The sequence below is a fragment of the Pholcus phalangioides genome, unplaced genomic scaffold, assembly GCF_987345545.1.
Source record: "Pholcus phalangioides strain wild (caught in Gottingen) unplaced genomic scaffold, Ppha-v1.0 ptg000017l_1, whole genome shotgun sequence".
In the NCBI taxonomy this organism is placed as follows: Eukaryota; Metazoa; Arthropoda; class Arachnida; order Araneae; family Pholcidae; genus Pholcus; species Pholcus phalangioides.
The window spans coordinates 59,117,934-59,262,112 of record NW_028301610.1 but is presented as its reverse complement, the minus strand read 5'-3'; the positions used below and the strand labels follow the sequence as shown (position 1 = coordinate 59,262,112).

At 38.8% G+C, this 144,179-nt stretch overlaps 2 protein-coding genes across 2 annotated transcripts; both read left to right on the top strand.

The window, feature by feature from the left end:
• Positions 1–46,917: 46,917 nt before the first annotated feature.
• LOC149074187 (uncharacterized) lies at positions 46,918–47,367 on the top strand. Its single transcript, XM_089247346.1, has one exon. The coding sequence runs from the start codon at positions 46,918–46,920 to the stop codon at positions 47,365–47,367; it is 450 nt and encodes a 149-aa protein (XP_089103472.1).
• A 12,618-nt stretch (positions 47,368–59,985) lies between these two features.
• LOC149074186 (LETM1 domain-containing protein 1) lies at positions 59,986–129,346 on the top strand. The gene is made up of 10 exons (XM_089246724.1): positions 59,986–60,098; positions 65,645–65,762; positions 80,856–81,022; positions 85,015–85,127; positions 96,988–97,070; positions 114,753–114,939; positions 115,770–115,871; positions 120,743–120,886; positions 125,523–125,619; positions 129,156–129,346. Exons 2-10 carry the CDS (start codon positions 65,719–65,721, stop codon positions 129,233–129,235), a joined length of 1,017 nt encoding a protein of 338 aa, XP_089102850.1. The 5' UTR covers positions 59,986–60,098; positions 65,645–65,718; the 3' UTR covers positions 129,236–129,346.
• Positions 129,347–144,179: the final 14,833 nt, after the last annotated feature.

Sequence of the window (144,179 nt, the reverse complement as noted above, 5' to 3'; positions counted from 1 at the left end):
TAGAATTTATTTTTACTTCGTTAAAACTTGGGCATCTGGGACTTTTGTAACTATGACCGGTGCTTCAATTCGTTTTGTCTTATGCAGTTAGGGCATTTTGAATTGGATCTTCAATTCATTGGCGCAAGGACCAACCCGACCAAACTGCGCAAAAACATGACATAAAAATAAGAAAAATGTCCTTTTGTCATGTCAAAAAACTAAAACATATAAAAAGGAACATGAAACGTAAAAGAATGACATAAATTGTAAAAACTATAATTTGTCATATAAACCAATGGCTTTGATGAATTTAAAAATTCGAGATGCATCGAAAATGTCATGAAGTGAAAGATGACTCTGACCAAAAGCGGTCGTAAAATGATGACGATGATGTGAACAAGTAAAAGCATGAGCAATGGTCAACGGGCTTTGACAATGAGGGCACTCTGGTTGACTCTCTCGTAATAACAAATATGATTGTGTAAGGCGACTGTGTCCTATGCGTAACCGGGCAAGCAGAACTTCCTCCTTTCGGTTAGTTCTGCAGCTCGAACGCCAGTGGCCAAGTGTGGGCTTGATGGCATGAAGTTTATTATTAATTTGATTGTTCCAATGATCTTGCCAGTGGTGATGCATCACTTCCCGGGGGATTGAGAAGTGGTCACTGGCAGGAACCAAAAGGCTATTGTCGATGTTGGTTGTTGTTCGAGCTGCGTTGTCTGCTTTTTCGTTGCCCGGTATTCCTACATGACTTGGTACCCAGTAAAATTTTACTGTGGTACCGTGATGAATGAGGTGATGCAGTTCATGAAAAATGGCATGAATAAATGGATGAATGTGAAAAGTAAAAGAACACGGTGCTTGCAATGAGCTGAGAGAGTCGCTATAAATGATGCATCGTCGGTGGCGTTTGCGTCGTATGTGACGTAGAGCATGAAGGATTGCTTACACTTCCGCCGAATAAATAGAAAATATGTCGGGAAGTTTGAAAGATGTCTCCTCACAGCAGATGTAGGCACAACCGACATGCCCAGGGCTCTTTGAGCCGTCGGTATATATGGGGAAGTACCTATTGTACCTACCCCTGTGCCTAAAGAATATCTGTCGATATATGACATCTGCTGTGGTGGCTGTAGAGTATGATGATAATGAAAGAGAGACATCTGGCAGAGACTGCTCCCATGGTGCCAAGCAACTGGGGCCACGCGACTAATGTTTATTTGTAGTTCTTCTACGAGTGCCCTCATACGAAGACCATAGGATGGAACACATGAAGGGCGAGCAGCAAAAAGTCTATGAAATGACGGATTAAAAGTGACATTATGAAGTGGATGACCTACTTCACGAAACACCAACTGTGGCCATATCGCTATATTGCAATTTGCTGCCATTAGTGAGATGGGTTGGAAGTGAAGGCTCTGTCTATCGGTGGTCGCCTCGAGTTCGTTAGGGAAAATATGTTATCTATATCCTCCCTTGGGTTCGACCCCGGGACCCTGACAACAACCTTCACGATGGTAGACGAGCATCTTACCACCATGCCACTCGGGCACTAAGTGGATGACCTGGCAAAGACTTCATTTTGACATACCGTTTCAAAGAAAAATGTTGGCGTCTTGTTGTAAGAGATGGCTCGTTGCATTCAACATGCAAATGCGGAGAGCGAGATGATGAACTGGATCGAGCGCACTCAGATAGCTCCGAGGTGCTGACCCATATACATTAGAACCGTAGTCAAGCTTCGATCTTATTAGAGCTTTATATATGTGGATTAGCGACATACGGTCTGCTTGCTCCCCACGATGTAGAAGAGATGAGGTTCATCGTCTTCATGCAACGAGCTCTTAATTGTGCAATATGAGGTTTAAAAGCGAGTTTCTTGTCGAATGTGATGCCGAGGAATTTTGTGTTTTCTACAATAGGTAAGATTATTGTTAAGAGACAGCTGTGGGTCATCATGAAGTGCACAGCGACAGTCTTGTCGGCTGAGAAAGAAAAGCCGTCATGAGCCCACTTGCTGATCTTGTTGAGAGCGGTTTGCAATTGTCTCTCGGCTGACCTCATATTCACTGATTGATACGATATTAACAGATCATCCACGTAGAGTGCGCCAGTGACAGACAACGGGAGTTGATTTAACACCCCGTTGAGTCTTAAAATAAAAAGTGTTACACTTAAAATGCTACCTTGAGGTACACCTTGTTCTTGAATTTGAGGAGCTGATAACGTGCTTCCGATCCGTGCCAGAAAGTTCTTAATGAAAATGGGCAAGTTGCCCCGCAAGCCGCAATTATAGAGGTCGGAAAGAATTCCGTGCCTCCAAGTACGACTTAGCCATATTTTTTGACATAGAAAAGGCCTACGACTATCATATGCTTGTCTGATAGATGTCTCAACGCGTAAAAAATTGCATGTTGTGGACCTGAACCGTCTAAGGCCGCTTTGATGTTTAGATAAAATATTGTTAACCTCAAGTTAGTGCATAAGGCGATAGTTGACCATGCGTTCCATGAGCTTACATAGACAACTGGTCAAAGCAATAGGTCTGTAACTGTTCGGTTGTTGAGGATTTTTGCCAGGCTTCGGGAATGCAAGAACTATGGCTGCTCGCCAGATGTCAGGGAATGTTTGATTGACCCAGATCCGATTAAATAATATGAGTAAATGTGACAGTGATTCTGGTGAGAGATGTCGAATCATGGAATATTGAATGGCATCGGACTCTACAGCTGAGTCAGGACTTCGCTGCAAGGCCGTTGTGAGTTCATGAAGGGTGAACAATGAATTGTACCCCTCCGGTGTAGAAGGCCGGAAGGTATATACGATGTGCGTTCAAACGATGGGGGACAATTCGCATCGCTGGAAACAGCGGCGAAATGGGCGGCGATGGTGTCCGCAATATCCCTGACATCGCTGATGATAGTGCCATTGATATTTAAAATGGTGATAGGATGAGACTGATAATGACCATTGATTTTTCGGATCCGGTCCCAAATGATTTCGGATGAAGTTGATGAATTGATTCCCGTCGTGAACTTTTGCCAGGACTCACGTTGAGCCTGGTGCCTGGTCCTTCTCGCTATCGCCTTTGCTTTTAAAATTGCCAACTTGTTTTCATGGGTAGGATACCGCCAAAACCTACTCCATGCTTTCTTTTGAGCTTTAATAGTGAGATTACGTTCGTGGTTCCACCAAGGTTTAGGAAGTTTCGAGGAGACTTTGGGTATTGTTTCATTGGCTGCTGAGATCATACAACTGGTCACAAGGTCGACACAATGGTCAACGTCGGTTTGCGAAACCATATCGTCCGTGATTTCTGCCCATTTGGTGGCCACAAGCTTCCACCGTGGAGGTTCCTCAGGTATGCTATGGCGTCGATCAAGGCACTTAACCACTAGAGGGAAATGATTGCTCCCGTGGAGGTCTGGATCAACCGACCAGGACCAGTTGGGCAAGAGTAAAGGTGAGCATAACGATAAATCTATTGCAGTGAAACTATTGTTTGGGGCATGGAAATGAGTGATTGATTTTTGGCTTAGTAGCTGTAGTTACTTTGAATGTGTTCGCTTTTGCTGCTTCTTCGGAGGTGGTGGACTCCTTCCGTATTCCAGCAGAGCAACAGCAGCCACAACTATTACATGGCTGGTTAGATGATGTTTGAGTTGATGTATCAGCTATAGGTTCAGTCTGAGTTGTTAGTCTTATTAACTGTTGATGGATTTGTTACCATATTAGAGTATGATCTACTAGCTATTGGAGTTTGGTTAGGGATTATACGACGGCGTGCTTCGATATATGAGATGTTATTAAGGACCTTGATCTTCTGGATCTCGTTTTCTTCATTCCATTTCGGACATTTCCTGTCAAATGCGGGATGGTCGCCACCACAATTGACGCACTTGAATGATGTTGAAGTGCAGTTGTCCAAAATGTGGTCCCTCTCACCGCACTTTGCGCAGGTGGGTTGACTACGGCACGCCATTCGTGAGTGACCGAATTTTTGGCAGTTAAAGCATCTTACATGGTTAGATACGTATGGCCGGATATGGAGGTTATAATAACCGATTTTGACATCTTTCGGCAATGTTGGGGATGAAAATGTCAGGATTATATTTCGTGATGGATTGCCATCTTTGCGGCTCATGATATGTTTGGCAGATGTTACGCCTCGAGACGCTAGCTCTTGGGTTAGTTCATCTTCATCCATGTTAATTAAGTTAGGGTCTGAGATGACGCCACGTGAATAATTCAACGTGGGATGGATTTTGACTGTTATGGGAATGTCTCCGAGAGATATGAGCTTTTGAATGAGTTTGGCTTGTCTGGGAGTGTTGGTTTCGATGAGAAGGGCTCCTGAACGAAGAGCCTTCACTGATTTTAAAGTTCCAACTGCGCCATAGAGAGCTTTATCTATCAAGAATGGTGATACTTTTGACAGCTGTTTATCGGTATCAGAACTGTGCAAGAAGAAGAATGAGACAGTAGATAGATTTGAAGAAGCGGTTTCTGTGACAATTGTTTCACTAAGAGCAGTTCTTTGACGTTTTGGTGCATTTTTTATTTTTCCCATATTTGAATGGGTATTGTTCCACTCTCTTCCCACATGCCCACCATGGAGCCCTACGAGGGGACGCGCCCACGTAACCGGTGAAGGTTAGTAGCAACGTCAGGTTAGGTGGGAGCTATACACTACCGAAACAGGCGAGCAGACGCGTTCAAGATCCAAGATGGTCGTGAAGCAGCACCAACAAACCTCAACGACGTCCGGCAGGCCCGACCCCTCTACCTGTCCAGTAGTGTAACCCCTTCAGCCACCGAGGCAACCACAGCCGATTGACCTGGACGGGGCTAAACCAGGCCTCCCGTTTCGGCTGAATCCGAGGCCAAAGCTAGCGCATCAGGCTAACCAGGATCCCCATCTCCAGCCTTACGGGTCTCCACGCACGGCAAACACGGAGGTAGACAGCGTCCCGGATGGGGCATACGCTAGAAGCATATGCCCCATCCGGGAGGACCCCTCCTTGCCTGAGCGGGACCCACAAGACAAAAACGTGTACAGGACAAAACGAGACGCAAGACATGTAATTTGAGCTATTGAAAGTGAATGATATGAGCACAAAAATGCGATGACAATCACGTGTGATAGATTTAGCATTACCCAGAGTGCACCACGAGGAGGTTTATCACATTACACCCCTCGCGCTTGGACTCGTCTGGTGGTAGTCGCCTACATAGATACTGTATGGAAAATGGACTAAATATTCATGCACCCTCGGAATCAATACATTTTCCTACAAGTTCAGTGTACCTTCCGGACGTGTTGGATTTTGTTGTTTCAAAAAATTTCTATTCATCAATTGCCTTAGATACGACCCGGGCAATAGATTCCGATCACAACCCTCTTTTGATGGTGGTGGACTTTCTTGTACATGTCAGAGTCCCCTTTGTAAAAAGAACTAATTGGGAAAAATTCACCGAATCTCTTACTCAATGTGAAATTATGGAAACTGAGATTCTTACGGTCGATTACATTGAAAGAAGTATTAGTGAATTAACCGAAAAAATAAAAAATGAGTGGGAAAAGGTGCTACTACTCAAATTAAAATGAGTGGCAATCAATATGGATCGTTAGCTGAACTGCTAAAAAAGATGCGAATCTTGTTTTTCATCCTTAAGAAATGGCAGCGTTTTAGGGACCCACGTGACATTGCGTCTCGTTTTGTCCTGTATATGTTTTTGTCTTTTGTGTCCAACCCCTCATTGTGGGCCCCGCTCAGTCGGGGAGGAATCCTCCCAGACAGGGCATTGCTTCTAGCGTATGCCCTATCTGGGACGCTGTCTACCTGCGTGTTTACATTGCGTGGAGACCCGTAAGGCTGGAGATGGGGATCCTGGTTAGCCTGATGCGCTAGCTTTGGCCTTGGATTCGCCCCGTCCATGTCAATCGGCTATGGTTGCCTCGGTGGCTGAAGGGGTTACACTACTGAGCAGGTAGAGGGGCCGGGCCTGCCGGACGTCGTCGAGGTTTGTTGGTGCTGCTTCACGACGATCTTGAACGCGTCTGCACGCCTGTTTCGGTGGTGTATAGCTCTCACCTAACCTGGCGTTGCTACTAACCTTCATTGGTTACGTGTGCGCGTCCCCTCGTAAGGCTCCATTTGACAGGAAATGTCCGAAATGGAATGAAGAAAAAGAGATCCAGAAGATCAAGGTCCTTAATAGCACGCCGTCGTATAATCCCTTTAACCAAACTCCAATAGCTAGTAGATCATACTCTAATATGGTAACAAATCCATCAACAGCTACTAAGACTAACAATGTCACGAAAGCATCTGTAACAACTTGGACTGAACCCATAGCTGATACATCAACTCAAAAATCTAACCAACCATGTAATAGTTGTGGCTGCTGTTGCTCTGCTGGATTACGAAAGGAGTCCACCACCTCCGAAGAAGCAGGAAAAGCAACAGCGAACACATTCAAAGTAACTAGAGGTACTAAGCCAAAAATCAATACTGGAAATAAATATAAAATAAAACTATTCAAGACCGGATATTCAAGAAAAGCCATTCAGAGAGCAAAGAAGAAGCCTACATTACAAAACATGTCATTTCTTGATGACAAATCAATTGGTGACGTGGATCTCGATAATCCATCAGAATCCGGTGGTACTCGCCGGAAATTAGACCGAAACAAGTTCAAAGACCTTGAACCGTCTACATCTATTTGAAATTTATGGCCAACATAATTCAATGGAACATTCGTGGTCTTAGATACAAAATGCCCAACGAGGTGGCTGATAAAAATATGCCCATAAAAATATGGATGTTTAAAAAAAAAAAACAGCAACCCAATTAAAAATGCAATTAACACAAATTATAAACGATATATACACATGATAAAATATTATACAATGCCCATAAAGAATACTTATGGTTGTCTTATTCTAAGAAAGGATAGTTTATCGTATTTCTTTTTAAACGTGTCAATTGTGTTACAATTTACTACCTCCGGAGGTAAGCTATTCCATTTATTAACAACCCTATTAGAGAAAAATTCCCTGCGACACCATAACCTTGCATTGTCCCTCACCAATCGATACTGGTGTCCCCTTATAAAAGAAGTCGATTGGCGGTGTACTAAAAGTTCATGGTCCATCCTATCCATCTCATTGAAAATTTTGAACACTTTGATCATATCTCCTCGACACCTACGTTCATCCAATGTAAACATATTCAAAAAATGAAGTCTCTCTTCATAACTCAAGACCTGTGTTCCAACAAGGACACGCGTAGCTCTTCTCTGAATCCCTTCAACCAATTCTATGTCCCTCTGTAGGTATGGTCTCCAAAACCTTACAACATACTCCAGTCCAGGACGAACTAATCCTCGAAAATGCAGGAAGAATGACTTTAGGAGAACGCGAAGATACCTTTTTGAAAATGAGACCATTCGCTTTTTTGACCACCGCTGTACAATGTTCAGAAAACCTAAGTCGCTCGTCAATGAGAATTCCCAAATCGGTGACCCTAGTTGCATCCGGGATAGTGACACCATTCAACTCGTAAGAGAACCGTGGGTTGTTCGAACGAAAATGAGCGACAATGCACTTATCAACTTTAAAAGTCATGCTGCATTCATTTGCCCATGCTGCAATCCTGTTTAAGTTGGTCTGGAGCAACTTCCTATCGCTTTCATTCCCGATTACCCCCATTAGCTTCACATCATCTACGAATTTACTAGTAATCCCATCGATACCCTGATCGAGTTTATCGATAAAAAGTGAAAAAAGTATTAAGGACACTTCCCTGAGGAACTCCACTTGTGACGTCTGTCCAACCAGAGAATTCCCCGTTCACCATAACTCGTTGCGACCTATCTCTTAACCACGATTCTATCCAATTCAGCAAGTTGCCCCCAATTCCAATCTCGTGTAAACGCTTCAAGAGTTTGCCATGTTGGACCCGCTCGAATGTCTTCTGGAAATCAAGGTAAACAACATCTACATTTTTGCTCTTACCCAAAGCCTTAGTCACGTGATCATAGAAGCAAAGGAGATTAGTTACACATGACTTCCTGAACCCATGCTGATTATCCGAAAATACATTATTATCGTCTATCCATTTCACAAACTGCCTTTTGATGATAATTTCCAAAATTTTCGAGAGAGAGCTCGTCAAACTCACTGGACGATAATTGGACACCGCTTCTCTACTACCCTTCTTAAATATCGGAACAACATTAGCAAGTTTCCAATCTCTTGGGACGATACCCTCATCAACACTACTCCTGTATATCTGTGCGACTGGCCCCAACAATTCATTAGCACATTCCCTGAGGACCCTGGGATAGATATCATCTGGTCCTGGTGCTTTGCTTGCACATACATTTCTTAGAAGATTTAGGACCTCCACGTCTTCTACTTGAATATCGTTGAGGGTTTTATTACCCCATGCAACACCTGTGTATCGAATATCATTATCTTCATTGAAAGCCCTACACATGCCTACATTGCTCTCTACCCTAGAGCCTCCTATCGAGAGAGAGCGAACTGTCCCCTTACATCCATTATTGACGTATCGAAAAAATTTTTTTGGGTCACAGCCAATGTTATCTGCCAACCTAGATTCGACTTCCTTTTTACTATCACTTATCGCTTTCTTCAACAGTCTTATTTTATCAGTAAACAATGATAGGTCACCTGGTCCACTTTTATACTCTCTGAATGTCATTTCCTTTTCAAGATAAATGTTCCGCGCGCTATCCGTGAACCATAGAGGGTGCGATGTACAAACACGCTTTTTTCGAACAAAGGGTATGACGTCATGCAAAATAGAGGGCAGTTTCGAACTAAATTCTTCCCATTAACTTACCACCCCTACTGATTCCAACCGGTCTTTGAAAACTTCCGCTAACCTTCCTCTCAAAACATCAAAGTTAGTTCTCCGAAAACGAGGAACAAATCTTTTGTTATCAACCTTACCCGAGGAAAAGTTAGTGAAATCTGACGATACGATGATCACTGGAACATGTTCAACTAAATCCAAAATAGCAGTACCCCTAGTGGCTTCTGATACATGCTGATACAAAAAATTTCCGAACACCAACTTAAAAAAGTCTCTTTCATACTGATTTCCAGATGAAAGGTTCTCCCAATCAATACCTGGGTAATTGAAATCGCCTAGTATGAGAACCCTCTTACGCTTACACATGTAGGAAATTTCATCATGCAATTTGGCGATGTAGTTTGGATCCTTATTCGGTGGATTGTAACAAATCCCAACAATAAGTTTATGACGTCTTATGTTCTCAAGTTCATCCCATATTGTTTCAATATCACTTCTCTGCACGTTACACTCTCTAGCCTTCAAAGAGGATTTCACGTATATCAACACTCCACCCCCCTTTCTTATCAGATCTATTTCTGAAAAAAGTATCGTATCCTGAGATGTGTAAGAAAGATTCATCCCCATCGTTTGCCCAAGATTCTGTAATGGCTATAAGATCCAAGCCCTCCACAACTATCATAGTTTCTAAAAAATCTTTCTTATTACCCAAGCTCCTGGCATTTATTAACACACATTTTAATTTGCCCGGTGGTTTAGTGTCAATCGAGAAGCCATCCAAGTCAGAGGTGGGTAATTCCCCGTCAGTACTGTTGTGATTACGACTAACTAACGAAGATCAAGGATTTGATCAATCGCTATCATTTGTTTGCGTGGCACTCCAGGAAACTTTCACGAAGCCCTCGGAGACATGGAACATCAGGCGACACTCCCTTTTCTGTATTGATTACGATGACGGGAGTAGGGCTTGCCGTGGTGTTGCTCTGCTGGTTCCACATCACGTGTCGTCGCGCGTTCTAACGTTGCGTACGAACCTGCAAGCCATCGTGGTGGAAATCTCTACAGGCCTAAGAATTGTCATCTGTTCCATTTATTTGCCACCAAATGACACCATGTTACAGAGAGATCTAGAAGATATGATTGATCAATTACCACCACCATTTTTCTTCTTGGAGACTTCAATGCTCATAACATGATATGGGGTTCTAACAGCAACACCCCTCGTGGGGAAATGGTTGAACGTCTGTTAGACAATATGGACCTCGCCATCATGAATGATGGCAGTTTCACTCAATAGATCTCTCGTTATGCTCACCTTCACCTTGCCCAACTGGTCCGTGGATCCGGACCTCCACGGGAGCAATCATTTTCCTCTAGTGGTTAAGTGCCTTGATCGACGCCATTGCATTCCTGAGAGACCTCCTCGGTGGAAGCCTGTGGCCGCCCGATGGGCTAACTTCACGATCAAGGCAGAAATCACGGAGGATATGGTCTCGCAACCCGACGTCAACCATTGTGTCGACCTTGTGACCAGTTGCATAATATCAGCTGCCAATGAAACAATCCCTGAAGTCTCCTCGAAACTTCTTAAACCTTGGTGGATTCACGAATGCAGTCTTAGAATTAAATCACAAAAGAAAGCATGGAGTAGATTCCGGCGGTATCCTACCCACGACAAGTTGGCATTTTTAAAAGCAAAAAGGTGATAGCAAGAAGAACCAGGCGGCATACTCAACGCGAGTCCTGGCAAAGATTTACCACGGGAATCCATTCATCAACTTCACATCCAAAATCATTTGGGACCGGATGCGAAAAATCAATGGTCATTATCAATCTCATCCTATCACTATTTTAAATACCAATGGCACTATCATCAGCGATGTGAGGGATATTGCGGACACCATCGCCGCCCATTTCGCCACTGTCTCCAGTGATGCGAACTATCCCCCCCCCATCATTTCATCCCATCATTGGCCGAACGTACATCGTACACCTTCCGGCCTTTTACACCGGAGGGATACAATTCATTGTTCACCCTTCATGAACTGACGACGGCCTTGCAGCGAAGTCCTGACTCAGCTGTAGGGCCCGATGCCATTCATTATTCCATGATTCGGCATCTCTCATCTGAATCACTCTCACATTTACTCATATTGTTTAATCGGATCTGGGTCAATCATTCATTTCCTGACATCTGGCGAGCAGCCATAGTTCTTGCATTCCCGAAGCCTGGCAAAAATCCTCAACAACCTAATAGTTACAGACCTATTGCATTGACCAGCTGTTTGTGTAAACTTATGGAACTTATGTTCAAGTATCGCCTTACGCACTACCTTGAGGTTAACAATATTTTATCTAAACATCAAAGCGGCTTTAGACGGTTCAGGTCAACAACATGCAATTTGTTACGCCTTGAGACATCAATAAGACAAGCATTTGTGAAGAGGGAGCATATGCTAGCCATATTTTTCGACATAGAAAAGGCCTACGACCGTACTTGGAGGCACGGAATTCTTTCCGACCTCCATAATTGCGGCTTGCAGGGCAACTTGCCCATTTTCATTAAGAACTTTCTCGCTCGCTGCATTTTCCAGGTACGGATTGGAAATACATTATCAGGTCCCCAAGTTCAGGAACAAGGTGTACCTCAAGGTAAAATAAAAAGTGTTACACTTATAATGCTAAGAGTCAACGGGGTGTTGAACCAACTCTCGGTGTCTATCACTGGAACACTCTACGTGGATGATTTGTTGATATCTTACCAATCAGTGAATATGAGGACAGCCGAGCGGGGGATGCGGGGTTCCAATTGTCACTGCAGCACCGCCTTCTGCCAGCGTTTTGATGCATGAAGCCATGATAGTTTTTGTGCAGACTAAATTATATTTATAGTGCTTCTCTTTCTTGAAGCTATTGCCCTTGCGGGCTTGGCAAAGGTTCAGAAGTTTTTCCAGTCACGAGGGAAGCCATTGTAAGTTTCTCGGTTGTCGCTGGGGCCCCCAGATATCTCAAGTAGATAGGTGCTTCCAAAAATAGGATCCTCATAGACAATGTCAGACAGGATTAAGCGTGTTCATCTCTCAACGGATTAAGGCACTCACGGAAAGACGGATGAGACAGCGGTAACAAGTAACAGGTTTATTGCAACAATTAACAGTTAAACATAATTTCGTTCGAAGTTAAGATATGCTACACAGCACTAAGGGCTGTGAGCAGACCGAATATAAATATACATTTTGAGAATTAACGGTTACAACCAGCGAGTAAACGGAGTGAAGCAGCGACGACATAACATAGCTCAGTCCTTTTATACACAGCACACATCTCCGAATAGGCCTCCTCGTGGTGCACCCTGGGTAATGCTAAATCTATCACACGTCATTGTCATCGCTTATTTGTGCTCATATCCTTCACTTTCAATAGCCCAGATTACATGTTTTTTCTACACATCTTGCAGTACTTGTCTTGCGTCTTGTTTTGTCCTGTACATGTTTATGTCTTGTGTCCAACCCCTCATTGTGGACCCCGCTCCGGCGGGGAGGGGTCCTCCCGGATGGGGCATTGCTTATAGCGTATGCCCTATCTGGGACGCTGTCTACCTGCGTGTTTGCCGTGCGTGGAGACCCGTAAGGCTGGAGATGGGGATCCTGGTTAGCCTGATGCGCTAGCTTTGGCCTCGGATTCAGCCGAAACGGGAGGCTTGGATTAGCCCCGTCCAGGTCAATCGGCTGTGGTCGCCTCGGTGGCTGAAGGGGTTACACTACTGGGCAGGTAGAGGGGCCGGGCCTGCCGGACGTCGTTGAGGTTTGTTGGTGCTGCTTCACGACGATCTTGGATCTTGAACGCGTCTGCTCGCCTGCTTTGGTGGTGTATAGCTCCCACCTAACCTGACGTTGCTACTAACCTTCACCGGTTACGTGTGCGCATCCCCTTGTAGGGCTCCATGGTGGGCATGGTGGGTGGGAGTGGAACAATACCCATTCAAATATGGGAAAAACAAAAAATGCACCAAAACGTCAAAGAACTGCACTTAGTGAAACAATTGTCTCAGAAACCACTTCTTCAAATCTGTCATCTGTCTCATTCTTCTTCTTGCATAGCTCTGATACCAATAAACAGCTGTCAAAAGTATCACCATTCTTGATTGATAAAGCTCTCTATGGCGCAGTTGGAACTCTGAAATCAGTGAAGGCTCTCCGTTCAGGAGACCTTCTCGTCGAAACTAACACTCCCAAACAAGCCGAACTCATTCAAAAGCTCACATCTCTCGGGGACATTCCCATAACAATCAAAATCCACCCCACGCTGAATTATTCACGTGGTGTCATCTCAGACCCTAACTTAATTAACATGGATGAAGATGAACTAACTCAGGAGCTAGCGTCTCAAGGCGTAACATCTGCCAAACATATCATGAGCCGCAAAGATGGCAATCTAGCTCCATCACGTAATATAATCCTGACATTTTCATCCCCAACATTGCCGAAAGATGTCAAAATCGGTTACTATAACCTCCATATCCGGCCATACATACCTAACCCTGTAAGATGTTTCAACTGCCAAAAATTCGGTCACTCACGAATGGCGTGCCGTGGTCAACCCACCTGCGCAAAGTGCGGTGAGAGGGACCACATTTCGGACAGCTGCACTAATTCACCATTCAAGTGCGTCAATTGCGGTGGCGACCACCCCGCATTTGACAGGAAATGTCCGAAATGGAATGAAGAAAAAGAGATCCAGAAGATCAAGGTTCTCAATAACATCTCATATATTGAAGCACGCCGTCGTGTAATCCCTAACCAAACTCCAATAGCTAGTACATCATACTCTAATATGGTAACAAATCCATCAACAGCTAATAAGACTAACAATGTCACCAAAGCATCTGTGACAACTCAGACCGAACCCATAGCTGATACATCCACTCAAACATCATCTAACAAACCATGTAATAGTTGTGGCTGCTGTTGCTCTGCTGTAATACGGAAGGAGTCCACCACCTCCGAAGAAGCAGGAAAAGCAACAGCGAACACATTCAAAGTAACTACAGCTACTAAGCCAAAATTCAATAGTGGAAATAAATCTAAAATTAAACTATTCAAGACCGGATATTCAAGAAAAGCCATTCAGAGAGCAAAGAAGAACCCTACAGTACAAAACATGTCACTTCTTGATGACAAATCAATTGGTGACATGGATCTCGATAATCCTACAGAATCCGGTACTACTCGCCGGAAATTGGACCGAAATAAGTTCAAAGACCTTGAACCGTCTACATCTATTTGAAATTTATGGCCAACATTATTCAATGGAACATTCGTGGTCTTAGATCCAATTACGAAGATCTCAAGGATTTGATCAATCGCTATCATCCTGTTTGCGTGGCACTCCAGGAAACTTTCACGAAGCCCTCGGAGACATGGAACATCAGGCGACATTCCCTGTTCCGTATCGATTACGATGACGGGAGTAGAGCCTGCCGCGGTGTTGCTCTGCTGGTTCCACATCACGTGTCGTCGCGCGTTTTAACGCTGCGCACGAACCTGCAAGCCATCGCGGTGGAAATCTCTACAGCCCTAAGAATTACCATCTGTTCCATTTATTTGCCACCAAATGACACCATCTTACAGAGAGATCTAGAAGATCTGATTCATCAATTACCTCCACCATATTTTCTTCTTGGAGACTTCAATGCACATAATATGATTTGGGGTTCTAACAGCAACACCCCTCGTGGGGAAATGGTTGAACGGCTGTTACACGACATGGACCTCGCCATCATGAATGATGGCAGTTTCACTCATTTCCATGCCCCAAACAATAGTTTCACGGCAATAGATCTATCGTTATGTTCACCCACACTCTTGCCCAACTGGTCCTGGTCGGTTGATCCAGACCTCCACGGGAGCAATCATTTTCCTCTAGTGGTTAAGTGCCTCGACCGACGCCATAGCATACCTGAGGGATCTCCTCGGTGGAAGCTTGTGGCCGCCCGATGGGCTGACTTCACGGTCAAGGCAGAAATCACGGAGGATATGGTTTCGCAACCCGACGTCGACCACTGTGTCGACCTTGTGACCAGTTGTATCATCTCTGCAGCCAATGAAACAATACCCAAAGTCTCCTCGAAACTTCCTAAATTTCCTAAACCTTGGTGGAACCACGAATGTAATCTTACTATTAAAGCACAAAAGAAAGCATGGAATAGGTTCCGGCGGTATCCTACCCATGACAACAAGTTGGCATTTTTAAAAGCAAAGGCGATAGCAAGAAGAACCAGGCGCCAGGCTCAACGCGAGTCCTGGTATAATTTTACCACGGGAATCAATTCATCAACTTCATCCAAAATCATTTGGGACCGGATCCGAAAAATCAATGGTCATTATCAGTCTCATCCCATCAACATCTTGAACACCAATGGCACTATCATCAGCGATGTGAGGGATATTGCGGACACCATCGCCGCCCATTTCGCCGCTGTTTCCAGCGATGCGAATTATCCCCCATCGTTTCATCCCATTAAATCATCAGCCGAACGTACATCGTACACCTTCCGGCCTTTTACACCGGAGGGGTACAATTCATTGTTCACCCTTCATGAACTGACGACGGCCTTGCAGCGAAGTCCTGACTCAGCTGTAGGGCCCGATGCCATTCATTACTCCATGATTCGGCATCTCTCACCAGAATCACTCTCACATTTACTCATATTATTTAATCGGATCTGGGTCAGTCATTCATTTCCTGACACCTGGCGAGCAGCCATAGTTCTTGCATTCCCGAAGCCTGGCAAAAATCCTCAACAACCGAACAGTTACAGACCTATTGCTTTGACCAGTTGTCTATGTAAGCTCATGGAACGCATGGTCAACTATCGCCTTATGCACTACCTTGAGGTTAACAATATTTTATCTAAACATCAAAGCGGCTTTAGACGGTTCAGGTCCACAACATGCAATCTGTTACGCCTTGAGACATCAATAAGACAAGCATTCGTAAAGAGGGAGCATATGATAGCCATATTTTTTGATATAGAAAAGGCCTACGACCGTACTTGGAGGCACGGAATTCTTTCCGACCTCTATAATTGCGGCTTGCGGGGCAACTTGCCCATTTTCATTAAGAACTTTCTCGCTCGACGCATCTTCCAGGTACGGATCGGAAGCACATTATCAGCTCCCCAAATCCAAGAACAAGGTGTACCTCAAGGTAGCATTTTAAGCGTTACACTGTTTATTTTAAGACTCAACGGGGTGTTGAACCAACTCCCGTTGTCTGTCACTGGCGCACTCTACGTGGATGATCTGTTGATGTCATATCAGTCAGTAAATATGAGGACAGCCGAGAGACAATTACAAACCGCACTCAACAAGATCAGCAAGTGGGCACATAATAACGGCATCTCATTCTCCGCTGACAAAACTGTCGCTATGCACTTTTGTCGGCGTCGAGACCTACATGATGACCCACAATTGTTTCTAAACAATAGTCTAATACCAATAGTAGAAAATACAAAATTCCTCGGCGTCACATTCGATAAAAAACTGACTTTCAAACCTCATATTGCGCAATTAAGAGCTCGTTGCATGAAGACGATGAACCTCTTGAAGGTCATCTCGTCTACATCATGGGGAGCAGACCGTAAGTCACTCCTCCACTTATATAAAGCTCTAATAAGATCGAAGCTCGACTACGGCTCCATTGTATACGGGTCGGCACCTCGGAGCTATCTGAGTGTGCTCGACCCAGTCCACCATCTCGCCCTGCGGATTTGCTCTGGAGCTTTCCGGACATCTCCAATGGAGAGCCTGTATGTCGAATGCAACGAGCCATCACTGACATCAAGACGCCAAGAACTTTCCTTGAAATATTATATCAAAATGAAGTCTTTACCAGGTCATCCACTTCATCGTGTCATTTTTAATCCGTCATTTCATAGACTTTTTGCTGCTCGACCTTCATGTGTCCCATCTTACGGTCTTCGTATGAGGGCACTTGTAGAAGAAATACAAATAGACATCAGTCGTGTGGCCCCAGTTGCTTGGCAACTGGCACCATGGGAGCAGTCTCTGCCAGATGTCTCTCTTTCATTATCGTTATACCCTAGAGCCACCACAGCAGATGTCATATATCGACAGATATTCTTCAGGCACAGGGGTAGGTACAACAGGTACTTCCCCATATATACCGACGGCTCAAAAAGCCCTGGGCATGTCGGTTGTGCCTACATCTGCTGTGAGGAGACATCTTTCAAACTATCAGACACATTCTCTATTTATTCGGCAGAACTGTACGCAATCCTTCAGGCTCTACGTCACATACGACGCAAACGCCACCGACGATGCATCATTTATAGCGACTCTCTCAGCGCATTGCAAGCACTGTGTTCCTTCACTTTTCACACTCATCCATTTATTCATGCCATTTTTCATGAACTGCATCACCTCATTCATCACGGTACCACAGTAAAATTTTACTGGGTACCAAGTCATGTAGGAATACCGGGCAATGAAAAAGCAGACAACGCAGCTCGAACAACAACTAACATCGATAATAGCCTTTTGGTACCTGCCAGTGACCACTTCTCAATCCTCCGGGAAGTGATGCATCGCCGCTGGCAGGATCATTGGAACAATCAAGTAAATAATAAACTTCATGCCATCAAGCCCACACTTGGCCATTGGCGTTCGAGCTGCAGAACTAACCGAAAGGAGGAAGTTTTGCTTGCCCGGTTACGCATAGGACACAGTCGCCTCACACAATCATATTTATTATTACGAGAGAGTCAACCAGAGTGCCCTCATTGTCAAAGTCCATTGACCATTGCTCATGCTTTTACTTGTTCACATCATCGTCATCATTTCACGACCGCTTTTGGTCAGAGTCATCTTTCACTTCATGACATTTTATCTGACAATAGCGATGCATCTCGCATTTTTAAATTCATCAAGGCCATTGGTTTATATGACAAATTATAGTTTTTACAATTTATGTCATTGTTTTACGTTTCATTTTCCTTTTTATATGTTTTAGTTTTTTGACACGACAAAAGGACATTTTTCTTATTTGTATGTCATGTTTTGGCACAGTTTGGCCAAATTGGTCCTTGCGCCAAAAAAATTCAAAATCCAATCCAATCCAAACACATCTCCGAGAATATGCAAATGACAATCCATGCGACAACCGTGGATCGGTTGTGACGAAGGTTGGCAGCGACTCCTTGTACGTCACCACAAGCAGAACATCCCCGAAGCGATGACGTCGGTTAGCAGTGACGGAATTAGCGTACCGCCACATAAGAATCACTGCGAGTTTCATATCATACTTTTGCTGCCATAGATGTTAATTGCATTTGATTGTTCTTTCTGGGGGAGCGAGACATTATCCAATTTTCTTCCAGGAAAAATTAATAACGGGTCAGGTTATATACATTATTTACACAATTGATTATTGAGGTATCATTTGCAATTTGTGAGAAAAAATGTTATTTACAAGGGGTACATATTTTCTAAACAGTTAATTTAATTTATACCACCACCTGTTATTTACATTCTTGGGCTGGGTGTTGCCCTTTCCCTATCTATTTACAAGGGGAGGGGCGTAGCCCCTTGTTTTGTTTTGTTTATATTCGCTCGGTAGCCGTGAGCAGCTCCCCTAGCTGGAGAGAAGCTCCTGGCTCGAGAGCCTTTTTTCCCTCACTTTCTGCACGCACTGATGAGAGAGGAGGTGGTGAGGGGGGGGGGCGCGCGGCCCCTCTTTTAAGTGTTTTTGTTACTTTCCTTTTCTTTCTCGCATACTGTCTTGTATTTATTTCCCAGTCCTCTGAGTGAGGGGGGGGGGATGCTTTTCATTCGCAATTTTGATCCCCGTGTTTAGAAGGGGGTTTTTTATCGTTCTTTTCTTTTTTATCCTTATTTGACTTGGCTATTGACATGGTAACCAAAAATTGATTACAAACTTTGGGATTTTTTGTGTGGTTTTGATTTCCAAGGATCTATACATTTTGTTTTACTATGTGGATTTTAAAATTTGATTACCTTCCGTTCACAAGGGAGCTCTTTAAAGCCCTGGGATGTCCGGACGTTCAAGGCTAAGTATGTTTTTCGGTCTCCTTCTTGACAGATTTGACCGCTATAATATGGTGAGATTTGACGCAGGTGGTCAAATTCAGAGTTGTCAAGGTTATCGTACAGTCTCTTTGCCAGTTTCTGGACAAATTCAAATACAGTCTCAGTACGAGTGTCCCTTCTTATGTGGCGGTTTCTCACAAACCATGGGGCCCTGAGAACTTTTCTGATATATTTGTTCTGTTCTCTCTCTATCTTTATAATGATGGAATCTCTGTTGAAAAACCAGGCGATGGTGCCTTACGTCATTGTGGGTCTCAACACTAATTTGTATAAAATTATCTTATTTTTTGGAGAGAGAATGAGATTCTACCCTGACACACTCTCTTCATCATTTCGGCAGAAATGGTTGCTCTCCTTATGGCCTCCTTGCATTGTGGTAGAAGGGTTAACGATCTGTCAAGGATAACGCCGAGATACTTGGCTGTTTCAGATGGAAAGATCCTGGTGCCATTTATTTCTAGTGCCGCGTTTTGCGGTAAATTTGCTGGCCTTTTTCCAGTGATCCACATGAAGATCGTTTTCCTGGCGTTGAGTTGTGCTCTGCTCTTAACGCTCCATTCCTCAATTAGTCGGTCATTCTCTTGAAGCGCATTCAATGCCCCCAATGGGGACCAGTGGCTCTCGGCTACGGCGCTATCGTCCGCATAAAGGGCCGTTACGCCTGTGTCGCTCACCGGGAAGTCGTTCATATGATAGTTATACAATGCCGGGCCTAGAACGGGCAATTGATGCCCTAATGGGGCGAGCGGACGACAGTGTCTGGTTAATTTTGATCTTGAAGGTTCTACCTTCGAGGTAATTTTTGGTAAATGTGATCAAGCTGTGGAGCAAATTCATGCGAATCAGCTTGTGCAATAGCCCGTTGTGCCAAACTTTGTCGAAACTTTTTGAAAGGTCGTACATGGGTATTGCTACTGTTTTTTGTTTGAATCTGGCCCATTGTAGGTATTCAATGACCCTCAAGAGTTGCGTCGTTGTTGAGTGGCCCTCTCTGAAGCCGTGCTGTTCCAGGATCAAGATGTTATGCTCCTTGATTCATGAAATCTTATATTCATGAAATCGGCGGATAACCACTCTTCCATATAACCTACCCAGGGAGCTCAGAAGAGAGATTGGGCGCCAGTTAGTGGCCAAGTTGAGGTTTTGATCCGCTTTCGGGATCAACATGATAACTGCAAATTTCCAAATACGGGGGAAATGTTTATGCCTTAGCAGCTCATTGAAGAGGCCCACTATTGTACGGATAATATTGGGCGGTAGTTCTTTGATGGCCCTGTTTGTAATAGCATCAAAGCCCAGCGCCTTATATTTCTTAATGTTTTTAATAATGGCCTTGATTTCATTTTCATCTGTTGGATATAGGGCCGTACCGCATTCAAAGGAGACGGAGGCAAAGTACCTCTCTACCCCTCTGTTTACTCTTGCAACATAGTTGGCCGGCGTATTTGTATTCGGACTAAACTGTTGTTCGAGTGAGTCTGCAAATATCTCGGCTCTATCCTCGTCCGACGCCGCTAACCCATTGGGACCTTGTATGGGACCCATGGTTTGGCTTGTAAATAGCTCCCAACCTGATGACTCTATTGTTGCTATTGTGGATGTCAACCGCTATGGTTTCGAAATCTCTTGAGTCTGGGACGTCGACAATACTATATGTAATGAGCCTTTTAATTATTACTGCGATCCCTCCTCCCGTGTTAAAAAGCCTATCCCTCCGAATTACATCGTAGTTGGCAATTTTGATACTTGCTGTAGCTTTAGCCAAGTTTCATTAATGAGAAGAACATCAATGCTATACTGTTGGATGGTTTCTCGGAGTTCCGCCATATCACCAAGTATGCTTCTGGCATTCCAAGCCATTATCTTCAGGTTTTTAATCCTTGTGATGTTATTAATGGCCATTAAAAAGGATCCTCTGTATATCTTTCATAAAAATATTGAAGAAGATGACCTTCTCCGCTTTGGATATGGCAAGAGCGATTTTAAGAAGGCAGTCGGAAACCGTTGCCATGAGTTCTTGTGGGGGCGTTCCCTATTTTCTCTGGCGCATTTACGCCACTGCCTTCTCCTTGGCGTTGCTTGTCTTGTCTGTTACCCCTGTTCCTACATCCTTTATTGTTCTTGGGGTACTTTGGACAGCCGTGATATGAGGCCGGATGCCGGCCTAAGCAGTTACAGCACTGTACATCCTCGGCTCCCTTTTGCTTACTACACTGCGTCGAATGATGATTTTCAATACATTTGACGCAGCGGGAGGTGTTTCAAAAATTTTTAGCTACGTGCCTGTAATTTTGACAGGTGTGGCATTGCACTACGCCCTGCCTACGCCTGTAAAATTCGATCTTAACTTTTAAGAAGTTTATACTGTCCAGCTTGTATATCTCCTTACTCTTGTTGTTTCTTGGCAACTCAATTAGCCATATCGGCAAAAGTACCATTTCCTTATTGGGGTGGCGCCCTCTGAAGCTCTTGAGCTGTGAAATATTTATGGGGCAAACCCTAGCTCCTTCAAAGCTTCCTCTATTTCCTCTTTTTGAGCACTATGCTCCATGCCCTTGATCACAACTTTGATTGTTCTGTCTGAAGGCAAGGTGTAGGTACTGAAGCGGATTTGTTCCGCTTCAAATGCCTTGGTGACCGCCCTATGATCATCTTCAGAGCGAAGTTGCAGAATCAGGTTTTTACCTGCTGTCTTAGCTGCGAACGGTTGTTCACAAATTTCTTTCAGTTTGCCTGAAATCTGTGCCCAGTTGCCATACTTGGTGATATGGAGGGGGGGGGGGTATTTTGGTCTTGGACCTTTTAACCAAGTTCCAGGGGTTTGGGTTTTCCGGATCGGGGTCGTCTTAGGCAGTACCTCTGGTGCTGTGTTGATGTTTACATTCTCACTGCCTGTGACATAATCATTGTCTACGTTCTCGAAAGTCAGAGCGCTCGCAGCGCCATCTGTTGATGCCAATGGAAGTGACAAATTGTCAACATTAGCGGCTTTTCCAGGAGCTCCCTTTTCAATCGTGATATCGGCGCTTTGGATAATGTCTTTATCTTTTCCAGACTTTTCTTTTATTTCTGCTGCCTTCTTCGCGAATTTGCGGAGGGGGGTCTTACTTTTGGGTTCTTTCCCCTTGTCGTTCTTGCGGAATTTACCACAAGTCGTGAAATCATTTTCTACCATGAGTTTCAGGGCACCGATTAATTCAATCTGGCTGAAGTTCCAGAACTTTGTGAAACAGGACGTCTAGTGCATATGGCACGTCATCCACGCGTATAAGTTTCATCGCTCTGGACATGTTTGGGCAATTAGTCTTTACTATATCTAAGCAATCCATGGTTGCGGCGTCCAGATTATCAATCTGGTCTTCAGCCGACATGGTATAGTGCTCATCCAGAACGTACTTTACTTCGTTCCATCTATCGATAGTATCCTCGTGGATAATGTGCGAGTGCTGAACTGAACTGAATTAAAGATTGCTACGCTGGTCCCGCGGCACAATTTTTTATGGCCGTTCTACCAGTCACGTGGCCTATATTGGATTGCGAGAATGTGTGTATGTGTGGTGTGAAAAAATTAAGTCAAATTAGGGATTTAAAAGTTCAGTTTCGAAATTTTTCGCAGGTAAAATGCCATTGCCGTGAGCTGTAAGAGAGAGCCATAGTATGTTATGCACTATAAAATTTCCAGGTTTTGTTTAGCGAAGCAAGTCCATGATGAAATTTTGATGGAAAAACGAGGAAAAATTTCCTCGATGTTGTTGCGAAATAAAAAACCTCTGGGGGTCCCCTTGAGAGCCGTAAAAATAAATAAAAATAAATTAAGAGTAGATAATTATAAGTAGCTTGTTGTCGCCAACAGTTTCCCAATAAAGGAAATATTTTAGTCCACTTTAGAGGACGAAACTCATATACGTTAGTTTCGTTTTCTTGCTCTGCGGTATCGGAGCTGAGCTATCTCTCATGAAAAGTAGTGTCGCCACCTATCGGTCAGAGTTGCAATCAGAGAATGTAGCGTTGTTAAAGGTCCGGGGAAGCCCCCCCTCCTCGGATTTGAGCATGAAATGCAATAGAATTTACATAGAAGAATAAAAACGAAAAAGGGAAGTAAAAAGGAATTTATACAATCTACCAAGGCCTGAAGAGGACGTTCTGCTGCCGTCCATACCGCCATATAACCCTAGGGTTATACTCTACCATCTCCGAGAGGTGACTCTGTTCCGAGTTACGAATAATTTCGTATTGGGATTCGGCGAGCTCCTTGACATGATCGAAGAATGTGTTGATATGAAGGTCTCTGCGTATGTCGACGTCACGCATGTACCAACCCGCTCTAGTGAACTTCCTGTAATTTTTATTTTCGAAGATCTGCAAGGTTTGCATGTTTTTCTTGGTTGCGAAAGCCCATACTGGGGCAGCATAAGAGATGACGGGTCTGATTACTGACTTGTAAAGGTGCATTTTATTTTTTGAAGAGAGGCCGTAGTTTGGGAAGAATATTTTATTCAACATTCCCAGTTGTTTCGTTGCTTTCATTCTAACATATTCTGTGTGGGCCTTGAAATTTAATTTGCGGTCGAAGAATATGCCCAGATATTTGATTTGTTGCTTCGGGGGCAGCCTAGCACGTCCGAGATCAATATAGTGGTTCGGTCCCATGGGGGGGGGGAGGGTTTCCTCTTGCGGAACCATATGAAACTGCACTTGTTGTGCTTAAGGGCAATATCGGAGTCGAGGCAGTAGTCCTCGATGTCGTCTACAGTCTCCTGTAAGTTACCGAACGCTTTCTGGGGGTCTCTGCAATTAGTGGAGATGAGAACGTCGTCCGCATATTGGCTTATGAGCCCTCGTTGGGGGGGGGGGGCGGGGAAATCGTTTACATATATTGAGAATAATAAAGGGACCGACGCCCTTACTGGTCTGCTAGAACAGAGGGCGTCTCCAATTTTAACTGAAAAGTGTCTGCCATGAAGATAGTTTCGTATGAAATATATGAATTTTGGGGGGTTGATCAGTTTATATACAAGTGTGGCATGATTTGTTCGATGAAAAGCACGAGCGAAATCGAGGGAGAGGGAACATACATAATCTTTGTTATTGATAGCGTCCATGAAATATTCTGTTGTGCGGAGAAGCTGTGTGACACATGAGTGTTCTTTTCGAAACCCATGTTGTTCCGCGCGGATAATAGCATGTCTCTCGCAATAATTATTTATACGTTTGATGTAAATTCGCTCGAAAAGCTTTCCTATGTTCGATAATAAGCTTATCGGACGGAAATTCTGGGGAAAGAGGGGGTCGGAGTTTGGCTTTGGGATGGGCTTAATCATCGCATCTTTCCAGATGGTTGGAAAGTAATTTATTGTCAACAATGCATCATAGATGTTAACTAGGGATGCTCTAATGTTCGGAGGAAACGCCTTAATTGCTTGATTGGAGATGTTGTCTCGCCCGGGGGCTTTTTTTATTACGAGATGCCTGATTATTTTATTTAGTTCTTGTATTGAGGTGGGCGGGACCTCGTTGTTTACTGTTCGGGGGGCGGTGCTGTGTTGGAGGAAATTCGATATTGTTTCCTGGATGTCGTTTCTTATGTCAGTGCTTCGCAGACCGTTTGGGGAAAATTGCTGCTCGAATTGGTCCGCGAAGGTCTTTGCTATTTCAGCCGGGGTGAAGACAACCCTTCCATTGTTCCCATGTATGCTATGAATAGGGTTCTGTTTTGGTTTGCAGATGCGAAGGGCTTTCCAAATAGAGCCATCTGCGACGTTGACTTCATTGGATTAGATTGGATTTTGAATTTGCTGGCGCAAGGACCAGTTTGGTCAAATTGCGCCAAAAAATGACTATATAAAAACAAGAAAAATTGTCCCTTTGTCATATCGAAAAATAAGACTGCTGATGATAAAAAGCGATGGGAAACGTAAAACACTGACATGAATTGTAAAAAGCTATAATTTTTTATAAAATCCAATGGCTTTGATAAACTTAAAAATGCGAGATGCATCGCTATGATCATTTAAAATGTCATGAAGTGAAAGATTACTCTGACCAAAAGCGGTCGTAAAATGATGACGATGATGTGAACAAGTAAAAGCATGAGCAATGGTCAATGGACTTTGACAATGAGGGCACTCTGGTTGACTCTCTCGTAATAACAAATATGATTGTGTGAGGCGACTGTGTCCTATGCGCAACCGGGCAAGCAGAACTTCCTCCTTTCGGTTAGTTCTGCAGCTCGAACGCCAGTGGCCAAGTGTGGGCTTGATGGCATGAAGTTTATTATTAATTTGATTGTTCCAATGATCTTGCCAGTGGTGATGCATCACTTCCCGGAGGATTGAGAAGTGGTCACTGGCAGGTACCAAAAGGCTATTGTCAATGTTAGTTGTTGTTCGAGCTGCGTTGTCTGCTTTTTCGTTGCCCGGTATTCCTACATGACCCGGTACCCAGTAAAATGTTACTGTGGTACCGTGATGGATGGTGATGCAGTTCATGAAAAATGGCATGAATGAAAGGATGAGTGTGAAAACTGAAGGAACGCAGTGCTTGCAATGCGCTGAGAGAGTCGCTATAAATGATGCATCGTCGGTGGCGTTTGCGTCGTATATGACGTAGAGCCTGAAGGATTGCGTACAGCTCTGCCGAATAAATAGAGAATGTGTCGTAAAGTGGTGGGTTGGTAAGATACGGAGTTAGAGATGGGAAGAGTTCAGGGTACATGGGTTCAAACCTCCCCACCTCCAGACAGTTACACTTTTTTTAGCCGCTGTGGTGGTCGAGTAGTTATAGTGACGGACTCGCGATGCGGGAATCCGCGTTCGAACCCCACAGTGATGGTCGGCTGAAGTTGGTTTTCTGTGGTTCCCAACTTCAAGGCGCAAATGCGAGCCGATCTCCCCGTTAGAAAGTCTCGCCACAGAGAGCAACAGTCCTACAACAATAAATCATTCAATCATAACACTTCACTCATAGTTAGAAAAACTAGTGGCAGATGGCAGCACTACACATAACAAGCATTACAGAGAAACAACAAAACTTCACGTCAGGTTTCACTACACTTACACGCACATTCCCGCATGTACCGATTCGTTGGGGCGTCCCGGGGGGGTGTGGGCGGGGCACATGTGTGGTGTAGTAGTAGTAGATAGGGCTTCCAAAAAATGGCTCGGGGATCTATGATGTTCTTAAGTCAGCCACCTCGTTGGGCAATTTGCCTGTTGTATAAGTTTGAAAGATGTCTCCTCACAACAGATGTAGGCACAACCGACATGCCCAGGGCTCTTAGAGCCGTCGGTATATATGGGGAAGTACCTGTTGTACCTACCCCTGTGCCTAAAGAATATCTGTCGATATATGACATCTGCTGTGGTGGCTCTAGGGTATGATGATAATGATAGAGAGACATCTGGCAGAACTGCTCCCATGGTGCCAGTTGTTGAGCAACTGGGGCCACACGACTGATGTCTAATTGTAATTCCTCCACAAAAGCCCTCATACGAAGACCGAATTACGGTACACATGAAGGGCGAGCAGCAAAAAGTCTATGGAATGAGGGATTGAAGATGAGACGATGAAGTGGATGATCTGGAAAAGACTTCATCTTGATATAATATTTGAAGGAAAGAGGTCCGGAAAGCTCCAGAGCAAATCCGCAGGGCGAGATGGTGGACTGGGTCGAGCACACTCAGATAGCTCCAAGGTGCCGACCCGTGCACAATGCAGCCGTAGTCGAGCTTCGATCTTATTAGAGCTTTATATAAAAGAAGGAGCGACTTACGGTCTGCTCCCCACGATGTAGAAGAGATGACATTCAAGAGGTTCATCGTCTTCATGCAACGAGCTCTTAATTGCGCAATATGAGGTTTGAAAGTGAGTTTCTTGTCGAATGTGATGCCGAGGAATTTATTGTTTTCTACAATAGGTATTAGATTGTTATTGAGAAACAACTGTGGGTCATCGTGCAGGTCTCGACGCCGGCAAAAGTGCATAGCAGCAGTCTTGTCAGCGGAGAAAGAAAAGCCGTTATTATGAGCCCACTTGCTGATCTTGTTGAGTGTGGTTTGCAATTGTCTCTCGGCGGACCTCATATTCACTGATTGGTAAGATATAAACAGATCATCCTCGTAGAGTGTGCCAGTGACAGACAACGGGAGTTGATTTAACACCCCGTTGAGTCTTAAAATAAAAAGTGTTACACTTAAAATGCTACCTTGAGGTACACCTTGTTCTTGAATTTGGGGAGCTGATAATGTGCTTCCGATCCGTACCTGGAAGATGCGGCAAGCGAGAAAGTTCTTAATGAAAATGGGCAAGTTGCCCCGCAGACTACAATTATAGAGGTCGGAAAGAATTCCGTGCCTCCAAGTACGATCGTAGGCCTTTTCTATGTCGAAAAATATGGCTATCATATGCTCCCTCTTCACAAATGCTTGTCTTATTGATATCTCAAGGCGTAACAGATTGCATGTTGTGCACCTGAACCGTCTAAAGCCGCTTTGATGTTGGGATAAAATATTGTTAACCTCAAGGTAGTGCATAAGGCGATAGTTGACCATGCGTTCCATGAGCTTACATAGACAACTGGTCAAAGCAATAGGTCGGTAACTGTTAGGTTGCTGAGGATTTTTGCCAGGCTTCGGGAATGCAAGGACAATGGCTGCTCGCCAGGTGTCAGGAAATGAATGACTGACCCAGATCCGATTAAACAATATGAGTAAATGTGACAGTGATTCTGGTGAGAGATGCCGAATCATGGAATAATGAATGGCATCGGGCCCTACAGCTGAGTCAGGACTTCGCTGCAAGGCCGTCGTCAGTTCATGAAGGGTGAACAATGAATTGTATCCCTCCGGTGTAAAAGGCCGGAAGGTGTACGATGTACGTTCGGCCGATGATTTAATGGGATGAAACGATGGGGCATAATTCACATCACTGGAGACAGTGGCGAAATGGGCGGCGATGGTATCCGCAATATCCTTCACATCGCTGATGATAGTGCCATTGGTGTTTAAAATAGTGATCGGATGAGACTGATAATGACCATTGATTTTTCGGATCCGGTCCCGAATGACTTTAGATGAAGTAGATGAATTGATTCCCGTGGTAAACTTGTGCCAGGAATCACGTTGAGCCTGCCGCCTGGATCTTCTCGCTATCGGCTTTGCTTTTAAAAATGCCAACTTTTTGTCATGGGTAGGATACCGCCGGAACGTACTCCATGCTTTCTTTTGTGCTTTAATCGTAAGATTACGTTCGTGGTTCCACCAAGGTTTAGGAAATTTAGGAAGTTTCGAGGAGACTTTGGGTATTGTTTCATTTGCTGCAGATATGATGCAGCTGGTCACAAGGTCGACATAGTGGTCGACGTCGGGTTGCGAAACTATATCCTCCGTGATTTCTGCCTTGACCGTGAAGTCTGCCCATCGGGCGGCCACAAGCTTCCGCCGAGGAGGACCCTCAGGTATGCTATGGCTTCGATCAAGGCACTTAACCACTAGAGGAAAATGATTGTTCCCGTGGAGGTACGGATCGACCGACCAGGACCAGTTCGCCAAGAGTGAGGGAGAACATAAGGATAGATCTATTGCAGTGAAACTATTGTTTGTGGCATGGAAATGAGTGAAACTGCCATCATTCATGATGGCGAGGTTCATGTCATCTAACAGTCGTTCAACCATTTCCCCCACGAGGAGTGTTGCTGTTAGAACCCCATATCATGTTATGAGCATTGAAGTCTCCAAGAAGAAAAAATGGTGGAGGTAATTGATCAATCAGATCTTCTAGATCTCTCTGTAAGATGGTGTCATTTGGTGGCAAATAAATGGAACAGATGGTAACTCTTATGCCTGTAGAGATTTCCACCGCGATGGCTTGCAGGTTCGTGCGCAGCGACACGTGATGTGGAACCAGCAGAGCAACACTGCGGCAAGCCCTACTCCCGTCATCTTAGTCAATACGAAAGAAGGAATGTCGCCTGATGTTCCATGTCTCCGAGGGCTTTGTAAAAGTTTCCTGGAGTGCCACGCAAACAGGATGATAACGATTGATCAAATCCTTGAGATCTTCATAATTGGATCTAAGACCACGAATGTTCCATTGAATTATGTTGGCCATAAATTAAGTAGAAGCAGACGGTTCAACGTCTTTGAATTTATATTCCGGTCTAGTTTCCGGCGAGTACCACCAGTTTGTGACGGATTATCAAGATCCATGTTACCAATTTGCTTGTCATCAATTAGTGATACATTCCGGAGGATAGGACATTTAATTGCTCTCTGTATCGCTTTTCTTGAATATCCGGTCTTTAATTCTGGAAATAAATCTAAAAAGTTAATCTTGGGTTTAGTGCCAGTAGGTTTTTTGAACGTGTGCGCTGTTGCTTTTCCTTACTCTTCGTCGGAGGTAGCGGACTCCCTCCGGAATCCAGCAGAGCAACAGCAGCCACAACTATTACACGGTTGGTTAGATGATGTTTGAGTTGATGTATCAGCTATTGGTTCGGTCTGAGTTGTTACAGATGCTTTGGTGATATTGTTAGTCGTATTAGCTGTTGATGGATTTGTTACCATATTAGAGTATGATCTACTAGCTATTGGAGTTTGGTTAGGGATTATACGACGGCGTGCTTCAATATATGAGATGGTATTGTGGACCTTGATCTTCTGGATCTCTTTTTCTTCATTCCATTTCGGACATTTTCTGTGAAATGCGGGGTGGTCGCCACCGCAATTGACGCACTTGAATGGTGAATTAGTGCAGTTGTCCGAAATGTGGTCCTTCTCACCGCACTTTGCGCAGGTGGGTTGACTACGGCACGCCGTTCGTGAGTGACCGGATTTCTGGCAGTTAAAGCATCGAACGGGGTCAGGAATGTATGGCCGGATTTTGAAGTTATAATAACCTATTTTGATATCTTTCGGCAAAGTTGGTGAAGGGAACGTGAGAATTATATTACGTGTTGGAGCTGGATTGCCATCTTTGCGGCTCATAATATGTTTAGCTGATGTTACGCCTTGAGACGCCAGCTCTTGTGTTAGTTCTTTTTCATTCATGTTAATTAAGTTAGTATCTGAAATAACACCACGTGAATAATTCAACATGGGATGAATTTTGACAGTTATTGGAATGTCTCCGACAGATGTGAGCTTTTGAATGAGTTCGGCTTGTTTGGATGTGTTAGTTTCGATGAGAAGGTCTCCTGAACGAAGGGCCTTCACTGATTTTAAGGTACCAACTGTGCCATAGAGAGCTTTATCTATTACAAATGGTGATACTTTGGCCAGCGGTTTTTCGGCATCTGAAGAGTGCAGAAAGAAAAATGAGACAGTTGATGAATTTGAAGCAGTTACATTGACATGTGTTTGGTTTGAAGCAGTTCTTTGACGTTTTGGTGCATTTTGATTTTTTCCCATATTTGAATGGGTATTGTTCCACTCCCACCCACCATGCCCACCATGGAGCCCTACGGGGGAACGCGCACACGTAACCGGTGAAGGTTAGTAGCAACGTCTGGTTAGGTGGGAGCTATACACCACCAAAGCAGGCGAGCAGACGCGTCCAAGATCGTCGTGAAGCAGCACCAACAAACCTCAACGACGTCCGGCAGGCCCGGCCACTCTACCTGCCCAGTAGTGTAACCCCTTCAGCCACCGAAGCGGGGCTAATCCAAGCCTCCCGTTTCGGCTGAATCCGAGGCCAGAGCTATCGCATCAGGCTAACCAGGATCCCCATCTCCAGCCTTACGGGTCTCCACGCACGGCAAACACGCAGGTAGACAGCGTCCCGGATGGAGCATACGCTAGAAGCAATGCCCCATCCGGGAGGACCCCTCCCCGCCTGAGCGGGGCCCACAATGAGGGGTTGGACACAGAAGACAAACATGTACAGGACAAAACGAGACGCAAGATGTGTAGAAATAAACATGTAATTTGGGGCTATTGAAGGTGAAGTATATGAGCACAAAAGGCGATGACAATGACGTGTGATAGATTTAGCATTACCCAGGGTGCACCACGAGGAGGCCTATCACATTACACCCCGTTGACTTCATTCATGAAAAAGTTGAATCTTTCGTGTTTGTAAGCTCTGATCCCGGCTCGTATTTCCCTTTCCATTTTAGAGAGTCTAATTTTGTCTGACCCTTGCCTGTACCTCTGCTACTTTTTCCTGAGTTTGTTTTTTCCCCTGATTTTCTTGAGAAGCTCTTTTGAGAGCCCATATTGGTGCTCATTAGTTTTTATATTCACCATGGACCGGCAGATGGCGTTGCGAATTTCGTCCGTGATGAAAACGATATTTGTATCGATTATGTTTTCTGAGGGGTCTGTAATCGATAACTCTGGTATCGAGGCTAGTTCTCTTGTAAACATTTCCCAGTCGGTTTTGAGAATGTAAGGGATTTTGCGAGAGATCAAGAAGTCAAGCTTAATAAGAATTGGATTATGATTAGAGTCAACCAGTTCAGTGGAAGAAATAGAGAAGGTATGGTCAAAGTTTTTAGCAAGAGCGAAGTCGATGACAGAGGGGATCTGAAGAGAACATGCAGGAAAGTGGGTGGGTTCCCTGGTTGCCAGAACGTCAATGTTGTTGTTTTGACAAAAATGAAAGCGGGCGGTCACCTTCGATTGATTGTATTTACAATTCCACGCTTTCTGGTGTAAGTTCCTATCTCCGGCAACCAAGGTGGGCGTATTTGAGTTAAAGATATGTGCAAGAAGGTAAAGATCAAGGTTCTTGTTAGGGGGTTTATAGAGGGAAACAACATTAATGTTAGTATTGTTAACGTTTATAGTGGCAGCAGTAGCTTCCACAGAAGAATCGGGGAGGTCAAGCCTTTTAAATGGGATATTTCTGCGAATAAATAAAGCCACGCCCCCTCCACGATTGTGCAATCGGTCAAGGCGGATAGATTGATAATGAGGGATTTTAATCTGAGTGCTGGGGACCAGCCACGTCTCTTGGCAGAGGAAAATGTCAACATTAAATTCGACCAGCGCCTCGGTGAGTTCCTCAAGACTGGGTTTGAGGCTGGTCGCGTTCCAGGAGAAGAAAGTGAGGGGCTAAATTATCTATGTTGGCGTGTAAACTAATTTTTGGAACTATGGGCTAGGAAGTTAAGAACTTCGGTGCGGCTGAAAAGAATTTCTGATAGCTTATTTTCTACTTCTCTGGGGGGTTTGATTAATTTTGTGATCTTCTGCGTGGAGAGCATGATAGATTTAATCTCGTAGTTTACATCGGTTTCTTGAGGAGTGAACACAAGCGAGGGGATTTGCTCACAGCTGTCTTCGGTGCTAGGGGTGGGCGGGGCCTCCTCAGTGTTTATGTTTGTGTCCGGGATGTTGTTTACCTCGGGGGTTCGGCTTATCTTTTCTTCGACCTTGGTGATAGTTTCGTTGAGGAGGGTGTGTATATCTCGTTTTGACTGATCTTCAATAGCTTTTTCAAGCTCAACCGCGAAGTCATGTTGTTTGATTGAATACCCTTTAAAAAGTGGGTGTGGACCTTTCTTAGTGTAGTAGTTCGATACTTTGGTAAAGGCCAGGGAATTGGGCTATCTTGTGAGGGGCGTAAAGGAATTCCTCCTAGCCAGTGTTATGGGAGGAGATACCTCCATGGGGGCGTTCCCTTCCTCTTCCTGTGATTGGACGCAGGGGGGCTTGCCTCTGATGATGTCTGCGAAAGTTCGGGTGTTTACACTTCTGTTTATTGTAGGGTCGTCTCGAATAACAGCTGGGAGCGAGGGGATTATGAGTCTGCTTTTTTTCTGCGATTGCCTTTTAAGCTTTACGGGGCAGCCGCCAAAGGTCGAACAGTGTTTTCCGTTACAGAGGTAAAATTTCTTTAAGTTGACGTTTCCCTTGTGTGGGCAGTCTCTTCCACTATGGGATTGGGCGCAAAATGCGCATCGGGTGCGTTCTTTACATGAAATGGAGGTGTGGCCGAGCTTCATGCAGTTCCTGCATTGGAGGGTATTTCTGTTACCCTTATACCACTCGACTTGTATTGGGATACTCGAAATTTCCCTGGTATTAAATATCCCCTTGTCTTTGAGGGCAAACTCTACTAGGTACAGGGGGTAATCAAACCCAGTCCTATAATTCTTCATCTTTGAAACCTTAATGACTTCATACCCCTGCGAGAGTATATCTTCGGCGATTTTGTCGGGGGCGATACCCACCGGGAGGCCTCTAATTACTATTTTCAAATTCTTGTCATTTTCTAGCTGGTACGTATAGAATCTGAAACCCTTTTCGGTACAGTAACGGGTAGTTTTCCTGTAATCATTTTCTGAGTAAACCTGGATGGATACGGTGGTCGGTGTAGATTTGGAATCAGGCGGAAAATCGCAAAGATTCCTAATTTCAGCATAGTCCCTCAACCATCTGGGACCCCATTCTGATTGTACAATAGGGGGGATATTATATATTTTCTTCTTGTAAACTACTGGGGTGAAACCTTCCTCGTCGAGGTCGTTTTCGTCGGGGGGCGTTTCCTCAATGTTTACGTTCCCATCTGCATTCTCGGAGGAGGGAGAAGAAGCAGCTTCCCTGCGACCTGATTGGTTGATGGGTAAGGTAGATGATGGTGATGCTTGCATCCGAGGAGTCATCCTGAGGCATTATGGGTAAGGAGTCGGAGCTGGGAGAGAGAGCTTCGCAAGGGATTCTGGGTAGGCTAGCATCGGAGTTGTTGTTATCGCTAGGAATTGTGGGCAAACCTGTCTCCGGAGAGATTAAGGGAGTGCTTATCTCGTTCGGAGCGCGCTGGCTATTGTTCTGGGGGGGGGGCTTTGGCCGCCATCTTGCTCATAGTATGAGACAACGGGATCTTGCGAACTTTCGTCCGAAGCGATTGCGAATGCTATAGTTTTCTTCTCGGGGGATAAGCTCATTTCGTGAACCATACGTCTTTTTCTAGACTTGGCGAGCTTCTTGCTGATATTTTCGGGGGAAGTATCAATTTTCGGGGCTTTCCTATAGTCAAGGGACAAGATATGACAGCATGGATCTCTCTTGATCAGGTCAAAGAACTCACAGATCCCGTTCAGGTAGGGGGCAGAATTTTCGTCTCGGAACGAATCTTCACTGTTGATGTGGTCGCTGTATAGCCCGAGTAACTCGGCGAATTTTTCGGAGGTAGAACATGTTTGCTCTTCGAGAGACCCCAGGGTTTCCTGCCTGTCGTAAAAATAACCTAACCATGGGTCAACAGTATCAATTAGGGCAACAACATTGCGGTCAAATAAATCGGTAAAATTATCGCGAGCATAATCAAACATTTTAAGAGAATTACCGCCATCGTCGGGGCGGATTGCGGGGCAAAACCTGTCCATTATTTAAAGCGCATAAGCATAAATGACTCACCGGAAATGATCATCAGCTGGAGAGGTCTACGGGCCGAGCGTCTCAAGGTGCTTCGGTGTACAAAGGAAGGAAGAGCTCGGCTAATTACTGAAAGAAAGAACAATGCAGGCGGTAAAACCTCTCACCAGCCGAGTGTAATGAACATCTCTGGTTAGGACTTGGTAAGCGGTAGTGTGGCGTTACGTCCCCGGTGTGAACTCGCCTTTACTCATACGATGAAAGTGTCGGCTGAGGAAGCTGTCGTTTCGGAGCGTCCGCACGCACGTTACGGCGTCTCGTGCACGAATCAATGTGCGAGTGCACATAGCACGGTTTCGTTTTCGCGGGGGCCATAGCTTCACGCGAACATGAAATGCACTACTGGCTATCAAAACGCTAACAGAAAGCTAATACTAAATAAAAGCGGGTACTTTAAGGGGGACTCACCCGTTCAATCGCTGCCGCAACCTTGTCTTCTGAAGAAAATGGCGCGGAGCGACAAAACGCGTAAAATAGGGTAAAACCTTTTAGACTGCCCACTTTAGTACCTCGATGTCATCAAGAAATAAATATGTAGCAGATACTCAGTTATTAGCTGGCTAGGGGCGAGTAGCTCTGTACTGCGCCCGCTGGATTTGGCATTCACCAGAGCTCGCGCTGTAAATACCAATAGTAGAAAATACTAAATTCCTCGGCATCACATTTGACAAGAAACTCACTTTCAAACCTCATATTTTACAGTTGAGAGCTCATTGCATGAAGACGATGAACCTCTTGAAGGTCATCTCTTCTACATCGTGGGGAGCAGACCGTAAGTCGCTCCTCCACTTATATAAAGCTCTGATAAGATCGAAGCTCGACTACGGCTCCATTGTATACGGGTCAGCACCTCGGAGCTATCTGAGTGTGATCGACCCAGTCCACCCTTCTCGCCCTCCGGATTTGCTCTAGAGCTTTCCGGACGTCTCCAATGGAGAGCCTGTATGTCGAATGCAACAAGCCATCACTGACATCAAGACGCCAGCAACTTTTCTTGAAATATTATATCAAAATGAAGTCTCTTCCAGATCATCGTCTCATCTTCAATCCCTCATTTCATAGACTTTTGTGTGACTTCATGTGTTCCGTCTTACGGTCTTCGTATGAGGGCACTTGTGGAAGAACTAGAATTAGACATCAGTCGTGTGGCTAGACCCACCACAGCAGATGTCATATATTTACAGATATTCTTTAGGCACAGGGGTAGGTACAACAGGTACTTCCCCATATACACCGATGGCCCTAAGAGACCTGGGAATGTCGGTTGTGCCCACATTTGTTGTGAGAGAGGAGACATCTTTCAAACTTCCCGACACATTCTCTATTTATTCGGCAGAACTGTACGCAGTCCTTGAGGCTCTACGTCATATACGACGCAAACGCCACCGACGATGCATTATTTATAGTGACTCTCTCAGCACATTGCAAGCACTGCGTTCCTTCAGTTTTCACACTCATCCATTCATTCATGCCTTTTTTCATGAAATACATCACCTCATTCATCACGGTACCACAGTAAAATTTCACTGGGTACCAGGTCATGTTGGAATACCGGGCAACGAGAAAGCAGACACCGCAGCTCGAACAATAACTAACATTGACAGTAATCTTTTGGTCCCTGCTAGTGACCACTTCTCAACCTACCGAGAAGTGATGCATCGCCGCTGGCAGGAGCACTGGAATAATCAAACAAATAATAAATTACATGCCATCAAGCCCACACTTGGCCATTGGCGTTAGAGCTATGGGACCAACCGAAAGGAAGAAGTTCTGCTTGCCCGGTTACGCATAAACACAATCATATCTATTATTACGAGAGAGTCAACCAGAGTGCCCTCATTGTCAAAGTCCATTGACCATTGCTCATGCTTTTTCTTGTTCACATCATCGTCATCATTTTACGACCGCTTTTGGTCATAGTCATCTTTCACGACCATAGCGATGCATCTCGCATTTTTAAATTCATCAAGACCATTGGTTTTTATAACAAATTATAGTTTTTTACATTTCACGTTGCCTTTTATCATGCATAATTTTTATTTTTTTGACGTGACAAAAGTTTTTCCTTTTTTATATAATCGATTGTTATGGCGCAGTTTGACCAAATTTGTCCCTGCGCCACTAAATTTAAAATCCAATCCAGTAAATTTTTGCAACACTGATTAATTGGTTATGTGGTAACTCTCTTCATGACGGGGCCATATTCCAATTGCGACAATAGTTGGGGACCCCCTGGAATTTCCCAAGCTCACTATCCTTCAATTGAAACACATTATATATTTGTGATTGTATAATTTTGTAATAGAATTTGTTATATTGTCCTCTTACCTTTTTTATAACTGTGCACGGTTAATTAAAATCTGATATTGATGCGGAATTAAGATGCGGGATCGATATTCTTTTAAATACGATGTTATATTCGTTTTTATTTCTACAGGTTAGTTCCTTTCACATTTTTATTTTACACTGTTTTTTAATTTACATCAATTGGTTAATTTTTGTGTCGATCCCGCATCTGGCATTTGAATCTCTTTTGTACAATGTATTTATATTTGTTGCTCCACCAACAACCTCTGCAGTATATTGTTCATTGAATAATCCCTTTCAGTCCTATACATATAACTTCTATTTGAATTTGTTCCATTCAGCTCCACTTTCGTGTTACCCGCATATCCTATATACTCGCTTGCTTTTATTGGCTGGAGATATCGAATCTAACCCTGGTCTCAGAGTCAACCACTCCCCAACCCGCTCTCAAAACAGATCAAATTTTCCGCCTATAACTACCACACCATCAGTTAATTCCTCCGATTCATCCATTCTTCGTAATATTTGAGTCCCCCTCCACCCTGGAATCCAAAATCATTCAATGCTGCTCCGACCACCTCGAATTAAACATTTTACCTAGCGATACAGATCGTTGTCACAGAATAGGCCCCAAAAGGGCCGTCTCTCCATCAAATTTAACAAATTCAAAATTAAAAGTGACATTCTAAAAAATGCCTTTAAGTTAAAAAAATAGTAACACGTCAATCTCGGAAGACTTCTCATCCAAAACATGCAAGCTTCGTGGGAAAATCTGGAACGCTTCTGAAAAATTTCGTGATAGGGGCCTGAAGGTCAAACTTTTGCATAATAATAAACAAAACAATCATAATTTTGCTCTTATCAACAACTGTAAATACGTTTGGGATCCCACTACCAACGATATTGTCCCTATCTTCCACACTCAATCTAGTTGTAACCGGGTTACAGTAACCCTCCTTCCCCTTCCCACTCCTCTCAAACCACAACGGCCTCCCTTTAGGCCACCCCTCTCCCAGAACACTCGCATCATTCACCCAACCCCAAAATTGAAAAATAAAGTCTTCAAGATGGGAACCATTAATAAAGTTGATTTTCTGGAATCAATCTTGCTAAGTCATAATCCCCACTTCCTTGCAGTTACAGAATCATGGTTAGACAATACGATCTTTAATTCTGAAATTTTACCTCCTGGTTTCAATGCTTTTCGAAAAGAAACTCTCGGGGAGGGGGTGTTGCACTAATTTCCAATAATTCTATCCCCCTGACTGAAATTCCTTTAGATTCTGACCCAGAAATCGTTGGTGCCGAATGGCGCCAACCAAACTGTTTCACACTGGCCTTATTTTCTATATATTTACCGCCAGCTTCCGATTTTCACTTGTTTGTCAAACTCAAATCAATCCTTGAAAGTTTCCTTAATACACATTCTCTTATCTCTGGAGACTGGAACCTCTCGGGAATCGACTGGAAAAATCTGAAATCACTGTCTGGCAACCACCGAATCAACAATAGTCTTGGACATCTTCTATAAATTTAATCTTGTCCAAAACATTTTAGTACCAACAAGAACTACTGTGCACTCCAGCTCCACCCTCGTTCTTATCGCCAACTCTAACCGAATTCAAATTCTGGATACTTACACCTTCGAAGGTTGTTCAAATCACAATATCCCATACACTGATTTCTCTTCATTACTCTATCCCTTCTTACAAACTCGCTCCCAAACGTAATTTTAACAAAGCCAATTATTCTTTAATGCAGTCCATTCTTCGCTCCAATTTCAATGATTTTCTATCGATATCCCTCTTCAATGATATTCATATCCTTTGGTTAACTTTCAAACTTATTATAGACAAATGCGTAGCTACAGTCCCGACAAAAATAGTTTCTGCTAAGTTTCTCCACAGTGTTTGGATCAACAGAGACACCATTCACCTTAAGAGGAAAATCCGGAGTGCCGCCTTCAAATATAAATCCAACAACTCAAATCCTCAATTTCTACCTCCACTCAAAGTCTCAAGAACCTCATCTCTACACAGAAGTCCAAGTACCTATCCCACTCTTTACCAAATTATTTAAAAACAAATCCTACCAAATTTTGGAACTTCCTCAGACCTAAATTTGTTGGACCCACTTCTCTCAAAATCTCAAATAATGTCTCGTCTCCTTCAGATATTGCTACTGAATTCAATTTGGCTTTCTGCTCAGTTTTTTTTTTATCCCACTCCACCACAATACTCATTCGTCGATTCTGTCCATAACTCAAATCTGGTCCATTTTCACTAAAGAAGGTATTTTGAAGTTACTGAAAAAACTGAAACCCCATTCCGTAGGCCCCGATGACATTCCAAACTTCATTCTCAAATATTGCGCGGAAGAAATCTGACTATCTTCTATGTAATCTTATTTAACATCTCACTGAATGCCGCCATACTCCCCACCGATTGGAAAATCAATAAAATTATTCCCATTCACAAAACCAGTCCCCTCGCCGACCCCCTTAACTTCAGACCAATATCTATTACTTCATCCTGTTGTAAGATTTTCGAACATGTTATAGCAAAGGAAAAAAATCCACGCTCATTTAGACTCCATTAACTTTCTTTCCCAACCAACACGGCTTCAGACGATCCCTTTCTACTACATCCGCACTGTCCCTTTTCATCCATGACCTTTCCAAAGCCATTGACGGGAAGGTACAAACCGATATCATCTTGGATTTCTCTAAAGCCTATGATTATTTCCGCACAATGGTTAGAGGTTTTCCTAAAAAATCGTAAACAATTCGTTCATTTTAAAGATCATGATTCACCTTTCTCCACTGTAAATTCAGGTACTCCTCAAGGAGCGGTTCTCTCGCCTTTACTGTTTTTAATATACGGGGTGATTATAAAAAAACTATCCCGACATATGGGCCCCTAACTATCATACCATTCACAGAAACTGAATGAAATTTTGGCATAAGGTATTTTGAAGTATGCGCTCAAGAATGATATCGAAAAAAACAGTGTCACTAACAGTTACGGTTACAGTGAGAAAATTTCGAAAATATCAAATAGCAACACCAAGTTTTTTGTATTGGAATGCGATCTCCATACTGGAAAACACTAAATAGCGTTGGAATGGCACCTGTAGCACGAAAATCTCCGGAGCTAGACAAGGAAAAAGTAAAAAGGACTTTACACCAGAGCATTAATGTTCGTTTCATTCGTCACACCGTTTCTTCGGCTGAGATCCCATCCTGATTAGTCCTCCACAAGGTCATGTGGAAAATTTGTGAGACACAATAAAATGCTTTATTTTATGCTGCTTCTTTGTCCTTATTGGTTGTCCTCACTTTTAGCCTATCTACCGCCGGTGATTTTCATGCTACAGTTGCCGTTCGAACGCTATTTAGGGTTTTTCACAATGGAGATCACATTCCAATACAAAAAACTTGGTGTTGCCATTTGATATTTTCGAAATTTTCTCACTGTAACCGTAACTGTTAGAGTGACACTGTTGTTTTCCATATCATTCTTGAGCGCATACCTCAAAATACCTTATGCCAAAATTTCATTCAGTTTCTGTGAATGGTATGATAGTTAGGGGCCCATATGTCGGGATAGTTTTTTTATAATCACCCTGTATATAAACGACCTCCCTGAAACCCTCAACTTCACCACTAGATTTTTTGCTGGTGATTGTGTAATCTATTGCGCAATTAATGACAGATCCGATCAAGAAATTCTCTCCAACGTAATCTTGTTTCAATCTCAGAATGGTGCTCACATACACACACGTTGGCACATGCCTATTAACCTATCTAAGGCTGACTATATTACACTATAAAAGTTTGATAAAAGTTCTTTTATAAAACTTGACAAATGTAACCAATAAACACATCTGTTACATTCGAGCGAACTTAACCGATCCGCCTATTGGTTGCATTTTTCAAGTTTTATAAACGATCTTTTATCAAACTTTTATAATGTAATCCCGGCCTAAAACAGTTTTCATGAGAGCTACACGTAAAACTGTTCCCCTCGAATTTTCATAATCAATAACGTAACCATATCCCAAGTTTCTCAATTTAAATATCTGGGAGTCATAATCTCGGTTGGAATAATCATATCGATTATGTCTACCAGAAATGCCTCAACAAACGTTTTCCTTCGCCGCAACCTCAAACATTCTACTCGTGACGTCCGACTTCTCTGCTACCAAACTTATATTTCTCCCGTTCTTCTTATGCAGCTGAGGTCTGGGACCCTCACACCTCTAGTAACATCGACAAACTTGAATCTATCCAAAATAAATCCGCCCGCTTTATTCATGACTGCTGGTCATCTTTTAGTTCAGTTTCCGAACTTAATCTCCACCCACTCGCTACTCACCGACTTATCTCCCGCTTAGCCATGCTTTACAAAATTATTCATGATAATTTAAATTTCGATACGACCAGTATTTTGTCTAGGCCTTCCTGTTTCCAATAGACTTGACCACCCCAAAAAATTAAAACCTATTTTTGCCTCTACAGATTGTTTTAAATTCAGTTTCTTTCCCTATACCATAGTTGAATAGAACAAACTCCCCTCTACTATTGTTAACTCCCTCACGAGCTCCGATTTCTTGTCAAATGTTTCAAAGCATATGTGTAATCTACCGCGTCTTCTTGTATAGGCCTTGGGCCAACAATATTGTATAAATAAATAAATATTCTCATCGGTAATTTTTTCCAGTTTATGAACAATCTTGATCACGTCGTCATTTTGATTGTAACATCAATATGGTAACAACAAAGTTTGCCATTGTTTTGCTGTTTTCTCATTGGTCATGTTCTGCGATGGTCGATCCCTGGAGTTATACCTGAATATAGGAATGCGTTACGGTCAAAGTACTCCCTATCTTGACGATCACAATGCATTCCTTCGTCCGTTCAACGCTTTTTCATATCGGCTCTTGGTGAGTCACCAGTATACTCCGCCTGACAGTATGTTGTTGTGATAATCGCTAGTGCTGGGTGTGTCGCGATCTGGTCTCGGAGCTTCATGATCGTGATATACTTATAGTCACCCTCCATGCTTCTCGATGTCAATCGCTATCCAGTCCGATCATCGTTCCAATTCCTGATCGTCCGCTGCCTCGTAGTACATCGATTTTTGTTTTGATTCTCGCATGCATATTTTGCCGTGCCTTCCTGCCACCTGTCCCGCGCCTTCCAAGGTCGTTATCGTCCGCGGTTCACATGTACCGAGGATCGTCGTTCTTTAACTTGTTGTTACATCAGTGCAAATGGATTAAATTACGGACTGCTGCCGTTCGTACGAGAAATCTTTTGTTTAATTGTAATCTAAGTAACATCTGTTAAAATGTTAATAAATTTACGTTTGTCAAAACGTTAGCAAAATCTTTCTCGAATTATTTCTTTGTAGCTCATGCACCAAGTTCTCCAGATCCGAACCTGGGGCTTATGCAAGGACGTTGCATAAGATTTTGGGGGCTCGACCTCGGATCTGGTAATTAAATTTTTTTTGGTGCAGTTTTGGTACTAATTGGAGATTGACGGATTGTAAAGTTATAAAATTATATTATAAATATTTTTTTTGTGAATTTATGGATAGGAATGTGTACACAAGTACACCAGGGACTTTTAATTATCGTGACGCCGATAGTCATTTTATTCAGCCTGAAGATGGCCATCTTGATAGTGCTAATGTACATAGAGGTGGGTCTTGTTTTACATCCTCCACATCGGTTCCCTTGAATTTGAATAACTCATTAGTCCGTCCGTCATTTCGAAGGAGTGGTAACTTAACTTTTAATGGCCAGGATACTGGTGTTAATGTGTTTTTAGATAAATGTGAAACTTATTTTTCTTTGTGCCATGTTCCCAATAAAGTGGAACTTGTAGTTAGTGACTTTGAGGGAAGAGCTCGATCATGGTGGAAAAAAATTCATGATCTAGACCCTTGGAATGGGTTTAAAAATTTTACTTGAAACATTTCTCTCGCATGGAAATTGCACAGGCCTTGTTCTGTCAAATGTATGTAAAGGGCTCTTATTGGACTTTTTTTACATATAAGCTAGATTTATTTCAGAGTTATGACCCGTCTATTTCTGTTACAGATAAAATAGAACTAATATTAAAACAATTACCTAGTCATGTTAGGAATTATATAGAAGTAAGGAGACCTGTGAGTCCTTAATTTGTGCTTTTACATCAGTATGCCGCCTTGCGGATCACACCACAATGTGGTATTGTGGGGTGGTACCGAATTTCTGCGCTCTTTCAAAATTTTCCATTCACCCATCTTATTATTTTCTTTACCCTCTGTGCTACTTTTATTCCATTGGCTGTTACATTCCTCTCTGGTAAATATCTCAAACCCATTATATTTGACCACCCAACCAATTTAATTCAGATCCGTTTCACGTCCATAGAAATAGTCTAGACGCACATTCCTTAAATATAGTATAATATCGGCAATTTTCACCAAAAAAGTTGGTCGAAAGACGGCGAAATTACCAGTTATTGGTCATAAATTATTAATTAGAGGGTAATGAAGAATTTACTGGAAATCGCAATGTAGTCCACGGGGGAGAAACTTAGAACACAACAAATATGTTTAGATGAATATTTATAATTATACGTAATTATCACATATAATTTACAAGTGATGAACATTATCTTCATAATTTCAGTAGAGATAGCCAATTCAAATATGCTTCATTATAAAAAAAGTGAGAACGACCAAAAATACGGGATATTCCTGTGTAATATGGTCAAATATGAATTGTTTCCGACATTTTGCTAGCACGTCAATCACTGGCCTTTCTTCTCAGTGTGAAACCACGGGGTGTTTTATCTTGATTGATAGTAATACAGAGAAGTGGGAGGGGATAGAAGAGATCGGGACTATTTTGACCTAAGGATGAATCGGGAAAGGACAAACGGTACCTAACCTTCTAAAATATATTATGAGAGGGTCAGTGTGACTCCCTTCCGTCTTTCTATGTGTATCCGTTCTTATCTCCGTTGCTAAGACCGATAATGAAAAAAAGCTTTGGTGTATGCCAAGAACATGGTGGTATAATTCAGGAAAAGTAAAAAAATGTTAAATCTTTTGGTTCATGCTTACTTGAGATATGGGAGGAGAAAGAGCGTGCAGGGTCACACAGACCCCGTCCGTCTTTCTAGTGTTAACAATGTCTCTGTTTATTTTATCCGGATTATATTTCGATGGGTGAAAAGAGAACACAAAAAAGAGTGCAACATATTATGAAGGGCCGGGTTTCAATTGTTTTGACGGCCATATGTCCTTTCAGAATTTTTCTTCTCCCAATGTTTTCAGCGTAATCCACACATTATAAGCATTTGGAGGGTACAGGTCTGCCGATAAGAGACACATACATAATAAGTTCTTTCTTTCGTTGTGGTGCTTTGCTTGCTGGCTGTATCAAATCCACCGTTCATAATGTCGACCAAACGAAAAGTGCTTTCTTTAAAAAAAATAACCGGAAATTTTATAAGAATTCAACAAGAATTTTAAATTCATGACGAAAGTCGATCTTGCAAAACAGTTGAATATGCCTGTGGCAACATTGAAAACGATTATGCAGAAAAACGAAATCAAAGACCAAGCTGCTGTTAATCATCAGTAGATGATTTGCAACCAGCAAGAGTTGAATGAGACCATAATGAGAGTCCAAGATGGGAAATTTTCCCAGAATTTTTTACCCAATGTCGTACCGCAAAGGTAATGTTCCACTAAATTTTATTTCTTTAAGTGATTTGAAAAGCGCGATTTAATTATTTTTCCCTCACAAGTGTTACTAAAATATTTTTTTATAAGAGTTGGAGATGCAATTTTACAATATTTATAATAATAAAAAACTTACACATCAATAGGACGTTTTTGCTCGGCCTCTCGTATAAACTGTTACTAGAGAGAGTTTCTACGGGGAAAAAAAACTGGAAAAGAATTTCTTCATAGATATCGCCAAGAACCTCGAGAGGCGATAAGTATCCAACTGTTGAAATTTTAATAATTTTTTGCGGTTTTTTTTTTAATAATTGAACTCCGCCACTATTTTTTTTTGTTTTTATGTGTCACTGGGTGAGATGAATGCACTTCAATTTTTTCATAATGACACCTTCCGACCCTTTCCTTGTAAGAAAGATAGTAGATATTGTTGTTTAACGAAATAGTTCTCTTTTGTTTAATCATTTTTGTCGCACCACGATCATTTTCTGCACACAAGGGCTAATTAGACCGGAACCTACAATTTTTTGTCGATTCCGAACGGCAAGCTTTTTTTTTATACTCGTCGAGGGGTTGGTGCGCTAACCCCTCGATGGGGCACTCCCTGCGGTAGCAATTATTTCTGCGATCATGTCGCCGTTTCTGTTGTACCCCTGTGTCAGGAAAGTTTTCTCACAAGGACGAATCGGGTATCGAACTCGAGACACCTCTAAACATCCGTTGGTACTTTAGGCGAGCGTCTTATCGACCTGGGCTACCGCGCCCAGCTTCTTTTGTCATCATAAAAAATTTTTATAGTCAATTCTCACAGATAACAGAATATTTAAGGCCTTTAATAATACAAAAATTAATTTGTGCTAGAAATGAAAACAGGATCATCAGAAGTAAGAATTTTTCGAATACCAAAACAAAAAACAATTTAAAGCAAAGGATTGTTTTGAATTTATTAACTGGCAACGAGTTGGACATTGACATTTTCAACCACCTCTGTTGATGAATGTGCCATGTGAAGAAATTGAGGCCATGGTAAAAGTTGGAAAAACAGAGGGATGGTCAGAATATCCATGCAGTTTTGCATACCCAAGCAGTTGAAAGATGCATTCGCGTAGTGTCTGAGGCATCGGAAAGTGTATGTGGAGAAGAGAAGAGACAAGGCTTCATATTGAATAGAATGAAATCAAGAAGCCTACATGAAATACTTTAATATCAAAAAGCATTACAACCTTTAAAAATATGTAAATCTTCAAATTAATAGAATTAAAAAAGCCATTATTTAAGTTCACTTTTTATAAGTTTTATGATTTACTAGCTGTTACCCGTGGATTCACTCGCGTGAATTTGGTAATCCGAAAATTCTTCCTTGAGACCCTTTAGGGAGTGAATTTTGAGAAATCCCTTCTTAGCGAGTCTTTGCATCATAAAATGAAGATACTGACCAAGTTTCAAATTTATAGTCTCAACGGTTTTCACTCGGTATGGTTTCTCTATATAGCATTTCAACCCCTTTATGACCCCCATAAGAGTCGAATTTTGAAAAAAAAACCTTGTTATAGTGAGTCTTTATGTCATGAAATAAAACTACTGACCAAATTTCACAAATATAGCTTCGCTAGTTTCGGTTAGGCGTGATTTCTCCATGTAACTATTGAACCCTCTTATGACCCCACTCACGGGTCAAATTTTGTAAAACTCCTGAGTCGGTCATTACATCATAAAATAAAACTAATAAATATAACAAGTGGCAACGGTCACTGTTGTTCACAAACAACAAACGCCCGTGTACCGCTGTTGAAAAAAAACTTTGTTTTCTATTCGATTCTTCGATTTCTATATACGGTGAGTGACGTAGAATATGTTTAACTATGCCAATAATTGAAAATTAACATCGTTCATGCAATTAGCTGCGTTAATTAAGATGCAAAGGAAATAAATGAAATTGGATTTAACCCTAAAGTGAAATGACAAACGATTAAGTCGCCATCTATAATTTAAAAAAAATAAACACACTTGAAAAAAATTATTGCAAGATGAACTGCAACGTTTGCTCTGCCACGATATATGATATTAATGAGGTGCTGAAATGCAAGTGCTGTTCAAAATTATTCCATCCAACCTGTATAGGGAAAACTGAAGCTGCTTTCCGCAAAATGAAGAGAGTCGAAAAATAATTATGTATGCAAAAATTGTGTTGAGCCCAGTGAGGGGTCTGAGGGTACTCATCAAAATGTTAAACACGTCATGGATCAATTCAAGCAAGAGATGAAAGCAATGATCCAAAATAACCTTTCTTCAATTCAGGATACCATGAAGGAATACAAAAAAGATATAGGCGACATTACTAAAAGCTTAGAGTTTCATATGGAATTATTAAAAGAGGTTGATAACAAGGTGCAAAATTTATCCAATGAAATAACCCATTTGCGTGATGAAAACTTGCAATTAAAGAACGAAAATATTCAACTGCATAGACATATATTTGAACTAAAAGAATCACTTTCAGATATAGAATCGTAAAGCAAATAACATCGAAATGAATGGTATTCCTGAGGAGAAAAATGAAAACATAATTGAAATGTTGAACAACATAAAAGATGTGCTCAACATCACCCAAGATACCGAAATTGAGAAAACACATAGGGTACCATCATTCACAAAGGGGAAACCTAATCCAATTATTGTCAGATTCAAGGAGGAATCATCAAAGACGACTTGGATTGATGCTGTTGAAAAGCACCCATTCTTAGATACTGATATCATCAATAAGAATTTTACTCCTCAGAGAATTTACATCAACGAACATTTGACACGACACATCAAGCAACTGTTTTATGCTGTAAGGAAATTCAAGTATGAACAAAACTACCAGTTTGCCTGGACTAAAAATGGGAAGGTGTTTTTAAGACAGACGGAGACATCCACGGTATTAAGGATAAGAAACCCCAAAGAATTGGAAAAAATACTTTATTGGAAAAAATACTGAAGAGTTCAGGTTACATGGGTTCAAACCCACCCACCTCCAAATAATTTATAGTGCCGGACTCGTGATGCGAGGATCCGGGTTCGAACCCCACAGTGGTGGTCGGCTGAAGTTGGTTTTCTGTGGTTCCCAACTTCAAGGTGCAAATGCGAGCCGATCTCCCCGTTAAAAAGTCTCGCCACAGAGAGCAACAGTCCTACAACGGTAAATCATTCAACCATAACACTTCACTCATAGTTAGTAAAACTGGGGGCAGATGACAGCACTACACATAACAAGCATTACACAGAAACAAACTTTACGTCAGGTTGCACTACACGTACACGCACATTCCCGCATGTACCAATTCGTTGGGGGGGGGGTTCCGCGGGGGGGGGGGGTACATGTGTGGTGTAGCAGTAGTAGGTAGGGGCTCGGGGATCCATGATGTTCTTAAGTCAGCCGCCTCGTTGGGCAGTTTGCCTGTTGTGGCTTGGATTTTTTTTTTTTGAATTTTTTGGCGCAAAGGACCAATTTGGTCAAACTGCGCCAAAGCAAGACATAAAAATGAGAAAAATGTCCTTCTGTCATGTCAAAAAACTAAAACATATAAAACGGAACATGAAACGTAAAACAATGACATAAATTTTAAAAACTATAATTTGTCATAAAAAACCAATGGCTTTGATGAATTTAAAAATGCGAGATGCATCGCTATTGTCATTTAAAATATCATGAAGTGAAAGATGACTATTACCAAAAGTGGTCGTAAAATGATGACGATGATGTGAACAAGTAAAAGCATGAGCAATGGTCAATGAACTTTGACAATGAGGGCACTCTGGTTGACTCTCTCGTAATAACAAATATGATTGTGTTAGGCGACTGTGTCCTATGCGCAACCGGGCAAGCAGAACTTCCTCCTTTCTGTTAGTTCTGCAGCTCGAACGCCAAAGGCCAAGTGTGGGCTTGATGACATGAAGTTTATTATTTATCTGATGGTTCCAATGATCCTGCCAGCGGTGATGCATCACTTCCCGGAGGATTGAGAAGTGGTCACTGGCAGGTACCAAAAGGTTATTGTCAATGTTAGTTGTTGTTCGAGCAGCGGTGTCTGCTTTTTCGTTGCCCGGTATTCCTACATGACCTGGTACCCAGTATAATTTTACTGTGGTACCATGATGAATGAGGTAATGCAGTTCATGAAAAATGGCATGAATGAATGGATGAGTGTGAAACGTACAGGAACACAGTGCTTGTAACGCGCTGAGAGAGTCACTATAAATGATGCATCGTCGGTGGCGTTTGTGTCGTATATGACGTAGAGCCTGAAGGATTGCGTACAGTTCTGCCGAATAAATAGAGAACGTGTCTGGAAGTTTGAAAGATGTCTCCTCACAGCAGATGTAGGCACAACCGACATGCCCAGGGCTCTTGGAGCCGTCGGTATATATGGGGAAGTACCTATTGTACCTACCCCTGTGCCTAAAGAATATCTGTCGATATATGACATCTGCTGTGGTGGCTCTAGGGTATAATGATAATGAAAGAGAGACATCTGGCAGAGACTGCTCCCATGGTGCCAGTTGCCAAGCAACTGGGGCCACACGACTGATGTCTAATTCTAGTTCTTCCACAAGTGCCCTCATACGAAGACCGTAAGATGGAACACATGAAGGGCGAGCAGCAAATAGTCTATGAAATGAGGGATTAAAAATGACACGATGAAGTGGATGATCTGGAAAAGACTTCATCTTGATAAAATATTTCAAGGAAAGTTGCTGGCGTCTTGATGTCAGTGATGGCTCGTTGCATTCGACATACAGGCTCTCCATTGGAGACGTCCGGAAGGCTCCAGAACAAATCCGCAGGGCGAGATGGTGGACTGGGTCGAGCACACTCAGATAGCTCCGAGGTGCCGACCCGTATACAATGGAGCCGTAGTCGAGCTTCGATCTTATTAAAGCTTTATATAAGTGAAGGAGCGACTTACGGTCAGCTCCCCACGATGTAGAAGAGATGACCTTCAAGAGGTTCATCGTCTTCATGCAACGAGCTCTTAATTGCGCAATTTGAGGTTTAAATGTAAGTTTCTTGTCAAATGAAATGCCGAGGAATTTTGTATTCTCTACAATAGGTATTTGACTATTATTTAAAAATAATTGTGGGTCATCATGAAGCTCACGACGCCGGCAAAAATGCACAGCGACGGTTTTGTCAGCGGAGAAAGAGAAACCGTTATCATGAGCCCACTTGCTGATCTTGTTGAGAGCAGTTTGTAATTGTCTCTCGGCTGACCTCATATTCACTGATTGATATGATATTAACAGATCATCCACGTAAAGTGCGCCAGTGACTGACAACGGGAGTTGGTTCAACACCCCGTTGAGTCTCAAAATAAAAAGTGTCACACTTAAAATGCTACCTTGAGGTACACCTTGTTCTTGAATTTGGGGAGCTGATAATGTGCTTCCGATCCGTACCTGGAAGATGCGGCGAGCAAGAAAGTTCTTAATGAAAATGGGCAAGTTGCCCCGCAAGCCGCAATTATAGAGGTCGGAAAGAATTCCGTGCCTCCATGTACGATCGTAGGCCTTTTCTATATCGAAAAATATAGCTATCATATGCTCCCTCTTTACGAATGCTTGTCTTATTGATGTCTCAAGGCGTAACAAATTGCATGTTGTGGACCTGAACCGTCTAAAGCCGCTTTGATGTTTAGATAAAATATTGTTAACCTCAAGGTAGTGCATAAGGCGATAGTTGACCATACGTTCCATGAGCTTACATAGACAACTGGTCAAAGCAATAGGTCGGTAACTATTCGGTTGCTGAGGATTTTTGCCAGGCTTCGGGAATGCAAGAACAATGGCTGCTCGCCAGGTGTCAGGAAATGAATGACTGACCCAGATCCGATTAAATAATATGAGTAAATGTGACAGTGATTCTGGTGATAGATGCCGAATCATGGAATAATGAATGGCATCGGGCCCTACAGCTGAGTCAGGACTTCGCTGCAAGGCCGTCGTCAGTTCATGAAGGGTGAACAAGGAATTGTACCCCTCCGGTGTAAAAGGCCGGAAGGTGTACGATGTACGTTCGGCCGATGATTTAATGGGATGAAACGATGGGGGATAATTCGCATCACTGGAGACAGTGGCGAAATGGGCGGCGATGGTATCCGCAATATCCCTCACATCGCTGATGATAGTGCCATTGGTGTTTAAAATGGTGATTGGATGAGACTGATAATGACCATTGATTTTTCGGATCCGGTCCCAAATGACTTTCGATGAAGTAGATGAATTGATTCCCGTGGTAAACTTTTGCCAGGACTCGCGTTGAGCCTGGCGCCTGGTTCTTCTCGCTATCGCCTTTGCTTTTAAAAATGCCAACTTGTTTTCATGGGTAGGATACCGCCGGAACCTACTCCATGCTTTCTTTTGTGCTTTAATCGTAAGATTACATTCGTGGTTCCACCAAGGTTTAGGAAATTTAGGAAGTTTCGAGGAGACTTTAGGTATTGTTTCTTTGGCTGCTGAGATGATACAACTGGTCACAAGGTCGACACAGTGGTCGACGTCGGGTTGCGAAACCATATCCTCCGTGATTTCTGCCTTGACCGTGAAGTCTGCCCATCGGGCGGCCACAAGCTTCCACCGAGGAGGACCCTCAGGTATGCTATGGCTTCGATCAAGGCACTTAACCACTAGAGGAAAATGATTGCTCCCGTGGAGGTCCGGATCAACCGACCAGGACCAGTTGGGCAAGAGTGAGGGTGAACATAAGGATAGATCTATTGCAGTGAAACTATTGTTTGGGGCATGAAAATGAGTGAAACTGCCATCATTCATGATGGCGAGGTTCATGTCATCTAACAGTCGTTCAACCATTTCCCCCACGAGGAGTGTTGCTGTTAGAACCCCATATCATGTTATGAGCATTGAAGTCTCCAAGAAGAAAAAATGGTGGAGGTAATTGATCAATCAGATCTTCTAGATCTCTCTGTAAGATGGTGTCATTTGGTGGCAAATAAATAGAACAGATGGTAATTCTTAGGCCTGTAGAGATTTCCACCGCGATGGCTTGCAGGTTCGTGCGCAGCGTTAGAACGCGCGACGACACGTGATGTGGAACCAGCAGAGCAACACCGCGGCAAGCCCTACTCCCGTCATCGTAGTCAATACGAAAGAGGGAATGTCGCCTGATGTTCCATGTCTCCGAGGGCTTTGTAAAAGTTTCCTGGAGTGCCACGCAAACAGGATGATAACGATTGATCAAATCCTTGAGATCTTCGTAATTGGATCTAAGACCACGAATGTTCCATTGGATTATGTTGGCCATAAATTAGGTAGAAGTAGACGGTTCGAGGTCTTTAAATTTATTCCGGTCTAGTTTCCGGCGAGTACCACCAGATTCTGATAGATTATCAAGATCCATGTCACCAATTGACTTGTCATCAGTTAGTGACACATTCTTGAGGGTGGGACATTTTATTGCTCTCTGTATTGCTTTTCTTGAATATCCGGTCTTTTTAGATTTATTTCCAGAATTAATCTTGGGTTTAGTAACAGTAGGTTTTTTGAATGTGTGCACTGTTGCTTTTCCTGCCTCTTCTTCGGAGGTAGTGGACTCCCTCCGTAATCCAGCAGAGCAACAGCAGCCACAACTATTACACGGTTGGTTAGATGATGATGTTTGAGTTGATGTATCAGCTATTGGTTCAGTCTGAGTTGTTACGGATGCTTTGGTGACAACATTGTTAGTCATATTAGCTGATGATGGATTTGTTACCATATTAGAATATGATCTATTACCTATTGGAGTTTGGTTAGAGGTTATACGACGGCGTGCTTCGATATATGAGATGTTATTGAGGACCTTGATCTTCTGGATCTCTTTTTCCTCATTCCATTTCGGACACTTTCTGTCAAATGCGGGGTGGTCGCCACCGCAATTGACGCACTTGAATGGTGAATTAGTGCAGTTGTCCGAAATGTGGTCCTTCTCACCGCATTTTGCGCAGGTGGGTTGGCTGCGGCACGCCGTTCGTGAGTGGCCGTATTTTTGGCAGTTAAAGCATCGAACAGGGTTAGGAATGTATGGCCGGATTTTGAGGTTATAATAACCTATTTTGATATCTTTCGGCAATGTTGGTGATGAGAATGTGAGAATTATGTTTCGTGTGGGAGCTGGATTGCCATCTTTGCGGCTCATAATATGTTTGGCAGATGTTACGCCTTGAGACGCCAGCTCTTGTGTTAGTTCTTCTTCATCCATGTTAATTAAGTTATTATCTGAAATGACACCACGTGAATAATTCAACGTGGGATGGATTTTGACTGTTATTGGAATGTCTCCGAGAGATGTGAGCTTTTGAATGAGTTCGGCTTGTTTGGATGTGTTAGTTTCGATGAGAAGGTCTCCTGAACGAAGGGCCTTCACCGATTTTAAGGTACCAACTGTGCCATAGAGAGCTTTATCTATTACAAATGGTGATACTTTGGCCAGCGGTTTTTCGGTATCTGAAGAGTGCAGAAAGAAAAATGAGACAGTTGATGAAATTGAAGCAGTTACAGTGACATGTGTTTGGTTTGAAGCAGTTCTTTGACGTTTTGGTGCATTTTGATTTTTTCCCATATTTGAATGGGTATTGTTCCACTCCCACCCACCATGCCCACCATGGAGCCCTACGAGGGGACGCGCACACGTAACCGGTGAAAGTTAGTAGCAACGTCAGGTTAGGTGGGAGCTATACACCACCAAAGCAGGCGAGCAGACGCGTTCAAGATCCAAGATCGTCGTGAAGCAGCACCAACAAACCTCAACGACGTCCGGCAGGCCCGGCCCCTCTACCTGCCCAGTAGTGTAACCCCTTCAGCCACCGAGGCGACCACAGCCGATTGACCTGGACGGGGCTAATCCAAGCCTCCCGTTTCGGCTGAATCCGAGGCCAAAGCTAGCGCATCAGGCTAACCAGGATCCCCATCTCCAGCCTTACGGGTCTCCACGCACGGCAAACACGCAGGTAGACAGCGTCCCGGATGGAGCATACGCTAGAAGCAATGCCCCATCCGGGAGGACCCCTCCCCGCCTGAGCGGGGCCCACAATGAGGGGTTGGACACAAAAGACAAAAACATGTACAGGACAAAACGAGACGCAAGACATGTACTGCAAGATGTGTCGAAATAAACATGTAATTTGGGCTATTGAAGGTGAAGTACATGAGCACAAAAGGCGATGACAATGACGTGTGATAGATTTGGCGTTACCCAGGGTGCACCACGAGGAGGCCTATCACATTACACCCCCCTGTTGTGGCGTTGTATTTGTATTTGTGTAATATTTCCGGTCAACTTGTTTCATTCGCAGATGATACAGTTCTAGTTTCCTCCGCTGAAACAACTGAGGAACTGATAAAAAATTTGGAAAAAGATATCTATGCAATAAATAAAAGAATTCGAAACCTTCGACTTGTGCTAAATGCTAGCAAAACTAAATGGGTTCTTTTTAATTTAACTAACTTAATCACACAGACAGATTCAATGACATTTCATGAATGTAACGACTTTCTTTCGAATACTATATGTAATTGTTCATACATTGGAAGAGTACAGCATTATAAATATCTTGGAATCATTATTTCATCTAACCTAAAATGGAAAGATCATACTGATCAAGTTGTTAATAAATTACGAGCAATTACAGCAATGACGTATGAATTAAAGGCTATTATCTCACACCAAAGTTTGAAAGAAGTGTTTTTTGCATGGGTGTTCCCACATATTTTATATGGACTACAAGTTTGGGGGGGGGGGGAATATATTAAAATTCAATCCATACTATAGATAATCTTTATGACTGTTTGCGACGTGACATTATTTTGTGAATAACTATTAGTTTGTATAAAGTATCATTAATCCAATTCAATATACGGCAACTTTATCTGTATAAAGTTTTAGTATTCATCTACAGTATATATAATGACATGTCCTGAGGACTCACTCATTCATCATCGCCGAGCCGAAACCACTAGAGTTATGAATATGAAATTCGGTCAGTGGTTTTATTTTATGAAGTAAAAACCCACTAAGAGAGGGTTTTTCGAAATTCGACCACTAAGGAGGCCATAAGGGGGTTCAAAGATTGTACAGAGAAATCATGCCGAGCCGAAACTACTGGAGCAATATTTATGAAATTTGGTCCGTAGTTTTATTTCATGACGTAAAGAAAAAGTTTTTTTTGCAAAATTCGAACGCTGAGAGGGTCATACGGGGGTTCAAAGGTTATACAGAGAAATCACACCGAGCCAAAACCACTGAAGCGCATTTTTTTTTTAATTGAACAAACAGCACAATGGACAAAAGATACAAAAAAAAATTAAACAAACACTTTTCGACCCAAAGGGATATAAATAACCTTCCATGGGTCGTATTGATACATAAAGAATTTCTGGCAACATACATACATATATTTTACTACAATTGCTGCAGGCAAGTCACACCAAATATATTACTTTAAAATGTTAAACCATAGTCTGATATGTCGAAATACAGATATATTTTCTTACACAACAAAGATATAAACAAATTTTACTCCTTATATCATTTACACTTTCATTAACTATCGAACGAAACGAACCGCTCCATATCTGCTATTTCCAGTATACGATCTTTTATAGCCTTTTTAAACATATAAAATGATCGCTGTTGTCTAATACTATAATCAAATTCTCTACATATTCTTGGAGCAAGAAAACATATTGATTTTTTGAAAATTGTTTTTTTAGGTAATGGTATTTGATATAAATATTGTGACCTCATAGTGCTTCTTTGTATATTCACTCTAGGATATCAATCAGGATTCTTATACACTGCTCAAAACAATTAGGGGAGCAAGCAAAAAAGTGAAGAAAACCGTGCGAGACAGCCACGTATTGGCATGCAATGGATAGTACACGCGTATCAATGCGCAATACAGAAAAACGACGTAAAAAAATTTGGAATTAAGCTTTACTTCTTTGAAAATATGGAAAAAACATGAAAAGATGATTTAGGGCAACAATTTGGTTACATGTAAACGATAAAAAAAAGTACTGTTTAGACATGATGCATGAGTTTTAATAGGGCGTGTGGTCTCCTCGAACAGCTAAGACTGCTGCACACCTGTTTGCCATGGATGCGATGAGGTTATCGATCAGACTTTGGGGGAATACTGTTCCACTCCTCAAGAAGTGCAATCTGCAAGTCTCGGACAGTAACAGGCGGCCTTGGTCGCGCAGCAATGCGTCGTCCAAGGTCAGGAGAGCACGCTGGTCATTCCATACGCTGTATTGTTTCAGCTTCAAGCATGTTCTCCACCAAACGAGCTCTATGCGGTCGGGCATTATCATCCTGGAAAACAAAGGAATCTCCAATGGCTCCAGCGTAAGGGATGACATGAGGTCGCAGTATCTCGTCTGCATACCTTCGGGCCGTCAAAGTGCCATTCCGAATGATATGCAGGTCCGTACGTCCGCCTATGCTGATTCCACCCCATACCATCCAACCAGCTCGTCTGTATTGTGACCTTTCACGAACGAATGCGGGGTTATTTCGAGTGCCCCTATCCCTCCATACCAGAACACGTCGGGTGTCACACTCCAGACTGAATCGGGACTCGTCTGTAAACAGCAGATGGCTCCAATCATGTTGCTCCCAATCACGATGTTCAGCAGCCCATCTTCTTCGGGCCGAACGGTGGCGTGGGGTCAACGGAATGCAGACCATTGGCCTACGTGCATAGAGCCCTCCCTCATGAAGCCGATTACGTACTGTTTGGCTGGACACCCTTCGTCCTGTTGCCAAGAGCAACCGTCTTTGCAGCTGCGTAGCATTCTCTGTTCTGTTTCGACGGGCTGTTAACCGTATATACCGGTCATCAGTTGCTGTAGTGGCGCGTGGCCGACCTTGCCCTGGTCGACGTCTAACATTTCCTGTTTCTTGGAATCGATTCCACAGCCTTGCAACAACACTTCTGGCGACTCCAACAGCGTCCGCGACACTACGTTGTGTTTGCCCGGATACCAGTCTGCCTATAACACGCCATGCCATGGATTCCGATAAATCACGTTGTTGAGACATCCTCAAGTCACCTTGTCTCAAAAAAAAAATACTGCGCAATCGAATTTCACAGTTACGGCAGTAAAACAGACGTTTCTGCAACATCCCGATTTCTGCCCTCTTCTCCTTTTTCTGGTTTTTGACGTCATGAACTTTGATTTGCATATGAAGTTTTCTTCTTCCGTTTCCTGCTAGGCTTTAAATTATGGATGATTCATTTTATGTTACTTATCGGTATATATCTTTGCGTAATTTTGTTAAAATCATGTGTTCCCCTAATTGTTTGAGCAGTGTATAAAGATGTTTTCTCCAGTTACTTTCAGTATTCTTAATTAGGAAGCTATTTTGCAAAAAACTATAATAAAAATTAGGTGAATATAATGTATTTAATGAAGCATAAATAATGCAGATTAATTAGCAATGATTTACGATATACTGGGTGATTATAACTAAGGTTCTGATTTAAAAACACTGTAAAAAAAGAACTATTGTCAGAATGACTTGAAAATTGGCTTGAATATTCCTGAATAAGTGCAATTTTCTTTGGTAAAGGGGAAAAATACTGAAAAAATGCAATTTTATTTAATAAATGGGGAAAAATACTTAAAAATGTAAAATTAATGACATCATCCAACATGTGGGAAATTTGCTCGCAGAATGGAAACGATAGCCAGCCATGGCAAAATGATAACTTAATTATAGCATTACACGATTTCATAATTCATGGAAACATCACAAAAAACGCAGTAATTAAACAAATAACTACAACTTACTTAAGAAATGTTAAATATGTTGTCCACCGTGTTCTGGCTATGAGGTTGAAAGCACAAAAATTCTTGTTCAATAACAGATCAGAGTATGCCATGGTTATGATGTGGATGTGCTTGCAATTCAATTTTATTAAATAAAACGCGCCCCCACGTTAATATTCCTGAGGAACTTCTAACATATAGGGGATGTGCTGCAGATTGCAATTCACCAAAGTTTGCAATCTGACCACTGTTTATGACATTTTCAGGCACCCCCCCACAGCCAGAAGTTGCAAGGGTTAAGGTGCATCCTGTCAAAATGGGTCTTCAGCAGCTGCTTTGCTGGTATTGCAATGTGCATCTTGTTAGAAGTTCTATCCACACACTGATGCTGTTGAAGTGCAGAAATGATGTGGTTGCACAAAATAGATTATACTGCTGGCCAAGTACACCATCATCTGCTTGCACATTTTGCACAACCTGCACTTTTTTTCCTTTCGTCAAAACATTTCCATTCCTCCAAGAGTATGCATGCAAATTTTCAAGTCATTCTGACCAGTATTTATTGTATAGTTTTTGAATCAAAACTTTAATTATAATCATTCTGTATATAGCTGAATATTTTCATAAATTTGGTGTTGTTATACAGTAGAACCTTGATTAACTGGGCTTACCCCAATTATAAAAAAAAACAACTATTGAATATTAAGACTGGGAGATATACAGTAGGAGATGTGCTACTTCTTATAGGAAAGAAAATGGAAATGTATGTGAGGTAATGTACACTAGTCTTTGTCCTATAAGGACAGCTGGTGTCTGTTGGATTATAGGACCACCTGCCCCTAGCATGATGGTGTCACTACTGTTGCTGCTTCTTTGTTGAGGGGAAAAGAAACCTGTGAGATAATACACCACTACATTTAGATGTGTGATGCAATCCTTATTCATGAATTTGCTAAAGATAGAGTATCAGAATGTACCAAAAGGTTAGAAAATGTTGTAAGAATGAGAAACTCTGGCTTTTGTATATAACTTTAAATAACCAAGAAACTTCATATGAAAAAAAAAATATATATTCTGGCCACTTTTTTTATTATTATGAGACTTTTTGAAAAAAATCACTTATAAAATCTTATGTCATTTAAAGATATACCATCTGAATGTACCCCAAGGATATAAAATGTGGTAAAAATGAAAAATGTTGGCTAATAATGAACCAATATGATATTTTTCAAGGAAAAAAAATGATATTTAGGCCACTTTTATTTGATTTTTGAAAAAAATCAAACCAGGATTAAAATATATTAAAAAATCATCAATCAAATCCAGGATTAAAATAGCTTTGGAAACGTTCTGGCTATTTTTCCTTCCCCCCCCCCCTTACGCACAGCAGGACAGCGAGGACTCTTTGTGAGATTTGATTCTTTGTACTGCCCCGATCGTCACAAAGATGTCTACAATTTTCGCGGAACAACATACCCTCATTGTACTGCGGTTGATAACGCACAGCGTGAGATTTCGCTTCTAAAAAAGAAGAAAAAAGAATTTTTCTCTTACATTCAAATACAATAGTATTAAGAATGTCTAAATAAGCTCAGAACGAGTCTGTTTTGAAATCTAGGTGAATATTTGTAAAGGAAAAAAGAAAATAGAGCATCTCTTCTCTTTTTCTAAATAACCTGGATGAACACATAAATGTGAATTTATACATACAATGCTATAAGCCGCAAAGGAATCCTTTGACTTGAATCCATAATTGACTTTCCGAGTTGACCACACACATGTGGTGACAGCGATTCTCGCTCAGTACCGTGGGGAGCCCAATGGCTTTGGGAGTGTTTGTGCGAAGAAATGAGAGAGGCGTGTGCTGAACCATCATTGTCATGTTTCAACAAAGACGTTGAGGGGGGAAGAAAAATCGGTTTTTTACGTTCAGAACCTTTTAGAAACGGATTTTCTGAATCGTGTTTTCACGTGCAGAACCTTTTTGACGCAGACATTTTTACACGTATATCTACGTGCAGATCCATCAGTCGGCTAAAAAACCAATTGGTTAAAACCAAACAACCCTGTCAATAAGGCATTCCAAGTATCGCCAATACTGTAATATTCAGAGAAAAAAAAATATCTGAAAATAATGTCAACTCTCAACTCAAATTTCTTGAGCTTTGAAAATTACCTCAATCAACGTTTTGGATGAAAATAACAAACACAGGCAGAGATAGACTTGTAAGTCTGGAGGGGTATGATGATGATGATGATGTCAGTTCATTTATACGCATATAGATAATTCGGCTCCGCCTTCGATGAGTATCTCCACCTATGATAACTGTCAAGAAAACGGGACATTTCTGCAAAGAAGTCGGGATGGATAGAGGAGTCAGGATTATTACTAGAAATACAGGACGTATGGCATTTTCCCCACAGGTTTATAACTGATAAGAGAACAACGCAGGAGAAAATCCGAGTATCTAAAAATCATGTGCAATTGAAATGCACATTAAATTTGTTTCTGAAAACTGGCAACATTGAGTTTTGTATTTGTAAACAATTCGAGGAGTATCTTTTCGACTGGTGCCGGTGGCGTGGTTGGTGTTACGCCCCTCTCGCTCTGCGTTAGTGCCTTACCCTTTATTTAATTTTTCACTAGTGTTTCCCTCTTTAAGTACAGTTTTATTTATTTATTTGTTCCGAAGGAATAATTTTATTTAATTTCCTGAAGTGAAGGATCAAGGCTCTTGGTTAGGGCTCTGCCCGTTTCCGGGGTCTAGTTTGACTCCGTCAAATGTGCAGCTATGGCTGTTCAAATGTCTGCACTGACCGCTGGCTGTGTATCTAAAATCTCGTCTACAAGTCATAATTGGAATTCTCCATTAACTGATGAAGACATCTTGGACGGTTTTGGTGAGTCCCCTCGTATTTTGCTAACTTTCAAGTTTTCGGGTGCAGAAATTATTCCCAGATCCAGGCCTTTGTGCCTGAAAAAGGATATCTGCTCTAAAATCACTGATCCTAAACACATCTCAGAGATTCGATTCACACGCTCAAGTGAGCTGTTAATCTCTACGGAAAATATTCACACTGCGAAAGAGATAAATAGGATTGACAAAATTTTGAACATTCCCGTTAAATCGGTCCTTTTGAAGGATTCGATTACCTCCAAATTTTTGCTAAATATTCCGTGTGATATTGCAGTAGTGGAAATTGCGGAAGAACTGCAATCGGAGGGGTTACAGGTCATCGGTATTCGAAGATTTATAAAAGAAAGAATTCCCTTACAAACTGTTCTGGTTACGATTCTTGGCAGGAACATTCCGCCGGAAATAAAGTTATGGTTCTTGATATTTCGGCCACGTAAATTTATTGAGCGTCCTAATCAATGCCTTCGGTGCTGGAGCTTCTTTCACCGCTCAAAGTTTTGTAGAGTATCATCTCAGATCTGCAAACGATGCGGCCAAAATCATAACCACGAAACCTGCCAAAACCCTATCTCCTGCATTAACTGTAAGGCTTCCACTCATCTTGCCTCTGACCGTCAGTGCCCTGCTTATGTCTTGGAGTCAAAAGCATATCACTATAAAGCCGATCATCATGTTCCAATAAACATCGCTCGAGAAAGATGTAAAATGAATTCCTCTTCATATGCTGCTCGGACCAGCATTTCCATGTCATCTGACTTCAGTGCTCTCAAGGCCGAGATCAGTTCCCTGGTCCAAGCGGAAGTATCGGCCATTAAAGAAATTGTACTTAAAGATCTGAAAATAAGTCTTCAGGAATCGCTGAATGACTCTATTAGAGCGCTTATTCCTGAAATAGTCAATTCGGTTAACCTAGCTGTACATAAGGTGAATATAATACCGTCACTTAATTCGAATGTGAATATGGACACTTCTGGTCCTTCGACTGCTATTTTCAATCAACCTTTGCCCCCTGAGCATAATGACGACAGTGACTTTTCTCAAGATCCTGAATCGAATATTTTCTACACGTCTCCTGCGGAAAGGGTTAAACAAAGACGATTAGCTAAGAGACTGAAAAATGACTCAGCCTCAAATGTGAAAACCTAGTTTTCACTTAATTTCGTTTTTTGTCCCCCCCCCCTTTTTTTTCCCCCTTCTCGCTTAAAGTTTGTTCCTCGCTTGATCTTTTTTCCTTTCTCTCTGTTATCGAGTTTGATAATGGTTTTTCTTTACCTCATTTAGAGCTGACAAGAGTTCAGTATTCTTATTGTTGTGATCAAATCGAGTTTGGTTTGGTGTGTGTTTTTTTTTTGTTTTTTTTCCCTCCCTCCCTTTCCTATTGTGTTTTTCTCGCTTGATATTTCCTTTTTCTTTCTCAAAAAATAAGTGTTTTTTATTTTTTTGTGTTTTTTTTTATTTTTATTTTTTCTGTGAATTTGATGCTTTTTCCCTCTATTCAGTTCAATATATTTTTCTAGTTAATCCTTTCCAAAAAAAAAAAACTATGAATAATATGAATTTTAGAATTCTTCAATGGAATGTCCGAGGCATCAAGTCCAAATCATCCTTTATCAGAAATTTTTGTTTAAACTATGATATGTTATGTTTACAGGAGACTTTTCTGGAACCGAAGGACTATTTTTTTCTTGCCGGTTTTCAGATATTTAGAAATGATCGACTTCTCCCAGGTGGTGGTTTAGTGACCGCGGTGAATTCATCTCTTTCCTCATCTTTGATATGGAAAATTTCCGACCCCTTTTTTGAAATTATGATTGTTCAAGTCTTTCTAAATAATTTTTCTATGTATGTTGTTAATTTTTATCGTCCTCCAGGTGTTTTCAATATCGCGGCTATCGACAATATTTTCTCATACATCTCTGGGAATTTCATCATAATCGGAGATTCCAACAGTCATCATCCAAACTGGGGAGGACATATTGTATCTCCTGCAGGTACTATGTTATTTAATTGGTATCTTAATCATAACCTTTGTCTAGTTCCTCCATTTTGCCCCACCTTTTATAGCAAAGACTCACAATCTTATATCGACTTATGTTTCTGTAGTCCAGGTCTTTATAGATATATTATCTGGACTCCCTGTGAATCCTTATTCAATAGTGATCATTTGCCAATTAAAATTTCCGTCTCTTTGAATAAACAATTCATATCTCAGGAATTCCGTTTCATTAAATGGTCAGCGGTAATGGCAGGTCTCTCTGTCATCCCCGCTACTAACGATTTCGACAATATCTACAATCATGTTGTTTCCATTGTTAACTCAGCTAGGTACTCTGTGTACCGGAAGAAACAACCTTGGCTTAAGTTGGATAAAGAAGGGCGTATTGCTCTTATCGAAAAAAAACGGGCTTTCCGCTTATTTCGCCGTGTGCCCTCTCAGGACAACTGGTTTAGATATAAAAAATTAGCTTCTGTTTTTCGTCGCCACCTTCGCATTCTACGGTTGAAGACTCTGGCTCAAGAACTTCATCCTTTTACGCAGCCCTCAGTTCTTTTTTCTGTCTTGCGTAGACACCGTTATATCGTGGCGAAAACTTGGGATGATTCCAGGCATATTTTCAAGATTGCTAATAATAGTTATGTCGATCCTCTCGTACAGATCCAACTTTTAAAATTTAACCACTTCTCTTCACCTGGCCGATCTCACACCGTTACTTTTTATGGTCCTCCTCGTGAGTTCCAGGCTCAGATGGATGCACCGTTCACTCCCACGGAAATTCGTAGAGCCATTTGTTCTGGTCGCTCAACGACCCCTGGTCCAGATGGTGTTCCATTGAAGGTATATAAACTCCTTCCAAATAAGGGGATTGAATTTCTGAATGCATTTAATACCCTTTGGTCTTCATCGCTGGTGCCGCCGACTTTTAAAGAAGGACGTATTATTTTTATTCCCAAGTCAGGAAAACCAACAAATGATCCGAAGAACTTTCGTCCTCTGACCCTTATAAACACTATTAGCAAAATCTTTGAGCGAATCATTCTTTTTAGGATCACCTGGATTGCATTACGATTTGAGCTCTTTCCAAAAAACTTTTATGGTTTTCGACCAAAAACTGGTGCTGAGGTTTGCATGAAAGATATGGTGTTCTCCATTTCATATGCCCTCCAAAGGGGCTATACTAGCTACATTATTGCTCTAGATTTGAGAGCTGCTTATGATTCTGTGAGACATGATTTGCTCATTGTCAAATTAGCCCGCTTGGGCTTTCATGGTAAATTTTTAACTTGGCTCTTTAATTATCTCTCGAACCGTAAACATGTCATTCATTGGAGGGGTTCCAGATCTGGTGCTTTTGCTCCCAATTGCGGTCTTTTACAGGGTTCCACCCTCTCCCCTGTACTTTTCACTCTGTTCACACTAGATATAACCTCATATATTAATTCTGACATTAATTTTTTTATGTATGCTGATGATATTTTTCTTCAGATGAATGCGTTAGATGGGAAGTATGCTGAGTCTAGATTGATGAACACCCTGCCTAACATTCTCAGATGGGCTGAAAATAGTGGCTTGTGCATCTCTCTATCCAAATCTCGTTTTTCTATTTTTTCACGGAGACGACCTCCATACTTTCCTTCTTTCAGCATTAATGGCGAATCCATTCCGTTTGATCCGTATTTGAAAGTTCTAGGTGTTCATCTGGATTGTACTCTCACCTGGAAAAAACAATTATCATCTCTGCGTTCTAAGGGCACTCTATCTTTAAACATTTGTCGCTCCATCTCTCACTCCTCAAGAAATATTCCTTGCAAGTTCCTCAAACCTGTGCTAATGAGCATCATTGGAGGTACCATTGGTTACGGAGCTGTGGCTTGGTTCAATGCAGCCAAATCTTCTCTCACTAAGATAAACACCATTTATAACTCCTCGATGAGATCTATCTTAGGCCTCCCTACGTCAACTCGCATAGATAAACTCAGAACCATTCTCGCCCTACCCTCCTTTCAGGATTCTATTCTCTTCAGAATTGGGTTATCTTGTATTTCTGCCACAGCCTCTCCCACGCAGGGTCACTCTAACCATATGGATTCGGGTTTTTGTCGCCTCTCTCCATCTTTGGCTAGGAAAATATCACAGTTCAATAATACCATTGGTTTTTCCCATAGGTCCATGTTGCGTCCAATTTATTCCTTTTGGCCGTGGATACCCTCAAATATTTATTTCATATCGGAGGGTCTTAATTTTCAAAAAACTAAGTCTACCATCCCTTATCAAGCAATATTCCAAGAGTACATTGAGTCTCTGCCGCTGAATGCTCATGTAATTGCTACAGATGCATCTAAATCATCTCAAGTGGTTTGTGGAGCTTTCTGTTTGGTTACTAGAGTTATCAAGTCTTGGTTCATTAATAAAGACTCCTCAGTTTTCACTGCGGAGGCCCTTGCTATTACTTTGGGTCTCAGATCCTTCATTCAATCGTCTAATTCTTCAATATTCATATTTACGGATTCCAAATCAGTCATCATGGCTCTCGACAATTTCTCTATTCATTCATCTACGGTGACTCATCTTCTGTATGCTCAACTGGTTCATACTAGTTCTTTGGTTAACAGCATATCACTAATTTGGGTCCCAAGTCATTCGGGCATTACCATTAATGAAACCATTGACAATCATGTTCGTACTGTAGCTTTTTCTACTGTTGATCTTCTACCTTCTAGCCTTTATGTGGAGGACATTCGTTCGATTTACTATCGCTACTTCAAGGAAAATATTCGCAATGCTCTTTTCTTATCTATTCCTGAGTTTAGCTTCTTTTATAACTGCTGCCAGAACTTCTCCCCTTTGTTTTCGAACAGAAGGTTGGAATGTTTATTTTACAAACTCATTTGCAATAGAGCTCCCTTGAACGAATACCTACATCGTATCAGGAAAATGGCTAACCCTCTCTGTCCACAATGCAAGATTCCTGAAACTTCATCTCATTTTTTGTTTTCTTGTATTAGGTTCTCCCAGGTTCGGTTCTCAACTTTTAATTCTCTTTCTCCACCAGTTAGGTGTTGGTCCGAGTTCTGTTCAGGCAGACCTGAGAACATTATCTGTAGCTTTGAGAGGTTCGTTACCCTTAGTCAACGTTTTTCGTGAGTTTTTATTATTTTTTTCTCTCCCCCTTTTCTTTCTCTCGTTTGGTTTTTGTCCTTTTCTGTCTTGGTTGTTTGGTTTCATTTTTGTTACCACACACTCATCCAGGGACTCCATGTCATCATATCATTCTAAAGCGGCTTAGCATCGTCCCCTAAGCCTGAAGACTTCTTCTCCATCTCATATAACATCTCCATCTGCGTTTGTTTCGTCTGGTTTTGTGTTTTTTTTTTTTTTGTTTTTTTTTTTTTCTTTCATACCCTTCTGAAGAAGAGGGAAGAATGGAAATTTCTGGAATTCCTATGTGTTCTGTGATTGATGACAGCTCTTTCGTTAGTATATTTTATAACATTTTCTATGCTTTTGTGGAATGTTTCTTTCTCTAACAGGGGATGGCCCGAAGGCATAAAGCCCTGTATAATTGAAGAAGAAGAAGAAGAAGAAGTAAACAATTCGAAATGCGATGACATCCAAACATTTACTCAAGATACCTTTAACGAAAACAAGGTATGTATACTTTTATACAAGTTATTTCGTATGAAATACTTTAATGAAGCAAATAATATTAGCATTGATCATAATGAATTACAACTCAGATTGAAATTTTACAGTCGCCCCCCAGTATTCGCACTCTTGGGACCACCGCCGATAACCAAACCATAAACTTTTGTTTCCTTAAATTAAACAAATTAAATTTTTGTGGGAGATAGTTTTTTTTGCTTTCAATTAAATCTTCATTTTCTTTCATATCCATATCATTGAACCCTTCTCCATCGATCTCTTTCGCTAAGGTGACAATGTCTTTCATAATCTCTGGTTGGTTCCGGCAGATCATGGGAAGTGTGAAAAGGGAATTAACTTGGTCTTTCTGTAATACGAATTGACTGTTTCCATTTTTATAGCTCTGGCAGGATTGGAAGAATTGCACTATCTCTAATGGCATTAGTGATGATATAATTCTTCCATATCTTCAAGACATTTTCTAAACTTGCGTCTTCTTTGATAGCCTGCACAATGGCTCTTACATTATCCTGAAAACAGCTGATATCATTAACAATAGCTTTCTGGTCCATGCCAGTGATCGCATCTGAGTTTTACGAGAAGTGTTACGTTGTCACTAGCCAGGGGCTGCTTGTGCAAGGGGTGTAGTGCACCTGGGCGGCTGTTTAGATAGGTTTTAGTTAGATACCTAAATTTTTAAATATTTTGACCAGTAAAATCTCAAATGACATCACACTTTTGAGCCATACTTTTCTGAGGTCTCCTACCTGACTAAAAATGATCACTCACCAATTTACATGCTTAATCAGGAAATCTCAATGAAATCCCCTCTATACTTCAGGCCCCATTTAAGTAAATGTGTTATGATGACACTGTTTGAGGAAATGGACAGCGTTTTTGTGACTGTAGTACCAGAAACAAGAATGTACTCTTTCACAAGAGGCAAGTGTGCAAATTGGTGCTCCCATCCAGTAATTTTTCTGAAAGAATCAAATAAAGGTTTGGCTTCTTACTTGTGTGGCTCTGGAGCACCAGAAATGAATCTGAAATAAATTCTATTAAAAGATTTGCCTTGTTATACAGTAGACTCTTGGTAACTCGACACCCCAAAAGTATCGACAAACATGTTGACTTAAGTGGATGTCGAGTTAGCGGGGGTTTCACTCTAAATTTGTGTCCGATCGCTTTTGTGTACATAATTATACACATTCTGTGTAATTATACACATTCAAAGTTTGACTTCTTGTCTGGCTCTGGAGCACCAAAAATGAATCTGAAATAAATTCTATTAAAAGATTTGTCTTGTTATACAGTAGACTCTTGGTAACTCGACACCCCAAAAGTATCGACAAACATGTTGACTTAAGTGGATGTCGAGTTAGCGGGGGTTTCACTCTAAATTTTTGTCCGATCGCTTTTGTGTACATAATTATACACATTCTGTGTAATTATACACATTCAAAGTTTGACTTCTTGTCTGGCTCTGGAGCACCAAAAATGAATCTGAAATAAATTCTATTAAAAGATTTGTCTTGTTATACAGTAGACTCTTGGTAACTCGATACCCCAAAAGTATCGACAAACATGTCGACTTGAGTGGATGTCGAGTTAGTGGGGTTTCACTCTAAATTTTTGTCTGACCACTTTTGTGTATGTAATTATACGCATTCGGACAATTCCATCAAATAAAATGCTAATTCTCATTAATTTTGATTCAGTGTTTTTTCATAATAGAATTGAAAGGTATAAAAAAACATTTACCTCATGAGAAATAATCAAGTGTATTTTTGGGTATGAGCGGTGCATTTATCCAAAATAAATGGGAAGTTTTGAAGTGAGAAAAGTTTTATCTAGCTTCTTTAACCATTGTTCAAAAATCTGATGTTATCCATGCCTTTTTGTTCTCATCACAGTCCACAGGAAGACTTTCAACATTTTTAAAACACTGCTATTTTTTTGATTTACCAATAACTAATGGTTTTAATTTTTCCTACCCATCTGAGAGTTTGCTGCCAAAAAAACTTTTAAACGATCTTTATTTTTTTTACATTCTTCACATTTTTCTCCTTTGTAAGCAAGAGTTTAGTTAAAAAAAAACCGAAAAAATAAACCTGTCTCAATTGCAATTAAACACATCTGCATCTTTATACTCTTCTATCATTGGTTTGAGAATATCATTCTTTTTTCGAATTGAGAATTTTGACAGTTGAATTTTTTCAAAATTTCAACTTTTGATTTTAAAGTTAAAGTATGAAATTCGCATGGAGCCATTGCATTCACGGCTGTCGATACTCACGATGAAAACTAAATGATATATTCAGCGTCTAACCACAGGCTTTAGTTCTTTTACTTCTTTTCCAAAAACTCATTCCAAGAATACAACTTTCTAAAACTGAGTTCCGCCAAAAACATTCTCCGCAACAGACAATATCAAAACTCCCAATAGATGAGATTTTTATCCCTATTGGATGTTGACAATATCCACACTTTTTTGACCATGAAAAGAATGAAAGACCTTTCCTATAAATGCCACTAAAATTATAAGCTGGTCAAGAGGTTTCGAACATTCATTCTTCACAAGCATGTCCGCCCTCAACGCATAAAGGGGGGCCCATTATAGAGAACAAAGAAACAAAATATTGTCGAAATACCCATGAACAATGTAGAAAAATTCTTATAACTGGTAACACGTGGACAATTGTAAAAACCAGTCGTGGTAAAGGGACAAAAATCATAGTCGACTTAAGCAGAGTTAAGCCAAACATGTGTTGACTTAGAGAGTTTCCCCTACATTGAAATTAGTATTGTACCAACCAAGGAAATTATAGATGTCGAGATATCCTTATAGTCGAGTTATCGAGATTCCAGATTCCACTGTACTTTCTCTGTACAGGACAAATAATGATGGCTAATCTTAATCAGTAAGAGCTATAATGTGGATCAAGTTATTTGGCGTAATTTAGAATAGTAATGATCCTGGACCAAAATGCAAGACAGTTTCTTTAAAAGCAGGAGGTATGGTCACAGACATTATATATGGTTTAAAAGGGTGTTTGGGCTTTGTAATAGAAAAGTCAAGTATATACCAGTGTCTCCTGAGCTAAAGCCCTGTCAGCTCTCAGCCAGTGTCTTATAGGCTGCACACGAGGCTTTGCACCCAGGTGGCAGGTAGGCTTGAGCCGCCCCTGCTGCTAGCAGAACAATTGGAATAATCAAACAAATAACAAGTTTTGTGAAATCAAGCTCACAATAGGCCATTGGAATTAGAGTTGTAGGACCAACCGCAAAGAAGAAGTAATACTTGCCCATTTGCACATAGGAACCAGTCACCTTATGTGTTCTTTTTGTTAACCCTTATAGCAGCATTGATAAGATCTCTTGCCTAATTTGATGCTTTGTATTTCAGCAATTATGAGATATCTCACCTCCTTAAAACCTCCCATTTGTGTTCTAGCCATTTTATATTTTTAGCTGGTCATTGGTTTGGCGCACCGTAACCAGACCAATCCTTCCACCATAAAGATGAAAATCCAATCCCCTCTTATTTTGGCAATGCTCAGTCCAAACACATTTGCAACTGATCTGCCTAAGAACATATTTTCTATCAACTGCCAGTGAGTGAAGTCAGCTATTGTTTATGTTTTAATAACAGAAAAAGAGAGATTTTAAAATAGTATGAAAAGCTAGTGTAGGCCTATTTCTTTTTTCCTTGGTTTTTTATATTATTATTTAAGTTGAAGAGAAAAACATTATTATCTGCATGAAATAGGAAGAAAGTATTCATCCTAAATAGAGATATGACATTTGCAGAACATTTAGTGATTTCCACTGTGACAGTTATAGTGCAAATAAGGAAAATTTTAGAGGGTTATGATAGAGTTAAACCGAGTGCCCACATTGTCAGAGTCTATTGACCATTGCTCATGTTTTTACTTGTTTACATCATCAATATTATTTTATGACCACTTTTGGTCAAAGTAATCTTCCCCCAAAGCAGAATATGCCAAAATCTAGGACGTACGTCACAGAACAATCAGTGCTGCTGCAGAATAATTTTGAAGAATTTTAAGAAAAGTGTAGAGATCACTATTATGGTAGTTTTTACTGCAGAACATTTCCAGTCTGCCAAGGGCTTGTTGCAGAACAAAGTAGCCCATTCTGATTTGGGAGCAATTTCTCGCTTCATGATATTTTATCTGATCTAGAGATGTGATGTGAGAATATTCTCTGAGAACAAGAATATTCTGAGAATATTCTCCTGGATGTAAAAATTAAAGAATAATCAAGAATATTCTTTTTTTCTTTTAAATAATGAATTTTTTTACTAATTTTGTTTGTATTATGAAATATAATTGAGTTTTCATTGCCTGAAACATTTAGAACAATTTTTTTTTGCATAAACACCTCATAATGACAAGTTTTAGTTCAAAAATATTCTCTGTCATGATGAGAAGTTTCAAAAGTTTTTGTATGAAGAATTTTGAAACCTCTAAAGATTAAAAAATAAGAAATATTTAAAAATTAGATAAATTTTTAGAATTAAGTTTAAAGCAAAAAATAAAACCAAAGTTGATTGACAAAGAGAGCCATTCTTATGATCACCTTCATTCTAAAGAAGATAGAGAACTGTGTCATTTTCTTCAATAAACTCAATGAGCATACTCACCTTTTTTTTTAATCACTTTGCAAGTTATTGAATTCATAAATGTTTTCATTTTCTTGCTTTAAAAGTTCAATATTGTGGGCTGCAAACTTTAATTTTCCTCCTCTTTCTGTTTACAATTCCTTTATGCTGTATGTATGAGGTTCTGAAAGCTTTTGCAGCAATTTTAGAATGAAACTTATATCAAACTCATTCCAGTGCATGTTCCTTTCCTCCACATAACAGCATCAATGTTTTCTGCAGAGTTCCTATAACATTCGTCTCTCCATAAAGTCCGATTTTTCTGGGTATTTGGGTAGTTCCCTCTTATGGCATACCTTCTACAGTTGTCAAATGGTGAATAAATTCTGATTCACTCTCAGCTTTGTTTAACCCTTTATCTGAAGTACCAGGTTAGCTAATTTGTTATGTACAAACATGCCAAAGATCCAAGGTTTTTCTCATCATTTGTTTTTATCATTGCTTTTTCTTTATTCTATTCAATTTCAAGCTATTGTGAATAATTAGTCTGAATACCTGTTTTGAAGATAATTGAGTTCTGTATCCTTTGAAAATTGGGATACTTTTTGTATAGTTACTTGTTTGAAGGGGGAAAAAAACAGCTTCTCCCTCTTTCATAAATGTAAATGTAATTAATTTATCATTATTATAGAGATGTAAGGTGAGAATATTCTCAGAGAATGAGAGTATTCTCCTGGATGTAGAAATTGGAGAATAATCGAGAATATTCATTTTTCTTTTAAGTAATGAAAATTGTTTTACTAATTTTGTTTATATTATAAAATTTAAATCAGTTTTCATTACCTGAAATATTTAAAACAAAACAATTTTTGGCATAATCACCCCCAATGACACATTTTAGTTTAAAAATATTCTCAGAATATTCTCTTGGTCATGATGAGGGGTTTTAAAAGTTTGGTTATGAAGATTTTCAAAAATCTTAAGGTATTATATATATACTAGCTAAACACCCAGCACTGCCCGAGTTTTCTTCAATTACTGGGAGGATTAAAAAGTGACAAACCATTATAAAGGAAATAAACTATTATACATAATACTGGCAGCATATAAAAATAAAAATAATGAATATATATAATATAAAAATAATGGAACAAGGTGACGTTTCCATGAGGCCCTTTTCAGTGTTATCCAAAAAGTAATTGTGAAGTGTAATTTCACCCCTCTCTCTCATTTTCATGGTATTTTAGTGAGAAGAGGGTCTTTTTGTCATTGGGGAAAAATTTTAAATTATGCATAATGTATTTTTATGGTTTCAAAATTCATATTTCGGACACTTTCAATGTGTAGAAACATAATTATCGGCTTATATTTTAAGTGATATTTATCTTATATATCAAGTTTTCAATACAACCAACTCAGCTTTATTTACTTACAGGTAGAAGGTATACTTCTACATGTAAGTAAATAGATACCCCCTTTGTTTTTGGAAAATGCACTAAAAATGCTTTGTTTTTTAAACTTTTGTTTTGCACATCATTTATGGGATTGTTTTTTAATTTATCACCAAAAAAATTAAAATGATATTTTACTGAAATTTTTTCATAAGGGGCCGTTCATCGATAGGGGGGGGGGGGTTCCGATTTGCTGACTTTTGATGACAAGGGGGAGTTTAGATAATGCTTACGTCATCAACCACCCTTTATGAAAATATGAGTTGGATTCAGAGGGGCAGAGCTGATGACGAAATTTTGCTGACAAGGGGTCGAAAATGGCTAAACATTTGCTTACGTAATACTTGAACGGCCCCTAAGTAACCATTAACTGAGTAAACAAAATAAGGTGGTGATTTTTATCATACCATATTATGAAAATCACGTTGTTTAGTTATGCAAAAATACAACAGTTTTTCCTTTTTTTAACATAGCTTGTATACATTAATAATTTTTACAGAAATAATTTGTAATTTGTCCGACAATTGGTGACTTTTCAAGGACAAAGTCCTGTATTTGCAATCTGAGTTTTTCATGTTTTATTTGATGAAATATTGTCCCCAGATTTCTGTTAAAAGGATGTATCACTAAAAAAAAAAAAAAGATCAACAAAGCTTTTGTAAGTTAGAAATGTAGTTGAAATCCCTATATAATAGAATTTGAGACACTGACGTATTATAAACTATTATTTTCAAAAATTAAAAAGAAATAAATTTCACAGCCCAAAATTTGGAGGGGTAAAAATGAACTTTGACTCGTGAAATATGGATCTAGATATATATTAGTGAACATGCCTCTGGGTCATGTATTAAGGTGTCTCTGCCTAAGACGTGATGAGTGGAAATTTCTGTCTTTATGCCCACCTGACTTCATATAAGCAGCCCTACATATGCAACCTATGGCCCAAGTGGCCCTGAGGAGTCATCTGGCATGTCCCACAACCTCAAGCCTAATTTTGTGAAAACAAACTAAGTGGCACATTTAAGATCATCATCAATGATGATCTTAATGATTTTCAATGATTTGCACTTGTAGTGCAGTTCCAAATTACTCAATGGGCCCCGTGGCTTATTTACAGATTATTAAGTTATCCACAGTATACAAATGTGCTGCCAGATCACTTAAGTTGATTGTGGCACATTTCCAGATAACTTAAGGGACACATTACATATTCACAAATCACTTGAGTGACCCAAGGCACAGTTCCAGATCACTTAAGGTATCTGTGGCTTATTCACGATCAACACAGTTGACCTGCAGTACAACTGTGTTGTCACATCACTTAAGAGACCCACAGCACATGTACAGATCACTTAAAAGCAGGGTTGGTAAAAACCGGTTTTTTTGGTTTAAACCAGTTTTTTTGGAAAAAAAAGCATTAACATTAAAAACAATAAATCAAATACTTTCATTAAATGATACAATCAAATCATTAAAACTTCTAATAAATAATTGAAATAAAATGTTTATTAATGTAATTAACACTATTTCCATATTAATTAATCAATAAATATTTCTTACATTTTAACAAAAACCAACTTTTGCAGTTTAATTATTTTTTTGCGTAACTCAATGATTTACTTTTGTGTTTGGAAATTCTTTTAATGTCATTATTAATCATATAATATAAAGATGTTTTCTCCAGTTATTTTCAGTATGCTTAATTAGAAAGCTATTTTGCAAAAACTATATTAAAAATTAGGTGAATCAATATATTTAATAAAACATAAATAATGCAGATTAATTAGCAATGATTTGCAATATGCTTGGTGATTATAACTAAAGTAGGCTACTGATTTCAAACACTGTAAAAAAAAATCCATTGTCAGAATGACTTGAAAATTTACATGAATATTCCTGAAAAAATGCAATTCGATTTGGTAAAGGAGAAAAAATACTTAAAAGTGTAAAATATTAATGACATCATCCAACACGTGGGAAATTTGCTCACAGAATGGGCAAGATAGCCAGTCAGGACAAAAGGATAACTTAATTAGCATTGCACAATTTCATAGTTCATGGAAACATCACAAAAATGAAGTAATTGAACAAATAACAACAACTTACTAAAGAAATGTTAAATATGTTGTCCACCGTGTTCTGGCTATGAAGTGAAAGCACAAAAATGCTTGTTCGACAGCAGATCAAGAGTAGGCCCCTTTACACATACAATCTTTCCCGCACGCCCGGAGCGGGACATTCTTGCGCAAATGATTGGAGGGCGGTTAGGAACAAGGCGTTCAAGAGCGCGTTGTTAAAGAGACACATTCTTGTGCGCACTCTCTCTCCTGCATGAGAGAAGGCCCCGTTCAGAATTGTGTGTGTAAAGGGAAGCGTGCGGCAAAATTCATACGCTTTTGCGTGGCGTGTGGACTTTCAGGGAAGCACAACACTCCATGTTCCTTGCCAAAGTTTTTCCCCTGTTGGCAGATCAAAATCGGCTGATGTTTGTGCGGAAAAAATATAGATTTCAAAAGTTTATTATATATTACTATGTGGATTATTCGTTTTTAAAAATAATTTCAATAATTATTAATTGAAATCACTGTTACAAATTTATGGTAATTTTTTATGCAATTGATTAGAAATTGAGGAATAAAATTTCGGCAATTGTTAATTTTAAATTTTTATTGTTTCGATTCAACTTTCATTTGTTCATTTGACTTTAATTGATGTAATTTGCTCTTAACTACATTTTCTGAATTTAATTGTTTATATGCTTAATATTATAATTTTACCGGAACACAAGAAAAAATCAGACTTTTTTTTTCTTCCATCAATTATTGACTCGGTGTGTAGCCAATGTTTTTTTAATACTACCAGCCAGAAAAATAGATAAAAAGCATTACAAAATTATTACATTGAAACCTTGCTACAACGATTCTCAATATAACGACAAATCCTTCTACAATGATATATCTTCAATTCTTTTTTGGAAATGTCTATATTCTAATGTCAAACTGCTGCCTCCTGATATAATGATAATCCCTCTACAACAATATTTTTTTCTTGGTCCACTGAGTATCGTTATATTGAGGTTTCACTGCACTTTTTTTGAAATTATGGTGTTATTTTGTAGGGCTTTATTTTGTAGGGCTTATTGATTTTTTTTTTTGATAATTTCTGTAGCCAGTGGTAGGCATCTTAACTGGTGAGTAAACGGAAATGGAACGAGTAGCAAATCCAAAAGTGGGCCTCAAATTATTGAAAGACTTTCGTCTATTCCCAGGTTCTCTCAATAACTTTGTTTTTCCTTCCACTTGGGCCTATAGTTCTAGTGTTAGTGTGATTTGAGATAGTTAGCTAATTCTAATAAGTAAAAATTGTACTTTGTAGCTTAATATTTTTTTAGAGTGTGTTCCATTCTTTACATACATATTTATTCTATTCTTCGTGATTTTGTGTTGAGCATTCTATTTTAAGTAATTTTTTTGTACAATCTCTTACGTATATTTCGCATAGTAATGTATTTTACATTATTTTAATTTCCTGTTAACGTTTTTCATTTTCCTATTTTTAATTATTATTATTATTATCTAGCTTTAGCAATAGTGTTAGTATGCCTCGACCTCGACTAGTGTTGTGTAGAGCTTGCGACGGGAGGTTTCCCTGGTCTAGGGGTATAGTAGCTGATAGTTTCAACTGTAAAGGGTGCTTGGATAGGAAAAGGCTGGAACTTGAGGTCGAAGCTTTATGGGAAAAAGTTAGGGTGCTAGAGGGCCCGGTTATAACGGAGCCTTTGGTCGTCGCCCCACGTGTTGATGAAGAAGCAATCTCCACGAACAATGACAGTTTAGAGGGCGAATGGGTGGTCGTGGATGAGGTAGAGGGAGATAATGATAGGGGTTTAATCATCGGCGATTCTATGGTTAGGGAACTTGGGAACAGAGTGTGTAGGGATTTTCGGGGTTTCGAGCGCTGTTGTCTTCCTGGGGGGGGGGGGAAGATTGGCAACGTTCGAGACGTTTTTCATCGTCGAAAGTTGCCCTTACGGGTGATTCTGTGGGTGGGAACGAATCAGGTAGGAGCGAATATTAGTGAGTCTCTGTCAGAGTACCGGGATTTACTATTATCCGCTAGGGAGGGGGGTTCAAATGTGGCAGTGATTCCAGTGCTGCCAAGAGGTAGTAGGGGGTATAGGAATAGGATCCACCAATTCAATATAGGCCTGAAGGACATTTGCTCCTCACTTGGGGTCACGTTCTTGGAGCTTCCCACATTTACCGATAGGTGGCTTCGTTTGGATGGGATCCATCTAAATAAGAGGGGGGTCTGGGAGGTTTACGATAGTCTTAGGTCAGGTTTTTTACTCCCAGACCACGGGAATGTGGGTTAGTTAATGGTAATCACAACAGTACTGATGGGGAATTACCAACCTCTGACTTGGATGGCTTCTCGATTGACACTAAATCACCGGGCAAATTAAATTGTGTGTTAATAAATGCCAGGAGCTTGGGTAATAAGAAAGATTTTTTAGAAACTATGATAGTTGTGGAGGGCTTGGATCTTATAGGCCTAGCCATTACAGAATCTTGGGTAAACGATGGGGATGAATCTTTCTTACACATCTCAGGATACGATACTTTTTTGAGAAATAGAGCTGATAGGAAAGGGGGTGGAGTGTAGATATACGTGAAATCCTGTTTGAAGGCTAGAGAGTGTAACGTGCAGAGAAGTGATATTGAAACCATATGGGTTGAACTTGAGAACATAAGACGTCATAAACTTATTGTTGGGGTTTGTTACAATCCACTGAATAAGGATCCAAACTACATCGCCAAATTGCATGATGAAATTTCCTACATGTGTAAGCGTAAGAGGGTTCTCATACTAGGCGATTTCAATTACCCAGGTATTGATTGGGATAACCTTTCATCTGGAAATCAGTATGAAAGAGACTTTTTTAAGTTGATGCTCGAACATTTTTTGTATCAGCATGTATCAGAAGCCACTAGGAGTACTGCTATTTTGGATTTAGTTCTTACTAGTTCTGAGGATCTAGTTGAACATGTTTCGGTGGGGGAAGAGTTTTCTTCCAGTGATCATCGTATCATCAGATTTCACTGTAACTTTTCCTCGGGTAAGGTTGATAACAAAAAACTGGTTCCTTGTTTTCGGAGAACTAACCAGTTGGAATCAGTAGGGGTGGTAAGTCAATGGGAAGAATTTAGTTCGAAGCTGTCCTCTGTTTTGCATGACGTCATACCCTTTGTTCGAAAAAAACGTGTTTGTACATCGCACCCTCTATGGTTCACGGATAGCGTGCGGAACCTTTATCTTGAAAAAAAAAGAGCATTCAGAGAGTATAAAAGCGGACGAGGGAGCTAGTCGAATAATCAGCATGGGTTCAGGAAGGGGAAGTCATGTGTAACTAACCTCCTTTGCTTCTATGATCACGTGACTAAGGCTTCGGGTAAGAGCAAAAATGTAGACGTTGTTTACCTTGATTTGCAGTAGGCATTCGATCGGGTCCAGCATGGCAAACTCTTGAAGCGTTTACACGAGATTGGAATTGGGGGCAACTTGCTGAATTGGATAGAATCGTGGTTAAGAGATAGGTCGCAACGAGTTATGGTGAATGTGGAATTCTCTGGTTGGACAGACGTCACAAGTGGAGTTCCTCAGGGAAGTGTCCTTAATACTTTTTTCACTTTTTATCGATAAACTCGATCAGGGTATCGATGGGATAACTAGCGAATTCGCAGATGATGTGAAGCTAATGGGGGTAATTGGCAATGAAAGCGATAGGGAGTTGCTCCAGACCAACTTAAACAGGATTGCAGCATGGGCAAATGAATGGAGCATGACGTTTAGCGTTGATAAGTGCATGGTCGCTCATTTTGGTTCGAACAATCCACGGTTCTCTTACGAGTTGAATGGTGTCACTATCCCGGATGCAACTAGGGTTACCGATTTGGGAATTCTCATGGACGAGCGACTTAGGTTTTCTGAACATTGTTCAGCGGTGGTCAAAAAAGCGAATAGAATGCTTGGTCTCATTTTCAAAAAGGTCTCTTCGCATTCTCCTAAAGTCATTCTTCCGATTTTTCGATGCTTAGTTCATCCTGGACTGGAGTATGCTGTAAGGTTTTGGAGACCATACCTACAGAGGGACATAGACTTGGTTGAAGGGGTGCAGAGAAGAGCTACGTGTGTCCTTATTGGCACATGGGGCTTGAGTGATGAAGAGAGACTTCATTTTTTGAATACGGTTACATTGGATGAACGCAGGTGTTGAGGAGATATGATCGAAGTGTTCAAAATTTTTAATGGGATGGATAGGATGGACCATGAACTTTTAGTTCACCGCCAATCGACTGCTTTTACAAGGGGACACCAGTATCGATTGGTGAGGAACAATGCAAGGTTATGGTGTCGCAGGGAATTTTTCTCTAATAGGGTTGTTAATAAATGGAATAGCTTACACCCGGGGGTATTAAATTGTAACACAATTGACATGTTTAAAAAGAAATATGATAAACATGTTGGGGTAAATCGAGAAGCTATCCATTCTTAGAATAAGACAACCATAAGTATTCTTTATGGGCGTTGTATAATATTTTATCATGTGTATATTGTTTATAATTTGTGTTAATTGCATTTTTAATTGGGTTGCTGTATTTTCGAAATATATGACATTCATAATTGTTATGGGCATCTTTTTATCAGCCACCTCGTTGGGCATTTTGCCTGTTGTGGCGTTGTATTTGTATTCTGAAATTATTTCTTTTTTCACAATTTTTGAATAATTTCTTTCATCAATTCTCGCATTATTTTGCATTTATGTACATACTTCTATCGTTAATTTAAAATTTTGAAACTGGTCTTTTTTAAAATATTTATTTTCTATTAAAAACAGTAATTATTTTCTTTAAAAAGAAAAAATAGAACTTATGAGTTAAGAGCCCCTAGAGAGAGAGAGTTTAACTATTTTAAATTTTTCCCACACCCTGAGGGTAAATGAAAGCTTGTGGAGTTATCAAAATAATAATAGTAATTTAACATATCTATAAATCTGATATAACAATGTTAGTAGATAAAGGAACCAAATCAAAGTTTAAAAATTATTGCAATAACCTAATAAATGTAATTATGGCACTTGCAACTAATTTATCATTTCTTTAAAAAAACAGTTCATTTTAAAAAGAAAGAAAAATCATTAAAAAGACAAAAAAAAAAATTGCAATTAATATTATCGCTGAAAAAAAATATTTATATTATACATCTCTCTTTTTTTAGAACGATTAATGAAGAAAGACGGCGTGATGCAGGAGACGAGGGATTTGCCCTGTTTTTGCCTGTAGGGTTGGCATTTAGATGTAAGATTTTGAGTTCGCGATTGAACAGTGGAATGACCAGTTCCTGCATGCACTCCTAACCGCATACTTTTTTGCCTTTACACACACACTCTTGAAGGCGGTTCTGAAGTTGTTTACAGCTATCGCGCGCGCAAAAGCATACGTAGAAAGGAGCCTTATGCCATGGTCATGATGTGGATGCACTTGCAATTCACCTTTATAAACCAAACGCGCCCCACGTTAATATTCCTGAGGAACTTCTAACGTGTATAGGGGATGCGCTGGAGCTTGCAATTCACTAAAGTTTGCAATCCGATCACTGTTCATAACGTTTTGAGGTACCTCCCACAGCCAGAAGTTGTAAGGGTTAAGGTTAGCTGAACTGGCTGCCGGCCAGGTGTCATGTCACCCTTTTATTGTCAAAATAGTAGCGTCATTGTCAAATAGCAGCAGACCATGGGTGGAGATACGGGGGTGGCTTGGCGGGGCAATGCCCCCCCTCCCCAACGTCAAAAACGGAGTGGGCAGATCTAATGCATATGTTATGTAGGAATTGACATCATCATCATCGTGCCCCCCCCCCAGCAATAATGACCTTGCCCCCCCCCCCAGACTTCAGAGTCTATCTCCGCTTATGCAGCAGACAGCAGCTGCTTTGCTGGTATTACAATGTGCATCTTGATAAAAGTTGTTCTTTTCCACACACTGATGCTGTTGAAGTGCAGAAATGATGTGGTTGCACAAAATAGATTATACTGCTGGCCAAGTACACCGTCATTGGATGTGTGATGCAATCCTTATTAATGAATTTGCTAAAGATAGAGCATCAGTATTTAGTCAAAGGTTAGAAAATGTGGTAAGAATGAGACTGATGATTTTGACTTCTGTATATAACTTTAAATAACTAAGGTACTTCATATGAAAAAAAAAAATATATATACAGTCAAACCTCATTAGTGCGTCATCCGGTTAACACGTCACTCCGCTTACCGGGTCACTTTTTGGAAGTCCCAATTGTCCTCGGGTAGGAATTGGCACAGCTATGGCTTACTCTGTTTAATGAGTCACTCTGCTTACTAAGTCATATTTTTGCTCTCCCAAGAGTGATTCATTAACGAGGTTTGACTATATTCAGGACACTTTTATGAGACTTTTTGGGAAAAAAACACTTATATCATCTAAAGATATACCATCTGAATGTACCCCAAGAAAATATAAAATGTGGTAAGAATGAAAAATTTTGGCTAATAATGAACCAATATGATATTTTTCAAGGAAAAAAAATGATATTTAGGCCACTTTTATTTGATTTTTTAAAAAAACCACTTGGTTAAAACCAAGGTTTAAACCAAACAACCCTGCTTAAAAGTGACCTGCGGTATAGTTCCAGAGCACTTAAGCTATCAGTGGCACACTTACAAATGACACTGGTGGCGGTGTTTCATCGAAGTGGCCTGCGAAATGTTTTCAAACCAATCAAATGGCCTGCTCTCTCGTAAAGGTTGACCACCCTTGCTATAAAGCTTGGAACTGTCATTGTTTATGCAAATTATGCAATGTGTTTGTATTTGCTACAAAACTTGTCACCCCCCTCCCCTTATTTGGTCGTCATATGATTTTGAAGTGTTTTGCCCTCATAGATATTTATAAAGCTCAAAATGTTTAATCAATGATATTTTTATTTTAGGAATTATTGCATTCAGTCTAAAACTCCTGGAAGCAAATATGTGAAACCTATCACTGGGTTACACAAGTATCTCATTAAAAAGTGCATATCCCTCATTAAAGGATATGAGCACATTCTAGAAACTAAATTTCCAAGTGCTTTCAAGATATACAGGGTCTTCTCAGTTGGTATGTGTACAAGTAATTTTTAATTATGTTTCGTTGTAGGTATATTATATTCAGAGAAAGATTATTCTTTAGGCCAATGATTCTAAACTTTTTTACTCCTGGAGCATTTCTAGCATATAATTTCTGTGGCGGAACCCTGTAAAAAAAGGTTTTTTTTTCCCCTTCCTTTTTTTTAAATTTATTTATCAAATTTACTGATTTCTTTTATTTTCCTTGAGCACCAGTTGAGAACCACTTCTCTAGTCCAACCTTGACCGCAGACTTAAATGAAACATGGCAAGAAGTGAAAAAGACAAAAAAAAAAACCAGCATTTTTCAAAGTAAATTAATTTATCTCAATGCAGTCAAACCTCATTAAGGGTTCATACTTAAAAGTGCAAAATATGATCCGTAAGTAGAGTCACCCGCTAAATGGAGATAGCCCTGGTCTCTCTTTCTCACTATTTCCCTCCCCCCATTCAGATACATAAAATTAACTTTTTGTTATTCAAACCAGTTCAGCCATAAAATTGGATTAATTTTAATTAATTCATATCATTTACTTTAGTTCACCCTGCTATCAAAAATCATGAAATTTGACAAAAAGCCAAGAGTTGGTCATTTTGACACATAAAAGTAGTTTTTGTTGTTTTTCGACTTAAAAAAACTATTAATCAAACAAAACAATAATTCAAGATCATCATCTAATGATTGAGGGAGTCTGATCCCCCCCAAAATGTTAGAAAATGGCTGATATACATAGAATACCATGCATAAGTCTATTGTTTTATCACTTTGTTAAAAGTGAAATAAATTTATGGCTACGGCTCTACTATCTGAATATTAATATACAAGAAAAATGATGCAACACACAGACAATGTAATTTCCATAATGCTCACATGAATGCTCAATTCTCTTGTCAGAAATTTAAGAAAAAAAAAAGGAAATGCAATAACACTTGAAAAAAACTTTGGAAAAAAAAGATGAGTTGAAGAAGTAACCATTTCTGCTGGAGGAAATAAAAATTGGGAGTTAGTCGCAGAGTTCTCGCATCTTGAAGCCATCCTCTATGCCAAGATCTTTGGTGGGCCTGTTTTCATCAAACCCATGGAGTAAAAAACACAAAATTGAGTAATCAGTATAATTTATAAAAAGCCTCTCAAGCTCTCCATGCCGGATAGCTTTCGCCATGTACGCAATCCATTCTCTGTCGAAAGACGGGAGAAGTGAGAGTGTACTCATTGTGTATATTGTGTGGGGAAAGATCACTCATCTATGATACAAGCACATTTAATTGAACACTCTTGAATAAATATATAAATACAGCTGAGACGCACACAATATAATATTCATTTCACACAAAGTAAAATGACATAAAACAGAAACCGCATCTGGTCTCTCCTTTGTCTACGTCAAAGTCTACCTGTCTCAAGCTTTCGCTATCCATGCAGCAACCCATAGCTTCGTTCACATTACCAGAGAGTGCTCATATCCAGCCAAGAGTGATAGGATGTCTTTCTTCATACATCAGCCATTCTGATCTGTAGCATGCACTATTGCATATTTTGAATACGTGCAAATAGACAAAAAACTTGCAAAGAAAAAAAAAATAGACACCAAAAAATAAAAAAAAATTCAGCATAATACAGCTAAATGGCAATAATAATTTTGATAACAGGCATTTCAGAAATGATAATCAGTAATCATTCCCAAACAAACAGAAAAAAATACTGACTCATGAATAAAAATTAATAACACATAAAACTACAAAGAAATAAGCGGGAAAAAATACATTGTGGGGAGAAAATTATCGGAAAATGAAAAACACAAAAATATATATATATATACACACATAAACACTCACACGCACAAAAAGAAAATATTGCGTAACTTTCAGAATAACACGTCTAGAGAAAAATGATAATCACATAATATACACAATCATATTAATACGCTTCAATGTGATAATACAAATACAATGCAATACAACATGCGATGATTCTGTCTAACCATCTGTCATTCAAAGAACAACATAATCTATCATTCATGGAAATTTGAAATCAATGAAATTATGAATAAAAAAATCAATTGCATCAAAATGAAAAATGAAAAAAAAATATAGATAAATTCAAGAATCAAGTGTTCACATCTGTGCTCCTAGGGTTCATATATTTAGCACAGGTGGTTGTGTGATTTATACCATGTGCATTACCACATTTTTCAGCATGGTAAGTGTCATTCGATTTTACTTTGACGACACAATAAGGTCCTAAAAATTTTGTACAAAGTTTCAGTCCAGGATTTTGTTTTCACTTCACTGCAATGAAGTTCTTTGGTTTATACTCAAGTGTGGAGGTCTTCTATGATGGTTATACGTCTTTCTAACCTTTAGTATATGATTGAACTTTTTGTGGGATGTCGGAAAGTGTCCAAGGGGTATTTGAGTTTATATGGTGTAATAATGTGCAAAATTTAATTTTGAAAAATTAAGTGATGTACAAAAAAGTACGCAACACAAAAAAGAGGATTATGGAACATATAATACAAAAAAAAAATCCCATCAAAAAATATTTTGTGCAAAATATGTAGCCAAGTCTCAAGATTCCTTTACCTGTAAAAAGTAATGACATATGATGTAGAGCCGAGTCTAATGCTGTTAATGCTGTTATGAACTGTGACACTTTGATTCACAAATCAACCCAAGGCTACACACCTTTAGTTGAAGAACATTTTGGCAATTACTCAGCATGAGAATGTGTTGGCCATTGGGAAAATTTCATTATTCACATTCATTAATATTTTATCAAATAATGTGAATAACAATACGTGTATTTATAGTGTTGACTTGATTTTATGTAACATGGGGTAAAGTCAGTGGTAGAACCAAGTTTTTGTCAGGGAAGGGAGCAAAATTGGGAAAGGTGTTTTTTTCTGTTTCTAATTTAGGCGCAAATTTAGAAAGTATTTCAATAAAAAATCAAATTTCCTCTATTTTTAGTTGATCTTTAAAAATTGATTACTTTTTGAATGATAAATTAATTTTAAGGTTCTTGATTGATTTTAAAAATTTAAATAAAATATTTTAGTATATACTGTGTGTAATAAAAGAAAACTCCAAGGCCACAACTATCTAATTGCCCAACAACACAAAGTAGCTAGAAAAATAATAAGACTAAAATTGCATCAAATAATACAAAAAAGTAAAAATATACAATTAAACAAATCTAAGATATGGATGTATAGCTAAAATGTTATACTTTCATCCAATTATTACTCTCCTCTTTCATTATGTTACTCTCTTATCGTAAGCAAATATCTTACACTACTAGATTGCAGGCATACACAGAAAAGGCCCACTGTGAGCAGGGCCATCTTAAAAACATCATAGACCCCCCCAGGCAAGTGATTTTTCTGAGGCCCACCAGACAAATTTAAATGCTTACTCTCGAAAATTTGAACTGGATCTAATTTTTGTGAGGACCCTCCTCTCTCTAGGCCCCCGGGCCATACCCAGGTGGGCCCATGCATTAAGATGGCACTGACTGTGAGTAAGAAAGGGCTGACAACACTATTCAGGAAGTTAAACACTACAGACCAAAAAGTAATATAAAAGCAGTTAACAATTATCACTTGAAGTGATGCTTGTTCTGAATGTATCTACATTATTCTGAACATAGCTTCAACTCTATTTTTTCTTTGCCAAAACCACAGACTTTCACTAATTATTTATTTCATTATTCTTTCTCAAAGCTTAGGCTCCATAATTCAATGTTGTGGTAGAACATCTACAAATGTAATTTTTTATTAGAGAGTCTATATGAACTTCCAATATCTTAATGCTTAAAATCTGTTTATACCTGAAGGGATGTTTGGGAATTGGTTTTGACAAATTCGTTTTAAAATGTGTTTCTGCTAGAAAAGAAAGAAAAATTGCATTTCAAGTATGATAATTTTGTTCATCAAATCTGAATTTATTATATTTTGTATCATGCATAATCTTTTTTCATTTTAGGTACAAAAGATCTGTATAAAGATATAAAAGATTATTTAAGGATTTCATCATCTTTAAAGGCTGGGAAATCTGTGAGAGACTTGAAAAGAGAAGAATTAGAAAAATATTTCAATGTAAGATCAATTTTAATTTTCTTTCTGGATGTCTTTTGGTGTAACAAAACAGGAAGATAAAGTTGATGCTGCTTATCTAGTGACCACATTGAAATTAGTGCTGTTATATGACATTAAGAGTAATGTAATAATTACAGTAGAAATGTTGAAAAAATATGAGTTAAAATGTTGATTAGATGGAATTCATTCAATAGAAAGTGATTGGCAGTTATTCTTAGCCACAAATATTTAGAGAATAGTTTGCAGATAGACAGTTGAAACAGACTTAGACACATTTTGCATCATAATGGAAAACACTACACCTATGTCGTTTTTTCATTAAATCAGTTGTTCTGCCAGTCATTGCTTCTCAATCTAATGAGAAGTGATATATCATCACTAGCAGGACCAATGGAATAGTCAAATAATAATAAATTAAGAGTAATCAAATCCACAGAACCAACTGCAAGGAGGCAGTCATGATTGCCCAGTTATGCATAAGATATGATCACCTCACACATTCATACCTTTTATTTAGAGTGTCAACAAGAGTGCCCCTTTTGTCAAAGTCATTTCACTATCACTCAGATTTCTAGTTATTTTATGACCATTTTTGGCCGAAGTCTCATTCCACTTCATATTTTATATGATCATTGCAATGCATCTCACATTTTTAAATTTATCTGAGATCCATTGGTTTTTACTGTAAATTATAGTTTTTGCATTCTGCATAATTTTTTGTTTTTATATGATGTGCTTGCTTTAATTTATAACATACTTTTTGTCACTCTAGTCATTTTATTTATATGGGATTGCAACTTTATTCTGTCACTTGCTTACCACAGCATGACCTTCAGTGGTGTTTGAGCCAGGGTTACTGTCCCACTGTATTTTATAGCATAAGAAACAAGCACTCAATCTCAAGGCAAGGAGCTGAGCCCCCAGCAGGTCTGAAATACTTCAGATGACCTTACAGGTCCTTGATCAACGGACACAATCAACCCAAATAAAATCAGTCAGAAGTTTAGGAATGGTACTACAATGATGCAGGAACTAAAAATATTGGTTCTGTTTCAGAAACTGCTTGTTGTAATTCAGAAACTCTGGGGGCCCTAAATTTGATCCCTAAATCTGCATGGTCATTAGTCATTGAAAGTTGGTTATCTTTAGATTCCAACATTTTAAGGCACAAATGCAAGCCAATCTCTGCATTAAAAAGTCTCACCTCAAAAAGCAGCTTTCATAGTAGTACAAATATTTGAATATTATACTTCATTCACAATTTGAAATATACTGGGTGAATCCGACCTATTCTGCCAAACAAAAGGGGGTGACAGACGAGTCCAAGTGGATCATGAAACACCCAACCAGCCCTATCCTATCTCAAACCGTTTTCGAGTTATGGTGGATAATCGATTATGGAAAAAATATGTATCAAGTCTAAAAAAACCTACATTTGTGAAGTTTCTAATAGACCTACATGGCAACTAAGCACATATTTGGAAAGAATGGAAAAATCCTATAAGAGAGAGATGACAGCATTTTCATCAAAATATCTGTATTTATTGCTGAGCTACAAGTACTGGAAGATTGGCAAAGTTCAAAATCAAATTGTTGCCAAAATTTAACATCTCCAATTACGCAAACACTCTTCTAGCTACAATCAGTCATATTTACCAAAAACTTGTGCATTGTACCAACTTTTGAAAGAGCCTACAATAAACCATATCAGTGTTCTGATTCAGGAGAAATTTAGCCTTTTGTTCGTAATATATCACTGAAAGCAGTGTTTGTCAAAAGATTTTCAATGAAAATTCGGAATTGGCTGTTACAGATTTTAGAGACAATTTTATTTTGCAAAAAAATCCATATAAGGCGCTATTACAGCATCATTGACATGTACAGGATATCTATATTTAATGGCTTGTGCTTCAATCACTGAGAGATTGGTGAAGTGAAAAATTGAATTGTTGCCAAAACGTAGTAAAATTACTTGGACTAATGCAGATTTCAGTGATGTATTGCAAACAAAGGGCTAAATTTCTCTTGAACCAGAACACTGATATGGTTTATTGTAGGCTCTTTCAAAAGCTGATACAATGAACAGGTTTTTGGTAAATTTGACTGTTTGTACCCAGAAAGGTATTTGTGTAATTGGAGATGAAATATTTTGGCAGCTATTCGATCTTTCAGCTTTTGTAGCTCGCCCATGAATCCAGATATTTCAATGAAAATGATGTCATCTTATAGGATTTTGTGTTTAATTTGCATGTAGATCTCTTAGAAACTTCACAAATGCAGGTTTTTTTTTAGACTTGACACATTTTTTTCATAATCAATTATTCACCATAACTCGAAAATGGTTTTAGATAGGACAGGGTTGGTAGGGTGTTTCGTGATAGATTTGGGCTCATCTGTCACCCCGTTTTGTTTTGCAGACTAGGTTGGATTCATACCGTTTATTTGGCACCACTAACTTCACATACAACACCAGATATACATACAAATTATTAGATAAACACACGCACCTCTGGCACAACTCACCTCCTGAAAATACTTATTCTCAGTAAAATTATACCCTGCTTTGATTTTATATTGTTTTCATTTAACATCATTTCAAGTAACTGGCTGGTTCATAATTACATTCAGTTTACATTATAAACTATTTTCAAACTTTAGTGGTATCAGCAACAAATTTAACTAGTTAATACACTCTTATTGTTACCCAATAGCCAATTCCTTGACATTAATCTTAGAGGAAACTTCTAGTTGCAAACAATGTTTCAGTTGTTGTCACCCACCGTCCTAGAATCTGTTTAGTAAAAAAAAGAGGTCTTAAAAGTCATAAAATTTAATTTTTTTATTTAGTGGCTAAATCCTATGAGTCACATTTAGTAGAAAATTTCATGCACTAACATGCAAAATAAAAAAATATTTTCTCAAGTGATCTATTCTAAAGTAATGCCATTCCATGAAATCTTAAAATTAAATTAGTTATATAGATACGAGAGAAGGTCCAAATGGTGAGTTACATCATTTTGAGTTCTGGCCAGCTGTATGTACTTCCTTTTTAAAGATTTTTATGCGTCAATACAACTTAAAATATGTAGTGATGAAGATGGGAAGGAAAAAAGTTCAAAATATTTTGTGCATTTTATAAAACAATTTAATTGCAAAAGTTGTGAAAATTGTAGTCCTTCAAATGATGGTCTAAATATGTGCCACCCATAACATAATTTCAGAAATAATTTAAAAAATATCAGCTAAATTCAATTGTTTTCAATTTTTTTAAGTAAGTACTTTCAGTAATGATATTTTTCAGGCATGGGGTTGTATCAAGAAACATTTCTGTAGAAAATGCAATTTGAATTCATCGTCGGGTCACCCCTTGTACGACCTTGACTGATGAAAATATGAAGAAATATTCCAGAGTCGCGCTACAAATGTAGCAATCGACTAGCATGCCCAGGTCCACAGTGACTCTGTCATATTTGATATCCCGTGGCCAATATCCTTGTGTGAGGAAAAGCATAGAAATATATGTAATAATCATGTTTTGCAACTTGTTGAGTTTTTTTCACTTCTTTGTCCACAAAAGGTTGAATAATTATTTTATTATTTTGTCAGAAGGGATGATAAGTATCTGAGGCTGTAAGCAATGAAGAGCATTTATCTTTTAAATACATAATATAAAATAATACTAATAAAATATAACCAATAAGTGGATTTCATTCCATATATGTAAAGACCTTGAAACTTAACGAAATAGTCAGCCAATGCAAACTCTCCAACACAGCGATAAGTTACCAAAACATAGTAATTTTCCATCTTTAATTGCCAACCTTTGAGAATGGGATTTTGGGAGACCTTTGGGAGATTTTTGAGTGGATTCAAATTTTTTGTACGAAATATAAAAAGTGAGTTTTGAAAAATATTAGGGATTTATTTCTAAAACGTGGTGAATTTCCATCCATTTTTAAATCCAATAAATATTGCATTTAAAAATATGAATTTTTTTGCAAATGACTTTTCAAGGCCGATTCTGCATTTCACTTATTGAAAGTCGAATCCTGTTATAGTTAACCATCTGCAGACCCAATAAAAAAAGTTCACTATAACCCATGGTTCATTACATCCAAATTTGTTGAAACATTGATATTTCTTAAATTTGATGGTGGTTTTGTTTGAAACACTCACTGCGATAACACACAGTTTACTAATAAGTTATTAATTATTTAAATAGACAATTAAATATTAGGAAGGAATAATTTTGAAATAGTACTGTAGCACTCACTTTTATTTTTACATCCTATGGAAAAAATTTGTTATTTTTTATTGAATACATTTCGATTTTAAGTAAAGTTCATCAATTTTCTTATCAACGATTAGGAAAGAGACCAAAGTTTTTTGTCCACATTTTCCGTAGAAAAAAGTATTCAGAATATCTGCAGACACTTTCACATCAGGGATTGAAGGTGCCGCTATTTCACTTTCTTCCTCTGAGGATGAGGAACCTTCTTTGTCAGTATCGTTCTTTTGCTTTACTTCAGATACAATGTCATCATCGGTAGGAATATCTGCAGTGCACACCTCATTATCACAAGATTCGAAGTGTTCAATTTCATCTCTGGGAAAGGATTTACACCATGCTTTTCCATCCACACAGCAATCGGTAGGTTTTCATCTTCGTCGTTCGCAATACTGTCTCTTCCTTGCTCCAGTACATTCTTGGAAAGACCCGCGTGTTAAAAGTAGTTGCAAATTGTTGCATCTGTTACTTGTCTCCAAGACTTCTCAAGCAAAATGATTGCTTCCAAAAGAGATGTTAGTCTCTCTGTTTACACATTTCCAAAATACGCATGCTAACTGTTTCCGGTAGTAAGATTTGAGGCTACGAAAATAACACCCTGATCCATCAGTTGCAGCACAGAAGTGGTATTGGGAGGCAAAAAGACAAGCTTGAGGCACTTAAGATTTTTTAAGTGGCGATGGGCAGTGCAATTGTCTATCAGGAGTACAATCTTGCACTTTGTTTTCACCAAGTCACTGTCCTCATTGACGAAACTCTTCTTCAAACACATCAGCAGTCAACCAAGCTTTTCGATTAGCTTTTTAATTCACAGGTAGCTTTTTAACGTTTTTAAAACATCTAGACTTTTGAGAGTTGCTTATTACAGTTAGTTTGCATTTTTCCAATCTATCCATGTTTGCACACACGATGACAGTTACTCTAACATTTGACAGCTTCCCACCACTGCATGTTTCTCCTTTAAATTTTAAAGTTTGATTCGGAGTCATTTTGTAAAATAACCCAGCTTCATCAGCATTAAAAATGTCTTTCTCCTCATAATCGCAGATTGCATCCAGCCACACTTGAGACTTCCAGTTTTCACATCTGATGCATTAACAATTGCTGCTTCACCCACAACCTTAGCGTATGAAATTTTGTTTCGTTTTTTTAATCTCTCCAGCCAGCCGTTAGAGCATACAAAAGCCTTTTCTTCAAAATGTTCAGTAAACTCATTTGCTTTGTTTTGTAGCATGACTCCTGTGATAAAAAGATAAAGTTCTGCTGAATGGTGAACCATTTAAAAGAGCTTCTTCTACATTCCCTTTTTCAGCCCAATGTAGCATCTTTTTTGCTCCATCCAGATTTTTTTTGTGAGCAGCGATGGTCACGCTGCGACTTTTCCAAATGTTGGAAACTAGAGTTCGATAAGGAAAATTCCTTTCACATTGCAGATCGATCCATCTTCAATACGTTTGATTATTTTTATTTTATCAATTGAAAATGCTTTCCTCTTTATAAAATTTGCCATTTTTACTAATTTTTTAAAAGACACTGCTGAGATGGCAAAATGTCTGTTTAGTCTGAAGCGGTCATATAGATATGAAGACAATGGCAGGAGATAGAAATGAAGGGACATCAGATGCCTCCAGGCTTTTTCCACTATTTTTCAAGGGGTGGTTGAAAATAATGGGGTCTTGTAGTGGACCAGTGGATTCCTAGAAACGGCAGGGAGTGTAAAAGAGTGGGATTTGACACGGAAGTCAAGGAATGCTGTTTTTCGGGACCCTAATATGTGTAAGCTTACCTTTGAAAAACTGGAAAAAGAAACTGCAGAAGGAACATTTCAGTTCACTATAAGCAGACTTTCATTTTCTCAGCACTCCACTATAAGTGTTTAAATTAACATCAGTTGAATAGGTGTTTAGTTGGGACCAATGAAAGAGTTCACTATATCCCGGGTTCACTATAGCGAGGTTGGCCAAGACCTACTTGATGGCAACAGTTTTACAATTTTATGCAGTTAAAGCCATTTTAACATGAAACATCACAGTCAAGACCAGCCCAGTGTGATACAAAATGGTACCGGTAAACAACAACATTGGAAATAACAATTTGTTACAAGTGATTTTTTGTAATTATTCAAACCCCAGAGAACCAATGACGTGAAAGCCAGAGCAAAAAAGTCAAAACATCATTGACTTTGATACCTGGGGACTAACGTCAACTTTACAGCCTTTAGATGTGAGCATCAACAAGCTTTTCAAAGATCATTTAAGGAATTTGTTGACCAAAGGGATGAGTTCAGAAGATGAAGAAACAAGAAAAAGTGGTGCCTTAAAAACCTGGCATTGTCCTAGTGTGATCACAAAGTGTTGTACAGTATCAGAAACGTGATGGATGGATGAAGCCATAGACGACATCCTTTTTGAAAGTGACAATGCTGATGACAGCACAGTTGAAGGGGAAAACAACGATGCCCCACCATATTGGCTTTAGACGTAGGGAGAATCAAAAGAAGAAATAAATTATAAATTGTAAATCATTTTTTATTGTAACTTGTATTGCATGAAAATATAGGAATTTTCGTATAATAAGCTGATTTTTGTGGGTCGGCTTATACACAAGTATTTACGTTCTAGATAATAAAAAGAATGAAGTGAAATTTAAAAAATAACACAAAGCAACTCAAATCAACTAGGCATTTCAAGCAGAGGCAGTCTTTTCAGTATCAAAGATGTAGGTGATGATGAAAGTGTTTGAGTCAAATCATTGTTCTCTAGTTGATGCTCCAGTTTATCTGCATCCATCTGGTTGTAACTGATGCTAGATGGACACTGGATTGCAGATATTCTCAATGCGCAGTCAGCTGGTATGATTCTACTTCCTTTGATGTGTCCGATATTGGTGCTGAACTCAGGGCCGTCATTTCAACTTTTTCCGGGGGGGGGGGCAGCAAAGAACATGTACTCAATGTACTTATAACTTTATATATATATATATATATATATATATATATATATATATATATATATATATATATATATATATATCATTTTTAGTGTATTTTCAAAAGCCAGGGGCAACAGCCCCCCCTCCCCACAAATGACAGGCCTGACTGAACTGCCCAATGTAATCAAGCTGCCTCTGTTGTCAAGATGATCCCGAGTCTTGTTTTTTGAAAAATCGAATACCAATAGTTTATGGTCTGTGTATATATGCTGTGGTGAATGATCATGTGTCAAAAATGCTTGATGGATTTATATATTGCCGATAATTTCTATGGTGGGTAGAAATTACGCTGAGTTGGTAAGTTTCTTTGAGAAAAAGGCTAATGGTTGTAAACCTCCTGAAGTAATTTGATGCAGAGCTGACCTCACGGTTTGATGCAGAGCTTATGGTGAAGTCGGACACATCGACCATGAGTGCTATTGTTAGGATTCAGATGTGCAAGTTGACACACATCGTCAAGAGTGTGTTTGCATTGTTGGAAAGCTTCTAGTGATTCAGACCAAGGTATTGGCACTTCATCCTTCTTATTTCCATTGCCCTTCAACAGTTCGTGTAGAGATGCTAGAATACAGCCACTTTAGGCATGAAATGTTGATAGAAATTGACGAGTCCCAGGAACTTCACAATTCTTTGACTTGTAGTTGAGGATTTCAGATACTTTCTCATCTAGGGGCTTGGTACCTTCAGATGGTAGTTAGTATCCTAGCATAGGCATATGCAGAATTTTCTGGAGTATGGGTTCACCTTTTTTTTCTTCTGTAGGGGGGGGGGGGGTTATGTTTTTTTCTGCAAAATAACACTGTAATTTCGGTTTGAAGGGGGAGTTAGAACCTCAAACCCCACCCCTTTGTGTATGCCAATGTATCCAAAGAACGGTTTCTAACTGGCAAAATTTGCATTTGGCTACATTAACAGCCAGTCCATATTTATGAAATCTGTCAAGCACAAGACATAAGTGTTCTTTGTGCTCTTCTATGTTTAACCTTGCGATTAACAAGTCATCAATGTAGACGAAGCAGAAGACCAGACCTCTCAGCACTTCATTTATAAAGTGTTAAAAAGACTGTGCTGCTCCACAGAGACTAAAGGGAAGGTATGGGAATTTAAAAAATACCAAAATGTGTTATGATGGCAGTTTTCTTTACATCATCTGGGTTAATTAGTATATGATGATGGGCTCTAATTACATCCAGTTTTGAGAAAATGTTTTTATCATAAAGATTTTGGGAAAATCTTAAATGTGAGGAATTGGGTACCTATCCATCTGTGAGTAATTCTGTCGAGAGCTCTGTAATCCCCTTTTTAAGTTGCAAATTGGTTGTACCATTAGGGTTCATATGTAAGGGACTAGCCCAATTGCTTTTTGAAGGATGATAGGTGCCATGTTTAAGCATGTAATTAAATTCTTCCTTGGCAGCTTGGAGATGCATATAATTTTCACAAAAACAGAAGAACCATTTGTTGGAATGAAATGAAAAATGTCACGTGTCTGACATTGGCGAGCCTGTAATTTGGCTTTGTTATTTTCAGAAACTGTTCCAAAATACCATGAAATTCAGTCTCCTGAGAAATTGTTTTAATGTCATTGTTTGAACAAGAAAGAATTTGGTCCTTTTTTGAATTATTAGTCAATGGATCTATCAATTTCATATTTTTGATGTCAACTATTAAGCTAAAATGGTGAAGAAAATTAGCACCGATGATGGGTCTGTTGACATCTGTGATGGTTAACAGCCACTTGAAAGAACGTCTGAGATCAAAATTTATATTAAAAATTCTTGTACCATATGTTTTTGAGTTTTAATGTTTACTGCGCTACCAATTGATAGGAAAGAGGTTTTCATTTCTCAGTAGTAGATGGAGGTATGATACAAATATCTGATCCGCTATCAATTAAAAATTTCAAATTAGATGCACGATTAAAATGAACAAATGACCATTATCGTTAGACCTTACGATGTCTGCTACATTGACCAAAGGCTTGATAAGTTTCCCTCAAACACACACTATTTGTGATTTTTTTTTGATTTTGCTGAAATTTTCTATGATATTCTGTCTGTCATATTTTTTATTATCATTATTGCATTTTTTCTGCTAAGAGGTAGATCTTAATCTATGATAATATCCATCTCTTGAGCGGCTATGGCTAAGAGGCTCAAACTTTTCTGCCAGATCAGCTACTTGTTACTCAAAATGAGTGGATGGCTCATATGGCTGGATTCAACTGCATAGATTTCTGTCTGGCTATGTAATCTTATCTACCATCATGGCTAATTGAGGCAAAGTATTTTTAACTTAAAGATAGAATGACTGAATATTAGGAGGAAGGGGACTAAGCCAAATATTTTTTAAGAAATCCTCTGTAACTTTATCCCCTCCTAGTTCCTACATTCTTCAACGAAGTATGACGGGGAATTACCCACTCCTGACTTGGATGGCTTCTCGATTGACACTAAATCACCAGGCAAATTAAAATGTGTGCTAATAAATGCTAGGAGCTTGGGTAATAAGAAAGATTTTTTAGAAACTATGATAGTTGTGGAGGGCCTGGATCTTATAGCCATTACAGAATCTTGGGCAAACAATGGGGGTGAATCTTTCTTACACATCTCAGGATATGATACTTTTTTCAGAAATAGATTGAATAGGAAAGGGGGTGGAGTGTTGATATACGTGAAATCATGTTTGAAGGCTAGAGAGTGTAACGTGAAGAGAAGTGATATTGAAACTGTATGGGTTACGCTTGAGAACAAAAGACGTCATAAACTTATTGTTGGGGTTTAGTGCTTTCAATGACTTTTTCCCGTCGGTTTTTAATGAAGATAATGTTATTCGATATACAGGTGTTGCATGGGGTAATAAAACCCTCAACGATATTCAAGTAGAACACGGGGAGGTCCTAAATCTTCTAAGAAATGTATGTGCAAGCAAAGCACCAGGACCAGATGATATCTATCCCAGGGTCCTCAGGGAATGTGCTAATGAATTGTTAGGGTCAGTCGCACAGATATACAGGAGTAGTGTTGCTGAGGGTATCGTCCCAAGAGATTGGAAACTTGCTAACGTTGTTCCGATATTTAAGAAGGGTACTAGAGAAGCGGTGTCAAATTATCGTCCAGTGAGTTTGACGAGCTCCCTCTCGAAAATATTGGAAATTATCATCAAAAGGCAGTTTGTGAATTGGATAATGTATTGTCGGATAATCAGCATGGGTTCAGGAAGGGGAAGTCATGTGTAACTAACCTCCTTCACGTGACTAAGGCTTCGGGTAAGAGCAAAAATGTAGACGTTGTTTACCTTGATTTCCAGAAGGCATTCAATCGGGTTTAACATGGCAAACTCTTGAAGCGTTTACACGAGATTGGAATTGGAGGCAACTTGCTGAATTGGATAGAATCGTGGTTAAGACATAGGTTGCAACAAGTTATGGTGAACGGGGAGTTCTCTGGTTGGACAGGCATCACAAGTGGAGTTCCTCAAAGAAGTGTACTTGGCCCCATACTTTTTTCACTTTTTATCGATAAACTCAATCAGGGTATCGATGGGATAACTAGCAAATTCGCAGATGATGTGAAGCTGATGGGGATAATCGGGAATGAAAGCGATAGGGAGTTGCTCCAGACCAACTTAAACAGGATTGCAGCATGGGCAAATGAATGGAGCATGACATTTAGCGTAGATAAGTGCATGGTCGCTGATTTTGGTTCGAACAACCCACAGTTCTCTTACGAGTTGAATGGTGTCACTATCCCGGATGCAACTAGGTGGTCACAGATTTAGGAATTCTCATTGACGAGCGACTTAGGTTTTCTGAACATTGTTCAGCGGTGGTCAAAAAATAGAATAGAATGCTTGGTCTCATTTTCAAAAAGGTCTCTTCGCGTTCTCCTAAAGTCATTCTTCCGCTTTTTCGAGGCATAGTTCATATTTGAACCTTCTCCTCTAAAGATTGCTGTGCTGCCTCCAGCTTCACAAAAAGCTTGACTTGAATGACATATTTTTAGATAAGGAATATGTTGCCTAAAACTCACAAAATTAAAAATTTTATTACTTTGTGAATTTTTGTCGTAAGAGAATGAGTTTATTTTTTTAATCAACCTGTAAGTGTAATATTTTACAACCTCTAAAAATTTTTCACTAAACATGACTTATAGGACCTAGGTATCATATAAAAAATTCCATTTTGTCACTTTCCAGAAATTTTTTTCCACTTTAACTGCTTAAAAAATTAGGTGTGACAGCACTGGAACATTTTTTCTCTTTGGAATCAGCTATTGGCCAATGATAAGAGTGGAAACACTGTATATATTTTAATTTTTCATGTTTTCCTCATTGAAATGAGATTATTTTACACTTTTATGTGACTAAACACTTGCTTAATATAAATTAAAATTTTACTCTCAGTGTGGCAAATCACAATACACTAATTAAATTATGAGAGCTAAATTATAGAAGCATCAATTTTTCAGTATTCAGTAATGAGTGAAAGTGATTTGAAAACTACAATGTAGGAACATCTGTGTTTGTAAATTTTAGTCTTTTTTCTTTTTTTAAAAAAATGACATATTTTTCATCCTTCAGGTTCCAAAAGATCTGTTAAAAGTTGGTCCAGTTCTCTTGGTTGCTGCTCTACCATTTGCCAACTATATAGTTTTACCAATCATGTAAGATATATTGATATTATTTATGTTTGCTTATAAAGTATGCAAGATAATGTGAAATTGATTTATATCTGAATTCATCATATCATTTGGATGTAGTAAATATTTTTTTGCGTGGTGAAGTGGAGAAAAGATGGTTGCTTTGACACTCGCTGGTGTCGTTTCAAAAAAGAAATAGTAATTCACAAAATAGCTTCTGTACCATTCAGAACAAGTGGTTTCTTGTGATGGAGAAATGGGTAAAGCATGAGTTTTTGGACAACTAATAAATTTACTGTGTGACCAATTATGATTAGTAAGATAGGTGGAGGATATACATACTTGTGGAATGCTTAGGGAAAAAATCCTTTAGGATTTCAAGTTCTGTGTGTTTTGGCATAATACAAAAATTAACTGAGTTAATTATTGCTAATTAACTCATTTTTTAACATCTAACTGAAGTGCTAAATTGTTATTATACCAGTTTTCATATCATCAGTCACTCTGTCAGATATTGTACACATGACAATTGTGCAATTTGTATAATCTTCAGTTGTTTTGGTCTGGATTAAAATTCCAGTTTTGGCATAGAAATATGATGGAGTATCTTACTGACACGACTAAACAGGCTGTTGATCTGTACTGGGCAGAGCCAATTCTGGATCCAATAATTTATGTTTTTTTTTGTTTTTGCTGTCCATGTTACCCTACATACAGTTATTCATTTCCTTTATGTTTCTCATATTTTGATTATGTACTGGCTGTATTAGTTTTTTTCTTATGTTGTTTATTTACATAACCTTGAAAATTACTATTATAATTTCATTTTTTTATTATGGTATTTTAATTTGAAAGTTTATTCTTTTTTGTTTTTTCTAATCTTCCCCCTCCCCCATTTCTAAAATTATGACTTGCTAAGCTTAAAAACCATATTAATAACAGTGCTCCATCTCTTGTAGGACACAATGTGTCACACAATAAAGATTGATTGGTTGTGAGTGTGATTATTGAGTACGACGGAATCCCATTTATTTATTTATTTTTACTTTCAGGGGAACACATTGAAATGTCTTATAAGTGAAAATGCCATATAATTGAGACTTAGAATAAAATGAGAATTGCCATCCACTCCATGCTACTATTACAGCAGTTCTATGTTTTCATTGCATTTTTGTATTCTGTTTAAAAATTACCCTGCATGTACAAAACATAAAATTTAACTTTATAAAATTCTCTTATTTAATTTATTTAAAAAATCATAATTAGCATGACATCACCTATACTTGACTCTTGGGAATTCTGATGACTTTCTTTTTAAAATAAAAGGAATTGTAATTTCAAGCTTTTTTGAAGATGGGCCGCAAGTAAAAGCTCTGTCTTTGGTTTTATTTCTCTTTTTCTAAATTGACACTGGGGTACCTGTATTTAATTGTTTCAAAAGTTACAACTTTGTCAGTAATCGAGAATTATTAAAGAAACTTTTCCAGGCATTTCTATTTTATCTCTAAAAGAAAGGACCTTTCATTTTTAAGACATTAGTAACAGTAGATTTTAAACTGCTAGTTAGCAAGACCACACACTCACGCTCAAAGAAAATTTTCCTGCAAATGAAAAAAAAAAACGATACTGTGCATTATTCTCATTAGCGACCTGCACCTTCCTAAAGACTCTCAATGAGTTTCAAACTTCCAGGGATAATATTGGAAACAGTGAGCACAAACATGGCAGAAAAAATTCAAAAGCAACATAGGATGGTCTTCCAAATAATCAAAATCTGTTTATTTAGAGCCTGCCATGTCTCCAGAAGTATCAGAAAGAGAAATAAACAAATCACTTTAGCGTCAACTCTATAGTGGTCATCAATCTGGTGTCATTTTCTTAGCTGCCTACAGTTTTTTTTTTGTTTTTTTTGATAGTGTGCTTGGTCTACATTGTTCTGTTGGCAAAAACATGGAATATTGCAAACCGGATGGTGTAAATTGACAGTGACAAAATGACACCTTGACAAATTTATACAGCAACAATGAGTCTGTGACAAATTTGTGCTGTGACAAGTTAGTAGCACAACAAATATTGACCACTGCGAATTGTCACATGACAAGTTAAAAGCAACGAATTGACCTAGATTCCATTTAGGTTAACCTCCAAACATGGATTTCTGAATAATGACCACATTTGTATATGAAAATAAAAGAATGAGGTATATTATAAGACCCTAAGGAAAAAATAGCACTCAATATTTGTTGTGAAGGGTTTTTCCTATCCTTGAACCCTCTGAACATAAAAATATGTATGGGTTTTTCCCTATATTTTTTTCCTATCCACCAGGGGCGGTTCAAGCAAAATTTTTCACCTGTGCAAGATACCATTTTGGCACCCTTTGGACGTATAAGTGGCATCAGTAAAAATGATCAGGGAAACTCCCAGCAAGCAGATGCATCATCCTGCTGGGATGATGATTGCCAAGTCGAGCAATAAAAAGCACAACCATAACATCTTTCATGATTTCTTAAAGCAACTCCAGGTACTTTTGAGACTCCCATATCTCTGTATTAGAGTTGCTCAGGTACCTTAAAAATTTACATGTCTAGAACATTTTGCAAACTGAATTAAACTTCTAAATTTCACATTCTATCATTTTTTAGTTAATCAGAAATTTGAACTCAAAGTTTTGCTATTTTGACACTGACTGGCTCGCAAACTCACCAATCATCAAAAATCTGAGGCACTTGTAACAGCCCTATAAACATGAAATTTGGTATGAAGGCATTTTTGAAATGCCAGGATGCAAAGCAAGGGAAAATTAGAAAATTCAGGATATTACAATTGGGATTTACAGTTGTTACTAAAAACAATGCCAAATGATTGTAAAGGGTGCTTTGATAGAGAAAGGTTGGAACTCGAGGTCGAAGCCTTACGGGAAAAAGTTAGGGTTCTAGAGGGCCCGGTTATAATGGAGCCGGAGCCTCTTGTCGTCGAGCCACCTGTTGATGAAGAAGCAATCTCCACAAACAACGACAGTTTAGAGGGCGAATGGGTGGTCGTGGATGAGGTAGAGGGAGATAGTGATAGGGGTTTAATCATCGGCGATTCTATAGTTAGGGAACTTGGGAACAGAGTGTGTAGGGATTTTCGGGGTTTCGAGCGCTGTTGTCTTCCTGGGGGGGGGGGGAAGATTGGCAACGTTCGAGACGTTTTTCATTGCCGAAAGTTGCCCTTACGGGTGACTCTGTGGGTGGGAACGAATCAGGTAGGAGCGAATATTAGTGAGTCTCTGTCAGAGTACCGGGATTTACTATTATCCGCTAGGGAGGGGGGTTCAGATGTGGCAGTGATTCCAGTGCTGCGAAGGGGTAGTAGAGGGTATAGGAGTAGGATCCAACAATTCATTATAGGCCTGAAGGACATTTGCTTCTCACTTGGGGTCACGTTTTTGGAGCTTCCCACATTTACCAATAGGTGGCTTCGTTTGGATGGGATCCATCTAAATAAGAGGGGGGTCTGGGAGGTTTGCGATAGTCTTAGGTCAGGTTTTTTACTCCCAGACCACGGGAATGTGGGTTAGTTAATGGTAATCACAACAGTACTGATGGGGAATTACCAACCTCTGACTTGGATGGCTTCTCGATTGACACTAAATCACCGGGCAAATTAAATTGTGTGTTAATAAATGCCAGGAGCTTGGGTAATAAGAAAGATTTTTTAGAAACTATGATAGTTGTGGAGGGCTTGGATCTTATAGCCATTACAGAATCTTGGGTAAACGATGGGGATGAATCTTTCTTACACATCTCAGGTTACGATGCTTTTTTGAGAAATAGATCGGATAGGAAAGGGGGTGGAGTGTTGATATACGTGAAATCATGTTTGAAGGCTAGAGAGTGTAAAGTGAAGAGAAGTGATATTGAAACTGTATGGGTTGAGTTTGAGAACAAAAGACGTCATAAACTTATTGTTGGGGTTTGTTACAATCCACCGAATAGGGATCCAAACTACATCGCCAAATTGCATGATGAAATTTCCTACATGTGTAAGCGTAAGAGGGTTCTCATACTAGGGGATTTCAATTACCCAGGTATTCAATGGGAGAACCTTTCATCTAGAGATCAGTATGAAAGAGAGTTTCTTAAGTTGGTGCTCGAAAATTTTTTGTATCAGCATGTATCAGAAGCCACTAGGGGCGCTGCTATTTTGGATTTAGTTCTCACTAGTTCTGAGGATCTTGTTAAACATGTTTCGGTAGGGGAAGAGTTTTCTTCCAGTGATCATCGTATCATCAGATTTCACTGTAACTTTTCCTCGGGTAAGGTTGATAACAAAAGATTGGTTCCTTGTTTTCGAAGAACTAACTTTGATGTTCTGAGAGGAAGGTTAGCGGAAGTTTTCAAAGACCGGTTGGAATCAGTAGGGGTGGTAAGTTAATGGGAGGAATTTAGTACGAAACTGTCCTCTGTTTTGCACGACGTCATACCCTTTGTTTGAAAAAGGCGTGTTTGTACATCGCGCCCTCTATGGTTCACGGATAGCGTGCGGAACCTTTATCTTGAAAAGAAAAGAGCAGTCAGAGAGTATAAAAGTGGACGAGGTGACCTATCATTGTTTACTGATAAAAGAAGACTGTTGAAGAAAGCGATAAGGGATAGTAAAAAGGAAGTTGAATCTAGGTTGGAGATAACATTGGCTCTGACCCAAAATCACTTTTTCGATACGTCAATAATGGATGTAAGGGGACAGTTGGCCCCCTCTCGATAGGAGGCTCTAGGGTAGAGAGCAATGTAGGCATGTGTAGTGCTTTCAATGACTTTTTCGCGTCGGTGTTTAATGGAGATAATGATATTCAATATACGGGTGTTGCATGGGGTAATAAAACCCTCAACGATATTCAAGTAGAAGACGTGGAGGTCCTAAATCTTCTAAGAAATGTATGTGCAAGCAAAGCACCAGGACCAGATGATATCTATCCCAGGGTCCTCAGGAAATGTGCTAATGAATTGTTAGGGCCAGTCGCACAGATATACAGGAGTAGTGTTGCTGAGGGTATCGTCCCAAGAGATTGGAAACTTGCTAACGTTGTTCCGATATCTAAGAAGGGTAGTAGAGAAGCGGTGTCAAATTATCGTCCAGTGAGTTTGACGAGCTCCCTCTCGAAAATTTTGGAAATTATCATCAAAAGGCAGTTTGTGAAGTGGATAGACGAGAATAATGCCTTTTCGGATAATCAGCATGGGTTCAGGAAGGGGAAGTCATGTGTAACTAATCTCCTTTGCTTCTATGATCATGTGACTAAGGCTTCGGGTAAGAGCAAAAATGTAGACGTTGTTTACCTTGATTTCCAGAAGGCATTCAATCGGGTTTAACATGGCAAACTCTTGAAGCGTTTACACGAGATTGGAATTGGGGGCAACTTGCTGAATTGGATAGAATCGTGGTTAAGACATAGGTTGCAACAAGTTATGGTGAACGGGGAATTCTCTGGTTGGACAGGCATCACAAGTGGAGTTCCTCAAGGAAGTGTACTTGGCCCCATACTTTTTTCACTTTTTATCGATAAACTCGATCAGGGTATCGATGGGATAACTAGCGAATTCGCAGATGATGTGAAGCTAATGGGGGTAATCGGGAATGAAAGCGATAGGGAGTTGCTCCAGACCAACTTAAACAGGATTGCAGCATGGGCAAATGAATGGAGCATGACGTTTAGCGTTGATAAGTGCATGGTCGCTCATTTTGGTTCGAACAACCCACGGTTCTCTTACGAGTTGAATGGTGTCACTATCCCGGATGCAACTAGGGTCACCGATTTGGGAATTCTCATTGACGAGCGACTTAGGTTTTCTGAACATTGTTCAGCAGTGGTCAAAAAAGCGAATAGAATGCTTGTGGTCTCATTTTCAAAAAGGTCTCTTCGCATTCTCCTAAAGTCATTCTTCCGCTTTTTCGAGGATTAGTTCGTCCTGGACTGGAGTATGTTGTAAGGTTTTGGAGACCATACCTACAGAGGGACATAGAATTGGTTGAAGGGATTCAGAGAAGAGCTACGCGTGTCCTTGTTGGAACACAGGTCTTGAGTTATGAAGAGAGACTTCATTTTTTGAATATGTTTACATTGGATGAACGTAGGTGTCGAGGAGATATGATCAAAGTGTTCAAAATTTTCAATGAGATGGATAGGATGGACCATGAACTTTTAGTACACCGCCAATCGACTGCTTTTATAAGGGGACACCAGTATCGATTGATGAGGGACAATGCAAGGTTATGGTGTCGCAGGGAATTTTTCTCTAATAGGGTTGTTAATAAATGGAATAGCTTACCCCCGGGGGGTATTAAATTGTAACACAATTGACACGTTTAAAAAGAAATAAGATAAACATGTTGGGGTAAATCGAGAAGCTATCCATTCTTAGAATAAGACAACCATAGGTATTCTTTATGGGCATTGTATAATATTTTATCATGTGTATATATTGTTTATAATTTGTGTTAATTGCATTTTTAATTGGGTTGCTGTATTTTTTTTTAAATATATGACATCCATATTTTTATGGGCATCTTTTTATCAGCCACCTCGTTGGGCATTTTGCCTGTTGTGGCATTGTATTTGTATTGTATTGCAAAATTGCCAATTATTGTTAAAAATTTTCAAAATTTACAGAGTATGCAAAGTAAAGGGTAGTTACATATACAAATACAAAATTAGAAACCTCAGCAGGAAAATTGCCCAACAAGGTGGCTGGGAAAAAGTAAAAGGAAAAATAGAAATAACTAGTATGAGAAAAAGGCCCATAAAGTTATTGTTGTCATAGGCTAAATACAGCCACTCAAAAATAGTAAGCCAGAAAAAGTAGCTAAACAACTAAAATATCTGACCATAGAAATATGGTTGTCATTCTTTAAATATATGGGTAGCTTCTCCATTACTCCCACCTATCTTATCATATTTCCTCTTGAAGGTGTCTATCGGGGGGGGGGAGAATTCATGACATCAGAAGATAAGCTATTCTCTCTCCATGCATTTACAACTATGTTGGAGAAAAAATTCCTACAACACAATAACTTTGAATTATCTCTAAATAATCGAAACTACTACTTCACTGCACACCAACTCCGGTCATATATCGCCACACAGCAATTTCCAACTAGTGGAGTTGGGTGGGAAATGAAGGCTCCATCCATCGGTGGTCGCGCTAGGTTCGGTAGGTAAAGAACTTGCTTCTGATGTTCTATGCCCGGATTCGAACCCATGGACCTTGATGGTAACCTTCATAGTGGAAGACGAGCATCTTTACCACTGCGCCACTCGGGCAAAATAATCGAAACTGGTATCCCTGAATTGAAACATCTGCAATGTGTTATTGTATATAACACAACGTTAGGTTTTTTTCCTGTGAATTTCTTTCCCCTGTAAAGGAGATCAAAATTGTGAAAAATAATGAAAAACAATCTGAATTCCACCTGTAAAAGGTTAAAATGTATGTATTTGTTATGCCCCACAAAAGTATAAGATGAACATTCACTAATATTTTCACAGTTATCTCAATATATTTTATAAGTCATGCATAATATCTTCGCAGACGATTTTGGTAAATATTAACTGACCTATATTGAAAAAATGGGACATCTTTAAAAATAGGGTAGGGACAGAAAAATTACTCAAATGCCCTTTAAAATGCAGATCATGTCACCCTAGTGAAATCATGTGGTGTTTGACTGTATGGTGAAGCAATGTATAAAATTTAATTTTTAGAAAATGAGACAATGCCCAAAAAGTATGCAATATTAAAAAAGAATCGTAGAACTTACAAAAAGAAGTGAAATTCTATCAAAAACATTTCATGTAGAAAATGAAGTAAAAACTAGAGATTTTTTATCCATAAAAAGTTGATATCTGATGTAGAGCCAAGTGTACTGCTGATATTGACTGTGACACTTTTATTCACAATTCACTCCAAGGCTTCAACTTTTAGTTGAACATTTTGGGAGCAGTTATGCAGCTTGAAAATGTGTCAGTTGTTGGCTACATTTCATTATTCACATTCTTTATTAAAATTCCGTCAAATAATGTTTATGTAAGAATACGTGCATTTATAGCATGACTTGATTTTAAATAACGTGGCAAGGTGTTGTAGGTACTGCATAATTGCCAAGTCCCAAATACAAAATGCTCTTCAACTAAAGGTGTGGAGCCTTGGAGTGAATTGTGAATAAGTGTCATAATCAATAACAGCATTAAATTTTGCTCCACATCAAATATCCCAACTTTTTACTGGTAACGAATTTCAAGACTTTTCTTCATTTCTTTCATGAAATGATTTTGATTGTCAAAAATTACAGTTTTCTCTACAAATCATTCCATCAAAACATTCAGTTTGAATTTCACAAAAAAAAACCCCATTTTTTTTCTGCAATTAGTTTTCCCCTTTGTTACTAATTTGGCACTGTTGCCACATCAGTGGTTTCCTAAACGTGTCCACAGCAGGACTGTAATTTCAACTTTTTCCGGGGAAGGGGGGCAAAGAATATATACTCAATGTATGTATGTATATATTTATATCCCCAAATGACAGGCCTGGTCCACAGTCTGGAGTTTCATAAGGTAAATTGTATAAATATCCACTGTGCATGATTTTTAAAATAAATAATAACAAAAGAAATACTAAACTTCTTAACAATGGCAAGCTCCCAATAATGGCCATATTTTCTCAGTCTGTTTAGTGGCCGTTGTTGGGAAGTTTCACTGTATATGAAAAACAATATTATTTTATTCTGGTTAGTAGACCATGTGAATGTCTTTAAATTAATTATTTCTTCAAGTCAAATCTTGGCTAGAGGTAATTATTTGTATCATAATTTCACACAAACTGGTCCAACATAACATTATTTTCTAGATTTATCATCATAATTTCTGTATTCAATCTATTCAATTTTTTTTTTGCTGATATTGCCTGTAGAAAGACCAAGCATTAATAATTATTATTAAACACTTTTTTTTATTCATTATGTAGCTCAAATTAGGATTTAAAAAAAAATTAAATTTGGACTATAGTTGTGTTATAAAGTCCTGACTATAAACTATAAAAAACACAGATTTACAGGAAAGACTTAAACAATTTACATATTTATTTCAATGTTTGAATCACTAGTTTGCACAAAAAAAAGTAATTTAAATCAAAATAAAATAAATGAATGTTCATCAAATCATTAAAACAAAAATGAACTATTTCCTGTTTACATTACCAAGATTTAAGTTTTTTTTTACTTATATGTCCTTAAGCTCAGGCACACGGAAAAGTTTTCTCATGGTGCGTTGTTGCTTTGGTTTTTGTATTGATTGTTTAATATCCTTTTTATGATAAAAAAAAAGGCAGTCTTCATTTTCTGACCACTTCCATAGATTGCCAGATCTTGTCATGCATTTTACATGATCTGCATTGGCCTCCACTGTCACAACTTGCCTAGACCAGTATTCCTTCATAATTTACAATTACAAATTCATCATTTGCAGGAGCTCATGGTTTATTGGGTCCTCAAAGCCTTTTATGTTTGACAAGCTCAGTGAAGTACCGGAAGCCAAGGAATATCCATCTTCATCTTCTTCGGTAGAAGAAGTTGAAGATGAGTAGTAATCAACTTGATAAAGTAAATCCCAAGTAGATGGCAAGTTAAGTTTTTCAATCTCTTCTGCTGAAATACTTTTACCTGGCTCTACATCAAGCTGCTTCTTTCTTCTTTTTATGGATGTCTCTTGGCCTACTGTTGTTTCCTCATCATTTCAATATGTTTTGTAAAGGAGTCTCAAACAGCACTTCCATCTGGGCCTGCGGCATTAGGATCAGAATATGATGGCAGGCATTCTAGGACTTCGGTTGCACAAAGAGAAAAGATGCCAGTCTTCCTGAACCCAGCTTGTAGATTGTCTTGTGACTTGGGAAGGACTTTATTCAACAGCCTTATTATTTAATAATGAAGGAATACATTTTTGGGGATTGTTGGCATGTTTCACTCATCAAGTGTTTTCTGCCATTGATATTTCAACAGCTGGAAATAAGCTGGGTCGGGTGAGAGGTTGCATAAGATGAGTTGAATTTAGAGGAAGTGCTATGAATGCAATGTTATGTTCTTGACAAGCTTTCAGAACCCTCAAGCGAATATGAGAACTGAGGTGGTCAATAGTTTTATTTCATGACGTAAAGACTCACTAAGAAGGGTTTTTTTTTAATTTGTCCCCGTAAGAGGGGTGTGACATAAGGGGGTTCAATAAGGGAAAGGGGGTCATATGGAAAAATCATGCTGAGTGAAAATCGCTGAAATTTAGTCAGTATTATATTTTATAATGGGATTTCTGAAAATTCATCCCCAAGAAGATCATTAGGGGTTTAAATGTTATATGGGGAATCATCAACAAGTAATTTTTAGATTACCAAATCCATGCGAGTGAAGCCATGGGTAACAGCTAGTGGTCCATAAAAATGATTGGACCATAGTTAAAAACAAAGTACTATTTTCTATTTTTCCTATAAATATTTTTATACATATGCAACTGTAAAAATTTTTATTAAACATATATAAATACTAAATTACTTGTAATGTAGAACATGAAGATCACAGACCAGCTTGTTGTAGAAACTTGTAGCTAAGAAAATTTGCAGCTGACAAAATAACGTGAAAAACAACACCACAATTAATAGCTGATTCACAGGAAAGTATAGGGCGGAGGGCGTTCTAACCACATCTAACCTACATATTGCAATATCTATGCTCTTTGCTTTAGTATTTAAATAGTCCACTAGATGTTAACATTTTGATTATCGATGTTTTAGTGAGCACGGGTGTTTGGACAATATGGCTTAGGACCATAGTTGTGTCAAATTACAGTATCTAATCATTTCAAAATTTGTTATTTTAATTCTTTTAAATAAACATAACCATATTTGGTTATTTATGCACATGAAGGGTTAATTAGATCATTACAAGCAGTGGGAAAAACTGATTTTTATTTTTTTAAATGCTTAAATTAGTTGAAAACATGGTTTGAAAACTTAGTGTAAATAAATCTTTTATATAAAATGGAATTAATGAATAAAAAAAGACTGATATGTGTCTATCTTGTTTCAAACTTACTTAATTACAATCCTTCCAATAAGCTATGTGATACATGGATTGCTCATGAGAAAACTATTATCGTAGCATTCTATTATAGTATTGCCATATGTGGTGACATTCTATTATAGCATTGGAATATGTGGTGGCATTTCATTATATTGCCGTATGGCACAAAGAAAAATACAGTAAAACCTCGATAAGTCGTCACCTCAAGTTATTGAAAAATTATGATGGCTTAAGCAGAGTGACGACTTGAGCGGAGTTCCGTCAGTTTTAATGTGCAATGTTATGAAAATCGTATAAATTTAAAGTAATATGACATTTATTAAAGTATGAATCAAAATAACAATATTAATAAAATTTATAGATTGCGAAAGAAAAAATAATAGCAATTTTTTACCTTTTTTATCTCTTATTACTTAAATTATTGTGGTGAAATGTGTGTACACTCTCTTTGATTTAAACTAGTAATTTTTAATTTATAGACTAACAGAGCAACTGTTTGAATAAGTAGCTTTTCTTCATAATAGAACTCTCTATTGCACATTAATTTTACATATACATCAAATTTAATTTTGGTATTTTAATTTTTCATCAGTAGTTCATGATGCAACTACAAAGTGATCTCGAACACTTTTGACTTGGTGGAGGGGCCCTGGGCAGGGAAAAGTAAACAGAAGACCTCAACTTGGGAAAGAATGTCTAATTTTTTTCAACAAAGATATTTTGTTTAAATTTCAAGCCCTAAATTAGTAGAGCCCATGCTCTCTATGATTATTTATTATCCGTGCCCGTTGCACTTTGACTTTAACTTGATGAACTTGATTCTTTGATTTACATAAATTTTGATTGCCTTGCACTATATATCTTTGACATATCAATAAATTTTGGTTTTGCCGGAGATGCCCTGCCCCCCGGGGGGTGCGAAGTGCTTACGTTGCTTCTTGCTACAGGGTCTGGATGTCTCGCGGTTTGTCCAGTTTCTCCAATGGAGCCCATGCAGAAATGAGATCTAGCTTGAACAGTCCTCAACGTTCCAAAAACCTTATTCGGCAAATGAACTTCCTCAGCGTAACTTTTGTTACTTAAACTGTTCCGTTTCGGTATATAGGATTTTATGGTGGCTTTTAAGCATATGGCAATGCTGTTAACAAGCTCTTATTTTAATGGGAGCCATAAAAATAGTCTGTTCCTTTTTCTCAAACTTTTTCATAGTGACGACTTAACCGAAATTAGCGAAATTAGCGACGAGTAAGCGAGGGTTTAATAACATTGTGGTCTATGAGAGCTGGAAGGGCCTGAAGAAAAATGACGACTTAACCAGAGTGACGACTTAACAAGGTTTTACTGTAAATAGGTCCATGTAGGTAAAAAAAAGTTGGAAGGGAATGTTGCCTAATTGCCTTGTAGGTGTCTCTGTGTGAATGTTTTATGTTACGTTTTATGTTGTAACGTCATCGCACCTTGTGTTATGTCGATGTGACGTCACCGCTAGTGTTGTATAAAATGCGGTTGACGACTCACTCTTACTCTCTCTTTTCCAGTATTTAACTTTTTACATTATGTATCCCCGTTATCCGTTTTAAGTTATATAAGTTTTTAACATGTTAACCAGTTCTGAAGTTATGTTTTTAATAAATTAATTATTTGATTATCAAGATATTGAGTAGTGACAATTCATGGAGTCAGATGAGTAAATTAAATAATTGTTATCACCATGCGGTTCTAAATAAGAAAAATGAGGCCACATTCATGGTGGTACAAAATGGTAGACCCGGACTTACAAAATAATTCACCGGACTTCCAAATGGTCAAACCGGACTCGCAGATTGTGACGGTGACTACAGAAAGACTGCTCAAATCTTTTTCATCGCTGCTCCAAGTCAACTAGGTATAGAGCGATTGTGTCCGTCGTCAACGTTGCCAAGTATTGTAGAAGGACAGTTTTTAGTCGGTAAGTGAAAGTTTTTTGGTCTTTTCTCGAGGCACGTGCCGGTCTCGGTTTTCGTTGTGGATCGCGGTTTTCGGTCTTGTTCGCTGGCCATCTCACTGAAATTATCTAACGTAGATAAATTTGTTTACAATCTCAAATTTATACTAAATTCAAAAAAAAAAAAAATTTGTTTTACAAAACAATGCCAGATAAATCTGACACCGTGGTTGGAGAACCCGGTATTGCTCGCGTCGCTTTTCGCGCACCACCTTTTTGGGATTCAGATCCTGACTTATGGTTTTTACAACTTGAAAGTCAGTTTATCACAGCAGGAATCACTGCAGATTTGACGAAATTTCACTGCGTGGTATCAGCTTTGGATGCAAAAGTACTTTCGTACGTGAGTAATCTGGTTCGCTCTCCTCCCACTGAAAACTGTTACTTGACTCTTAAAGATCGAGTTTTGAGTTGTTTCGCAAAGTCGGAATCTGCGAGATTGAAATTGCTATTTCAAGAGCTACAACTCGGTGATAAAAAGCCTTCACAGCTCTTGAATGAAATGCAAAATTTGTCGGGGAATCAAGTTTCCGATGAGGCTTTAGCCACACTTTGGAAACAACGGCTACCAATAAATGTACAACAAATTCTCTCGGTGTGCCAGGACCCACTCAAATCATTGGCTGTCATAGCTGATAAAATTATAGAGGCTTCTCCTTCACACTCAGTTGTATCTAGTGTAGGTCCATCAAACACGACTCTTGAATCATTGCAGAGCCAAATCGAAAATTTGACTAAACAAGTCGAAAGGCTCTCTCGAACTCGTTCTCAAAGTCGAGATAACCGAAGTGATCGCAGTCGATCAACTTCACGCAACAAAAAATTTAACGATCGTTTACAAAAAGGATTTTTATGTTGGTACCACAAAAAATTTGGTCAAAAAGCCAATAAATGCGTGCAACCATGTCAATATTCGGAAAACTGACTAGCCCCCCTGTTAGTGCGACGGCAGGTCAATTCCAGGGGCAAAGTCGCCTTTTTGTTTGTGATAAAAATTCTGGCTTACGTTTCCTTGTTGACAGTGGTGCAGCTATCAGTTGTTATCCAAAGGCCTATACAAAAATTAATGAGCCGCAACAATCTTGTCTTTTTGCCGCCAACGGATCAAAAATCCTCACATATGGCAACAAGCAATTTGAGTTAGATCTAGGCTTACGGCGCAAATTTTCATTTGCATTTATTGTGGCAGATGTCTCGCATCCTATATTAGGAGCGGATTTTCTGGAAAAATTTGGACTTCTGGTGGATATAAAAAACAAATGTCTTATTGACAAATTAACTACCTTGACCACTACTGGTCTAAAATGTCCAGGACCTAGTTTAGGACTGACGATAATTTCCGGAGCATCTCCATACCATAAATTGCTAGGAGAATTTCCTCAATTAACAAGATCTATTCTCAATTTTGATCCCAAATCCCATTGTGTCACTCACCATATCGAAACGAATGGTCCTCCTGTCTTCGCTAAGGCCCGGCGACTATCGCCTGAAAAACTTTTAGCTGTGAAAAAGGAGTTCGACAGCTTAATTAAGCAGGACATCGTTCGCCCCTCAAAAAGCTCATGGGCGAGCCCAATCCATCTCGTTCCCAAAAAGAATGGTGAGTGGCGGATTTGTGGAGATTATCGTAGGCTCAATGCCATAACTGTACCCGATCGTTATCCCCTACCGCATATTCAAGATTTTTCATTTGGTCTTGCAGGAAAATCTATTTTTTCTAAGATAGACCTCGTAAAGGCCTATCACCAAATTCATGTCGAATCGAAAGATATTCAAAAAACAGCAGTAATCACACCTCACGGACTTTTCGAGTATATTCGCATGCCCTTTGGACTGCGAAATGCTGCTCAGACATTCCAGCGATTTATAGACAGCATTCTATCTGATCTAGATTTTGTCTATGCGTACTTAGACGATTTGCTCGTCGCATCCGCTGATGAGGAAAGTCACAAAAGTGATCTCAAAAAACTTCTTCAACGATTGAGCGATCATGATTTAGTCATTAATCCTGAAAAATGTGTTTTTGGTGAACATGAAATCAATTTTTTGGGCGTAACTGTCAATGGTGAAGGGATTTCTCCCATTCCCGATAGAGTTCAAGCATTAATTGATTATCCTTTGCCTAAAACTGTGGATGAGCTGAGAAGATTTCTCGCTTTGATTAATTTTTACCACAGATTTTTGAAAGGTGCTGCTCATGCCCAGGCAAATTTACATGAACTCGCGAAAGGGAAACGCAAAAAAGATCTAACGCCGATCAATTGGACGGATGAAACGAAAAATTCATTTTCATTGTGCAAAAAATTGATCGCTGATTGTGCCCTTTTGGCGCACCCAGTACTAGATGCACCTTTGACGCTCACAGTCGATGCATCGGATACGTCCTTGGGAGCAGTTTTACATCAAGTGCTAAAAAAACAAGTCCAACCACTTGGATTTTTTTCACGTAAACTCTCAGCAACTGAGAAAAGGTACAGTGTGTACGATCGTGAACTTCTAGGCATTTACTCAGCAGTACGATATTTTCGTCACATGCTAGAAGGCCGTAACTTTTCCATATACACAGACCATCGTCCTCTGGTATATGCCTTCACTCAGAAAACTGAGAAATGCTCCGCTCGCCAAATAAGACATCTCGATTACATAAGTCAATTTTCGACTGATATTAGACACGTGTCAGGCGAACAAAATTCGGTCGCTGATGCTCTTTCGCGCATAGCAGAAATTAAAGTTCCTACTGTAATTGATTTTACTGAGATGGCTAGCGCGCAGGCTGGGGACACTGATTTGCAATCGATTGTCGATTCCGGTACCGGTCTTGAGCTTAGGCCGATGACTTTCGCTAATTCCGATGTTAAACTCTACTGTGACGTGTCGACTGAAAATGTGCGACCCTACGTTCCTAAAACATTTCAAAGACAAGTGTTTGATTCTATTCATAGTTTATCCCATCCAGGTGCCAAGGCAACAGTGGAAATGATATCCAAACGATTCGTTTGGAAGTCTCTCGCCAAGGACTGCAAAGAATGGTGCAGGATATGTCTTCATTGCCAGCGTTCTAAAGTCGGAAGGCACACTAAATCTCCTATAGGAGAGTTTGGCCTACCTTCAGCCAGATTCTCACATATTCATTTGGATATAGTCGGCCCTCTTCCTCCATCAAGAGACAACCGTTATGTCTTAATGTGTTGTGACAGATTTTCTCGCTGGCCTGAGGCGATACCAATTCCTGACCAAACTGCTGAGACTGTTGCTGCTGCCTTCTTCGCCAACTGGATTGCACGCTTTGGTGTTCCTGAAGTGCTTACCACCGACCGCGGAACCCAGTTCGAATCCGAACTCTGCACGTCTCTAGCACGACTGCTTGGTGTTAACCGCATTCGCACGACAGCGTACCATCCACAGAGCAATGGCGCTGTTGAAAGGTTCCATCGACAACTCAAAGCTGCCATAATGTGTCATGCTACTGAACGATGGGTAGACGTCCTACCAGTGGTGATGCTTGGTGTGCGTTCCAGCTTCAAGGAGGACATAAGTTCCACTCCAGCCGAAATGGTCTATGGTACTACTCTACGTCTTCCATGCGATTTCTTCAGAGACTCTAGTCAGAATGTGTCTCGCTCAGATTTCGTTCTGAGACTTCGCAAAAAGATGTCCGAGCTGCGTCCAGTTCCTTCTAGTCACCATAGTTCATCCAAGGTGTTCATCAACAAGGACCTGGCGAAATCATCACACGTTTTCGTCCGAGTGGATTCCGTTCGCCGTCCTCTTCAGCAACCATATCAAGGACCTTATAAAGTTCTATCAAGGACTGATAAATTTTTCAAAGTTCAAATTAATAATGATGTCAAAACTATTTCAATAGATAGGTTAAAACCTGCTTATCTGTTCAATAATGAATTTGATCCTAAAATTTCAGATTCAATTGCTGAACCTAAGCCCTACGTCACGAGGTCCGGCCGTAAAGTTAGATTTGTACTGAAATGATATAATTTTTCATGTACCGTCCTCCGGACTCGTGGGGGAGTATTGTAGGTGTCTCTGTGTGAATGTTTTATGTTACGTTTTATGTTGTAACGTCATCGCACCTTGTGTTATGTCGATGTGACGTCACCGCTAGTGTTGTATAAAATGCGGTTGACGACTCACTCTTACTCTCTCTTTTCCAGTATTTAACTTTTTACATTATGTATCCCCGTTATCCGTTTTAAGTTATATAAGTTTTTAACATGTTAACCAGTTCTGAAGTTATGTTTTTAATAAATTAATTATTTGATTATCAAGATATTGAGTAGTGACAATTCATGGAGTCAGATGAGTAAATTAAATAATTGTTATCACCATGCGGTTCTAAATAAGAAAAATGAGGCCACATTCATGGTGGTACAGCCTGGTTTTAAAATAAAATCACTGAGATTTTATTATTTTATTATTTATTTATTTTTATTTATTTATTTATTTATTATTTATTTTATTATTTTTTATTACTGAAATAAAATCACTGAGATTTTATTTCAGATATAAATTTTCCTGTAATACTAGTTTTCTGTTTTGTTATTGTATACTCATTTACCTAATTTAAAAGATTACTTCCTTCTATAATCTAATTCCAGATATCTTTTCCCTCGTCACTTCCTTTCATCGCATTTCTGGAGTTTACAAGAGAAAGTGGAGTTTTCTATTCAGTTGCAGAAGAAAAAACTGTATTACTATCGACCTGTCTTTCGTCATTTGCAAGCAAAAGTCTGCAATATAAGTGACGAAGTCTTGAAGAAAGATTGCAAAGAAATTTTATTTAAGGTCAGATAAGTAAATATTTAAGAAATGCATTAGCTTTACTTTTATGCTTGAACCAGTTGAAAGTTAATTGCTTGTCTTTTTGAATGTTATGTTAATCTATTGTTAATGTGTGTTAGCCCAATGACTGTTCATTTGATCTCATAAAAATCTACTTGCAAATTTTGTGGGTGGTGTTGAAAATTTATTTAATGCTTCATCTCTTGAGTAAGACATTTAAAAATGGTTATTACTCGAGAGATGAAGCATTAAATAAATTATAAAAAAATATAAATTTTTTCTATCTCTTTTTCTCATACAAACAGATATCAGACAAAAATAAATTGGCAAACAATGAATGAGATTTTGTATTATTCTAATCTATGTAAATCGTATATGTAAAATTTTGTTGCTTAAATGCACGTTCCAAATTTTTTAAAACATTGAAAATAATTTTTTTTGTCATTTAATGACATTCAGACCTTTTGCTTAATATTACTCCTCAAAATTTTTTTCCTTCAGATATTTCAATGCTTGCCAATTGAAGGGTTAAAATAATTTTAGGGTACAGCCGCCCCCCCCCCCTTTAAGTGAGCAAACTGAGCAAAAAAAAGATTTCAAGTGGAGAAAAAATTCTCTCATTCCCACAAAGCATTTGTAGTGTTACTCATACTCTCTTATGAACAGGAAAAGTAGTGATATATACTTTATTTCTCCTTATATAGCTGCTTTTTTACCATAATGGTGAAAAAAATTCATTTGCCAACTGCTGATATTACAATACTATCCGTAAGACCCCCTGATTTGCCTATTTTCTTAAACTAAAATTGTTCATTTCATTCTTATATTGACAGCTTGGCAGTGGTACACATCCATCAGTTGAAGAAATTTTAGAAATAACATCTGCTTTCAAAGGAAAACCTTATGGTCTTCCATATTTGTCTGCAAAGCATCTTGTGAGTACTTTAAAAGTATTGAAATCATAAATATTATATTTGTAAAATATTCAGATAAACTTTTCCATTGTAAAATACTCGTCCAAATGAATGAAACAATTTCTGTATTTCCCATTGCTCTATTAAATACAGATTTGTTCAAAATAAGAAAAATCAAAGGAAATATCAGAAATAACGGAACCCAATTTCAAATTATTCTTTCTGTAAAACTATAATAAAAAAAATTAACTATCTGATAACAAAAATCTATAATACTTTGGATGCACACATAAAAAAACAGATTTATAAAAAATATAATACTATGAATAACACTAGAAAGATAGATTGTGGGAATATCCATAGAAAGATGGGATGGGGTCTATATGACCCATAGGTTATTTTGCAATTTTTGGATACCTTAATGTTTTAAGTTATGGTATATCATTTTTAAGACATAGAGTTATAACAAAAAAATAAATAATAAATAAATAAAGGGTCAAACCACTGACCTGTTAGTATATTTTGTTTTTATTTAGCACTCAAAGCATTCTGTACAAATCACCTCTCTTGATGTACATTTGCCACACACTGGTTTTTTGCATTGCGTACAAGATTGAAGTGTTTTATTGTCTTTGTGCAGTTCCTTCTTGGCATTTCTGTCGTTTTTGTCTCCATCAATAGGCATTTTGCATATTAGTGCATTTTGAATTGTAGTTTTCAAGTTGAAATACTCAGCACGGAGTTCTTCACATAACTGCAACATGTAAGTTCACAGAGTGATTTTTTTTTCCTGTCACTTGTCTGTACAAAATCCAAGCATTTTTTGCTGACATATCCAAAATTTTAGAAAATACATGCATTGACCAGCAACAACTTCCAGTCTTGATTGTGTATAAGCTCACCGTTTGATCCATGATGTCGACTCCATATTTAGTTTCGTTATAGTAGACAACTGTTTCTAGGGTCTTTTTTGTTTTCATTGAAAGTTTCACATCAGTATGAAGTGAACTCATAACTAGAACATTTTTATTCTTTTTCCCTGATAGGATGTCAGCTTGATATCAGTTCCAGTTTTGAATACAATCTACGAGTATAGATTTTGCTCTCCTGTTTTTGCAGTTGGAGGCACCTCATGATGGTCTTTTCGAAGGGTCCCAACCAGACTTGTAGATTTTGATTTCAAAAATGCACATAATCTGAGTGATGTAAAATAATTATCTGTTGTTATGTTTTGACTTTTTCCTAGATAAGCAGGGGTCGCACATCCTTACAACCTCCTTAAAAACTCCTAACTTTTCATTTCCCTCTGGAAGGGCTCTTATAACTCCTTACTTTTTGCAGCCACGCCTGAAAAAGTCCCTTTTTTTTTTCTCTGAAGGGATGATCTTTCTTAAGGCCCATTTACACGCAGCATTTTGTCGTCCATTTTGGGGAAAAGAGGGTGTGTCTGCGATAAAATGGTGTCATGTAGACGGAAAAAATCGAAGGTCAAGTGGGTCAAGGTCGCGTCAAAAAATCTGGTGGCCGAGCAATACTTTTCCGTGAAAGCCTACGATAAAAGGGTGCATGTAAACGCGTTTCCGTTTTATCGTCAGTTTTTCCCTCCTCGCACCCTTTTTTATGGAATGAATTTTCGTGTACAGTCGATCCCGGTTATAACGTTCCCATTTATAACGTTTTCCCGCTTGATGCAACTAATTTTGGAGGTCTAGGTAATTCTAATTGAGATTTCCCGTTAAAAGCGTTTTCCCGCTTACAACGTTTCCTCATGGCGGTTTTTGAAAAGCGTTATAAGCGGGATCCACTGTATTTTATTTTAATTTCCTGAATTTATTTTTCCCAGTCAGACTCATTTATAACGATCACGGTTTTAATGACAATTTGGCTATAACAACAATTCTTGGCGGAATGACTAATTCCCATACAGAAGAATTTTCATGAACGTTGCTTACAACGTCGAAGAAATTCAACGCCCTCGGTTACAACGATTCATTTTTTTGTCACTCTTTCTTTTGTTTTTATGGCATGTCTTTTTAAGAAAATTCCCAATTTTCGATAATTCTACTTACAATCGGTTATATTTTTAGCAAAAATTGGTGATGCCTCGTATTTATGATCCCAATTCACCGTACTGTTCTAGATCAATTATGGTCAATGAACACTTTATTTACATTATATTTGATTTCATCTGATTACATTTTTGATCCAAAAAATAAGTACGTCAGCCTCGCTTGTAATGACTAGAGCCCGGAAGTTTAGGCACTAAAGATGGTCGAAATAGGCAGGGAAAAAGGCACTAAAAATGAATAAAATAGGCACAAAAAAAGACATAATTTTAATGGAAAAAAAAACTACAAATAACTAAAAACTAAGGTATTAAGGGCCCAAAAAATAGCTGAAAAATCGATTGTACTTAATCCGTCTATTATTTTAATTACAATGTATAATAACTGCATTATTATTTAAGTTAAATGGATTTCAAGTCAAAAATAAAATGTTACTAGACCGTCAGGATTAGGCCAATTCCAGGGCCATGATTACCAGACGCGGGATCGGTAGGGATAATGATCTGTGGAGCTATCTCGAGTTGCGAATGATTCTCGTTTATTTGTCGTATCATTTTGAATAATCATTGTCATTTCTATAGTTGAAACATGGCTATCGTGTTCTATTTTTGTAAAAAGAAAAAAATATTTTTTTTTGTATTACTACGTATACAAGACTACTGCATGGGGGGCTACTACTGCGTGGGGCCCTGCATGACTGCATCTGTCACACACCCATGAGGGGTAACTCTAGTCAATTTAATCGATTTTAAATGTGCATGTTTAATAAATAACCATGGTTGTTTGCAGTGCATTTATGGTGCAAAAATAAAGCCAAACAACATGGGCCCCAGAGCCCTGTTTGCTCCTATTCCGCCTTCCATAAGCCATGTTGTCAATTCAAGACCTCTTCGGACAATCATCGGTCCACTATACACATACAACGCAGTCCAATGCCTGAGCGAGACATATTATATGAAGCCTGTGAGGAGAAACAAATTTCTAACTTTCCTCCGCTTTTCTAACACGGACTGCGTTCATTTGAAACAAAATCATTCACGGCTAATATCATCCGGTCAAAGCAATATTAATACATGCCAACACCAATCTCTCAGATCACTTAGTTGCGTCTAAATGGGGCTGGGGAGGGCGGCTTTCTGACGATAAGTAATACTGAGATTTGTGAAATTTTAAAGGCGGTGAATAACACTGTAAATAGGAAGGTTAGACAAATATATTTTTTTACTTGAACGACATTCTGTGTGGAGAAAAAACAAAAAATAAACAATATGGTTTATAATAATTATATATTATTCACTATAGAAATGACACATGGCAGTTCCACACGTTTACGAAACGTGAATTAAAAAAAAGTTTTTCCCTCCCCTCTTTCTATACTCCAAAATTCGCCGCCATGGGCTATAGCTCGCTCAGCCCCCCCCCCCCCCTTGTGAATACACTACTGGCAGCGACACATGATGTGGAACCAGCAGAGCAACTCCGCTGCAAGCCCTACTCCCATCATCATAGTCAATACGGAACAGGGAATGTCGCCTGATGTTCCATGTCTCTGAGGGCTTCATAAAAGTTTCCTGGAGTGCCACACAAACAGGATGATATCGATTGATCAAATCCTTGAGATCTTCGTAATTGGATCTAAGACCACGAATATTCCATTGAATTATGTTGGCCATGAATTAAACAATTAAACAGAAGTGGACGGTTCAAGGTCCTTGAGTTTATTGCAGTCAATTTTGCGGCGAGTTGTACCGGATTCTACAGGATTGTCCAACTCCATGTCACCAATTGATTTGTCATCAGTAAGTGACACATTTTTCATTGATGGATGTTTGAGCGCTCTCTGTATTGCTTTTCGTGAATATCCGGTTTTGAAAGGAGTTTTTTTTGCTTTATTACCCGAAATGGTTTTAGGTTTAGTATCTGTAGAAATTTTGAATGTGTCCGCTGTTGCTTTTCCCGCTTCTTCTTCGGAGGTGGACTCCCTCCGGATTCCAGCGGAGCAACAGTAGCCACAGCTATTAGACGGTTGGTTAGATGGTGATGTTAGAGTTGATGTGGCAGCTATTGGTTCGGTCTGAGTTGTTACAGATGCTTTGGTGACATTGTTAGTCTTATTAGCTGATGATGGATTTGTTACCATATTAGAGTATGATCTACTATTCTTGGAGCTTGGTTAGAGATTATACGACGGCGTGCTTCAATATATGAAATGTTATTGAGGACCTTTATCTTCTGTATCTCTCTTTTCATTCCATTTCGGACACACTATCAAATGCAGGGTGGTCGCCACCGCAATTGATGCACTTGAATGGTGAATTAGTGCAGCTGTCCGAAATGTGGTCCTTTTCACCGCACTTTGCGCAGGTGGGTTGACTACAGCATGCCATTCATGAGTGACCGTATTTTTGACAGTTGAAGCATCGAACAGGGATAGGAATGTATGGCCGGATTTTGAGGTTATAATAACTAATTTTGACATCTTTTGGCAATGTTGGGGATGAGAATGTTAGGATTATATTGCGTGTTGGAGCTGGAATGCCATCTTTGCGGCTCATAATATGTTTGGCAGAATGATGTGTTATTGATACTTGGATAGACTCTAAATAAAATATAATATATTCAAGTGAAAGTATTTTAATAATTATGGACTTAGATATTCTGCATGAATTAATTTAGATACTTTGATGACTGCAAATGTCTTAATTTTTTTTAAATATAAAATTATCTTTTCAAAATTCCATGTAAATGCTTTAAAGGAAGATTCATGTTCTAGTACACTTCTATTCATGTTGATTTCATATTTTTTTAACGCAATTTCTTTTCAAGCATGATCTATGTGGCATGCATGGTCTGTATGCAGTTCCTGGCAAGTTTTCTCGCCTGCTGAATCATGCTGGATTTTTGAGAGAGATGGATCTAGCAATTGCTCGTGAAAGTCTGCAAAATATGAACCAGCATGAGTTACGATCAGTGAGTATTTATAAATATTTACTTTTTCCCTTCACTGTTTGCAAATATTTTTCTTCTGTTGTAACTATTTCCAGCTATTGTTAGTAGAATTAGGCATCATGAGTGAATAAATAAAATATGTTGTCTGGTGAAAACATTCTTTCCCAAAATCAAAGTCCCATTATATTGGATTAATTTATTTTGACATCTGTATATAATTTTTTATGAAAATGTATATGTCAGAAAAAATGTATATGGCCAACCTGTAGCACATGTTCAACTTGTGGCACACCATGGTACAGTGAAACCTTACTAAACAGAATCAAAGATAGTCACAAGAATGATTAGTTCTTTAATGTGTATCTTTATAAAATGGAAAACTTTCTGGAGCAGAAACTTATTTTGATCCCTCCATGTTCTGTTTCATACAAGTTTCCTTGTATCAAAAGTGGAATGTGAAGGCTTTCTTAAAAAATTAACAAATTTAAACTCATTTTTCTATCCATAAAATTCCCTCCAATATTTGAACAATCTTTTTATTATCAGTGATACTTTTATAAGCTACTTAATTTATATTTCATATACTAAGGTTTCTTAACCATAATTACAGTATTCCTGCTTATAATATGGCATGCCAAAAAAAATCTAGGGACAGCAGTTTTCTATTCGGATCAGTTAGACATTTCTGGCATGCTGGAAAAAGGGAGGCTTATTTATTGTTTAATGGGAAATTTATGATTATTAATAATTACAATAATATCAATAATTTGAACTCCAGGGTTCTGAGATCATATGAAATCGGATCAAACTGTGTAAAGGGCGACTCAGATAAAGCAGCCCTCTACGTCTTCCTTGACTGAGCAGCCTCAGAGAGTAGCAGCTGGGTGGAAGGCTTTAAGTACACAGTTCCATCCATTCGCAGATGCAATCATCTTGAACTTCGTGCTGTAGATTGACTACGATGACTTTCTGTCATATGTTGATGACGTGATGTTCGGCTAGTTGTGAAATCAGATGAAGTGAGCATCCACAGTTGATGTAGGCTCTCAAGCTCCAGGATCATTTTTGAGATCTTATCTTCAACAGCATTCACCTGCTCAATGATGGAATTCATCTCTTGAGAGAGTTCTTTCATGGTGTCAACTGTTTCATCTACCATGCTTTCAATGACGGTGATGTCTCCCTTTACTCCGGCAATCGATGTGGCGATGTCTTCCTTCACTTTGGCAATCAATATGACGATTTCCTCTTTCATTCTGGATATTGTTGCATTGACATCTGAGCTCGTCACCTCGATCCTATCATTCACAACAGCGACGTCTCTCTTGACTTCAGAGATGGATAGGTTGCTGGCAGCCGTAAATTTGTTTCTCTCTCACCTGGTGCCCAATTTGATCTAGCCCATAACATTCATCAACTGGTTCAGCTGTTCTGTATCTAGTTCATGTCTATCTGGTCTTTACCATTCAAGTCCTTGAATTATCGCTGCTTCTGACACCAAATTGTTATGGGTAATGTCTCTCACAAGCACTCAAAATGGTAAAACACGAAGCAATTTGAAGGACAGCACAAATTTATTTTTCAGAACAGCTATAAACACATATTCACAAGCAACAATTTGAAACATGATCTACAAATAAAACCTTGTATTTCGACTAAAATTCAACCAATTGCTCTAGTTCTCTGCTGGTGGTGCCACTTTATAGGCACAGAGGCGCTTCAAGATTATTCTACCATCTTCTTGGAGCTCCTAGCCTTTCTCATAGCATTGTGATGTCGCCAACTTATTGGCGCTATTGCCAAATGTGTCAAATTGGTGATATTTACAGAGAATTGCATTAATGGTTATTTACAGGCAAAATAATGATATAATACAGACGAAAAATGACATAATACATGATAAATAATGATTAGAGCTCAGATTATATGCAAATGTGCCTATGCATTTGAATATCTTGACTTTTTTAGCATCAATGCATATAAATGCATAAAATCAAAGAATTTTCAGAATAAGTGCATATTTTTGAAGGTTTATTTAAACTTGGCCATTTTTTTTTATAATTTTTGCTCACTATTTGCTCATGATATTTTTGCTCAGAGGAAATTATATAGCAGATATATTACTCATAATATTTTCATAATATCAGGTTTTTTTTCCTCATTGGTGGGATTTGGTGAAATAATTGAGATGTATGTAATACCATAGGCGGAGATAGACTTGGAAGTCTGGGGGGGGGCAGGGTCATTATTTATGGGGGGGGGGGGCACGATAATGATGATGTCAATTCATATATGCATATATACATTAGATCAGAAGCCATGTTTTTAGTTTTCTTTTTGAAATCACACAATGATATGTTTTGGTTTCTTGTTGTTTCTTGTAGGTACTGTGTGTGCACTTTCTATTTCTGTAACGACCTTGATATCCAAGCATGTTTTCACTTTCTGTTGTTAATGGATAGTAAGCATCCATGCTGGAACTGGGATTCAAACTCAGACCTGCACAGTCAGAGGCTAGTTCCCTAACCACTCGACTGCCAGACAGCAGTTATATTTAGCAGTTATTTATATTTGAATTATTGATAAAGTAGGAAGATTTGGGGAGTTTTTACAAGTGACTCATAAAAACTGTTTTTGATGTGTTGAGAAGTATTTGCCATGAGGAGCATCAGTCGATGATGGAGTTGAGGTCAAGTTAAAGAATTTTCTTGGTCAGACTCATGGAAAAACAGTCTGATATTTTGCAGTTGAGGACTTCTGAAAGAGTGTTAATATAGATTAAAAACAATAATAGGGAGAGAACCGATATCTGGAGTACTTGAGTCAACATTCTGGGATGGGGAAGTATAATTTTCAAAATGAATAAACTGTTTGCGGTTTTTTCAGGAAAGTCGCCAGCCACTTGAGCAGTTGAATATTCAAGCCAAGATTAAAGAGTTTGAAGAGTAATTTATTGTGTGGAACTTTATTACATGTTTTGTAGAAGTCTAGGAAAATAATTTTGGTTTGAGAATTATTATCTATGGATCCCAAAAGGTTGTGGATGGACAGGGCCATTTGTGAAGAAAAATAATGTGTTCGAAAATATTGCAACAGGAATAGGAGAAGAGGTAATGAATAGGCCTGAAGTTTAGGGGGTTGGAAAAAAAGACCAGATTTATGAATAGGAATAATTTTATTAATTTTTCAGTCGGAGGGTAGATGGGAAGTACTTAGGGAACCATTGCATTGAACAGTATAAGAGAATGTAGTTAGATATTTCTTTTGCACAATATTTAAGAATTAATGATATTAGGAATTCCATCGGGACCAATGGAATGAGTTTATGGTTTTTTCAATAACTTTTAAATACCTTCTCTGGAAAAAAGACATTGGGTTTGAATTATGGTTGGAATCTTTAAAAATGTAATTAGGAGAGGAGAGGGATCTGTTGAGAAAACTGAATAGAAAGTCAGATTGATTTCTTAGTATAAAACTTAACAGAAAAACATATATACTCGCCTCTTAAAAATATTTTAATTCTACATAAATTCAGTGACACATTTTATTAGTATAGAAACAAAATGAACAAAGGGAAAAATGAATGCATTGTTTTTAATCCATAATGGTTTTTCCTCTAGAAATATTTTGTAATGCTTGTTTGAGTTTTCTTATTTGCCATAATTAGGGCCGTCTTAAGAGCATCTTGGACCCCCAGGCAAAGTTATATTTCTTAGGGGTCCCCCCACCTGACTAGAAATGCCTGTGTTTCAATTTACATGCTTACTCTCAAAACTTTCAATCAGATCTTACTTTTATGAGGCCCACTCTGCACGGGCACGGTAGCCCGGTCGATAAGATGCTCACCTGAAGTACCAAAGGATGTTTAGAGGTGTCGCGAGTTTGATACCCAGTTCGTCCTTGTCAGAAAACTTTCCTGACACAGCGGTACAACAAAAAACAGCGACTTCAGCAAAAAATTGCTACACGCAGGGAGTCCCCCATTGAGGGATTAGCGCACCAACCTCTCGATGAGTATAAAAAACAATCCTGCCGTTCGGAATCTGCAATATATTGTAGGTCCCAGTCTAATTTGCCTTCGTGTGCAGAAAATGATCGTGGTGTGACGAAAAATGATCAAATGACCACTCTGCACTTCAGGCCCTTGGCCCATGCCCAGATTGGCCTATGGGTTAAGATGTCAATAATAATACTTGATATATAACTTTTATATATTTGATATTTTATTACTTTATGCTTTTTATTACTTTGGTAATGTTGCTTACAGGCATTATCAAATATTTTATTATTATTTTTTTAATATTGACAATAACTTTTTTTGTCTTATTATGGCATTTAGGATACTTCATCTGCTCAATAATTGCAAAAAGTGTTTTCCTTGAAAATTTCAATGTTTGCCAATTAAAGGATAAAAAAGAATTGTAAGAAGTTTTTTAGATGACACATAGATATGAATAGGAAAGAATCAGCATTTTTTCTACCCAAACCAGACAAACAGCTTTTTCCATTCCTTCAGATTTTGTTATTCGCAAATGAGATTAGTATATGTGTGGATTATATACAATAATACTTTTTCCCATTATAGCAAAATTTGCATCTGCAGATTATACGCTAAAAATTATTGGCAGCTATAATAATCTTTCTTTTCATATGTTAGGCTTGTTTCTTGAGGGGACTGAGTCCCATGGGTCTTTCCAAAGAGGAAATGGTCATTTGGTTGAGCCAATGGATTCTAATTGCACAACATATTGACAGTAAGTTATAAATTATTCTTTTTGCCCATCTTATTCCCCTTCAAAAAATTATAGTCAACTCAAATACTTTTCATGAAATACATAATGTATATGATTTAGTAAAGTTCAAGCAAAAGTGGTAACACATCATTGGTGTTCAAGTTCTTCCAGGCTCAAATTAGTCTGGATTTGAGGGTAAAAACATTTAAACTTTTTTTCTGATGCTTATTTGATGATCAAAATATTTTATAAATATTAGAGCATAATTAACATTTATTTTCTAAAGTACACTATACCATCTGTTAAATTTCTTTATCAGGGTACCATCATGGTAAAAGTCACAAAGTCCCGGAAAAGTTACGAATTAAAAAATAAGCCACAGAAGTCAAGAAAAAGTCACAAAATAAGAAAGAAGGTTGTCGATTTTTTTCAAGAATTGATTTTCGGAATTTCCCACCTCAATTGCATCTCCGAAAATCACAGACTTATATCAGGCTACCCATCCCAAAAGCCTGATAGATTCTCACAATTATGCAGTGGTGGTCGGCTGAGATTAATTTGCCAATGCCCCCAAATAATGAGTGTTAAAGTGAATGATGCCACCAAATAATAAGTTTAAAACCACTAACATTACAAAAAAAAAAAAAAAAAAACTAGTCGTGAATCGCAAGTATAGCCAAATAATGAGTGCTAAATTGCCAAACATCACATTGTTACCAAATGGGAGAAGTTGGGAAAAACAATTTCTTTCTGAGTAGCCAAATTGCAAAAAACAAACAAGAATCCAGCAGGAACCACGCCATAAAATTAGTAAAACAATTGATCATAAATATTCACCTATTATAAGTTTTTCACTTCACAGTTAAAACATAAATGGCAGCACCTCCTGAGTACATTACACTGATGTAATAAAGAACATTTAAAGAGAGAGCTTTTATGATTTCAAAATAAATTTATAGATTCAAACAAAAATCTGGACATGAATTTACTGTTTTTAAAACTCAAATTATAGACCACCATCTGGTATTGTTATTCATAGGCTTTTTGCAATATAATCAATAATGTTGATGAGGAAAGTAAGTATATAAAACTATAAATTATAAAAAATTGTAAACTTTTATCTCGATGTTGAATCTAAAAAATATTGTAAAAGTTAATTATCCGAGGATGATGTCACTCTCCACTATCCATACGAAGGGTTTTAACAGCTGGCTGATGCAAAGATATATTTAGGAAAGAGAAAATTCAACTGCCCTTGCAGGGAGTCAAACCCACGTCCTTTCACTTTCCGTGTGAATGCCCTAGATCAGTGGTTCTCAACCTTTTTTAGCTTATGGCCCACTTTGAACCATATTTTCTTCTCGTGGCCCCCTCGTTTTACCTAGGGAATCGTTTTTTACCTCGTTTTACCTGAATTTAGTTTAATCAAAACTAAATTTATAATGAACAAAAATTTTATAGATAAGATCAATCAAAGTGGGGAGGCGAGATTGCCACCTTTCTTAAGGGACAAATTATATGAGAAGACATGGAACATAAATAAGTTTGATATAATATACGTATAAAAATTCATAACCACACCCCTAGGCAAAGCATATCACACTGTAACTGCCACAAAATAAACAGAGTTTTCGACTATAACTATCTGGGCATAATAATACAGGATGATCTCAAATGTAATTTGCATTGTGAAAAAATAACTAAAAAGATTTCAACTTTTGCAGCAATATTATATCGAGGCAGATCCATAGATCAGCGCCTGAGTCTGCAGAATACTGCTGCAAAAGTTCAAATCTTTTTTGTTCGTCTAAAACAAACATATTAAAACATTTTTGCTTGGGGGGGGGGGCGTGATCACCCCGATACAAATGATAAAACCCTGATCACCTCCTGCCCAAGTGAAATACGAATATGATAATATTACATTCAATAAATCCATTGAAAATTACTTGTATCAATGTTTTTGATTAAATAAAAAATAAAAAATTACTTTGACTGAAAAACGGAAAAAACCAGGACTTTTTATTTCCAAAAAAGTTGGGATGGAGAAAAAACCAGGAATGTCCCAGAAAATATGGGACAAAATAAAGGACGTATGATCACCTATCCACAACAATGTGAAAATCACCCCTCCCAACAGTGAGCTCTAGATCCGCCTTTGAAATACAATAGAAATACAATACGTTTAGATTTTTTAAAAGACATATTTCATGCACAGATATACTCAATTGTAACATGGAATCTGTGCTTGGGGAGGTGCATACTATACTACATAAATAAATTAGATAATATATACAACAAAATCAGATTCCTAGTAAAAAATAATCCATCTGACCTATAACCTAAACAGAACTGAGTGCCATGCATTAACCATGAGACAAAACTATGTATAAATATTAATAAAATTTGCAATAACAAATGAAGAATGGTTGATAAAGAATCAAAATAGATCATCAACCAGACCATGAATTGAATATCAAGTGCCAAAATCAAATAAAACACTATCAAAAATATGTATATTTTTAACAATTTGTATGATTATTAATTATCAAAGTGTAAAGAGATCATACTATTAACAGTATATAATTGTATTAATTTGTAATTTTTAATTACATATTTTTGTGCGTGTATTATAAAATTTATTGAGTGTACATACAGGTGTAAATGCAAATAATATATATACTGCATAAGTAAATAGAATGTTATGGCAGGTTGCTCTAACAGAAATAGAAATTTTTTTTATTATAAGTTATTGTAGATCTTCTGGAAGGATGAGAAGTCCCTTGAAGGTCACAAAGTGGGTGTATATATATATATGTCCATTTTTGTTTATTTTTTGTCTTGTTATCTGTCTTTCTTTTGTATTTTGTTACGTGTTCTGTTCTGTCAGTAAAGAAGGAAAAAAAACTTTCTCTTGATTGTAACCACCTTGTATATGATAACAGATGAAAAATGATTGAAATGTAACAGAATATATATTTATGTATGACCCAATATGTCACTTATCTATCATATGTGGGAAATAATTGCTAGAAGGTTACCAATGCATCATCGTAAGCAACAACAACTGTGAGTTGTGGATAGGTAGGCTCTATCCAATCTGCATATTTTACAAAATCATCCATTCAAAATCTGTCATCATCACCATGCCGTGTGTGATATGTTGCAATTGTTAAAAGTGGACATACAGAGAAAAAATTTTAATTGTTCTGCATGACAGAACTGGCTTACAGTTTCAGGACCTTATTCATTACATATTATTTTATAATTTCCTTATACCTTACATTATGTATATTGTTTCTAAAAAATATCTAACCATTACAGTAATTCACATCTTTGTTAGTGTTGTATTTTCTCTGACTAGCGCAGAAAAGCCCCATATATTAAGATACTCTTGGACAACCAAATGATTGATTCTTAGATATTAAGCACCATCTTCTTCCATTCCATAGCAACAGTCATTGGTAAAAAATAGAAAAAATATTGTTCAGATCATACATGTGTGTGTGCATAAAATTGTGATGATAGCATTTTTTAAAATATTTTTGTCATTGCAGGCAAGAGTCTTTCTCTGTTACTTCATTGCCCAATATTACTTTCATACAACTATTCGAGCAACTGGATACTTATTCATTGATGCAGTTGATGAAGTGGTTCCTAGTCATAAATTTTGTAAAAATGTGCCTTTTTTCTGTAAAAATTTATCATCTCAAACGTTTTCAAAGAATAAATTATTGCATCGACTCTTTTCTTTGGGTTTCCATCTCTTATTTTTGAATGATATGGGAAAAATTATTAGTAAAATTATTTATTAATTTTTAGTTGTGTAACAAATTTTCTTTTCTTTTTTTCATTCAAGCAAGTTTTGTGATAATTTTCAGGGATACTATATGAACCACACATATCTTTATACAGCCATACACAGAAAATCTTTATACAGGCTTTTTTTCTCACCCATTGGTCATAGAAAAAAAATTTCAATTTGCAAAAATGTTTTAAATGAGGTAAATGTTGATATTATTGCACTTAGAAATTAGTTTTTAACACTAGAAGGACCACCACTTTGTTTCACCTAGAAGGACCGATACTGGTCAAAATGACTGGAAGTTGATTTTCACTATAAAATCCAGACTTTTGTTAGTTTTTTTTATGTTTAAATGTAAATATGAGTGTAAGTAAGCACAATAGAATATAAAAAATCAAGATTTTCCCAAATAGATTTTATAATAAAATTTTATTTTTAGCCTTTTTGCTCCAGAGGCACACATGTTTGTACCAATGTTTTTCACAGATTTTAATTGTTTTAAATGGTTTACAGTGATTCTTTTTTCAAATTAAAACATGAGGTATGCTTAAGCATGCCTAATTAATTAATAAATCAATTAATTAAGGAAACATATTATTACTGGATATTATGCTGAGGTGAACTCGGAAAGAAAAGTCATCTTGTCTCTGCTGAGACTTTTCAACCCAGACCCTCTTGCATACCAGGCAAGCATGCTACCATCTACACCACTGGAGACATGACTTTTTCTTCCTTATTTCACGCACTAGGGCATGAGGCGCTGAAGTAGAGGCATTAGTAGCTTCTCTTAACTTCAGAAAATTACCCCTGAGAGAAAGTGAGGTGCCGAGTTATATGGTGGTAAGATGTTTGTCTCTTGCCGAGAAGGTTGCTGTCACGGTCCCAAGTTCGAACCATAGGGAGGATATAGATATTTTCCTTAACGAGCTTGAGGTGACCACCGATAGACAGCGCCTTCATTTCCAACCCATCTCATTAATGGCAGTAAATTGCAATATAGCTATATGGCCAGAGTTGGTATTGTAGGTATGCAGGTGGGCTTGGGTTTGAGTCATAGCAGAGATAAGATCACTTTTTTTGTCCGAATTCACCTCAGCATAATAACCAAAAACATCTGTTTTCTTGATATCTTGGTCTGAGAAAAAAGCCATTTATCTCACACAATTATTTAAGTTAATTAGTTAATTTTTCGAATTTTTTTTTCTTTTTTAAAGGCTATTTTGACATACAATAAACACAAATCAGTCAAAAAAAATTGTAATAGTCAGTTTTGGCTCAGGTTTGAAGAGGACAATATCTATTCAAAAGTTCCTCTTTGCATAACTGATAAAAAAAAGTTTAGATGCTAAACATTATACTGTAAATTGCAATTGTATTAATACGTCACATTTTCTATACTTTTCAATACCTTCCTTGCATCAGAAATACATTCTCTACACATATAGCCTGGTACAGTAACATTTGTTGTCTGCAAAATTGTTATTCCTGAACAAATAAGGGTCTGTAAGCTTTTTAGCTAATTAAAACAAGAGGGAAATTATCTTTCCCAGCTTTATGTTTATCCTTCATATTGACCAAACATTTCTTGAGGCTACGACGAATGTTGTGGAAAATGCACATTGACATATAAATGATATGCGCACGGAATGCTTTCAAGTCATCTGATCAACACTATACTTTGTTTCATTGTGAAACTCAACGGTTTCAGAATTTTTTTTCATTTTGAGAATACATATTTCAATATTTCACTGCATTGAATGTAGTATAGAAGAATATTTTTCTTATGTTTATTTTTTTAGTTAAATAAATCCATGGGGACAATGGCAGCTCAAGACTGAATTTTCATCCGCTTACGGCACTTTTTTTAGCGCCTCTCTAGCATATAAATCACACCAGTAAAACAACCAAAAAAACTTGCAGTTGCGTTCCCAGCTAGATGAAATGCATCAAAAATTACAGTTTCCCCTATGAATCATTCCATCCAATGCACATTTGCTGCAGTTCGTAATTTGAATTTAACTGACAAAACATTTTTTTTCTAAAATTTTCTGCAATTATTTTTTTTCCTTTACCTCTGATTTGGCGTCCTTCTTATCGTGGCATTCTTTGTGGCTGCATGGGTCACACAGCCTTATACAGTCACTCTTCCATGGAGTGTTTCAGGTTGTGATCCCAAGGGTTTCCGTTATAGAGAGGTTCTCTGTATTTCTTCAGCTACATTTTCACATTATTTCCATTGTTTCTAAAAGATTTGCCAAAATACGAGACTGAGTTTTGAAAAAAACTATGACTGTGTCAAAGTAGTGTTCTGTAACCTGATGTAGGTATGATGACCATTCTTTGACGTTCTTTTTTTTCAATTATCCGTTTGGAAATGCTTGCCAGAGAGGAACTTTTTCAAAAGCAAAAAGAGACAAAGTAATCTCACACGCTGTCGGTTCTGCGTCTGGATTGCGTGGGTTCTGCATATGGTGGCTTCGCATTTGGCCTGAAATAGCATAATTTCACCAGACAGTAAGGCATGGCGTTTATTTTGAGCCGAGAGCCTGCTTCAGAAAAGTTATCAGTAGTGCGTTTATATTATTTTGAAAAATTTCAACTAATTAATAGGAAGAGGGGTGTATATATAGGTGCTCTCTCTCTCTCTATATATATATATATATACAAGATAACAAAGGCATTGGCCACATAACTTATTCCATAATTAGTTACTTAGTAATTAATTTTACTCTGATTTTTCCATGCTAAATGGTAGCAAAATTATTTAAGAATTTCATTTGCTAAATAAATCACAAATGAGTAACACTGGGTGACACCAAAAGAAGGGGGGTTCAACTGCTAATTATTTAAATTTGTATTTTTTGTATAGAGTACTTAATTACGGCTGACTGGCTCCCAATCACCAAAAAATAAAAAAACACAATTTTTAAAATTAAATATCTTTTTCAGTTTTGTCGTACAGTGATGAAATTTCTTTGAACCCCCTTCTTCCCTTGTCAGTGTTCACTATTATCACTATAGCCAATCGCTTTCCCTTACCCTACCCTTTTTTTTTCCTAGATTAGACGTCACTTGGAGCGGTGAGAAGGAAAATATGTAGTTGCCCTGTTTGACAATTATATAGCTTGCAAACGGCCCGCTTTCGGCATGGGCATTTGCCTAGGTCTCTAGGGAACCATGTTTTAAGGGGGTCCCCCAAAGTTTTTTTTTACAATATATATTTTATACTCAATATATGAATCAGATCGTAAATACATATATTTGTTCGGCAGCTTTTAATTGCAAATAAATGATAAGATCTTATGTGTGTGTGATACACATGGCTATAAATATTGGTATGCAGGCAGGGACCCCAGAATATCACTTTTCCAAGGGGGCCCATTGCGCTGTTAAGGCGACTCTGGAATTCTATCTGAAAGAAAACTCACGTAAAAAATTATGTTCCTAATTTATTTATTATATTCTGATAACTATGACAAAAATTATAATATTCATCTGTTGTAGAGGGAATGTGGCAGTTGAAGACAAACAATTCCTTCTTCAATTCAAAATATAATTAAAATTTATTATACAATTAAATTTACAGAACCTACAAGAACGAGTGGACCGCGTGACGGTCTCGTTTGAGCGGCAAAAATCCAAGTTCAGCCTCATCATTGCGCAGGCGTGTTCTTTTCCCCTATTACGCGGACAGCGCCATACAGTGGTGGACGCTGTCGCCACAGTACCCCTGCCTTACGTGACGGAGTCACATCGTAGAGTAATTCAAGCTACCCGGAGCTCGGACTATTCTGCCGGAACGGGTACGTTGAGTCAGAGTATTAGTCGGTGCAAACGTCACGTGTCGGGTGGCTGGAGTGTCCATGGTGCGTTTCAATTTGTCGAGATAGGTGATTACTGGCTCCGGGACATGTTCAACGAAAATCTCTCCGGGCAATCTCAGCGTTTGACCGAAGACCATTTCGGCAGTGGTGGCGTTGAAGTCTGGTCGAAAGCATGTACGGAGGCCGAGGAGAGCCGAAGGAAGACTGTCGACCCAATCACTTGTCATGCTAGCCTTCAGTGCTTGTTTGAGCTGACGATGTTGGCGTTCGATGAGCCCGTTGCTTTAGGGTTGCAAGCAGTCGTATGGATGTGGTTTATTCCGAACAAACTGTTGAATTTGTGGTATAGATGCGATTCGAATTGCAAACCCTGGTCCGTCGTGATGGTCTTGGGAATTCCATATCTCGAAAACCAGTTGGAGTATAATGCTCGGGCATAAGTCTCTGCGGACGTATCTCGGATTGGGATTGCTTCGATCCATCTCGACGAAATCGACTACGCTCTTCTGGCTGACGCCTAACAGACCGATCCAGAACTTGCCAAACTTCTCGACTCTAGTTCGACAAGCAATCAAAATTCACCAAAAATTCATCAAACCTTTCTACAGACTGAACCTCTATGCTGATCATTCGCAAAAAGTTCCGCGAATATTTGTTCCCCTAGCATTTCGCAAACAAGTATTTGAAAAATTTCATTCTCTATGCCATCCATGAGTCAAAGAATCTGTGAAACTCCTCACCGAATGTTTCGTCTGGCCGAACATAAAACGTGATGTTACTAACTTTGCCCGTGCTTGCATCGCCTGTCAACGAACCAAAGTGCACAAACATACCCAATCGCCTCTCCGAGTGTTTACTGTGCCTTGAATTGTAGAAGGAAGTGTTTGTCTTCAACCGCCACATTCCCTCTACACACAGGGCCGTATTTATATTTTTGCCGCCTGTGGGCTATACAAATTTTGCCGCTCCCTCCTATTTTAGTCTAACTTTCTACCCCCCCCTCCACGTCATTACTAATAAATTATAAACAAACAAAAGACAAAAAAGTGGTACTGTATATATAGTTGCTCCTAAATTTCACTTTTCTGTCCTGTATTCGTATTCTATTCCGATCCGACTTGCCGATGTAAAAAACACCGTCCATTTTTGTCAATATTGATAACGCTATTAATTTGCTGCATTTTCGTTACCCTATGAACATAGACATTTCCATAAGCATCAAGTCCTATTTCAATAAATAATAATAAATAAATAAAATACAATAACTATTTCTTTTTTTACTTTAATTTCTTAAATAATCACTATCTCAAACTTTTTTCAATTTATCGATGTATCGTATAAAAAAATATGAGTCTTACGCCTTATTGAATGCAGTATTACAGAGGATTCCAAATTACCTAAGATGGAATTGTGGAGATTGTTCATAAATCATAATTGTTTCATCATCAAAGAAAACTCTCACAAAATATAAAACGTATGAACATATCAGAAATTAGTAGCTATATTTAATATTTATTTACTTTGTTTGTCAAGAAAGTGTAGAATGAAGAGGAGCTTTTTTCCGTTTTGTTGGTAATCTTGCGTTTATAACCGAATGTAGTTTTGTAATACTGTATACAATTCACAAAAATTTGGGTCCTGCCAAGCTCCACGTTTTCCCCGTTTTCAGGAAAACGTCACATGAGCTGTCCTTAGGACCAAATCTCCGCCTACCATTCTGTACCCTGTGATTTCTTTACATTCCAATTAGTGACTGCAAACGGATGTTGTTCTGGATTAACCAGCTTCATCCCATTTCGGTTCCCAAACAATTAAAAAAAAATCATTTTGTAATCGAATTCATCCATTTATTTTATAGCCACTTAACACTGTTTCTATCCCCCCAGACGGCTGCTTAAGTGAGGGTGCAAGGGGTGCGGCGCACCCGAGTGGCAGATTGTAACGGGCGGCAGCGTAGACTTTACTTAAGACCAAAAAATTTAACACACAAAATTCACAAGACATAATCAGGCTTTTGAGTCGACAACGGAAACGTTGGTATTACAGGGCCTGTAATATCAGAAACAAGAATGTATGCTATCTGGGTGGCTCAAAACAAAATTCGTACCCGTGTGAGACTTATTTTTTGTGTCTCCTACCCATTTCTCTCTCCATAGCCCCTACCTCTTGCACCCCTATGCTGGAATCTATCGTGGGGGGGCCCCCTTCTACAGTTAATTTATAGAGTGAAAAAAGAAAAGTTATAAGGATTTAGTCCCGGGTCTCAAGTTGGAGCCCTGTCAGCCCCCCCCCCCCCCACAAGAAGGCCATGCCTCTCCCTCACAATTTATCCAAACAATTCGTAACAAAAATTTTTTTTTCGTCCTTTAATTTCGGATTTAGCACCACTCTTGAGCGATGTGGCCGCAATGGGTCGCATGGCCAAGCGCCGCCTCTTTACTCTATTACAAGGGGCATGTGTGCATTTTGGTTCTCTCACCCATGGCACCCAAAAGAGCCCTGGGCAATTCTCATGTTTTGGCTTTTTCACGCTATAAATTAACTATAGAAGGGGCCGTGAAAAATCTGACTGGAGGGGGGCGCAAAAGATCCCAGCCTAGGGGCCCATGTCCTCACTCAGAATTTGTTCCTCAATAGTCAAATGAAAGCAACGGGAAAATTTGACTTTTCACTTGTCCGGCCCCTGGAGTACTAGAAACACCTTTGGATTTCCTAATAAAAATTACCCCTATGGATATCATCTTAGGCCTCGGACAACATTATTGTATAAATAAATAAATAATTTTTACAACATAAGTGATGATGGCTCACTAAGTGCTCTTTCAAGGATTAAGTTATCTGGCATTATTAAGAATGATATAATAATACTGGAACAAAAAAAAATTCTACTTCAATAGCGGGACATATGGTCACGCATGTTTTTAACGGTAAACAATAATGTGCGGCTTTCTTCTAAAAAAAATCAGGTTTATTTTTCTCCAGGTCCCCTTCACTGAAGCCCTATCAGCCTCCTGGCAGGGTCGCCATTAGGGGCGGCACATGAGGTTTCCCACCCGGACGGCAGGTAAGCTCGAGCCGCCTCTGTCAACCATAGCCCAAAGACTCCCACCAAAGCCCCGAACGGCGCCAATAAAAGCACCTTTGTTTCAGAAGATTCTTTCCTATATGGCGGGAGTCGTTAAAATTAGAGGATATTTTTTCCCTCGTATTCAGGAAACCTGCTTTGTATGTAAAATGTTCTGTCTTTACCATAGGCGGTGATAGACTTGGAAGTCTGGGGGGGGGGGCACAGTCATTATTCCTGGGGGAGCACGATGATGATGATGTCAATTTATATATTCATATATACATTAGATGAGTCAACTCCACCTTTGATGCTGGGGGGGGGGGCAAAAAATAAAAACAAACAATATGGTTTAATAATTATATATTATTTACGATAAAAATGACAAATATGGCAATTCGACACGTTTACGAAACGTGAATTTAAAAAAATGTTTTTTCTTTCCCCTCTTTCTATACTCCGAAATTTGCCGCCCCTCCGAATTTGCCGCCCTGGGCTATAGCCCGCTCAGCTCCCCTGTAAATACACTACTGTCTACACATCTGAATATCTGTCTTGTGTAACGTTTTCTTCATGAATTACATTTCGCCAATCCACTGTGATTTGCAGTATTAGCACTTCATCTCCTGCCATTTGGCAATTTTCCCGTGATTCAGTCAGCCGCGGCCCGGGGCAGAAAAATTTTTGCGGCTCTCCAAAAACAGTTTATGTAGTCGCTCTCTCTCTCCCCCGACTTGCATATAAACTTTTCGAGTTACGAACATAAATCTCGAAGAGGAAAAAAATTGTTCAGAAAAAACTCATTTTATTACACTTTTTTCATTATTTCAGGAACGCGTTAATAGTTGGGATTGTAATCAACAGAGCCCGGAAGTTTATGCACTAAAAATGGTTGAAATAGGCAGTCAAAAAGGCACTAAAACAGGCCCGTAGCCAGAAATTTCGTTCGGGGCAGGGCAAAGTGATAGAACAATAGATTTGGCCATCTTTTTCTCGTTTTTCGGTCATTTTCTCACATTTCGGGGGGGGGGGACCCCCCAAGTCCCCTCCTCCGCTACTACGGCCTTGCACCTAAAATAAGTGCCGACTGTAAATTCATCGAGCGTAGACTAAAAATCGGGGAGGAGGAGGAGGTGAATTCTACCCCCAAGAGCCGAATAACATGGGGGAAATTATTTCTGTCCCGTAAAATACGAGATTATCCCATGGACCTTCATATTAAGTCAGTCCTCCGACACATCGCCCTGGATCTGCCTGAATCCATTCCATCCGCAGCTCAAGATGCCTGTCTCAGCTCTACAGCAGCTGATATCTGAATCATTCATACCTACTTCATTCACAGCTGAAGATGCCTGTCTCCATCTCCATTCATGGCTGAAGATGTCTGCCTTCGCTCAGGTGCGGCTCCAGAGCTAGAGGGGGGCGAGGGGAACTACCGCCCCTCCCATGAGCCGAATAATATGGAAAAAATTTGTCTGTCTCGTAAAATACGGAACGACCAACCGATATATCGAACCTACAGAGAATTCGCCCCTCCTGTCACATCGTCTTACATCCTCGCCTGCACTAAAAAAAAGCTTTATAATTTATGGAAGGAAGGAAATACAACTAAAAACTAAGGTGTTAAGGGGGTCCAAAAACTAGCTGAAAAATTGGTTGTACTTAATCTGTCTACGGTTTCAATTAGCGTTTATAATAACTGCGGAGCCCGAAGAGAAAATGATTTGTGGGGCTCCGAGTTGCGAATAATTCTCGTTTATTTCATGTATTATTTATTTATTCAATGTTGTTTGGCCGTGGCCTATACAAGAAGATGGGGAAGTTATGTATGATGAAAATGACGATTGATGATACATGAAAATTCGGAAATCGTAGTACAATCTACAATATTTGGTGGTAGGTTGTTCCAGTCGATAATAGTTCTTATGAAGAAGCTAAATTTGTGACAATCTGAAGAAATATAATCACTATCGTTTCTATAGTTGAAAAACATACCTTGTTCAAACAGCTACCTTGTTCTATTGTTGTAAAAATGAACTTTTTATATATTTTTTCCCACATATGCGGGACTCCTCCAATCACGGGGCCCTGTGTAGCTGTATCTATCGCACACCCCGGAGGGAAACTGTGGTCAATTTAATAGAATACCAAAAAATATGTATGTAAATTAATATCCATGGTTTTTTTTGCAGTGAATTTATATGGTGTAAAAAAACAAAATAAAAACAACATGGGTAAGTCAATGGGAAGAATTTAGTACGAAGCTGTCCTCTGTTTTGCACGACGTCATACCCTTTGTTTGAAAAAGGCGTGTTTGTACATCGCGCCCTCTATGGTTCACGGATAGCGTGCGGAACCTTTATCTTGAAAAGAAAAGAGCAGTCAGAGAGTATAAAAGTGGACGAGGTGACCTATCATTGTTTACTGATAAAAGAAGACTGTTGAAGAAAGCGATAAGGGATAGTAAAAAGGAAGTTGAATCTAGGTTGGAGATAACATTGGCTCTGACCCAAAATCACTTTTTCGATACGTCAATAATGGATGTAAGGGGACAGTTGGCCCCCTCTCGATAGGAGGCTCTAGGGTAGAGAGCAATGTAGGCATGTGTAGTGCTTTCAATGACTTTTTCGCGTCGGTGTTTAATGGAGATAATGATATTCGATATACGGGTGTTGCATGGGGTAATAAAACCCTCAACGATATTCAAGTAGAAGACGTGGAGGTCCTAAATCTTCTAAGAAATGTATGTGCAAGCAAAGCACCAGGACCAGGGGAATTCTCTGGTTGGACAGACGTCACAAGTGGAGTTCCTCAGGGAAGTGTCCTTAATACTTTTTTCACTTTTTATCGATAAACTCGATCAGGGTATCGATGGGATTATTAGCAAATTCGCAGATGATGTGAAACTGATGGGGGTAATCGGGAATGAAAGCGATAGGGAGTTGCTCCAGACCAACTTAAACAGGATTGCAGCATGGGCAAATGAATGGAGCATGACGTTTAGCGTTGATAAGTGCATGGTCGCTCATTTTGGTTCGAACAACCCACGGTTCTCTTGCGAGTTGAATGGTGTCACTATCCCGGATGCAACAAGGGTCACCGATTTGGGAATTCTCATTGACGAGCGACTTAGGTTTTCTGAACATTGTTCAGCGGTGGTCAAAAAATAGAATAGAATGCTTGGTCTCATTTTCAAAAAGGTCTCTTCGCGTTCTCCTAAAGTCATTCTTCCGCTTTTTCGAGGATTAGTTCGTCCTGGACTGGAGTATGCTGTAAGGTTCTGGAAACCATACCTACAGAGGGACATAGAATTGGTTGAAGGGGTGCAGAGAAGAGCTACGCGTGTCCTTGTTGGAACACGAGGCTTGAGTTATGAAGAGAGACTTCATTTTTTGAATATGTTTACATTGGATGAACGCAGGTGTCGAAGATATATGATCGAAGTGTTCAAAATTTTCAATGGGATGGATAGGATGGACTATGAACTTTTAGTACACCGCCAATCGACTGCTTTTACAAGGGGACACCAGTATCGATTGGTGAGAGACAATGCAAGGCTATGGTGTCGCAGGGAACTTTTCTCTAATATGGTTGTTAATAAATGGGATAGCTTACCCCCGGAGGTAGTAAATTGTAACACAATTGACACGTTTAAAAAGAAATACGATAAACATGTTGGGGTAAATCAAGAAGCTATCCATTCTTAGAATAAGACAACCATAAGTATTCTTTATGGGCATTGTATAATATTTTATCATGTATATATATTGTTTTTTATAGCATTTTGAATTGGGTTGCTGTATTTTTGAAATAAATGACATCCATATTTTTATGGACATCTTTTTCTCAGCCACCTCGTTGGGCATTTTGGCTGTTGTGGCGTTGTATTTGTATTTGTATTTGTATGGGGCCCCAGAGCTCTGTCTTCTCCTATCCCGCCTTGGGTGGGTCAACTGATGACTTCTTGGGACAGTCATCGGTCAGCTATACATATACAATGCAGTCCAATGCCTGAGCGAGATAATAATGTGAAGCATGTGGAGAAGCAAAAATATTTCTAATTTCCCTTTTGCTTTTCTAACATGGGCTGCGTTCATCTAAAATACCACATATAATACCCATGACCCCAACAGGGGGGGGGGCTGACAGGGCTCCAGCCTGGTGGGATCCCGGGTCGATTCTCACCTCACCATTTTTTTCCATGCAATAAATTCACTATTTTGGGGGCCCGTGAAACATCTGACAAAGGGGCCCGTGAACTCTGACAAAGGGGCCCGCCAAAGATCAAAGCCTAGGGGCCCTGTTGCAGGATGTGGAGGCCATGTTAACTCATGGCAACACCAAGTTCCCTATCTCTCAGATCACTTATTCGCGTTTAAATGGAGCTGGAAGGGGAGGAAATTTTCTGATGAATTAGTATTGGGAGTTTTTTTAAAAAAAGCATTTCTTTTGTTCTCAATGCACAAAATATCCAAGTTTTGCATATTATGGCCTCTGAAATGTACCAATAAACTTAAAACTATCAGTTTACAATAGGCATTTACTTACAATACTTACTTACAGTTTACTTACAGTTGCTTACAATAGGCATTTATGGTAGAAATAGTTCAAAAAATGCATTTCACAGCAAATCTTGAAAGTAGGCAAAAAAGGCATTTATGGCATTTTGTTTGAACTTGGGCTCTAGTAATTAGACACAATCCATTGAGAGGGAATTAAATTTTAATTAATTTGACAAAATTTCTAACTGATTAATAATAATTAACGTGGTCCACCTGCTTACATTTCATCGTGGCTCGAATCATATTGAACAGACATACATTTCTGACATACTTTCAAAGCGTTTCACCATCTTTATCGAATATATGTTGCAATTCGAAAGCTTGGATCATTTTTCAAACCTTTTATTGCTGCTTCTGTTTAATTAATGTAAATTAATAGAAGTGAAGGAATCAAGTACTGGGATTCACAAAAGTAAAGAACATTCTGAAATACGTTAGAACTGTATTTGAAAATGTAGATTAATTTAAAATTACTGCAGCATATTCCGTTTATAACGTTCCCACTTAGAAAGTTTTCTCGCTTAGTATGACTCATTTTCGTAGTCCTAACTTTCACTAAAACTTATCGAAATTTCCTTTTAAAGCGTTTTCCCACCTAGAACGTTTTTCAGGACGAGATTTTGGAAAATGTTATAAGTGGGATTCACTGCATATGAGCTCTTCAACGTTACTACTTGTTTAAAACCAAGAGTTTCTTGCCGCAAATAAAATCCAAGCTTGCAATCTCAATATTTGAATATTCAAATTCGAAATTTGGATATAGAGGTTGTCGAATATTAACAATACTATCTGCAATCAGCCTAAACCTCAGATATATTTTATTCAATGGTAGGCAGATACATTGTCTTATCAGAGAATGAGCTACCGGGGCTACAAGTAACGTAGCCTACATCCTAAATTTTTGGACTTTTGTGCTCTTAAATGTTTTTATGCATGAACTCTCTATTCATGAAACAAAATATCCCTAATTGTGGTACTGTACCAGGTGAATAATTAGATTGGGGGGTGGGGGGACGACCAGAGAGAAACGTCTTACCTTTTTTTCGGAAATTCAATAGTAAAAATCGTCAAAATTTAGAATTTGTACATTGTATATCCGTCTTCCAGAATATATGAGAGAATGATTCAGATGGGGTGGTGTTTATGACTGAAAATTTCAAAGAAGTTCTCAAGCCTCCCTAAGAAAACCTCGTGTCAGTTTAGAGGTTGCCAGGAAGGCATGCATTTAACATTCCGAACGATAGCCGAAATTGCCTCGCTAAGGGACAGTCGTCATCTAGAAATGCCCACACACAGGCTACTATAGAACATCAATTGTGGAAGCACCGCCGGATAAAACTACAAACATTTACCTTGTGCGCATTATTGGTACCTCCAGACCAGATAAGAACTCCAACTAGAGGGGAGGTTTTTAAGGGGAAAAAAGTACTCGATTTCTTTTGTGGTGTCTTTTTCCGTTTGATGCCCTAAGCATGTTTTTTTTTCTTGGTTAATATAGCCCTGTTATTTCTTAATGGCAGAAAGAAAGGCCAAACTTCATTCAGAGAGGTAAAGAATGTTACCACCTACATATGCTCTTTTCCTTTTTGAAATAAGCTACTGTCATACCTAATAACACTAAAAATGATATTATAGGGGCCTTAAACTGAAAGTCTCCTTTCACAGTCAGTAATAGTTTAATGGGAAAAAAAATTAAATTTTAATCAAAAATTTCCAAAACATCTGCTGAAAAAGGAAAGGGCTTCTAATGGAAAAATTGAGGTCCGGTACGACCGCGCTTTTCGCAACCCCCTAAGTACGGCACTGATTTCAGTCATTAATTGGAAGTTTTGCTCATTTTTGTCATCATTTTTAGTGGCAATTTGCAAAATCTCATATTATCCTGTATTTTGGATCCTGATTCCCGTATTTTTTCGAGGACATGTGGTCAGTCTAACTTAATTGACCATAGATATAAACTGTAGGCATGCATTTGTTCTACACTGCTTGACAAATGCTAGGAACGGTATTATTTTTCGTAATATCTAATAATAGATGTCTTTTGAAGAAATGAAACTTGTCACATGTTTAATAGACATCCTGAAGTATGTTTTTATGCAAAATTAAACAGAGATATCGCCACATGGCAAAACAAGATAATCAAAAGAAAAAAAGAACAGAAACTCTTTACAGCAATTGTATAAAGGTATGCGTGTTCTGTTGTGCTGGAAATAAGGAGAGATATGAGTTCTTCAGTATGAAATGTGACCTCCTCACTGATGTACATCTGGCATCTGTTGTGCACACACACACACACACACACACATACACACATGCTGCCCACTAAATTGTTGAGGAGAGCCTGAGGGATTTTGTCCCAATTTGTCCTTCAAGGCGATGTTAAGTTCCTGTATGGTTCGAGGACGATTCTGTCTTTGAGCAGGCGTTCTCAATGGGATTTAGGTCCGACGAATATGCAGGCCATGTCATGCGCTCGATATATTTTCACTAGACACTCTCTTCAGCTGTCCTATGTAGACGGGCATTATCATCCATGAGCAGAAAGTCTGGACCTACTGCGCCGCGGAAAAAGACGGACTTGGCTCAGGAGAATGTCGGTGCAATACAGCTGTGATTTCACTGTATCACTATCAAAGATATGAAGCGGAGTTCGAGTTCCCTGTTCTTCCCATAGTAACTGGCGTCCAGAATCACTGTTGGTGCTGAACATTCGTCAGTGAACATGACTCTGGACTACTGTTGTTGATCCCAACGAACATCCCAAGTTACGCCTGACGTCAATAAAAAACCCCTGTTTGGTGAGTGATTAACCGTCTCAAAATTGACGTCATAAAATTGGTCATTATATTCATTTTGGAGAATCAAAAATGACCATATGCAAATACTTTGACTATCGAAAGATAGATGGCGCTCTTCACGTAGAAATAAAAAAGTGTAAAGACTGCTGTACAGCCAGTACCTACAGATATCTCTAGTGTGGTATTGTTACAGCTCGGATTTAAACCCTGACCGGATGGGGCGTATACCTATACCAAACCAACACCATCTATCGCAGGCCTCCGCGAGAAGCTTGTGACTTCAATGAAGAAGGTCATCTCAACTATAGACATTGCATATACAACAAAAAAAGGGTAAAGATGACACATGCGTCGGCCTGCTATATCCAATGGCTGTAGGATGATCATCTTCAGTGACGTCACGAGCTTCACGTGGAGGACTTCTGGTATAGATGGTGTTGACCAAACATGATACCATAGCAGTACTGATACGGACATACGATGCTATTTTAACATTAGTTTACAAATAATGGTGATTTACAAGCAATG

Bases quoted from the DNA above. Each gene is read 5' to 3' on its own strand.
- LOC149074187 (XM_089247346.1), top strand. From the start codon at position 46,918: ATGAATGGTATTCCTGAGGAGAAAAATGAAAACATAATTGAAATGTTG.
- LOC149074186 (XM_089246724.1), top strand. From the start codon at position 65,719: ATGACATCCAAACATTTACTCAAGATACCTTTAACGAAAACAAG. The intron at 65,763-80,855 runs GTATGTATACTT...TTTTTATTTTAG, and splicing joins ATACCTTTAACGAAAACAAG to GAATTATTGCATTCAGTCTA. The intron at 97,071-114,752 runs GTAAGATATATT...ATCTAATTCCAG, and splicing joins TATATAGTTTTACCAATCAT to ATATCTTTTCCCTCGTCACT.